A 144,179-nucleotide genomic window follows, 5' to 3' on the forward strand; every position below is an offset into this window, starting at 1 on the left:
CTAACATATATGGGACTGCTTGCCATCTAGGGAAGGGGGTGGAAGGAGGGAGGGGAAAAATCGAAACAAAAGCGAGTGCAAGGGATAATGTTGTAAAAAAATTACCCTGGCATGGATTCTGTCAATATAAAGTTATTATAAAATAAAATATTAAAAAAAAAAACCAAACAACGATACTGTTTGAGGATGTATTCTGATGGAAGTGGATCTCTTCGATAAAGAGAGTTAATTCAGTTTCAATTAATTAAGGATGGACAGAAGCAGCTATACCCAAAGAAAGAACACTGGGAAATGAATATAAACTGCTTGCATTTTTGTTTTTCTTCCCGGGTTATTTATACCTGCTGAATCCAATTCTCCCTGGGCAACAAGAAAACTTTTCGGTTCTACACACATATATTGTATTTAGGATATACTGTAACCTATTCAACATGTAAAGGACTGCTTGCCATCTGGGGGAGGGGTTGAAGGGAGGGAGGGGAAAAATCAGAACAGAAGTGAGTGCAAGGGATAATGCTGTAAAAAATTACCCTGGCATGGGTTCTATCAATAAAAAGTTATTTAATATATATATAATAATAGTTTTAGATCAGGTACAGCTAGACCACCTTCACTTGATTTTTTTTTTCATTAATTCCCTTTTCTCCATCTTTTGTTCTTCCATATGGATTTTGTTATTTTTTCTAGATCATTAAAATATTTTCTTGTGACTCTGATTGGTATAGCACTAAATGAATAATTTAGTTTAGGGAGTATTGTCTTCTTTATTATATTCACTCGGCCTATCCAAGAGCACTTAATATTTTTCCAGTTATTTAAATCTGACTTTATTTGTGTGGAAACTTTTTTATAATTTTGCTCATATAATTCCTGACTTTCCTTTGGTAGATGGATTCCCAAATATTTTATGCTATCAACAGTTATTTTGAATGGAATTTCTCTTTGTATCTCTTGCTGTTGGATTTTGTTGGTGATGTATAAAAATGCTGAGGATTTATGGGGATTTATTTTGTATCCTGCAACTTTGCTAAAGTTACGAATTATTTCTAATAGCTTTTTAGTACAATTTCTGGGGTTTTCAAATGCTTTCAGTGAAGATGAACATGGTATCAAAGTCAGCTATTATACTGATGTCAAATTATTCAACTTACAAAGCTTCCAAGTCAAAACTAAAGAGGAGGGAATGTTGGTGCAGGATTTTTTTTGTTTGTTTGTTTGTTTGTTTCTTTGCAGATGACACATTTAATACGGCCTATGAAGCTGAAATGCAACAAAGTTTGGATTAATTCTCTGATGCTTGTGCTAATTTTGGCCTAAAAATTAACACCAAGAAAACATATTACATTCCCCATTACAGCACTGCATCATCCTTATGGGGAATCATTGGTTATAGTAAATGGAGAGGTTTTGAATGCTGTGAATAAATTCACTTACCTTGGCAGTATGCTTTCCAGAGATGTACACATTGACTCACACATTGCCAGAGCTAGCTCAGTGTTTGGGAGACTCCAGGGGAAAGCATGGGAGAGAAGAGGTATTGGATTATCAAACTGAAGATCTACAGTGCTGTTGTGCTGACTTCATTCACATGCCTGTGAAACCTCAACAGTATGCCAGTGCCATGACAGAAAATGGAATTGTTTCTATTTGAATTGTCTTAGGAAAACTCTGAAAATAACTTGGCAAGATAAGGTACCAGATATTGAGTTAAACTGCCAAACCATTCAAACTTGAGTGAGGAGAGTGTAGCCATTGAGCTGGCCACATTGTTTAAATGCTAAATGTACACTTGCCAAAAAGACTACTTTATGAAGAATTCTCACGGCGTTAATACTTACATGGTGGTCAGAAAAAGCTATATAAAGACACTCTCAAGGTCTCTCTTAAGACCTTAGAATTGATTGCATGACAGAGTCAGCAGCACAAGACTGTCCAGTATAGGGTGCCTTCATCAAAAAAGTGCTGTGCTCTATGAGCAAAGCAGAATTTCAGTAGTTGAAAAGAAATATGTGATGCACAAATTTAGAGACATCTCTATTCCAAATGTTTATATGTGCCCAATGTCATATTAGTTTGATCAGCCACAGACAGACACATGATACCGTTACTCTCTCATAATGACATCATTTTAGTCCTCTTTGAGAATGAAGGATACTAACCAACCAAGATTAGCATAATATGGTAAGATTATTGTACAGAATTTAGCTACCACTGCCAAGTTAATTTGAGAGAATCTATGATTTTCCATTCTCCCTTTCTACTTGTATAGGCTAGCCTTCTAAGAGGTGACTTCAATATGTACCAGTCTAAATGGAGGATGAGAGTAGATGCTAATCTGAATGTAGGGTGCTGACAGTATATGCCAACCTAAGCAAAAAGAGTACTTGCATATGCTTTGATTCCTTTTTAGAAATCTGCATCTATTTGGAATGTAAACTCTTTTCTGAGATAACATTAATCTATTTGCTTTAAAAATGCATACCTATTACAAACATCTTCTGTTAGGAAACTCTTTTTTTTTTTCTTTTGCTGAGGCAATTGGGGTTAAGAGACTTGCCCAGGATTATACAGCTAGGAAGTGTTACATGTCTAAGATCAGATTTAAACTCAGGTCCTCTTGATTTCAGGGCTGGTGCTCAATTCACCGTGCTACCTATTAGCCCCATGAAACTCATTTTTCTTTTTTTAAAATTTTTTTCCTTTATTAACTTTTTTATTTACAAAGCATATGCATGGGTAATTTTTCCAACATTGACTCTTGCAAAACTTTTTGTTCCAAATTTTCCTTCCTTTCCCTCCATACCCTGCCCTAGCTGGCAGGTAGTCCAATACATGTTAAATATGTTGAAATCCATGAAACTCATTTTTTAAAACAGCATGCAACAATGTGTTTTTGCCTTAGGTGTTACAATAAACTCCTTTAAATTTTTTCTTCCTGGGTTTGCTTCATTATTGAGGGCAAGTCTCAAACAAAGATTTTCATTCATACATATACAGCTACACATATATACATGTTTATATGTGTGTATATATATGTATATATATATTACATGTGTATGTGTACATATATATTCCTTTAAATAAATAAGTATATTTTAAAAATATATATTTAAATAAATATGTTATTTAAAATATATATCTATTCCTGTGTGTGTATATATAGTCACATATGTAGAATACATATATATGCATATATATAACATGTTTTTTCAAATATATACAGATTTATTAATAAAACTGAAATTCACTCAAAAGCTTTATGGGAAATTGGGGAGGAAAGAAAAAAAAAGGAAAAAAAAGACCTGATAATTTTCATATTTAAGAGGAATAGCAGGGGTAACTAGGTAGTACAGTGGATAAAGCACTAGCCCTGAAGTCAGGAAGACATGAGTTCAAATCTGGTCTCAGACACTTGATACTTCCTAGCTGTGAGACCCTGGGCAAGTCACTTAATCCCAATTGCCTCAGCAAAAAAAAAAAAAAAAAAAAAAAAAAAAAGGAATAGCAGATTGCACATAATAGATTAGCAATTTCAGGTATCATTATCCTTTTTAGTCTATTATGTTATGAAAATGTTTGTTTTATTTCATAAATTAAAAATAAAATAAATTTAAATACAGATTCCTCTCTATTTTTTATAGCTATTAATAGTATGGGAAAGGGGAGGGTCAGAAAAAATTTTTATTTTCCTTTCAGTTATGACCATCTGGCTTTAATTCTCCCTCTTCAGAACTTGGATTTTATTCCTAACCAATTCAACAAGAAGGGCTACCTGTCCTCCACTTTTGAATCCCTTACTTATTACTATTTCTGCTATTCCCATGTGTTCTGCTAAAGCCTTAGTATGTATCCCTTTTGTCATCTGCATTTCCTTCTACTCTCCAACCAAAGGTTGAGGCTGAAATAGGTTTTGAAATATGCAGACTGCGACCACAATAAATTTACCTTCTCTACCTGTGAAAAGAGGAAGAGATCTGCCATAAGAGAACTCGGTTTGAATTCTGTCTGTGATACAACTCATGTGACCATAGAAAGGTATTTAATTTCAGTAAATATCAATTTCTTTAATTGTAAAATAGGAAATATATTTCTAGAACTTACTCAAATGCCATATTATTCACATTGCACCCCTCTGCCTTTTAGAGTCTATTAGTTTCTTCAATAGAGCTAACCATACCTTGTATAAGAAATCTATCTATAGATTGTTGACCTTTGTTTGTAGGGTACCCTCCAATTATTTTATATTTTTCTTGCACGTAAACAATAAGTAAGCTTATTATTTTATTATGTGCTTTGAAGTTTGCAAAGTTTTTTCAGTCTCACTCTTTCTAAACTAAGCTAAGCCTACACAGAAAAGCTTCAGCTGTGTTTTTCTTCCTGGCTATGTGTAAGTCCAACCTGATATGGTAATGTGATAATAGAAAATTTGGATAATCCCCCACGAGGTTTTAACTTTCTTTAAGAAAGACAGAGGGGTGGAATCTTTCCCTTATTTGCAGAAGTTTATGATATTGTAAAACTACTTAGAAACTGAATTTTTAAATTAAAATGTAAGTTTTCTTCTGTAAAGTTCCAAATTATGATTTGAAGGTTTTTATAAATGCTGAAATATTCTGGTGAATTTGGGGTTAACATTTTTTAAGAACTTATTTTAATGAGAAATGAGAATAGAACTGTGAAAGTTATAGGGAAAAACTTAGAACTTTTATCACTTTACCTGGAAAGTGACAGATTTATTGTTTTAGTGCAGGGGGAAGATGATTTCACTGGTGAGAGAAAAGGGCTAATTTCAAAGTGAAATTCCAAAAGGGAAAAAAAAAATAGGTTGCAGTTTGCTTTCCTGGTTCAAGAAAAGAAAAAAGTGTGTTTAAATTAGGGAGAAACTTGAAAATCAGTAAAATTTATTTGAAAGGGAAATCTCAAAAGGTGACTAGGAATTAGGAATGTCTTTTGGGAACTCATGATATGACTTCCTTTCTTTTTTATGCTTTTCTTAAATCTTACATTTGAAAATAAATTTTCTGTTCCGCTCTAGCCTTTCCATCAGGAAAGTTTGAAAACCCCCAATTTCACTGTATGTGTAATTTTCCACACGTTAAGATTATGTTCAATTTTTTTAGATAGTTAATTCTTGGTTGTAGCCTAAGTTCTTTTCCAGAATATCATTCCAAACCTTCTGGTTCTTTAATGTAGAAGCTGCTAAATACTATGTGGTTCTGACTATGACTCTTCAATACTTGAATTATTTCTTTCTGGTAGCTTGCAACATTTCCTCCTTGTTCTGAGAATTCTGGAAATTGACTCTTAAAACCTGGGAGTTTTAATTTTCAGATCTCTTTCAAAAGTTATTAGTGGATTCTTTTAATTACTGCTTTACCTTCTGGTTTTAGGATATCAGGGCAGTTTTCCTTGATATTTTCTTGAGAAATACTGTCTACAAGGAATAATTTGCCTGCCAAATTTATCAAGGAAAGAATTTATGACCAAATAAGAGAACATTATAACATATAAGAAAAATAATTATTAAATTATATTATTAAGTTATATTTAGTGTGTATTACATATATAATATCAAATTATTTAATTAAATTATATTAAAAGATTTTACAGAATCAAAACTAATGCATCCAAGATTAAAAGGAAAGCAGAAATCTGGTAAACTATTTTTCAGCAAGTATCTCTGATAAAAGTGTCATTTCTCAAGTATACAAAAAAGTTTAATGAAATTCATTATTTGAAATATGATAGAAAAAGCAGTTTTATATTATTGGGAATTTAAAACTGTAATCTGATTGAATTTTAAGTTAAAATATAGGTTATTAAAACAAAATGCCAGTAGCTTACCTTGGGAGGTCGTGTTTGATGGTATGTTGCTTTCTAGAAGTATTGGGTAATTTGTAAACTATGAGTTGTGCCTTAAAATTTTGTCAGCTCTGTTGGGTATGTGTATAAGTTTTATGAAATTTGGTTCAAAGTTATTTGCAAATCTTAAAGTTTAATGTTTTTTTTAAAAAGTGATTTAAAGACAAGGTACAAGAGAGATTGATTTGCAAAAGCAATTAATAGTTTAAATGGAACATCTAATATTGATTTGAGAATATTTAAAAGGTTTTAGCAAGTAGGCATTGGGAGGAGAAAATGAAGTTGAGTGGGGTAGAGAGAAACAGACTCACCTTCCCTCCCTCCCTGCCTCTTTGGAGGTGGAGTGGGGGAAGTGAGGCCACGTAGAATCTCTCCCCACCCCACCTCAAGTGTGTTCCAGCCTCTTTCTGCAGAGGCTTGGCTTTGGCAAGAGATTTCAAGAAATAGGCCCACTTTTAAGTTAATTGACTTAATTAATTTTATATGACTTTCTGAATATAGTGAGCTCTGTAGGATACAAACCTAATGAAATAGTCAAAGTGGAGTTAATACTCCAATCACCTATGACCAACTAACAGGTGTAGATTATTATGCAGACACTTCAGCACAGATTAATTACCCCATAGCAGCATATGAGCAAATTGCTTTGGCTTCTATCAAAGCATGGGGTATTATCCCAAGTAAATAGGACAGAGGAGAGGCCTTCACAAAAATAGCACAAGGGCTAAATGAAGCCTTTGCTGATTTTGTGGGATTTTGTGGGACTGCAGACAGCAGTCATGTGAATTATTGGTGAAAATGCAGCAACAGAAATTATGATAAGGCAACTTGCAAAAGAAAATGTTAATGAGGTTTGTTAAAGAATTATACTAGGACTACACAAGGATGGTCCTTTAGAGGAGATCATAAGATGCTGTGTCACAATGGGCACAAATATCTTTTATAGCCAAGCTATGATGCAAACATCCCAAGATTCGAACATGGTAAGACAGGTTTCCCACATCAGTGTAGGGATGGACACTTTTGGCAAGGGGTTTCCAGAGAGACTCCTCAATGCTTTCAATGTGGTAAAATAGGGCATCTGAAAGCTTAATGTTGGCATAGAGGCAGAGTGAGAAACAGGGTGGGAGAACAAGATCCAATACCCCATGTCCAAAATGCAACAGAGGCTTCCATTGGACATCAGAATATAGACTGATTCAGGGAAATGGGATGAGGGGCCTAGTCCCAGGCCCAAGACAAAAAATACTTGGAGCATGATGGCATTTGATGCTACACCCAGCGAGCTTTTAGAAGTTCGGTAAACAGACAAGACCAATCAGCCAAGAATCAATCTGATGGGAGAAAGGGATTACAATTGGGGAGAACAGAGTTGTATGCAGCTGGGACAACTGAGATACCCCCTGGAGAGGTGAAATCTGTTCCTTTCCAGCCTATGGATCCCTTGCTTCCAGGCACAGTAGGCTTGACTATTTCACCTCCTGAGAGTACATACAAAACAGTGTCCATTTCTACACTGATATGGGAAACTGAGGAATGTGTAGATAATATCCCAGTCACTAATACAGGTAGACAATGTGTGACTTATCACCCAGAAGAAGTAGTAGCATCAGGTTTACTGATACAGACTCCTAATAAGCAATCTGGTGATAGTTGCCCAGATTCTGACTCCAAGCAACAAAATCCAGTAATATTTTAGACTGTAGCTGTTACAGCTGACCAACCTATGCTCACGGTCTATATAAATGGCCTACCATTGAAAGGATTGGTAGACATTGGTGCAGATCATATAGTCATCAGAGATGCCAACTGGCCCAATCACTGGCCAAAGATTAAGGCAGACACTTACATGTTTGGTGTAGGAGTATCAATAGCAGCTGAAGTTAGTGCTACCCCTATGAGATGGACTTTTGAAGGCAAAACAGGAGTTTTTACTCCTTTTATAGTTGAAAAAATCCCCATCAATCTGTGGGGAAGAGACGTTTTACAGCAATTAGGGTTAAAAATGAGTACTTCGATTTTTTTAGGCAGGGCTGCTGTTGAAGGCCTGCCACACTTTCACCTGTTCCTATCCAATGGAAAACTGATACACCAGTGTGGATAGAACAGTGGCCCTTAGGTAGCGATAAAATTCAGGCCTTATTAGATATAGTACAGGAGCAACTTGACCAAGGACACTTACAACCTTCTCTAAAACCTTGAAATCCCTCTGTATTTATTGTTAGAAAGAAATCTGGAAAACGGAAGATATTGACTGATTTAAGAAAAGTAAATTAACAGATGGAAACTATGAGAACTCTTCAGCCTGGACTTCCATCTCCTACTCAATTGCCTAGAGAATGGCCTCTCTGGGTTATAGACATTAAGGATTGTTTCTATTCCATCCCTCTAGATAAGGAGGATATGAAAAGATTTTGCTTTTCAATGCCCAGTGTTAACTTAGCAGAGCCTTATAAAAGATATGAATGGACACTTTTGCCACAGAGAATGAAAAACAGTCCTACTATGTGTCAAATGTATGTTGCTGTTGCTCTTATTCCAGTAAGAAAAGCATTTCCAAAAGCAATGTTATTACATTACATGGGTGCTATATTGGGATGTGCACCTGAGAAATACATGTTAGAAGCATGTCTACAAAAGACCATAGAAACACTAAGGAACTACAAATTGCATATAGCTCCAAAAAAAAATGCTCCTTTTCAATATTTAGGATATGAAATATACCTTTAGGTGCTAACAGCACAAAAATTTTCCTTAAAAATAGAGAAGCTAAACATCTTAAATGACTTTCAGAAATTGATACAAGATATCCAATGGATGCATCCAGTGTTAGGCTTGACTAACTATCAATTGCAACAATTATATGACATTTTAAGGGGAGACAGTGCTTTAAACTCACCACGCCAGCTTACAAAAGAAGTTCAAGAGGCTTTGAGAGAAGTTGAACTGGCTTTATCCAATGTGGTTGAGTCACTCAAAAATCCTTGGAAATATCATTTTTTGCTACAAAAGAGCACCCACAGGACTTCTTCATCAAGGAGACAGCATGATAAAGTGGGTGAACCTCCCCATACAACCAGAACAAAGCCTTACTCCTTACCCAGTGCTTGTGGCTAGAATTTTATTAAAGGCCATTAAGTGAGCAGTACAATTATCTGAGATAAGATACATATATACTTTTTATACCAAAGCACAAATTAATGTATGCTGTGAAACCATCCCAGAGTGGCAAATTTTATTAGCCACAGCTCCAAATTTTACACACGAATATCCATTAAAGGTAACCTGAGTATTACCTAATTGGCAATGAATTCTTGAAGAAAAGGTTTCTAAAGTTCCTCTTAAAGGATCAACTATCTTTACAGATGCATCCAAACATAATATTTGTGCTGTATACTCTTGTGACTTAACTATAAAGTAGTCAGAACTCCTTTTCCGTCCACTCAGCAGAACGAATTATATGTGATCATTCTAGCTTTTACTTATTATCTAGGAGACATAAATATAATATCTGATTCAGCCTATTCAGTAGGTGTGGTACAAAGAATTGCCACAGCCCTAATAAAATTTGTAGCTTCCAATATATATCAGCTCTTAAAGGAACTTCAAGAGCAAGTGAGAAAGTATCCAGGTAAGATTTATATCTTGCATGTCCACACTCATAGTGGACTTCCAGTTCCTATTTTTGATGGTAATTCAAAGGCAGCTAGCCTTTTAACCATGTTGGCCAATACTCCTTTATTTCAGGAAGCCCAAGAATCTGATTCTAAACATCACCAGGCTGCTCGAGCTTTACATTTATAATTTGGAATGACAAGATAGGAAGCTAGGAACATAGTAAAAGCCTATACAGCTTGCCTTCCTTTCCATGCTCCTATGCTCCTTCCAGGGAAGAACCCTCATGGTTTGAGACCCAGTGAAATTTGGCAAATGGATGTAACCCATTGTAAATCTTTTGGTCATTTGTCTTTTATCTATGTTGTAGTAGAAGATACTTTTTCAGGATTTACTTTTGCAATACAAATAGCAAAAGAGACAGTCCGAGTGGTCACTGAATTCCTTCTACAAGCATTTGCAATTATGGGTGTGCCACAAGCAATAAAAACAGATAATGGACCTGCATATACTTTTAAATATTTTGCACACTTTTGTGCAGAGTATAAGATTTTACACACCTCTGGCATACCCTTTAATCCTCAAGGACAGGCAATAGTAGAGAGGAGAAACAGAGACATTAAGACACTCCTCCAAAAACAAAAGAAAAGGGGAGCCACAGATAATCTGAGAGAACTTCTAAATTGAGCCCTTTATACTATTAACTTCTTGATTTTTGACAAAGATGCACTGGCTCTGGCAGACAGGTTTTATAACCCATTGGAAGAGCAGTGTCCAGGTCGAGCAGCTCCACTATTTTTAGATAATTGCCAGGTGATGTGGAGAGACCCAGTAAGTGGTGAATGGAAAGGACCAGATAGGTTAATTGCTTGGGTGAGAGGGTTTGCTTGTATCTCTACAGGAGAAGGAATGAGATAGGTGCCAACGAGCCATATTTGCCTTGTCCATCAGAGAGAGACAGAACAGACCCTCAAAATGAAGGAGAAGATCCAAGAAACATCGGGTGGTTCCATTGCTGATTGTGCCCACCACTGAAAGAGCATGGCAGTTATGGCAATTGACTCAGGATATCAAAAATTGTTAATGAGACTGATCCAGGACTTCAAAACCCTCAGGGATCATTGGATTCTCTGAGACATGATAAGACTGCTGTAGGACTTCAAAACCTCAGGAATCATTGGATTCTCTGAAATATGATAAGATTGCTGTAGGACTTGAAAACCCTCAGGAATCATTGGATTCTCTGAGACATGTTAAAATTGCTGTAGGACTTGAAAACCCTCAGGAATCATTGGATTCTCTGAGACATGATAAGATTATTGTAGGACTTGAAAGCCCTCAGTAATCATTGGATTCTCTGAGACATAAGACTGTTGTAGGACTTGAAAGCCCTTGGGAATCATTGGATTTTCTGAGAAATGTTAAGTTTGTTGCAGGACTTCAAAATCTGCTGGAGTCATTGGATTCCCTATCATATAAAAGGACTGTTGCAAGACTTTAAAAACTTGGGGGGGAATCATTGGATTCCCTGACATGTGAAGTAATGGACAATAGATTGGTTTTGGACTATCTCTTGGTTGCTAAAGGGGGCGTATGTGTGATTGCTATTTACATATCCTCCTTCTAGGACTTTTGGAAATCTTTTACAATACCATGTTGATTCATATTGTTATATCGCTACTTGCATGTACAATTCATGTTTGTTACACCACATTGAGCCTGCACCAGCTGTGGGGAGAATCATCACTGCTAGCCTATGCTTTATATTATGTGCTTGTGTAATATCTCTCATGCTGAGGGGTTTGTGTATACCTGTTTCTAGTAAGACTCTTCAGCCCAGGAACTCCCTAACTATATCTGGCTTGACTCCCTACTTCCCTTTGTTGTTTTTCATCTCTCTTCCTGAAAAGTCAGGGAGGGTATGATCATCTCCTTTTTAGTGCTTTCATCTCCCTTCTTGAGAAGTCAAGGAAGATGTGATCACCACCTTTTTGGTGTTTTCACTTCCTTTCCTGAGAAGTCAAGGAGGGCATGATCACCTCCTTTTTAGGATTCTCACCTCCCTGAGAAGTCAGGGATGGCATGACCACTTGTGATCTAAAACAAAAGAAAGCAGGAGATGTAAAAGTCTGAAACTCTTAGAAGGTATGCTTGAATCAGACAACTATGCACTTAAGGCTAATTACTTAATCAATATAATACAATGACTCTTTTAGCATATGTTTGGAAAAATGGCCCTTCTCACCATTAGTGCTGGCTCAAGTTAAGAAAACTGTAAGCAAGTATTAAAAGGTAGGGTGACAGAGGCCAGAGTTTCACTTGGTGGCAGGAGGAGGAGGAGAAAGGTGGAGATTCTGGACTCCAGAATCAAGAGGAGATCTTTGGCAAAACTCCTGGCAGTTTGCCTACTTCTTTAACTTCTCCCCCTAAAGACCAAAGACTTTTACTTATCCTGACTCTAACTGATTCTGAAACCTCCAGGGAGCTAATTTGGACTTAACAGTCTGGTATGTATAGAAATTTTGATTCACTCTTGGGCTTTATATGTGGAATGGTTATTTGATAATTCCTTTTCATGAGTAAAAATGGGAGGAAGAAACTGGTTAGAAAATTGGAAAAATTGATACATTTTTCTTAGGCACTTCTGCCCTGCCCCCATCTCATTAGTTCAGATTGAATTGGAAATCCTTTAAACAGTCTTTTCGTTTTTATTCCTTGCTTAAAATTTTCTGGACTATGATTTCCTGGTTATGTTTTAACTTTGAAATCCCTTATTCCGCTGGAATTGCCCTGGCAGACTCAAGTTTTGGGGATTATTTTTTAGAAACAACCAGAAATCAGACACCTGTCTGGGGACTGGCAGTCTCTCTGATCAGTTTCTCCTTGTTATCCCAGTTCCTTAATTAGTATTTCAGCATTCTCAAAAGATCTTGCATTTTGGTATCAGGCTTCTAAAAGTTCAGGATTGCCTGCCTTGGTCTAACTGCATAATCTGCTCAGAAATCTGTTTCCTAGTAGCAGCTCCTGTTCTATCGAGAGGATACAGGTGGAGCTACTCCAGGCCCCACTTTTCCCCCTTTTGGAGTAATTGACAGACTTGGGGTGCACTCTTAGGATGGGCAGCAGGACTGTCTTGAGCATTACTACTCACTATATAAGCAGAGGCTTAGTAAATATACAAATGACCACAGATCTAACTCATGGTGAACTGTCCATCTCAAACTGGATTCTCTGGCTGAGATGTTTCCCAACTGCAGAGGACTTGCTATTTCTGCAACAGGGAGGCCTGTGTGTCTCCCTAAATGAGGAATGCTGTTTTTATGCTAATAACTCTAGGGTTATCAGGGAGAGACTTGTCCTTGCCATGAATGCTTGCATTTTTCTAGTTTTATTTTGGTTTTTTTGCTTTACATAGGGTTGGTCAAAATTATGGTGCTAAGACCTTCTAGAGGAAGGTAATTTAATAATTTAAATATTCAGAAGAGAGTGTGTGTGGAATGTTTATACCATAATTCTCTTTTATTGTTCTCAGTTTTCCTAATTGTTCTGCCTCAGTTTATAATTGTTCTGCTCAATCCTGCAAAACCACCCTTCTCTCTTAATCAGAATATCTGATAAGGATAACAGAGCTTATATTTTAGAATATCTGAATGCCTCTCTCCATCCCAAGTTATCAGAATATCAGATACCATCTTATCAAGATGCTTCTCCTCATCTCTGGGGTTCCCCCATTATGTCATCCCATCTCCAGTGGCTCACCCCACCTTGTCAGAGTCCAGTTCCCTCTCTCAGCACCCTGACTTCACCCCTGCCTCAGTCTACCCCGAGTCTGAGCCACAAGTATATATGTCATTGAGAACTCACATTGTTTGCTGTATTCTTGGAGACAATAGTCTCATTCAGCCCTGGGACCAAACCATGGATCCATTTGGTCCCAGTAAATCTCTCCTTTTTAAATAAATTATTAAATACTCTCTAATCTCTATCTTGCCTTAGTTTCTCCAGCATTACAGGAAAAACCTTGTAATATCTCTTTATTGGCAAACTTGGTTAAGATCATAAAATCATATAAGTCCTGTGATAGGACTTGTGAATTAGTTTATTGAAAATAGAATCCCTGTTTGTATTACAAATATGTCTTGACAAAGAAGGGAAGACTTACAAGTTTGCTTATAGTATAGCAATTGTCTGTGTTGATATGCAATTATGAAAAATAAGTTATATCATGAAGTTAAGTCTTACAAAATAATTTATAATCTGGAGATTGGTAAATTTGTAGTAATTAATCGCCAGGTGATGTGAAGAGATCCAGAAAGTGGTGAATGGAAAGGACCAGATAGGTTAACTGCTTGGGGGAGAGGGTTTGCTTGTATCTCTACAACTGGAGAAGGAATCAACTGGGTGCAAACGAGCCATATTCGCCTCGTACATCAGAAGAGATGGAGCAGACCCTTGAAATGAAGAAGACCCAAGAAACATCAGATAGTTTATCGCTGACTGTAACCACCACTGAAAGAACATGGCACTTATGGCATTTGACAGAATTTTTCATCATGAAATTTTAGAATTTTCTGCTATCATGGTATTACTGAGAATAACTAATAGTTGTTTATCATACAATACTGCTATTTCTATGTACAATTAGAGTGAGATCCATGAATTGCTAATGGTGAATATCTGTCCCTAGGGTTGAAGGTGAAGGGAAAAGAGAAGAAGGGAGAGAAAAATAGGGATGGCTAAGGTAAAACTTTCTCAACACAATTTCCCATGCAAGAAATTTTCCTATCTGGTTAGTTTTTTTTAAAAGTAAAGCAATTCTGAAATTTTATATCACATCTATCAAGATTTCAAAGACACCAAAACAGGCAAATGATAAATGTTGGAAAGGTGTACGAAAAGAAGTACATTAATGCAGTATTGGTAGATGTATGAATGGATATAATCATTCTGGGAAACAATTTGGAATTACATTCAAGTTAAAGCAGTATATGTCCTTTGACTAAATCATATCATTACTAGGTTTACACCCCTCCAAAAAAAAAATCAAAGAAGAAGAAAAGATCCTTTTGTACAAAAATATTTAAAACAGTTCCTTTTCTGGTAGAAAATACTCCCTGGACAGTATGATTGAGGAATGTCATATATATTCATATATGATTCATATATATTCATATACGATGGAGTATTTTTGTGCTATAAGAAATAAGGAAATCAATGATTTCAGATAGATATAGAGTGATTTATATGAATAATGCAGAATGAAGGTGAACCAGAGCAATTTTTAATATATCAATATTCTAAAAATGAACTATTTTGAAAAATTTCAAAGACTGATAATGAAATGAGCAGAGCAATTTATACAATAGCAACATTGTAAAAACAGAATTACGTTGTAAGAATTGTTAACATTTATGTACAAATTGTTAAGAAATTTATAAGTTGTAAGAATTAGTATTGATTCTAATTCATTCATAATTTAGATGAATCTTTTGATCATTCATGATTGCAGAAGATTAATAATGAAACACACTATCCATTATAGGGATATGATGGATTGAGAGTACAGAATTAAACACACACACAAACACACACACACTCATGGAAGTTTCACATATAGTTATATATGGTATATATTATTCATCTAAAGTATATATATGCTTATATAGATATATACATATACCTATTTATATATCTAAATATGCTATGTGACCATCAAGGGAATTTTTTTTAAACTTAATATATATTTGTTATAATTTCCCCTTTTTTATTTCCTTTTCAAGAAAATGGGGCTGGGAAGGAAAAATGTGTATTTCTGTTAACTTTCATAATATTCAATTAACCTGAAGGTGAAATATGTTTTATTTCATCCCTCCTTCAGGGTTCTCTAGTAACCTTACGGGGGTAGTGGTTTCTATACTCTCTGTCACTGGCTTCATCCCACACTGAATGTTTTTCCCCCAATATAGGGAGTGGTCCTTTATCTCACTTCCATTTAGTCATTAAAAGTCATATTAACTTTTACAAATTAATAATATTTATCTCAAATTACACTAACAAATATAAAAACATATCCCCTTAACTTGGGGAAAGATTATTTCCTTCCCGTTCCCCCTCCCTCCCCTCCCCGCCCCAATCTTAGTATGTATCACCTATGTCTCTATGGAGAAGAAGAGGATTGGGTTAATAGCTTCAATCAGTTCCTGCAGAGCACACATCCTATTTCTAAACCCAAATCCTGACTCTGTCTTTAGTGGGCTTTTTTGTACATCTGGCTGGCTACACCAGTCAATCTATAATACTGACCCCAAGGTTGCCATGATTCAACCTCCCAGACACAGCACAAAGGGCAATATATGAAACTGAGAAAGATGAAACAGAACAAGCCAAATAACCCAAATTCTTTTTCTTTGGGCCAGAGTAAAAGGAAGGGTGAGCAGAAGAGGGAAATCCTTTCCTCAGTTTGTAACATCTATACTGAACTGAGATTTTTACCCTCTAGATACAGCATGCCAGTTTTAAAGACTTAAACTTTTAAGCTATGTAACTATTCAAAGGAAGCTTCCTTATCCACATTATAGAGGACTTAGGGGACCACCATATTAGGTAATCTGGGCACAGCCAGGGAAATCTTATTACTTTTTATTTTTTAAAGCAGAGAAGTGGAGGGCAACAGAGGTGAATTGTTGTTGCATTACTTTCAGATGAAGTCATATATTAGTTTTACTTTTACTTTGCAATAAGAAATTTTTCACAAAAAATAATTTGTAAATATTTGTAATATAAAAATGAAACACATCAAGAAAACAAGTATCCCCCACCCTGAAAAAACAAAACAAAACAAAGAAAGACACATACACAAACCAAACACTTTATTAAGACCTTTCTATATGATAGACACTATGTTAAGCCCAGGAGATGCAGTCCAAAGAATGAAACAATGCATTCTCTCAAGGAATTTACATCTTAATGCTGGAGACAAATTCGCATATATGTGTATACAATATTAAATGATAAATACAAAGTAGTTAAATGCAAAGTAGTTTGGAAGAGAGTAACAGTTGGGATCAGAAAAAACAAAGAAGCTTGATCTCTATCTTAAATAGAGGGACTCTGAGGTGAAGGTTAGAAAGTACATTTCTGGGATAGAAGCCAGCTCATATAAAGGCATGAGGACAGGAATAGAAATATTGTGAGCAAGCAAGAAAAATCCAGTTTGGATCCACTTTGTAGGTAAGGGGATTGAGGTGGGAAAAATAAATTGGGACCCTACTGTAAAGAAATATATTCCAGTTCTTGAATAAGGAATTCGTTACCTTGTTAAATTATGCAGATTTATTCCTAGTTATATCTTCAATGACATTAGAAAAGACATTAACTGTTTTCTAGTGCTTTCCATATGTATTATAATTGTTATATTTTTCTTTGGGTTTTGTTCCCTCCACTTTTTTCCTATCAGATCTTCATACATATCTTTCCATATTTTTTTTGAATTCTTCATAATGACATGGTCAATAATATTCTATTTTTGTTTCTGAAACTTCAGTTTGTTTAGTTATTCTTGAGTCAATGGGCACAGTGTTTCCATCTTTTTTGCAATTATAAATAGTGTTGCTATGAATGTTTTGTTAACAGTTAAGGTTTTGTTGCTGTCAGGAAACTCCTTTCAGTAAAAATCCCATCTTGTTATAACTGGGCCAAATGTTAGGAACAATTTTGTAACTTTAGTGACTAGGTACGCATAAGAAATAGAAAGGTTTGTTCAGTGGAATAGATTAGACAAGCTATAGCAGGAAATAGATAAAACACTCTAGTACCAGCTTCCATAAATACAAAGCTATATCAAACAGGGGAAAAAACTCTTCAGTTAACAAAATATATTGGGAAAATAATGTAGCATTTTGGTGGAAAATATTTAGGTCAGTGATTAATACCACAAAGTTCAACCAATTTCAAATGCCTAATGCCTAAACTAGATACACATTAAAAATCTGACCATTAAAAAGTTAGAGAAGATGGAAGATTTTCTCTTGTGGTTTGAGGTTAGGGGATAAATTTGTTATATTTCTTAACTCGCTGCCAAACAGATAACACCATAAAAGGAAAACAGATTAATTAGTTTATATAAGAATAAAAAAGCTGCTGTTAAAAATAACTGCAAATGGAATTAACTGACAAAGTATTTTTGATAAAATCTTGACACAAACCTAAAAGGGTAAAAGTCATTCCCAATATTATAATCAAAGGAAAGAAACAATTTCCAAAAAAAGTAAATCGTGACCTACAAATATACTCAAACTTAATAATGATCAGGGAAATGAAAGTTAAAATTAAGATACCATTTCATTCAGTTGCTAGTGTCTTCTCTCTGAACTTACCTTTTGTGAAGGACCATGCCTAGGTGAAGGGGCAGGTCAATTCTCCCAGAACCTCCACAGCTGTGAATCATAAACTTGAAGGAGTTGCAAAGCAGCTTTCACAGATGTTCCTTGTGGATTGGGAATGAAATAAATTGGATGCAAGATGGAAGAGGAGGGGAGTCAGTGGAGAGGTCAAAGAATGCAACTACCTTCAGTCTCCTTGTAGCATCCTCTCACATGAAGAGATCCATTCTACAGATCTGAGTTAGACCTCCAGAAGCCACTGGCAGGTGTCTCTCATATCACAACAACCTTTCATTTAATATATATATATATAAGAATAGATTTAATATATATATATATATATTAAATGAAAGGTTGTTGTATTCCATATATATATATATATTTTTTTTGTATTCCATAGTCATTTGTGTGTGTTGTCTCCCTCCCTGTTTCCATTTGAATTGGATCTTCTTTTGGGTAGGTGGAACCTAGTCTTTGTTGTTGTTGTTGTTGTTGTTGTTTTTATTTCCAACCCTTAGCATCTTTGGGGGTATTTAGTCATTAAAGTCACTAAACACAAATTCTTGTCGATAATTGACACATATTAACTTAGCAAAGATTGCCAAAATTGGAAAAACTTATGGTTGACTGGAAAAATTGGCTTATAAATTCAGAGTAGAACAGTGAACTTGTCCAGTCGTTTTCAAAAATACCAAAATTGCTTACTGATAAAAAAAAAAATACATTATATTCTCAGAATCATAGAAGGAGGATACTTTATGGAAATATAGTTTAATTCATGCTCTCAAAAAGACTTGAAGCATTTATTAAACACACTACTAAAAAGAATCTCCATTCCAACATAAGTGACAAGTCCAGAGATATTGAACTTTATAAATGCTGTTGCTGTTGCCAACAAGTACAGCAAGCGGAGTGTTGTAGCAAGATCACAGGCAAATCAGCTGACCTAAGCCCCGCTTTCCTCATCAGTAAAATGAGAGAATATCTGTAATATTCAAATAATATAAACTATTAAAAGCACCTTACAAATCTTCCTGTCAGATACTAATTGTGATCTTGGGCACATCTTTTCACTTCTCAGGGACTGCTTCCTCAGCTGTAAAATGAGACCGTTTGAAAAGAAATCTTTAAAGTCTTCCTCCCCCTGTTAAAATGTTATTATTCTAACAGTTACTCTGTCTTGAGTTTGTCCTTCTCCCCTCCCCCATTTTCCCTCTGCTACAATTTGTTTCTTTATTCCTTTAGAAGATTGGCTTGACTACTAATTTAGACTACTAGTCAACTGTTCAGAAATATCAGAAGGAAAAAGCGGAACCCTCTTCAATTCATTCTTATACTCAAGAAAACAAATCTGAAATGTCAAGGAAACCGGAGTCTGAGAAGCCCAGGAGGTAAAGAGTTATTTCTCCTACAGTGACACCTGCAAACAGAAGACACTACAGTCCCCAGAATCCACCGCTTCACGAAGAGACTCGACAACTATTGGATGGAGCGTGCGACCAGTACGCATTGCATGCCTCGAATAGACAGACTGTTGGTTGAGGTTTCCGTTCCGCACTTCTTCAGCCCGCAAAGCCGGGCGCAGTCTGAAGCGCCTGCGCAGGGAGGGAAGGAAAAAGGGGAAGAAGTGGAGGAGGAGGAGAGGGAGGAGCTAAGACCTCGGAGCGCATTCCAAGCTCCGCCCCTGCGCTCTTCGATCTCACAATCATAGGAGGGCGAGGCGGGACAGGGCGCCGTGTCCCGAGTGGAGGCAGCAGTTGCCCCCGCCTCCTTCCCCCCTCTTCGGGCTGCTGGCCGTCGGGCTTGGGCCAGTCATGGCTCCCCGTTGAGGGGGAGGAGGAGGGAAGCGGGGCGGGGCCGTGACGCGGGGTGGAGGCCGCCCCGGGCGAGGGGCGGGGACCATCCTCGGGCTTCATTTCCCCTCCGCATGTGCGGTGTCCGCTTGGGAACCTCTTTCCTTCCCCCAGTGTCGCCTTCCCTGCGTGCCCCTCTGCGACAGCCATGTCGCTCGGCGAGACCAGTCCCGCCGTGGCCTCGGTGCCCAACGGAGAGTGCGGCAGCCCGTCGACTCGGCCGGGAGGAAACCGAGTGACGGTGGTGCTGGGCGCGCAGTGGGGCGACGAGGGCAAAGGGAAGGTGGTGGATCTGCTGGCGCAGGACGCCGACATCGTTTGCCGCTGCCAGGTGAGACCGCGGTCCCAGAGGGCGACAGAAAGGAAGTGGGCTCCAGAGTACTTTCCTCGAAGGCCTCCAGAGCGGCCCCCAGAAGTACCGCGCCGGCCCCTCCTCACCCGCCCGCTAGGAGAAATGGCGGGAGAAAGGGCGCGGGAGCCTCCGGCTGGGGGCCCAGGTTGGAAGGGGTGGCGCCGGCCTGAGGACGGGCGGGGCAGAGGCCTCTTGTGGGCGCCGGCCTGGGCGCGGTCCGAGTCGGGCGGCGGCCGTGTTGTGTACTTGCACTGGTCTAGGCCCCGTGGTCCTCCGGAGGCCGGCAGTCTTTACGAAGCCCTCGTGGTGAATGCTTTCCTCTCCTTAGAATCATAACGTGGGCAATGTATTGCCGGCCTGGGAATTGGAACAATAAAAGCCCTAATGTGGCGTTTAGGCATTTTTCGCGGGTGCGTTTCGCTTCCCGAATGACTTGGAGTTGGCTATTAATGACCCCCTTTTGTGCAGTGTTGAGCTCCCTTGGACATGTTGGCGAAACTTAGGGACCTTGTTTCCTCAGTAATGCTTTCTGATGCACAAAGTAAAAAAGGCAGCATTACTAAGGATGCCATGGTGAAATCTAGTTTATAGAAATTGTTTGGAAAACCGGGAAAGAAAGAACCCATGCCCTGAGGGAAACGAGTGGAGGTCATGTACTTTCCCATCCGAGACACGTGGTCTTTAGGTTCCTTCTCCGTGTTTTGCTTTGAAGGTGCGCAGAGCATGCTAAGACTGTTTAAAGGCTGCCAGCTCCTGTGTCCAAGGGACTTTGTTGCATTTCCCCTTCAAATTGCCCTATCCTAGGCTAATGAACTTTCCATTTTGTAGGGCCTTGATAAAGTTTTCTCTGCCAGTGCCACTTGCTGGGACTTTAGTATTAGCTATCTGATTAGGCATCTAGACACTGAGGTCTGATTTGGAGTAGTAAGAAAAACCTGAGTTCCCATTTGACCCTTAGTAGCTGTTTAATCCTGGACTGGTCATTTACCCTCTTTCTGCCTTAGTTTTTTCAAATGGGCATGACTATAAAACCTGCCTCATAGAATCTTTGTGAGGATAAAATGAGTTTTTGTAGGCATTTACTAGCTCTCTTATTGTCATTCTTTCCCTACTAGAAACTTTAAGACTACAAACATCATGCTTTAGGAAGTAAAGCATGATTTTATGCTAAATTTATTGGAACCAAAAGATTTGGCTTAGACTTCAGACTTTAAGTGCTTCCTTTGTGCCAAGGCAGTGCAGAGCATTTGGACCAGAATAAAGGCGTAATTCAGTCCTGCCCTTAAGAAGTTGATAATCTGTTGGGGAAATAACACGTAAAAAGAAGCAGAAATGCAGGGAGGGAGGTTTCCCTGATGGAGGACATGATGAAATCATGCTGCCAGAATAAGAAATAATCCTAAGGAAATATGAATTTCTTGATTTGATTTCAGGAGTTTGATGAAGTCCAGGAAATGATGAGAATTTTCTGAGTGCTCTCTTTAAATGGAGGTGGATCAGGGAAGAGGAAGAGCTCCCACATAGCCATCACATTGAGGGGTCCCCATTGCCAGGGGTTGTGGAGGAGATGTGGGACCATCAAATGAAAGCTGAATGCTAGTGAATAGTTCATAGTTGTATATTGCGTCTAAGGTATGTGAAATGGTTTACATTATCTGAATTGTTTTATGGTATGAACATCCTGCCAGTTTTAGGAGTAGAATATATTAGTATCTCCTTGGCCAGCAAAGGCTAGGAAATGAAGTCACACCAAAAGACAAGGCAAGCAAGAATCTGCCAAGTTAGATAAACACTGGTATTTGAATTATTGTACAGGGGAACAGCAAACTAATCTTGACTTAATTCTACTACCTTAAGTGCTTTAGTTTATTCTTCTGCAAAGTTGCATTTCTTTTTATAGTTTTGATGATTGATGGAATTACATCTTTATGTATTGTTTTCTGACCAAAATATAAATGAATCCTTCACATACACACATATGAATCCTACCCTATACCTACCATTGTAAAGTGATACTAGGCGAATAGGTTTTTGAAGGCAAAGCTCTATACATAAAAAGTGAAGATTAAAAGTATTGGAAAATATTATAGTCTAATATGTAGAATATTTTCCAAGTTTCCCAGTCAGTATTTTCCTAATTTTAGAGGCAATTATAAATTAGTGGAATAAACACTTACTTTTTAAGGTTCTGTATTAGACATTGAAAATACTGAGAAAAGATCAGTTCCTGCTTTTAAAGAGCTTACCTTGTACTAAGGATAGAGTAGGGAAGAAAAATATTATGGCCATAAGTAAATAAAAAACAGTTTTGGGAGAAGTTGGGTTGTAACTTGGAATACTTTGTGTGGAAGGCACTCTACATGGAAAAGAACTAAGGATTCCTGAAGATAATGGAGAAAGCATTTCAGGCTCACCAAGCAGCCTGGAATAGGGCTTTGGAAGTAAGATATGGAATGGACTTTGAATAAGCCAATGTAATTAGAATGTACAGTGAAAAAATGTGAAGTGGAAATTTAAATGTCTCAGTCCTCAAATTTCTTGATCACTTCTCTGCAACTTTTAACCTTATCAAGCATTTTCTTCCCGTACACTTCTTCCTCTCAGTTTTTATTATATTACTCTATTTCTCCTACCTGTCTTAACAGTGTTTTATCAGTATCCTTTGCTGTATCTTTGTATCATGTACATAAACTTGAGTGTCCCTCTAGGATCTGTTTTGAGCTTTCTCTTTCTCTTTCTCTGTGCTATCATGTTTTCCTATCCTCTCATCAACCATCCTCTCTATGCAGATAATTATCTGTATCCTACCTTAATCTTTCTCTTCATTCCCGGGAAAATTAACTGCCTTTTAAGCAAATTGGATGTATAGGCATCATAAAATCAAATTTCCAAAATAGAATTCATCATCTCCCTCAATCAACTTTTCTATTTCTGTGGAGAACATCTCCTTATCCATCAGTGCTTGCACTTACCTCATTTTACCTCACTTTACATATTCAGTCTGTTATCAAGTGTTAGTAATCTTCATAGCACCTATTGTTTTTGTTTGCTTCTCTCTACCCACACAGCCACCATCCCATGCACGTCTTCAGCATCTGTCTGGATTATCTCCATAGTCTGCTGTTTGATCTCTCTGACTCAGTCTTCCCACTCCAGTTTATCTTCCACTCAGCTGTCTTAAGTGATTTTTGTAAAGTCTACTTCTATATCCTATCTAAAAGGCTTTATTGTGCTCCAAGCTTGGAATGCTCTCCCTGCCTTTAAGATTCAACTCTACATATCTTCTGGAGGCCTCTTCCTGTTAATCCCCACTGGCTAGTTCTTTCCCCAGTATACCTTCCTTGACATTTTATATGATGTTTAACATTGTATGTTATACATATATAGTTAATTTTGTCTCTTCTGTTACAATGTGAGCTTTTTGAAAATAGGAACTTTATTTTTGTTTTCTTTTGTATCATCCTGCCTTAGTATGGTGCTAGCCAGATAGAAAGCACTTAGATGCTTGTTGTCTGAATTAAACCTGCATAGGAGTCATATTATGAAGAACTTTAAAATACTCTTCAGAAGACTTTATATTTTGTATTAGAGGCATTGGTGAGCACTTGTTAGCTGTATGAACTATGGATTAGGGAGGGGAGATTTCTGAAATTTAGAAATGGACTTGGTGAAATCGAGTACTGAAAAAACTGGAAAATGTCATTACCTAATAAAATATTTGATATATTTGAAAGATTGTAGAAAATGACAGAAATGCCACAAGATTTTTTTTTTTTAATAATTTTTTATTGATAGAACGCATGCCAGGGTAATTTTTACAGCATTATCCCTTGCATTCATTTCTGTTCCGATTTTACCCCTCCCTCCCTCCACCCCTTCCCCCCAATGGCAAGAGTCCTTTACATGTTGAATGGGTTGCAGTATATCCTAGATACAATATATGTGTGCAGAACCAGTTTTCTTGTTGCACAGGGAGAATTGGATTCAGAAGGTATAAATAACCCGGGAGGAAAAACATAAATGCAAGCAGTTTATATTCATTTCCAGTGTTCTTTCTCTGGGTGTAGCTGCTTCTGTCCATCTTTGATCAATTAAGGCTCTCTTTATCGAAGAGGTCCACTTCCATCAGAATACATCCTCAAACAGTATCATTGTTGAGGTATATAATGATCTCCTGGTTCTGCTCATTTCACTCAGCATCAGTTCATGTAAGTCTCGCCAGTCCTCTCTGTATTCATCCTGCTGGTCGTTCCTTACAGAACAATAATATTCCATAATGTTCATATACCACAATTTACTCAACCATTCTCCAATTGATATGCCACAAGATTTAAGAAAGGACAAATATAATTTTAAGAGGAACATCAATTCTGAAAATTGCATTGAGTTTGATTGTTGGGAAAGTTCTAGAATAGAGCATTGAAGAGATGATGATTGGTAGAACCAGCACCTAAGCAGGTAAATATGAAGAAAAAGAATAAATCTTGCTTTCATTCTGTTTTGACAGGATTATTTAACAAGTAGATGAGGGACAAAGTGATGATATGTTGATAAAAGCTTTTGTAAAACTTTTGATAAGACTTGTTGTGGAGAAGACAAACATGAATTAATAACATTTTTCTGGAACTGGTTTTATGGACAATTCAGCTGCTAGAAAAGTTTTCCATTAGTTTGCATCTGACTGCGTCTTTTCTTTATTTAGTCAATTCCATTGACTTTCTGTTGGCTCTAGAATAAGATATAACATCTATTCCTTAGTTTTAAAGGTCTTTCCAATTTCTCTTTCCATCTCTTAATGTGTCCAAAGTAAAACTCATCTTTTCCTCCAAACCCCTCTCTTCTTCCAGACTCTCTTACTATTGAGGTTACCGCCCTTTTCCTAATCTTGCAGGCTCTAGTCCTCCAGGCTTCAATTTTCCTGACAGCTAGGTGTGGCAGTGGGTAGATAAGGCTTTGAATTTGGACTCTTGGGAAGTCCTAAATTCAATACTGCCTCACTGATTATCTGAATTACTCAGCAGATGATTTAACTTCTTGCCTTAATTTCCTCATTTCCTGTAAAATGAGGCTAATAATGGCATTTATTTCCCAGGATTGTTGTAAGATAAATTTATATAGTAGTTTGAAATGCTGTAGAAATGCAGTTAACCTATTCAGTCTCACCTCCTTCTCTGCCTTACTCAGTTGTCAAAATCTGTGGTTTTGTCTCTTCCTTTCTGGACACTGCTACTTATAATAGAGACCCTCCTCACCTGTCTGGACAATTTCAGTAGCACAATAGTTGGTTTCTCTATCTCAAGTCACTCCCCACTTCATTCACTTCATCTTCCATTCAGCTGTCAAATTGATTTTCCATAGAGCACAAATCTCCCCTTGTCATTTCCTTCTTTTTTCCATTCAATCAATGGTATTCTTTATCTTTTAAAGTCCTCCATAACCTGGCCCTTTCTTACCTTTCTAGTCTTCTAGTACTTTTGCCTCTCAAACTGTGAATCTGTCATCTGGCCTCTTTGTTATTCTTTGATCATTACACTCCATTTCCATTTCCAAACTCTGCATTTCATGTCTGACATATTCTCACTCCTCATTTCTACCTCCAAGAATCTCTATTCATTCAAGATGCAGTTCAGGCATTATTATTTTTTTTTAATTTTTTTTTTAAATGTAAAGCTTTTCCTGATCAATTTGTTAACACCTTTTTTCTCAGACTGTCTTGTATTGAACTATTTTGTATTTACATATAATTGTCATATGTATTTATATAGTGTTTTTTCTTTGCCTTGCATGTTAGATTGTAAGCTTTTTAAAAATAGGCTTTTGTTGTTGTTGTTCTTTGTATTTGTGTCCTTAGCATTTATTAATAAAAACTTGCTGATTGGTTTTTGGGAGAGCTTTCAGAAGGCCATAGATAGCGTGCTCATTAAATTTTCATGCGACACAAAGCTCTGAGGAGTGTCAGAATCCAAAAAGAAATCCACAGGCTAGAGATTGAGCTGCATCCAGTAAAATGAAATTCAATGAGAGAAATTTTTGTAAAGTCTTGACAGGTACAAAAATCAAAAACCAACTTCTCTATAAGATTGGGGGAACATGATTAGATAGTTTACTTGAAAAAACCTGGAAGTTTCCTGGAAGTTTGAATGGGTAGCAGGTAACTCAGAATGTGAAGTGAAATGGTAATTACCTAAAAAGGTAAATTAATGAGTTGCTTCTAGAGAAGTGTAGCTTCAGGGAACAAAAGGGAAGGTGATAGTCTTGTTGTACTTTCCCCTGATCAGACCTCATCTGGGTATTGTGTTCATTTCTTGGCACTATGTGATTCCAGAGCATTTTGATAAGCTGGAGGGTATCCAGAGAAAGGCAACCAGCATGGTTAGACATATCATATGAGACTCAGTTGAAGGAATTGGGCATGTTTTGTGGGGACAAATGACAGTTGATAGCAAGTCTTCAAGTATTTAAAAGGCTTCTATTTGGAAGAGAGAATAGGCTACTCTCTTTCATTCTAGAAGATTAAATAGAAATTGTGAAGAAACCAATTTTAGCTTGATAATAGGGAAAGTTTCCTAATAATTAGTTGTCCATGAAATGAGCTTTTTTCAAGAGGTGATGAGTTTCCAGTCCTTGGAAGTCTTCAAGGGGGGATTGAATGACATTTTTATGCTTGGATTTGGCAAGAAGGCCGCTGAGAATTGGAACTATAAGTGGAGAGAACAGGGGAAAGTTAAAAGAAGTATGGAAGTAGAATCAACCAAACTTGGCAACTGATAAAGGAGGATTTTGACTCTCAAGTTTGTGAACTTGAAGAATAGTGGTCTTCTCAACAGAAAATGAGAAGTTTATAGAGCTGCTTTATGAGAACTATTTTGGACATATTGCATTGTTTGCAGGACAGCAGACAGTTGAGAAAACATGGAGAAGCTAATAATAACTGAGGGAGAAATCAGATTTTCTTATGAAAGCATAAGAGAGGTATTTACTATGTATGAGGATAATTAAGATCCTAGATTGTGTTTAATACCTGTATCAATTCTAGCAAGTTAGGTAAAAATCTTTTATGTCTCAGGATTTTTAAAAGTCATGGATATAGCTTGATAGCAACAAATCTCTCTAGTATTAGTTAAAGTGAATGAACAGTTATTTTCCTCCTTAATTGAGCCCTTGACTATCTGGATGGATTGAAGCCCCTATAGAACAAGAAAATGAATAATGGGGGATATTTTACATTTTAAATTTTGATTCAATATTGTATTTAGTGCTTCCCCCCCTTGTTCATGTTCTCAGGTGGTTTTGTTTTGTTTTTTGGACCTGTGTTTATTGCATAGCCTCAAACAAAGTTACTATTTCCTTTAGTTCTCTCTTCCTCCCTCCCCCCCAACTTCTGTATATCAGTATCTTGGGCAGAAAATTGTCTTTAAAATGTTTTTTTGTATTATTTAACTAGGATGTTATCTAATGTTAGTAATATTTGGTTACTCATACACTTAAATTCAGTGACCATGTATTGTAGTGGCCTTGAGACAAGTTAGGTGAATTTAATTCAGAATCACAGATCATACACTTGAAATTAGTTTTACTTCTCAAGGAAAATAATAACATTTAGTAATTGGTTGTATCAATGTGATCTGTATTGAGATGCCTTGATATATTATGTCATTAAACTTTCCACTTAAGGCTTAGGGTGGTTCGAAGAGTAGGTTTACTTTGATTTACTCAAATGCTCATATCCTAGTTTTTATATTCAGTCAATAAGTATTATATGCATACTCTGTGTCCAGGCTTTATGCTAGAGTAAAGAATGTAAAGATAAACCGCAAATAGTTCTTGCCCTCTAGGAGTTTACAGCCTATCTGAGGGCATAACCTAGATATTTAGAAATATAGACAAGGAACTTTTTATAAGGGAATGCACTAAGAACTGAGAAGGATCAGAAAGTTTGTGTGTGAGTTGTCCTGAAAGAGGACCACGACATCAGTGAGGTGATGCCATGACATTCAAGTGAATTGGATTTAAGTGAGGGAGGGCTGTGGAAAGTCACCCACTTCACTTTCCCTTCCAGAGCCATCTGGGTCCAATGACAAGGTAGAGATTAAGACGATTTTATTATGCTGACACATGGTGCTTAAGATGACCTTTGAAGAATGAAAAATTCAAAAATTTCAAATGATATAATCTCATTTCCTGTATGACTTTCTTAAATGGAGAAATTTTTTTAAAATCAGTAAATGACTGTGTTTTGCTTATATATAGTAGGCATTATGAAGAAATAAAAAGAAGACCCCTATCTAGCATGTTGACAATGTGCTCTGTATAGGACATTGGAATGTGGACAAGAGTAGCAGAAAATGAGCAGGTATAAAGAGGTGTTTGGGAGAAAAGTCCACATGCTTGGATACAAGACAATAGTGCCTTTTGAAGAGGCTTGAGGAGGATATAAAGATAAATATGACTAGTTCTTCCCACAAGGATGTTGTAAAATATTCCTTGATTTTAGAAAAGCAAACAATTTATACAAAATAGGTGCTAAATGAATGAATGGTAAATTTCAAAGTACTGTGAGAATTCATAGTAAGGGAAGACAGTGCCTTTCAAGCAAAGGCATCATTGTGTTTTACCAGAAAAAGTAAGCATTTGCAGTTGGTTTTGAAGAAAGTAGAATTTCAGCAGTTAGAATTAGAGGGAGGGATGTTAAGTAAGTTGTGTGTTGAAGAGGTAGGAGGCTTAGAAGAGCTTTTTTAACAAAGCATGGAATAACATGAAAAGTTAGGAAAAGTAGGTTGAATCCATATTAAAGAAGCTTTGAATGTCCCCTTTAGGGGGCATCTATGTATTGTTTTCCTTAGGTTAAAGTGAAGAATCTATTGAAAATTTTTTTTATCATTTGAGAATTGTACATTAGAAAATTGTAGGGGAATGAGACTGGAAAGAAGACATGTAATGTCTTAATGTAGTCTTCTTGTTGAGTCATTCAGTTGTGTCAGACTCTACATGTTATCTTGGGACTTTTTGTGCATGGAATTTTTTTTTTGGGGGGGGGGGGGGCTGGAGTATAGCTAGTAAGTATCTGAAGCCAGATTTGAATTCGTAACTTCCTGGTTGCAAGTCCATTGTGCCACTAGCCATTGCACTGTCTAGTTACCTTAATGTAGTCCTGAGCAAAAACTTACCAGGGACTGATGATTGCAATGAGAATGGAACAGAAGGGGGAAGGGGGGGGATAAAGATGGAAGGAAAAAAGAGTGAGTGAGGAAGAAAATTGTAGAGAAGAATGAGGGAGGTATAAAATATTTTGGATCTTAATGACCAGGAGAATCAGTGGCTCTATTCACAAAGTGCTGAGGAGGAACAGATTTAGAGGATTGAGAGAATAATTTTCAACATTGGGTGGGTTTTTGAATATGTAATATGTAAGAGGGATCCTGAAGAGTCTAGAGTTTTAGGGGAAAATACAGTAAGAGAAAGATGGGGTTCAGAAAAAGAAACTTAAAAAAGAGTGTAGAGCCCTAGAAGAATGAAGGAAGGAAGTGGTCATAGTGTGAAATACTGAAAGAAAGCATATATGTGAATTAGTTCAGCCATTCTGAAAAATAATTTGGCATTCTTTTGATCCAGAAAATATGCTGGATACCCCTGAATACCAGAAAACAGATTTCATATATACCAGAATATTAATAATAGGCCTTTTTTGGGGTAGTAAACTGGAAAAAAATGGAAATGACTGAATTAAGTTGTGGTATATGAATGCAGTAGAATATTACTGTAGAAAGAAATGATAGCCCCTAGTGGCTCCCTATTGTCTTCAGGAGCAAATATAAAATTCTCTGACATTCAAAAGTCCTTTATTTTTATACTTATGCTGCACAAGAAAAATCAGATCAAAGAGAAAAAAATGAAAAATAAAACAATTAACAACAGCAAAAAAGGTGAAAATACTATGTTGTGATCTACATTCAGATCCCATAGCCGATGCAGATGGCTCTCAATATCACAGATCTATTGGAATTGGCTTTTTGTTGAAAAGAACCACATCCATCACAGTTGATCATCACATAATGTTGTTGCTGTGTACAATGTTCTCTTGGTTTTACTCATGTTACTTAGTATCAGTTTACATGTCTGCTCATCATTTCTTATAGAACAATAATATTCTATTGTAATGACCGCGTATTTAAAATCAGCCTGAGTCAGGAAGAATTCAGATTAAGGGGGAAATCTTCAATCTTTATTGAAGTGAGGAGGTGAAAAAAGATTGCGAAAGCAATATGGGCAAGAAGGATTGCAATAGCAATATGGGCAGCTGCAACAGGAAGCCAGCTAGCAGAGAGAGACCTGAGCTGAAAAGCCGTTTCAGTGGCAATGTGAGCAGTCTCTCCTTCCCCTTCCTTTTCCACTCCCCTGCCTCCACCCACCAAAATCGTCATTTCCTATACAACACATCAGGACTTGCACAAAGAGTGGGCTGGGGCCATTCTTTCTCCAAGCTTATATATTAATAGAGTATGGTCCAATTACTATTTAGCCTTATGTGCTTGGGACCTCAGTGCATCAACCTGAGCCTCAACCCATTACATTCTATAACATTCATATACTATAAGTTATTCAACTGAATCCCAGTTGATGAGCATAGATCCAGTTTCGAGTTCCCTGCCATTACATTAAAGAGCTGCTGAAAACATTCCAAAAGTCCTTTGTAACCTTGATATAACCTCGTCTACCTTTCCTGTATTCTTACTTTTGATACATTCCCCCACCCCCCCACATATTCTTCGAACCAGTGAGTTTACATCTGACCTCAGACACTTAACATTTCCTAGCTGTGTGACCCTGGGCAAGTCACTTGACTCCAATTGCCTCAGCAAAAAAGAAAGAAAGGCACTACAGCTAATCCAAGGGCCATAATAATACCTTCCTTCTTTACTCTGGTGAGGTTATGTTATTTTCAGATAGACAAATAGGGAGAGAATAATCAGTAGTGATCAAAGATTATAATGTGCTATATTAGGATTGGATAAAGGAATAGAGATATTTAGGTTAAGATTAGGAAAAAGAAGGCTTTGAGGGACTATATTGGCTTTCTACAAGTGCTTGTATAGAAAGATTGGACTGTATAGAAGGTTTCAAGATTATTATTGTTTTTACCACAGAGTGCAAAAGTAGGAGCGGTGGATAGGTGTTTCAAAGAGGCAAATTTAGGCTTTTGTTAAAGAAAACTAACAATTAGAATTACCCATACATGGAATTGAATCCTTCATGGGATAATGGAATTCTTTTTTTAAAAATTTTTCAGCACAGACTAGAGATCACTTGCTGGATTTTGTAGAAGGGTTTTTTTGGTCCTCCTTTAGGTTGAAGTAGGTGACCTAAGATTTCTTCATGTCCTTGGATCCTGTGATGCTTTTGGATCCTTTGGAGACATTTCAGTCAAGCAAACTAATACATATTAGGTTCCTACTATGTGTTGGAACTCTGTTAACTGCTGAGGATATAAAGGATTTCAAGATATAATGGTTGAGAAAACCTCCAAAGGAAGTTATATATAAATAACATGCATATGTTATAAATTGAGGGCAATCTCAGAGGACTGGGAAGAGCTTCTTGGAGAAGGGAATTTAGTTGAAATTTGAAAGAAGCTAGGTTAACTAGAAGACAGAGAAGAAGAGAGAGGAGAATTCCAAGCATGGAGATAGGGAAGTGAAAAGGCTCAGAAGCAGAATAGTGCTATGTGGAAGGAACAACAAGGAGGCCAGTGTCATTCAATTGCTGAATACACATAGAGAAATAAGAAGTCTGGAAAGATCTATATGCTAGTAAATAGTTGGGAATAGGATTTTTCTTTTTTAAAGGCAGGTAGAGGGAGATTTTATAAATCTGAATTATTTACCTTTCATAACTTTGCTGTGGTTCCAAAACTTCTAACTCCCAAGAGGACAGAAGATTTTTATAGTATTTATCACTAATTTTTAATTGTTACAATGTTGAAAGGATATGAATAGCTGTCAAAAAAAAATAGAAGTCACTAAGAAAAAAAATCATTAGTCAGAAAGGCTCATTAAAATACCTTTATCTCCCTCAAATTGGCAAAGATGGAAAAAAGGTAATGTTGAAAATATTCTGGCAAGATCAGGCACACTAATTTGACATTGGTAGAGCTATGATCCAGCTGTTTTAGAAAAGCATTTCAAAGTGTGCAAGTAGTTACTCCATTTGATTCGCCTATCCTAATAGATCAAAGCTCCCAAGAATGATAAGGTATTTCCCTTATTTATTCCTTTCCAATTATTTTTTTTCTTTGAAAAAACAATAAGAAAAAAAAAAGAAAACACTAAAGAAATACAAAACAAAATAAAACAAAATGAAAAAGAATGTTGTTACGTGCCCTACAGAACATCAGGGAGGATTCAAAATATATAATAAATTACCAGATCAAGAAAGTATATATATTAGTAGAAGAAATTATATTCATGCATGACCATTTTTTTCTTTATTTTCTTATAAATTGTTGTTTGGTTCTCTGCTGCTCACTTTTACTTTATTCTCCCCCCTCCCTTTCATCCCTTTCCGCACTACTCCCAAGCAAGCTACATTTAAGAAAAGATAATATTTATGTATACACATATAGATACATATGCAATTCACCCCCCACCCCCCCCCCCACACGTACACTTCTTTCCTGTCCTTGCTGTTCAATTCTGCTCCATAACTTGCCTTACTATTACTTAACCTTCCCCCACCCAAGGAACTCTCCTTTGTCTTCTTCCCTCACGTTTTGCTTCCCCATCCACCTATTCCTCTCCCCCTTATTTCTTTATAGATTTTAGAGGGTGCTATATACTGATGGTATATAGGTAGTGTTACCTATTAAACTCATTCCTGATGTGAGTAGGTTTTCAGAACTACAGGCCCTCCTTCCCTCTCTACTGCCTCTGTGTTTATTCTTCCTCTGTATCTCATTTGTATAACATGAATTTGTATAACATGATTGTTCTTTTTACCTTAACTTTGCCATTTTTTTGAGCGATCCCATTATTGATGTGTATCTCATGTATGTGTTTGTATGTTTATATATGACATACACATTTTATATAGCACATATGTTTTATATATATACATATATAAAAACAAATTTGTCCATTTTAAAAGTTTGTCCATATTAAGTTTCTTAAAATTGATCTTTCATATTGCTGTAATATATTAATTTTTTTAAAAAAAATTGAGATTTAGTTGATAGAAAGTCTTGAAAATCTGCAGGTTTGTTGAATGTCCATTTTTTTTTTCATTTAGGATTATAAATAATTTTGCTAGATGTGATATTTTTAGCCAAAGATCTAGTTATTTTGATTGTTGGTAGATATGATTCCAGGACCTGTGGTCTTTTACTATGGCTGTTGTTAAGTCTTGTGCAATTCTAATTGTAGTTCCAGCATATTTGAATTGTTTTTTACTTGTTTCTTTGATCTCTTTGATCTGGGGTTTTCGAGTAGAGGTTTGGCAATAATATTCCTTTGTGTTTTCTACATGGGATCTCTTTGACTGGTGATTTGTGAATTTTTTCCATTTCTACTTTCCCCTCATGTTCTATCACTCCAATATAATTTTCTTGGATTATTTCCTATGTTATGTCATGGTTCTTTTTTTGGTCAGAACTTTCTGGCAGTCCAATTATTCTCTTATTTTTTTCTTGACCTGGTCTCCAGATTTATTGTTTTTCATATAAGATATTTTACATTATGTTCTGTTTTCTCATTCTTTATAATCTTTTTTTTTTTTTTAATTTCTTGGTCTTTCATTGCCTGATTGGCTTCCCTTGTTCAATTCTAATTTTCAAAGCATTATTTTCATCTTTGAGACGCTGTACCTCTTTTTCTAGTTGGCTAACTTTTTTTAATAAGCTTTTTTTAGTTGGGCGGTTTTCAATTTTTTTCTTTTTTCTTTTCTTTTTTTTTTCCCTCCTCAATGTCTCTCATTTGATTTTTGAATTCTTGAGTTCTAAGATTCTCCCTGGGCAAAAAGCCATTTCACATTTCTCTTTGCCGGTAGAAGCCTTTTTTTTTTCCCTTCTAAAGTATTCTCCTCTGAAGATGAATCCTGGTCTTCCCTATTACCATAATATGTTTCAGTGGTGGAGTTCTTTTTTTTTTTTTTTTTTTTTTTTCCCCTCTTGATAAGAGGTAATAATGTAAGTACCTATAATTGTGGGGTGGAGGGGCTGATACTTCAAGCTTCTCTTTATCTCTCTACTCTGACCAGGAACTCTAAACCAAGAGCTCCACCTTCCTGCAAGTGCCCACAGGCAGCAGTGCCCTTGCCACTCTGTTTCTGCACTCATCAGGTACTGTTATCTCAGCAGCAGAGCTGGGCTCAGGCCTTCCCAATCAGTTGAGGTTTGCTCAGTCTTCTTGCACTCAAACACAGACTACACATACCATCCTGAGAAGTGAAAGTCTCAGTGGTTCCTGCTGAGGCTTCAGCTATACCTAGCTAGCTTGGAAGGGTCCCTGCTTGATGTTTCTGGGGAGTTAACCTGGAGGTGTTTGCACTTGAGACAGTCAGATCTTTCAGGTTGTGTCTGGGGACTTCATTTCTGTCCCATTTCTTTCACCCTGAAGCACAAATTTGTTCTATTTGTGGAGGAAATCAAGAGAGCTTGAAATTTCCCAGCCTACTGCATTATCTTCCCAGAATCTTCTTCCCAGTTTCACATATGTAAAAATATTCATAGTTTTATTGTTTGTAATTACAAACAATTGGAATCAAATTATGTGCTCAATTGGGGAGTAGCTAAAAACATTATAGTATATGAAAGTAATGGCATATTGTTGTTCCCCCCATCCTCCCCCCCCCCCCCCCCACACTTTATTTTTAATACATACTGCTTTATGGATCATGTTGGGAGAGAAAAATCATAGCAAAAAGGGGAAAAACATGGGAGAAGGAAAAAAATAAAAAAGAAGTGAGCATAGCATGTGTTGATTTACAGTCAATTTCCATAAATTCTTTTTCTGTTTTCTGGATGCCGAGATGGCATTTTCTGTCCAAAGTCGATTGGAATTATTTTGGATCACTGAACCACTGAGAAGAATCATGTCTTACATAGTTGATCATCGCACATTCATGCTGTTATTGTATACAATGTATTCCTGGTTCTGCTTGTTTCTCTCGGCATCAGTTCATGTAAATTTTTCCAGGCCTTTCTGAAATCAGCTTGTTCAGAATTTTTATAGAACAATAATATTCCATTATCTTTATTTACCACAACTTATTCAGTTATTCCCCATTTGGGATCTGCTCATTTTCCAATTTTTTTTACCACCACAAAAAGAATTGCTACAAATGTTTTTGTGCGTCTTTTCCTCTTCTTTATGATGCTTTGCTGCTCTCTACGATGCTCTCTACAATGCTTGGATTATTTTACAACTCTACCAACAATGCATTAGTGTCCAGTTTTTCTACATCTCTTCCAATATTTATCATTATGTTCATATTTTTAGACCATTTATCAATTGGAGAATGACTTGTATTCTTAAATTTGACACACTTCTTTATTAAAAATGAGACATTTCCCAGAAACACTGGCTGTAAAGATTTTTTTCTCATCTGTCTACTTCTCTTTTAATCTTGTTTCTGTTGGTTTTGTTTATGCAAACCCTTTTTAATTTAATATAATCAAAGTTGTCTGCATTTCGTAATGTTCTCTAGTTCTTTTTTGGTCATAAATTCATCTCTTCTCCAAAGAGCTCTGCTAGGTAAATTAGCTCTTGTTCTCCTAAACTGTTTATAGTATTGTCCTTTATGCCTAAATCAGGTACTCATTTTGACCTTATTGTGGTATGGGGGTGTGAGAAGTAGGTCTATGCCAAGTTTTGGACATTTTTTCCCAGTAGTTTATGTCAAATGGTGAGTTCTTATTCCAGAAGCTGGAATTTGGGGATTTATCAAATACTAGATTACTAGAGGCTTTGATTATTGTGTTGTATATATCTAATCTATTAAACTGATCCACTATTCTATTTTTTAGCCAGTACCAAATGGTTTTCATGACTGTTACTTTATAATATAGTTTTAGGTTTGATACTATTAAGTCACCATCCTTTGTATTTTTTTTTCCATTAATTCCCTTGATATTCTTGGCCTCTTGTTCTTTCAGGTGAATTTTATCATTTTTTTCTAGTTCTATAAAAAACTTTTTGGCAGTTTGATTGGTATGGCACTGAACAAGAAGACCAGTTTAGGATGAATTTTTTCAGTTGTTTAGATCTGATTTTATTTGTGTGAGAAGCGTTTTATAATTGGGTTCATAATAGTTCTTGAGTTTCTCTTGGCAGGTAGACCTCCAGGTATTTTATTTTGTCTATAGTAATTTCAAATGGAATTTTTTCTTTCTATTTCTTGCTGATGGGCCTTGTCAGTAATATATAGAAATGCTGATGATTTGTGTGGATTTATTTTATATTCTACAACTTTGCTAATGCTATGAATTGTTTCCAGTAGATTTTTGGATGATTCTTTAGGATTCTCTAAGCATATTATCATATCATCTGCAAAGAGTAGTAGTTTTATTTCCTAATTGCCCATTCTAATTTCTTTTTCTTTTTGTGCTAAAGTCAACATTACTAGTACAATGTTGAATGATAATGGTGATAATGGGTGTCCTTGTTTCATCCCATATTGTTATCTTAAGGTTCATTGAATATGAAGAATTCAGAGACATAAAGAAAATACTATGTTAAAGAATAAAGAAAGCAATTTTAACACAATATATATAAAAACATAAAGACAACTCTAAAAAAATGAAACCCAAGTTACCTACACTGGAGATAGTAATTCTGAATGGTTAATTTTTGCATCTTTTCTGTTAATAGCAAGCAGCAAAAATGGAAAATAGCATGTTATCAATTGTAATTTCTCTGTAAGGGGATTTTGGTTTAATCTATTTTGTAGGAAGTGGGATATTGAATATTTGGGAAATGTCTTAATAAGGATCAGTAAAATAATTCCTATTAAAACATCCATTTCAGGGAGGAAACAATGCTGGCCATACAGTTGTTGTGGATTCTGTGGAGTATGATTTTCATCTCCTACCAAGTGGGATCATCAACCCAAATGTCACTGCGTTCATTGGTAAATATATTGTGTTGTCCTAATAGTTGGATGGTTAATTTTCTATTTTAATGTTCAGAAAAATGGTTCCATACTTGTGGAATTTGATCATGATACTGATCATTAAATCAAGATCTAGTTTTGTTTTTTTCTTCCCACCTCTCCTCTTGGTATTGTCTCCTACCTTTTTATGACATTCTGAGATCAAGATCCATTAGACTCAAATTAATTTGCCTTGAATGTCTTTTTTTAAAACCACCTTCTACCAGGCCTTAACATTGCTCCTTCAGTCTTCCTGAAAATTCACCATTGCTCCCCCGCCCACCCTCCAGATTTTAGTGGAAGGGGAAGTATTAATAAGTAACAGTTAATTCTTTTTTAGGATAAAGTATCTATATAAGCTATAAGAGTACTTAAGTATATTCTAGTTGTTTGAAAATTGGTAATTTATGAGAAATATATGTAGATTTATAACCAGAATTGACTAACTTATATAATTCATTCCACTGTCAATTAATCAGTTTATTCTATTTTTTTAAAAAATGCATCTGAGATTGAGTTGTAGTTTAAATGTTTTTGTTATTTCAGGAAATGGTGTGGTAATTCATCTACCAGGATTATTTGAAGAAGCAGAGAAAAATGTGCAAAAGGGAAAAGGTAAGAATTATGTTTGTAATAAACTCTATAAAGATATTTTCTAAAATATCATGCTGGACAAATTTAACAGTATCTTTTCCCTTATTTGGAATGTAACTCTTCATAGTACAAATTTCAAAATGTAATTTGGTTATTACATCAAAGATGCATTTTTCTTAGTATCTTAAACTTGTCTTGCTTAATATAGTCACCAATGGTAAAATGATAGAAATCAAGATGTTTACCATTTCTTGTTTGACTTCCCATAGTATAAATAAAAAGACCTATCTTGCAAAGGAAAAGAAATCCTACATGTAGATTCATAAAATCCTCAGATGTTTCATCATAGATACATGGTATGATCTTATATTCTCAAAGACTGTGCCAACTGAGCATTATGTGTGATAAAGCCTTTTAAAAAAAGAGTCTTGGCAATAAATTGTTTTTTGAGGACCAGTCCAACTAACTATAGATGATATTTTAGGAAAGGAAACTACGGAGGAATGATCAGCAGTGTCAAAAATTGCACAAAAGTCCAGAAGGATGAAGACTGAGAAAAAGCTGTTGGACTAACACATTAACAATTAAGAAATCCTTGTTTACCTTGGAATTTAGTTGTGAACCAAAACTTTGTAGAGGATACTGGACTGCATTGAACAGCCTGGGAAAAGATTACCACAAGGAAGCAAACAGTTGACTTGCCCAAGGTCATATAGGAAGGAAGTGTCAGAGGCAGGTTTTGGCCTCAGATATTCCTACTCCAGAGCCAATGTCACTTATACCATATTGCCACAGAAACAGAGTACCTATTATTTAATTAAGAATTTTGTGTTTATTTGTATTCTTTTGACATTTATTGTGCAACTAGTTTGTCTTCCCCAATAGCACATAAGCCTCTTGGGTATAGTGATTGTTTTAAGAGCTGAGTAAACCCCAACTTATAGAGAACATCTTTTCTGATTGTCCCTTCTTAGTAGTTCTTTTTAAAAATTATGTTGTTGTTGTCTATCTTCCCCACCCCTAACTCCCAGTAAGTAGTAGAATATAAAGCTCCTTGAGGGTAGTTTTTGTATCCCTTAGCACAGAACTTTACATAAAGTAAAAATAAATTTGAAAAATAAATACATATTGGATTGAAAGCTTCCATATGATTTGGACTCTTTTCCTGATTCTTACCCCTGGTGAAAAATTATTTGACTCAATCTCCTCATTTAGCTTTGAACAGATTGGTATATTTGTATATGTGGGTTTTTTTTTTTTTTTTAAGTGGGGAGAAAAGGGGAAGGATTCCAAAAAATGGTTTAAGATAGGGCCTTTCAGAAACAAAATAATTTGTGTAAATATGAATTTGCAGTATTTAAAAGTCGGCCATTCTTTAGAATAATTTCATTAACTACCTTTTTGAGAAAAGACATTTTTTAAAAGAATGCACAAGATTACCTATCTTTATAGTTCATGTCTGTTTATTGATGTAACTTGCTAGAGAAGATATTTGGGCTTACTTTCAAATCTTACTTTCCTTATCTATAAAATAAAACTGGTCTAGGTGAGCACTAATATTCATTAATAACGTCATCATTCCATATTTCATTGGGAATTCAAGAATTATTGTAAAACAAATGTTTGTAAGTCTGACTTTTTCCTCGTTTTTTTGTTGTCTAGGTCTTGAAGGTTGGGAAAAAAGGCTTATAATTTCTGACAGAGCTCATATTGGTAAGAGGAGCATTTTTGCATTTTAATTTGTTTATGTTGTGTAATAAGAAATCCATCTTTTAAAAGCAGGTTTCCACTTAATGTGCAACTTGTGATCATTTGATAAGAACTGAAGTAAATTTTAACTATTAGGGACTATTGGGGTTATTGTAGTAACATCTTTAGATTAGCTTAAGAGAACCCATTTCAAAACATTTTAGGGGTATTCCACACAATTTGATGCTTATCAGAGGTACTTTTGTATCATCTCCTTAGAAACACTCAATATATCCCATCTGGCACCTGGTAAATGTCAATTCTGGGTAACCTCTATCATCTGATAATTTTGCTGCTACTCTTAAACTGCTAGAAGATCATTTGAGAAAGTCGTGAAAGACACTTTTGTCACATAATCTCAGCTGAATTCTTACCTGCATCTCAGCTATTTCTACTCTATCCTTATCAACTCCATTTCCCCCATTGTTGCTGTTTTAAACCTTCCAAGTACCAAAAATGAGAGCAGAGACTGGTTTTTAAATTTTTTTGCTTTTCATTTTATTCCCAGTGCTTAGCCAAGTACCTGGAATACAAGAAGCAATAAATACAAATGCTTAATGAGTTGACTTATTGTAGACTAATTAACTTTGTTGATTGTTCATAGAGCAAAAGGCTGTGAATTACCTCGTTTTTGTATTCCTTAAATGTTTTGAAGTACTGTAGTTCCTTTCTAGAATTATAGGACTGGAAGGGAATTAAACTATTTCTGAATATCACTAAACAGAAAGGAAATTTTCTAAGATTTCTTAGACTGCTGTATACCCTTAAAATATTTACTATAAATGTCTGGGGAAAAAAAGATGGGAAGATGTTGGGGTCTCCAAACTCTATATGAAATAAGAATGATATGGCAGTCAAAAATGCTATTGGAAGTTCTGGGCTATTGGATCATATTGGCTATATTTTCTTGAAATAAGGAAGTGGTAGTCTTAATATCCTTCCTCATGCTCAGACTACATCTGGATCATTGTTTTCAGTTCTGGAGGCTATAATTTATTAAGTAGGAATGTGTACAGATGAGGGCATTAAGATGAAGAAAAGTCCTTTAGTCCGATATATCTGAGGGTATGTTGAAGTTACGGGGATTGGAGAGGAGGTTTTATCTTAGAAAAGAGAAGACTTGTTTATGATGACAGTGTTAGGTGTCACCATAAAATTTAATATATAATAGCTTAAGTATAATAAAATTTCAAATTCAATAATTTGAAATTCAATAGTTTTTATGCCAGAAGCAATGTGTTAGATTGCTTCTGTTTTATCACAGAAGGCAAAAGCAGTAAGTGTGTTGCTGAGAGGTGCAAATTTAGACTTGATAACAGAAAATCTTTGCATAAGTGAATAGGCTAAAAAGAAAAAAGGTAGAAGGCTTCTCAGTTTTTAAACATGGTTGCAAGCATAGATTGGGTGACTCCTCTGGGGCATATGTAAAGATTTGTTTTGTATGTAGTTGACCTCTGAGGTTCCTACAAACTCTAAAATTCTATGTTTTTGTCAGCAATAAAATGCTGAGCTTCAACGATGATTTATTGAAGGTTTTTTCTTTTTATCCCCCTCCCTTAAAACTCCTAATTAGCAGTTCTAACAGTGAAACAAAAGGAAGTTGGAAAAGGAAAGGAGAAATAAAAGCTAAAGCATGAACATATTCAAAAAAATAAAATACATGGATGATGATCCAAAGTGCTGATATTTTGTTTTAGATATAGAACAGCTAGCTTATAGCTTTAAGTTATTGTTCTGGTTGGTTCCTCCCTTTTTCCTCCTTCCTCCTTTCCCTCCCTCTCTTTTGAAATAGATTAGCTACTCTAAGCAAGATTGCTTTTCTAACTTGGGTGTTAATGTATAAAAGAGGTCAGATATAATTTAGTAAAACAGGTACATTTGAACCTCCTTCAAAATTGGAAGGGTTTTTAAAATCCCATTAACTTTTATTTGAATTGAAAGACATTCTAAACAATTTGATAAGCAATTGCTTACCATTGTGAATTGCTAAGCCAAATCAACTCACCCAAGACAGTACTGGGAGAGAATTTACTGAAATATGATAGTGTTTCCAGTATAATACTGTTTGCTTCACAGCAATATCAGCCATCAGTGATAAATTTATTAACTATATTTCTAAAGAGCTCAGAGTTTTAATAAATTAGATTATATAACTGAGAATTAACTATATGATTTTATTTGTCTTAATAAAGAATTCTTAAAAAAAAAAAAAAAAAAGATTTCTATTCTCCCATATGGTCTCTCCTTTACCTTAGCAAGTAAATAAAGAGTGACTTGGGGAGAGAGCATTGATTTCATTGGTAAAAGAAACCTGAAGAAGGAATTCTTCCCCTCAAATACATATTAGCACTTTTTAAATTTTCAGTGTTTTAGAGTTTCCTGGTTGAGGGATGAAGCTGTCTGTTTGCTCAGGTCACACATCTAATATATCAGATTGACTGAGGGATGAAGCTATTTGCTTGGGTCACACAACTTACATGTATATGTAAGATGTACCTGAATACAGGTCCTTCTGGCTTACAATTGATATAGAGATAGATATTTTATGTCTTTCTTATCTTCCTTGTTTAGAACGTATAATTTGAAGTAATTTTTGACTATTGGCTTGTTTTTATTAGAGACTGTATCTTTTGTATTTCCTTTACCTTTGTATATATCTGGTGTCTAGTTACAGAGTGGGTATATAGAAAATAATATCTTATATTACTAAAGATTGCCTTCTTTGGTAATAGATTACGGTGGACTACATTACTTTAGAGAAATGGCCTGAAGTCATATTTTACTTGATACGCTAATATCCTGCCTGATAACTTTTCATCTTTGTTTTAGTGTCAATTACAGTTTGAAAATTGCATTTGAAATTAAGTGCTGTAGCTAAATAATGAAAAACAGTTAATTTAAGGTTTTTATTGAGTGTGTGCATGTGAATCACATCACAAAAGAGTCATAAGCATCAAATGAATACAGTATTCGATAATCATATTGGGAGTTTGAGGATCACACTAATATTTAAGATGCTTGTTTTCCTTTAGATTTTATGTACAAATAATGTTAATAAGTCAGCTTTTTTCAGTTTAAGCTTGAAATGTCTATATTACCTCATTTCTTCATTTCCCAAGAATCAAGACAGTATGCCTTCTGTGTTAAATTTTAAATTCTATTAGTGTAGTATATATTCTCTTTTTCATAAAAGTCCAGAGATCTTTTAAAAATGGTTAAATATTAACTGAACAGATGAAAAAAATGAATCCTTTAAGAAAGAGGAAAATGATGAAAAGCATATTCTTGAGATTTCCTGCAAAATCTTTGGGAACCTGAGTTTAATTTAAAATATTGGAATAATGAAGAAATGCTGGCTAGACAGATACCAAAAGCAACCTTGCTAAGAAAAGGGAAGTTGAGGGGGATAATCTTTGTTTTGGTGTTACATTAAAGTCATAGCAGGAGTACATGGTCTTGGGATTAGAGCATCTGGACTCAAATTCATTCTCTGCTGTGTAATAGTTGTTTGACTTGGGCAAGTTACAAACTTGGGTTCAGTTTCTTGACTGATAAAATATAGCCAATATTTATACTATGTACTTCACAGTTTTGTATGGAGATTGAATAAGTCAGTATATTTAAGGGATGTGTGCGAATTTTTTTTTTTTTTTTTTTTTTGCACTAAGGCAATTGGGGTTAAGTGACTTGCCCAGGATCACACAACCAGGAAGTGTTAAGTGACTGAGGCTGTATTTGAACTCGGGTCCTCCTGACTTCAAGTTAGGTGCTCTATCTACTACATCATCTAGCTGCCCCGTGTGTATAAACTTTTAAGACTACATAAAAATATGCAATTAAAAAAATTGTATGGAAGTTTGTTAACTAGTAATCAAAAGCTCACAAATGAATGAAATATCTGCAAAATGAAAGCTCTTTTGAAGGTCTTTGCAGAGATGTGGACATTTTGGGTTGCAGATTATTTCATTCATATTTTGAAAGTATCATCCTATTTCAGTGTCTGTTACAGCTTGAATGCTTATTAAATTAACTGTTTTTATTATTGAAGCTTAATTTTTGGTAGGAGAGGTGTTTAGTTCTCTTGTGAATTATAAGATATACAGCAAGCATTCTTTGTTTCATCTTCAAATCTCTTAGGGCTAAACATTTTGAATTTTTAAAATTTGTATAATTTGTATAAACAGTATTTTTGAAAACTTAAATGTTAGTATCCAAATCTTAATTTCTAAATTAAATTCCCTTAAAGTTTAGAATTTTAACTTTTGTATATGCATCTGATTGAAAAAGCTTAAGTTTAGTGTAGAAAGTTCTCATATTAAAAAAAAAGAGCAACCCCAAGGCCTTCATTATATAGCTATTATAATTTTCATATATAAATCTTTATTCACAGGAATGATTGTGGTTCACAAGCCAGAAGAGGTCACCATTAACAATTGTCTTATTTTGTTGTCAAATTCTTAAATATTTTGTGTGTGATTTATTATTAATTGAAATAGCCCATGGTCAGTCAGTATAACTTGACTACCGTAAGAACAGAAGCTTTATTAAAGTTTCTTAGAGTAGATAGTTGTAGATGGAGGCTCCCTTTCACATCAACCCCCTGCCTCTGTAGGTGATTGAATTCCATATCAATAGGCACTAATTACTTGAGAAGCAAAGTATGATTTTGTTATAGGAATGGTGAGAACAGATGCATGTGAAAGCCTTCTTCACTGCTGCTGAATTTTGTGGTGATGAGTCAGAAAGCCACAGTACACCCACCTATCTCTGGTTCCAGGGTGTTTATAAATATTACAGGTATTGTTATAATTAAATTTAAATACAATTGGTTTCCTGGGAAGGGTTCCATAGGCTTCACTAGGCACAAATGTTAAATCACCCGAGTTCTAATATTTGGCCAGCAATCATTCTTACACACATGAAGGACTGCTTTTCTTCATGCTCTGATTTGTTCCTTTACTGTTTCTCTTTAATCATTTGTCCCCACTTTGGAGGGATTAGGATAGATAAGGAATGTTTTCAGTATCACTGAAGTATGTTGAGTTGAGTAGTCTAATCCAGTTGATAATCAGTCCTGATTACATTGTTTCATTACAGTGTGACATCAAAAAAAAAAAAACAAAACAATTTTTTTTCTCTTATAAATGTGTTTTTTTTTTTGTTGTCTTATGATCATAGAAGGAGCAAATTGTTAATGAGTCATAATTGTATAAATATTTTGGTGGAAAAACAGGTAAACTAATTACCTAGATAAAAATAGTCATCCCCCTGACAAAATTGGCAGAAAAAAAATTTTTCTTCAGAGTCCTCTTTAAACTTGACTGTTGGTGCATTACAATAGTGATTTCTGCAAACTTTTATCATGTCATAAAATCATACCCTTATCACTTTATATTTCAAAAGGAATTTAGAATAAATTATCCAAAGGAATCATATGCATTGTAAAGGTTTCTAGAATCTAATCTAGATAGCCTAATTCTTAGGAATCTTGAATTTATTTGAACCTTTACTCAGAGAAGCAAAGCCTTCTAACAACACATTGTTCAAAAATACTAAGTCTGCCTTTGGTTGAATACCTTTATTAACACAAAACTCACTACTTTGAAAAATTATTAAGAGCTTCTATTTCTTTAATAGCTTGAATTATGCATTTTTTGTGATCCTAAACAAGTATTATTATCCTTATTTTATGAATAAGAAAACTGAAATTGTTGCTTGCCTAGGGTCTCCCAGCTAGTAGGTTCAACGAAAGCTGCAATTCAAACTATGTTCTTTTTCCTCTTGGACTAATTAGCATTCTTTCAACTTAGTTGCCTGTTTTGTGTCATTGGCCAACTCTTGTTAGAAAACTCTTCCACATGTCTTAAAAAAAAAATTCAAGACAACAGTTATGGTTAGTTGGAGCTGTGTGTAGAATGGGAGGGCAGATTGGAGACTAGACAAAATGATTTAGTGGACAAAATGATTTGGAATAAAAAAAAAATCCCTAAGCCCCCAACTTTACCTGAAAAAGAATTTCCTGTAAATATTGTCAGCAAGTTAATCTTAACTTTTATTTGAAGACCTTAAGTGAAGAGGAATCCACTTTGTTATGAAGCAATCCATTCTCCTTTTAGATAGCTTTAAGGATAATTTTTTCCACAGCTTGAGCCAAAATATGCTACTTTGCAACTTCTGTGACAACCAGAATGGACAGAGGACCATTCTCCAGATATGCTCTGACTAGCATAACGAGTTTCAAACACCATCCCACTTCTTGTACAGTTTTTTGGTACAATTCTTTTCAATGAAGCCTAAACTTAACTTAGCTTTGTTGGCTTTCTTATCATCTTGTTGACCCATTTGGTATTTAGTCCATTTAAATTCACGAGTCTTTTTTTCAGATAAAATCCATATAATCATGCCTCCTCCATTTTATATTTAGTTGATTTTATATTTTTATCTCTGTTGATTAACTTCATCTTATTTGATAATTGTTTGATCTATTTATCCTCAAATCTTTTTCAATCCTGACTCATGCATGTGCTCTAATATGTTAGCTATGTTACCTCCTGGTCTTGTTTGTAAATCTGTTAAGTATTCATTTATTTGTGACAGGGATAAAAATATGAAAAAGCATAAGGTCAAACATGATTCCATGAGATACTCCTTTGGAAGACTTCCAAGATGATTACAAGTAACAAGCATTATATTAAATACTTGCTATGGGCCAGTCACTGTACTAAGAATATGTACTAGAGATGCAAAGAAAGGCAAAAAACAGTTTCTGCCTTCAAGGAGCTTACATTTTAATAGGAGAGACAAAATGTAAATTTTAGGTAGTATATACAAGATACACACAGTAGATGGAAGGCTACTTTTAGGGTGAAGAATTTTTACAGTTGGGAGAAGGGAGATGGACCAAATAAGGTTTTCTGCAGAAGATGGCATTTGAGTTGAATTTTGAATGAAGCTCAGGTATTCTAATGGGTAGAAATGAGAAAAAGTGTTTAGTATGAAAAACAGGCAGTGTAAAGACTTGAAAATGGGGAGAGAGTATCCTTTTGGGGTCTTAGAATCATTAGCAACTTTTTTTTTTATTTTCCATTAGAATAGTCACAGATGTCATCAAACTGTTACTATCATCTAGCTTACAAGTTTTATCAGCTATTTTTAACTTCACTTTTGTGATTTACTTTGGAGTCACCTAACATTAAATCTGCGGATTTAATAAGTATCTATCTGTTTTAAGTTGTTGAATCAGTTACTAGTGGCGCATACCAGTATAACATCTACATATTGACATTGCTTTATCATGGTTATTGAACCAACTAAGGGCTTTTTAACTGTTTTTATTTAATCCACATATCTCTGGTTTCCCCCATAAGTCTTGTATATGAGTAAATGTTTTATTAAAATCCAAATGTGTTGAATGACAGAACTAAGACTAGTCCTGACTAGTGTTAGTTGAATAAGGTAAATTGTACAACTGAATCCTGCTAGGATGTTTATTTATATCAGCTTTAACATATTAATTCCAAATTAAAGAATTTTTTTATTATGCTTCATTAGCAGTGTAAATAGTTATTGATTGCATTAGCTCTACTATGTATATCCTTGATCTCATAAATTTGTTGGGAGAGAATACATATAGAAACAAGTTATCCTTCTCTCCTTTGTCCATGTGGCCTCTGCCCCAGATTCTCCTCTTAGGTTCTATACTGATCTCATTTGGAGAAAAGAGTAGCAATATTTTGAAGGGACTCTGCAGATAAACAATATACCATTCAAATAGTTTTAAAAGTGTGCGGAAGTTCATTAACCTACCTTTATCTGTAGATAAGGTGTTCTTATTTTTGATGTAGGTTGCAGACTATCCAAAATTTAGTTTTAAGGTATATGTATACAAATACTTAAGCCCAGTTATTTGAGAAATAGCTGTACACATAAGAGTTTAAAGAAGGAGAGAGAGTTTCTGTATAAATTGGGTTTTCACAGATCACAGAAGATGACCGCCTTGGTTTTAATTGTTCTAGCAGATCCTTGTACATGAATAACCTGTGTCTCAATTTCATCCATAGTTATGGTTTTCTTTTCCTAGTATTTGACTTCCATCAAGCAGCAGATGGCATTCAAGAACAACAGAGACAGGAGCAAGCTGGAAAGAAGTATGTCCTGTTTCATCAAAATATAATTTTCTAATTCAAGCATGTCTGTGTGTATGTTATTGTATAATTAATGATAGTGGTAGACTCGGAGCTAGAAAGCTGTAGGTTCCAATCTGGCAATGTGACAAGTCATTTAATGTCAAAGGTGCCAGTCTGTATTAATATGAGTTTTCTCCTTCAGTTGTTCTCTGTAACAGTGAAGTCACAGGTACAATCTATGTCCCTGTTTATTTTTTATTTAAGCATGCGTGTGTATGTGTATACATGCACGATTGTACACATACACAATCTCATGCCATATACTTGGTGGATTAAATTTATGGAAAAGAATATTAGATAATTTTTATTTAGTGTTTCTGTTGAATGGTATCAGTAGATTTGTTTATCAAAAACAAATTTAGCTGGTAGTTAAAACAAACTAGGCTCATATAAGTATTCTTTGTGCTTGAATGTTCATAAGAACTAAAGATTAACTTTGTTTTTTTATTTTGTTAATTTCAAGAAAAAGTCAGTTATAAGTTTTCTTATTTGTTTTTAAGTTTGGGTACTACAAAAAAGGGTATTGGCCCAGTTTATTCCTCTAAAGCTTCTCGAAGTGGACTCAGGATGTGTGATCTTGTTTCGGACTTTGATGGCTTCTCTGAGAGGTAACTCATATTTTATTTAAAATACAAAAAGAAAAACTTGGTTTAGAAATCTAAGGGTAGTAGGCTAGTGACTTTAGGAATAGTATTCTAGTTAAATATTATATTAGTAGACTGCCATTACTGTCTAATTCATTGTTTCTGGGAGGTCTCTAGGGCTTCTTAAAATTCAAAATTAGTTTCTGTTTCTAAATATGGTAAGTAACCATATGGTAACTCTCAAGCCAACCTCAATAATTTTTAAAAGTTTGAGAACCACTGGTCTAACTGACCCTAAATTCAAATTGATTTATGTGATGAGACAACAAATTACAAAGGACAGCCTCTAATGAGGAAGTCCTAGCTTCAAATCCAACTTTTAACATGAGGTAGGTGATTGAGAACAAGTCATTTAGCCTTTCAATTCTTCAGCAGTTGCTAGTCTTTATGGTTCAGGAGTTTCCTTGTAAGCTCCTTTGCCCTTACTCTAGTATCCCCAAAAAGGAAGTGCCAACTAGTTGTTTTTTTTTCTCTCCCTTATCCTCAAATCATGTGATTACACACATATGCTCACTTTTAAATATCAGTAACATTTTTTTTTTAATTTAAAATCAAATGACAAGAAACCCTAACAGAATTTATTTGTTTTGCAGGTTCAAAGTTTTAGCTAATCAATATAAATCTATATATCCCACTTTGGAAATTGATATTGAAGGTGAATTACAAAAACTCAAGGTAAAGCTGTGACATTTCTTAGCATGTGTACTTAAAGGGCAACGGCTTTCAGATTTTGTTACTTTTTCTTTAAAATATCTATATTTTAAGAAGTATAAATTTCACTAATTTTTTTCATACAGTTAATAATAACAAATTTTCTAAATTTACTTTGATGATTACATTTTTAAAAGTTGACCAACAATGGCTATAATAATGATTAATACTCATTCTCATCAATCTGAGTGTTACTGTGAATAAACTCTTTTCTGAAGAATTTGGGTAGCAGTGTTTCCAAACAACTTTGTGTCCAAAGGGTTAAATTTGATTGTTATATTTGAAAAAAGGATTATACTTAAAATTGGGAGATTTCTTGGTTTTGCCAAAAGCATTTAGTATCCTTCTCCAAATTGCTCAACCCTTTTGTGCTTCAGTGTTCTGATCTGCAAAATGGGGGAACTGGAATGGATTATCTCTTATCCATGTGACATTTGTATAAAGAAAGGATGATAAACCCCATTTCTTCTTCTTTTTTTTTTGGGAGGGGTAACTTTTTCTTTTTTGTTGATGTTGAAGTTTTTTTATTTTCAAAACATATGCAAGGATAATTTTTTTTCAACATTGACCCTTGAAAAACCTTGTGTTCCAATTTCTCCCTTTACCCCCCACCACTCTCACCTAGATGGTATGTAATCCAATATATGATAAACTCCACTTGTATTATTCTGAAATCATGTCTAGAAAATTAAAATGTCAATGAATTTTTTCTGTGTTTGTGAAAAGTAGAGAAACAGAAAATTACTAGTTCTTTCATCAGACTTTTATCAAGTTCCTATGTGCCCTCCATTTTTTCCATTTCATGGGGAACAAAAGTGTATTGGATTTTTAAGGATTCCCCCCCCCCCCAAGTTAGAGGTACAGCATTCATATTCAGATGTGAAATAAGAGGGCAATGTAGTTTACTTGCTTATAAACATTATAAACTTTAGCATTACTGACCACTATGATTACAGCAAAAGTTTTGGGATCAGTGGAATCCATTTTTAATCTATTTAGAGCATTCTATTTGAGGAATGCATGGATAAGGGTTAGAGGTAGGTGTATAATTTGTGATAGGAAAACAAATGAAGTTAATTATATAACTGGATTTGGATTCTTGACATTAATTTAAGGATGAGAGAGAAAGATGTTTTTTGGCAAAGATTCTGGAGTGTTTTGCCATTTCCTTCAGCTTATTTCACAAATGAGGAAGCTGAGGCAAACAGGGTTAAGTGACTTGATGACTTGGTCAGGTCACAAAGCTAGTAAATATCTAAAGCCACTTTAACTCAGGTCTTCCTGACTGTAAATCCTACATTCTATCCATTTGTGTCACCTAGCTGCTCCACAAAGGACTGTGGAAGTCATCTATTTCAAAAATTTTACCATTAAGGAAATTGAAGTCCAGAAAGAGTAAATACCTTGCCCAAGATCTGTAGGTAATAAGCTGGAATTTAAATGCAAGTTTTCTGGCTACAAAATCCAGTCTTTCCACTAGTCCCATGGCTAAAGCAGATGGATTAAATCAATCAACAGTCTTTTGTTAAGTAGCTAACAAGGGATACAAAAACCAAAGTAAAATAATCCCTTCTCAGGAGACAATATGTACAAAATTCAGAATGGCTTAAAAGTCCTAATGTGTTTTAAACTTTAGGAGCTACAAAATAAATAAAAGCTAATGGCAAGGATCACTAGTGGGGATACTGAGAAAAGCTTCATAGGAAAGTGACACTTGATTGAGTCTTCATGGAAGCAACGAATTCTTAGGAGGAATGAGGAGAGAAATTTACTCTAGGTATGGGAGACCTCCAGTGCTAAAGCTTAGAGATAGGAGAATGGTATGGTCTGTGTGAGAACCTAAGTAAAAAGACCATTTTGGCTGGATTGTAGAATGGGGGGGGAAGGGGGAAAGGAAGGAGTGTGTAGAAAAGGTAGATTGGGGCCAAGTAATAAAGGACTTAATTGCTAAACAGAGGAGTGCAGGTTAAATGATGATAGGCTTTCTCAGAGTGGTAACAAATTATTACACACTTGACACTTTTCCATAGCATATTGTCAGTTACTGCTCATTACAAATCTCTTCATATGGTTTTTGAGAGTTGGACCTTCCCTTTTCTACCTGTACCTCTTTTCTTTTCAAGAATCAACTCAGCTCCAAACCAGAATGACAGATCACCAGCCTAGCTGGTGTGTGTAAAGTGTGTGTAAAGACAATTCTAAAATATCATACAAAGTATAAAACTCAAACTGTAAAACCTAAAGGAAATTAGTGATTTTGTTGTTTCATATGCTCGTTTCATTGAAGAAAATCAAGGTTTCTTTGTGCCTGCCAGTTTCATGAGTTATTTTGACAGATATGCATGTCCACTCGAATGAATTTTATGAAAAGACTTTGAAGACTTCATGTTCTTCTGTTAAATTGGAATTTTGTTATAGCAAATATAGGTGGATAACTGGAATTTTGTTATAGCAAATATAGGTGGATTTAGATATTAGATAAATGGTTTAAAATATTTTTGTTTTTCATATGTCATATTCTAAGTGGAAATTATTTTTGGTAACAGTATTTGTTACAGTGTTATTTAACATGTACACTTCACATGCATCCTGAAGAGATGTATAGGGTAAGGGGACACAATAGAAAAAATGCCATTGGTGGGAGGCCTAGATTTATGTAGTATGCAATAATCAAAGTTCATTTGTCTTTGTGTAGCTTATCAAATTAAAAAACTTCATCTTAAAAAGTGGCTTCTTTACATAGGGCTATATGGAAAGGATTAAGCCAATGGTGAGGGATGGAGTTTATTTTCTCTATGAGGCTCTTCATGGCCCTCCAAAGAAAATTTTGGTAGAAGGTGCAAATGCAGCTCTGCTTGATATTGATTTTGGTAAGTGTTTCCATTTATTGAAAACTTAATAGAGCTATAAAATGCTTTTGTTCTTTTCATCATTAATTATTGTTATTTCAACATGTTAAAAAAAATTGACTTCAGTGTGTATGTACTTAAACATTTGCTTTATTTAGAAGATGTTTTATTGTTTTAGGGTTTTTAAAAACTTTTGTTATTGTTGTTGTTTTTTGGTGGGGGGAGGCAATCGAGGTTAAGTGACTTGTGCCATGTCATGCAGGTAATGTCTGAGGACAGATTTGAACTCCGGTTCTTCTGACTCCAGGGACAGTGTCTATCTACTATGCTGCCTAGCTGTTTAGTTTTGAAAAATTTTTAGTAGTCTTATTAAGACCTGGTTAATGAGTCATTTTTTAAAAAAATTTACTTTTGTTTTTATACATTGATTCAGAAGCTTTGGGTTGTAGTTCTACAAATTGTGATTGCTTTTGCTCCCTCCCCCCCCCCCCAAAAAAAAAAAAAAAAAGTCAGATGAATATTATAATATTATATCCCATCAGAATTAAAGTAATTTTCTAGGTTAGAGGAGGTTTCAGTACACTTATTGTCACACTTTGTTATTCATTTTATTTTATTGATAGTCATAATCTAGAATGCTTTGCAAGTTTGAGCATAGAAGTGAGAGCTAAAATAAACCTTATTTCATAGGTATGGCCTCAATCGTGTGTACAGAATAATTTTGGATTGACAGAGAAAATGACGTAATCAAAAGAACTTTGGATTTAGAGTTAAGGGAGCTTTATTCATATTTTGACTACTAGTTCTACCTTCATGATTTGAAAAATCAATTCTCTGAGTTTAATTTCTTTATTTGTAAAATGAGATTATTATACTAGAAGAACTTTCAACTGCCATATCTAAATCTTAATATCTTAAGTCATTTCAAATCGGACATTTGTCTAATTAAGTATAGTACACAATGGGATAATACATGTAAACTATAAAGCTATATTTGATGACTCAGAAGAAGAGATTTAAGAAATATTCTCACTATATTCCTTTGTAAAGGTGAGAAGTGCACAAGTATTAGGTCTGATTGTTTGGGGATTCTCTGAGATCAAAAGAAGCAGTTGATCTCCTAATGAAATCTGGCAGTATTTCTTCAATACAAAAATATGCTTTAATGGCTCCTTGGGAACTTCTGCTATTAGTTTTCTGATAAAAAGGGAATGTTCTAGGGCTGGGCCTTACTAGAGCCAGTCCTCTAATATTTTAGGTTTAGTATTAGAACAAAGAGAGATATTCAACAGTTAACAAAAGTAAATTTATTTAAACATGGCCAGTGAAGTATATTCAACAAAGATAGGCATTAAGGGCACCTAGAGTTGATTCTGCTGAACAAAGGAAGCTCCTTTGCCTGAATTGCCCATCTTGAACTGCCAGCCACACATCTACTTGCTCTTGGAGCTCCTCATGAATGCTTATTACTCAGTACACCAGGAAATGATATCATTAACCTAAAATTTTAGTCCTTCTGCCACCCAAGACTACCCAATGTCTCAGTATCTTTTTTTTTTAATTCTTTTTTAAAGAATTATAGCTTTTTATTCACAAGATATTTGCATAGGTAACTTTTTAACATTGACAGTTAAAAATCCTTTTGTTCCATTTTTTCCCCTTTTTCCCCCCACCCTTTCCCCCAGATGGAAGGTTGACCAATACATGTTAAATATGTTAAAGTATAAGTTAAATACAATATATGTATACATGTCCAAACAGCTAATTGGCTGAATTAATCAACCAACCAACTAATCGACTTATAGAAAGAGTCGGACTTTGAAATAGTGTACAATTAGCCTGTGAAGGAAATAAAAAATGCAGGCGGACAAAAATAGAGGGATTGGGAATTCAGTGTAATGGATCTTAGTCATCTCCCAGAGTTCTTTCGCTGGGTGTAGCTGGTTCAATTCATTACTGCTCCATTGAAACTGATTTGGTTCATCTCGTTGAAGAAAGCCACGTCCATAAGAATTGATTCTCACATAGTATTGTTGTTGAAATGTATAATGATCTCCTGGTCCTGTTTATTTCACTCAGCATCAGTTCGTGTAAGTCTCCCTAGGCCTTTCTGAAATCCTCCTGCTGGTCATTTCTTATAGAACAATAATATCCCATAACATTCATATACCACAATTTATTCAGCCATTCCCCAACTGATGGGCATCCTCTCAGCTTCCAGTTTCTGGCCACTACAAAGAAAGCTGCCACAAACATTCTTACATATACAGGACCCTTTCCCTTCTTTAAAATCTCTTTGAGATGTAAGCCCAGTGGTAACACTGCTGGGTCAAAGGGCATAGGGTATGCACAGTTGGATAGCTTTTTGTGTCTCAGTACCTTTTTTAAGGACAAATGAGCTTAAGGTGTGTGTGGTGGTGGGGTCAGGAGGAGACTGGGATATTGTTATATGACTGGGTTAAAGTTTTTTCCAACCACCATCCTCTTCCTGTCAAGAAGGAGAGGTAACTAGGAATAAAAAGTGAGATTTGAGAAGAAAATAATCACTGATATATTTTAAAGCCTTCTGATTAGTAAAGTGTTAAATGGTTTATTTAGTCCAGTATGCTAATTCTGTTAACACATGGAGAAGGAATGAGTGTTAACTTAAAGTTAGAACTAAGATTTAAATTGACTGCATCAAAAATTGTAGTTCTTTAATAGGACTCAAATGAAAATGAAATTAATGCAGAAGTGTGGAGGCTCTTATTGAAAATTAATAATCTAAAGTTTTGTTTTCTTTACTTCAAGGTACTTATCCTTTTGTGACTTCTTCAAATTGTACTGTTGGAGGTGTTTGCACAGGTTTAGGTATGCCTCCTCAGAACGTGGGTGAAGTATATGGAGTTGTTAAAGCATATACAACTAGAGTTGGAATTGGAGCCTTTCCAACAGAACAGAACAACGTAAGCTGATTTTTCAGTAAATATGGTTCACAATGATGGGAAAATAATAATGGATGTTATTGTATTTTCTTATGGGTTCTCTTAATCTTTTTTGACTTATGCTATCTCATTTGGAAGATTGACCCAGAACAGTACTTTTAGTGAATTAGTTAGAAGAGTTTGAAAAAATGGAGATGATGGTGTAGATCCCTGAGGTTAGAAAGAGGAGAAGAGAAGCAATTAAAATTTAAAAATTTAACTGATGACATTCATTTTGTTTTACTCAGTATTTGTTTTTTTCTGACAAACATTATGATTTACTAACCTACATTGGAGTTGTGAACTGCAATTATGGTTCTGCACAGTAATTTTCTGAGGCTTTGAGGAAGTTTACTAAACTATGTTGCTCTTAGTTTTCTTATTTTTAAAATAAGAGTATTATAATTAATTCATTTTCTAAACCTCTTGATATGTATTGATATAGCTCAATATTTAGGTTTCATTTTAGATGATCAACCACAATTTTTGACCTTTTCCTCCACAGACTTCTTTTTGGTTATCTTAGTTTTTTTTTTTTTTTTTTTTTTTTGGGGGGGGGGGTTAGGGTTTAAGGGAGGTTGGAAATTACAAAATACACTATAACCAGATTTATACTGTGTGACTAATTATAGATTAAATAAAAAACAAATAAAACCATAGAATTCTATCAATCTAATAAAATTTTACTTGGCTGTGTTCTGGTAGATACTTGTTTATATTTTTGTCTTCTCCTCACTTAGTTCCTTTGAGGAAAATACTGTAAATGTAAACATGATGATTTTCTTTGTATGATTTAGCTAAATAATACTAATTATAGTCTGTTCCCCAGGAAATTGGGGAATTATTACAGACCCGAGGTAGAGAATTTGGTGTGACCACTGGAAGAAAAAGAAGGTGTGGCTGGTTGGATCTTGTTTTGCTCAAATATGCTCATATGATTAATGGATTTACTGCGTAAGTAACTTAATTTTATTATGGTAGATGTTAAAAAATTTTTGTAGTCTGTCAAATGTGACTTTTAAATTGCATTCTTTGTTTTAACAAATTTCAGTCAGTATTGCCTAGAAAACTGGTCTGTAGAAGTTAGCTTTATACATACATATACATAACATACTTTTACTTTTTAAAACTTTAGAATTAATTTTTTTCTAGCCTCTTTTCTGATCAGCATAGAATATCTTTTTTCTTAACATCGTATTTCTGAATGTCTTTTTCTGTTCTCTAGTTACTGAGAAAGCTATCCATTGTAGCAAGCATTTAAAAGGAAAGAAAAAAGCAGTTCAACAAAGCTCGCTTGACCATACCTGACAGCAGATGTAGTATAAACATGGAGTATTTATGCAACTAAAAAAATCCATTAAGAGGAAAGGTGAACCTTATGTGTCAACAGTGCTTGGGTGAAGGGAAATGTCTTGGTACAAACTAGAATTATATCATCAAATATGGGGAAGAAAGTGTTATTTTGGGGCAACAATATCAGAGTTGAAAGAATCTCAGGATTCCTTGACTTCACATGCAAGCACTTTATACAAATATTTTGCTTCAAGTTTTTTAGTAAGAGGGAAAACAAATTCTTTAGGTGGTTGTTTTCACTATTGGATAGCTATAATTGCCTTCCCCCCCCCAAAAAAATTTTTTTTTTCTTTACCACATTCTTTCTGGGACTCAGGTTCATAATCTTAGCATTAAATGGACTCCTCATTGCCCTCATTCCACGTTATACAATCAGGTTGCCCAAGCTTCTTGCTGTTTCTTCCTTTGTAACATCTCTGGCACTTTTTTTTTTTTTAAATAAAACTCATATAATCCCTAATACTTTAGTGGAGACCCTCATGATAACGGCCTCATTGGTCTCCCTTCCTCCAATCTCTCCTATTTCCTGCTGGGAAAGGAATTTTCCATAAGTGTCGATCTCTGTTACTTCACTATTAAATCAACTGCAGAGCTTTCCTGTTGCCTCTAGGATAAAATGCAAATTGCTGTTTAATTTTTAAAGGCCTTCCAACTTCATCCTACTTTCCCTGTGTCCCCGTCCTCCAAATCTAACCAAACTTTGCTTTTCTGCTTATACATCTCCCTTCTCCTCAGTGCAATTGCACTGTCCATTTATTCATAACTGATCTTGTAATCTACTAAAACCTCTAAATATAAAATTAAAAAAAAAGTCTTACCCAGCTCTAATGCAATGTTTATGGAGTTGTGAATTTGTCCAGTCATTCTGGATTACATTTGGGAACTTTTCGCCAAAAAGCTATCAAATTGTGGGTGCCTGTTATCCTAGCAGTGCCGCTATTCAGTCTGCTTCTCAAGGAGATCAAAGAAAAAGGAAAAGGACCTATGTGTACAAAAACATTTATAACAGCTCTTTGTGTGGTAGCAAAGAATTGGAAATTGAGGGAAAGTGAGTTGGGGAATGATTGAACAAGTTGTGGCATATGATTGTGATGGTACTATTAATAAAAAAGAAATAGCGCTCTAAGAAATGGTGATGGGGGATGGTTTTAGAAAAACCTGAGAAGACTTATAAAAATTGATAGAGTGAAGTGAGCAGAAGTGTCTATGATGTGCCATGCTATACCATTCATGTTTGGTATCTACATCCTAGATAGATATATTTTTTTTTAATTTTTATTTAATGATTACTTTATATTGACAACATTATCCCTTGCACTCGTTTCTTTTCCGATTTTTTTTTTCCCCTCCCTCCCTCCACCCCCTCCCCTAGATGGCAAGCAGTCCTTTATATGTTGGATATGTTGCAGTATATCCTAGATACAATATATGTTTGCAGAACCGAACAGTTCTCTTGTTGCATAGGGAGAATTGGATTCAGAAGGTGTAAATAACTCAGGAAGAAAAACAAAAATGCAGATAGTTCACATTCGTTTCCCAGTGTTCGTTCTTTGGGTATAGCTGCTTTTGTCCGTCATTTATCAATTGAAACTTAGTTAGGTCTCTTTGTCAAAGAAATCCACTTCCATCAAAATATGTCCTCATACAATATCGTTGTCGAAGTGTATAATGATCTCCTGGTTCTGCTAGATAGATATTCTTGATAGATGGGCTCAACCAGGTTGAGGATAACCCACAGGCCTCACACTTATAGATGAATTGTGGGGTATCTAGCCCAAGCATGAAAAATTTACTTCTTCTATTGGCCATGAAGGGGCCTGAAGCAAGAGCTGGAGATTGCTTAGAGCTTGGTCAGTTGTTGAAGATGCCAGTTATCCACTGAATTCCACGCCATTATCAGTTATCTTGACTGTTTCTTGCCCCTTGACTTTGATAATTGGAAGAGAGAGTGAAGCTGGTGACTTTGTGTGTATCACTGCCTCACTTAAATCCAATTAATGAGGAAATCAAGATAAAACCCTACAGCAGCATTGGTTCTCTTTGAAAATGCAGAACAAACAGCAACTATGTGCCAGGCATTTGACAAATATTAATCTCATTTGATCCTCATAACACTCCTGGATGGTAAATCCCTATCATCTCCATTTTAAAATTGAGGATACAGAAGTAGACATTAAGTGACCTGCCTAGAATCACACAACTTCTAAGAGTTTGAGATGAGATTTGAACTCAGGTTTTTCTGAGTCTAGGCCCAATACTCTACCCATTGTCCACTGTACCATCTAACTGCCTTTAGAATGTCTAATAGTGGAATTTCTGGGTTAGATAGAAGACATATTTTATTCTTTAGCATAACTCAGAATTGCTTTTTTGGATGGTGGAAACAGTTCTATAACAGTTTATTAGTGTTGACTGTCTTTTGGCAATCTTATCAACTTTGATTATTCTCATCTTTTGGCATTCCACTTTGCTAGGTGTTTTGATTTTCTTTTTTCTTATCAGTGATTTAGAGCAGTCTTTCATATAGTCATTAAAATTTTTAATTTTTTGAGATCGTGTATTCATATCTCTTGGCCACTTGTCCATTGAGAAATGACATACACAAATACAAACACACACTCTTACTCTTTTCCTATGTATCTTATAATAGGAAGTTGTCCTCTAAACCAGGGAAGCCCTGTGTTCAAGTGTTGCCTTTAATACAGTATTAACTAATTATGGGCAAGTTACTTACATCTTTGTATAATCAGAGCTCTTAAAATTATGGAGTTGTAGAGAAAGTGGTGACTTAGATTCTAAGAATACGTTTCCTTAAATTTTTTTTTTACTCTGAAATGAACATCAAATAAAATGAGTGTTTCCTTTTCAAAGTAGAACAGAAAAAGTAGCTTCTATTTGAAATTCAAATTTTAGGTACAGCTTTTGATTTCTTTTATACTTTACAGTTGTGATTATTTCAACATGTAAGTTTCAAAGCTGCTGTATTTGTATGTGTTTTCTTATGACTTATTTTGCATTTTTTTAAGGAGTGGGAAAGCATCAATGATTCTTTCCCCCACCCCCCAAAAAAAAATCTATTGTAACTCTTTCCCCTCCTGGTTCCTGGGTAGGGAGCCATTCTAACAGATAAGCATAAAATCAAGCAAAACAAATTACCTTATGGACATTGTCTGGAATTGTATATGTCATTCCATAGTTTTAGTTAGTCATGTCTCCATTGACAGGAATCATTGTTGATCATAGCTTTGATTACTCAGTGTTCTTTTAAAGCTTTTTCTCTTTAGAATGTTGTTGTCATTGTATTAATTGGTCTCTGTTTTCTGTTTACTTCACTCTGCATCATTCATATAAATCTTTCCATTTTCTCCCAAAACATCTCTTTCATCATTTCTTATAGCACAGTTGTACTCTTGTACATTCACATATCTTGATATGGGCATAATACCAGAGCAGCTAGATGATCTACTTGATGGAGTGCTGGGCCCAGAATCAGTAAGACTTGAATTTGAATTCAGTCCTAAACATTTATTAGCTGTGTGATCCTGGCTAGTCATTTATCATCTGGTTCAAATTTTCTTATCTATAAAATTGGGTTTCTAATTATACCTCCTAAGCCTATTGTGAAAATCAATTGAGAAAATATTTTTAAAGCACTTGACACAGTAGGTCCTATATAGTTATGTGAGCTATTATTTATCATTATTATTATTATAGAAGGATAATAACCTTAGTTTCTTATTTTTTGTTAGATACCAAAAAGATCTGTTGTAAAACATTTTTGTACAAACAGGTCTTTCGCTTTCTTTGATATCTTTAATGTATAGTTAGATATTGAAAGGGAGAAATAAACTATTTTAGGTTCATGTCTTCATGTACAATCTTCTTTCTTCAGTTTTGGATGTAGACATGCTTGTTGCTGAATCATGTACAGTTTAGTGGTTTTAGGAGCATTGTTTCAGATTGCTTTCCCAAAAGACTAGACCATATTCTACATAGAAAAAGTGCATTGATTAATGTTTCTATTTTCTGACAGCTGTACCAACAGTTATCATTTTATTTTGTCATCTTTTGTCACTCAGATGGGCATGAAAATTTTAGTTTTGAGTTTTTCTTTAATCCAATATGAGTTTTTGAGAGTGTGAATTTTGAACCTTGCTATTCTATTGTTGATTTTTTTTCAAATTAGGTTGGCTCTTACCAAATTGGATATTTTGGACGTGTTTACAGAAATAAAAGTTGGAGTTGCCTACAAGTTAGATGGTGAAATTATACCTCATTTTCCAGGTAATCTTTTATCTTTTATATTCTTTGCAGACAGATTAATATAAGCAATAACTCTCCAAAAAGCAACTTTGCAAGTAGACATTTCTTATACATACATGTACATATACATATGTATATATGTATATGTATGTATATACACACACACACACACACACACACATATATATAATTTTTTCCAGTTAGATGTTACATTTTTTTAAGACTTTGAGTTCCAGATTCTTTTTTCCTTTCTCCCTCTCCACCTCACCATCATTGAGAAGGCACATGTGCAGTTATGCAAAATATTTCTATCAGAGTCATGTTGCAAAAAAAAATACAAGTTTTTCCTCCACCCCTCTCCTCCAAAAAAAAGTCTTGGGAAAAAAAAGTTTAAAAAAACAGTATCCTGCATTCTGTATTCATCACAATTAGTTCTTTTTCTGGTAATTGGTAACATTTTTCATAATAAATTCTTCAGAGTAGTCTTAGATTGTTGTATTGCCAAGAATAGCAAAGTCATTCATAGCTGATCATCCTACAACATTGCCATTACTTTTTGCTCATGGAAGAATTTCAGGTTTTTCTGAGAGCATTCTGCATATCATTTCTTATAAAATAATAGTATTTCATCATACTCACATACCACAGTTTAGTTACAGCTATTCTCCACCTGATGGGCATCCTCTCAATTTCTAGTACTTGTCCCTAAAAAAAGAGCTGCTATAAATATTTTTCTACATATAGGTAGGTCCTTTTTCTTCTTTTTAAAAATCTTTTGAGAAACATGTCTAGTTGGTTAGGTTAGGTTAACAGGTGTGCATAATTATAGTCCTTTGAGCATAGATCATATTTTTTTGATCACTTATCAATTGGGCAAGTAAGATTTCTAGGTGTACTAGATGCCTTTTTAGAAAGCCTAGTATATATGAGTTCAGTGGAACATTGCCATGCTGTAAGGTGAATTCAGTGTCTAAGCTACTACTCTGAATTAAGCCTAAAGGGCCAATTCACCATATTCCAGAAGTGCTTTAGGGCTAACTTAGACCTTTTGAGAGAATTTCATCATGTCATATGACTTAACAGGATCCCTCCAATAATTCTGTCAAGATATTAGAGAACAAAATATAGGTTTCAAATTCAGGTTAGCAAATTCTGTCAAATAGTGAAGTTATTTAAACTTCTTAATTTTGTGGGTGTTTAATTGTACATTTGGGGTTTAACGTTTAAGCTATATAAAACAACTTGATTCTGATGATAGCCACACTCATTTTTTGTTTTAAGATTTCTGGAGTAAAATATTTTGTGGGGTGGGGTGGTAGTGTTAAGCATTTCCACTGTGTATTTCCAGTTTCTTATGCAAAGTGAAGGAGAATTAGATAAAATTTTGACTAAGGTTTTAGAAATTTTCAATTTCAAGTACGGTTTCAGGTTCTTTAAATAAGGACAAGCAAGCAAATCATGTTCAGTGTTCCTTTGTAACTATTGTTAAATGTTGGCCATGTTGCACGGTATGAATTACAAACTGTTTGATGTTAGCTGATATTTACTCACAAATGTACTTTTCTTTTCTTTTCTTTTTTTTTTTTTAGCAAACCAGGAAGTCTTAAATAAAGTTGAAGTACAATATAAAACTCTCCCAGGATGGAACACAGACATATCAAATGCAAGAACGTTTAAAGATCTCCCTGTCAACGCACAGAATTATGTTCAGTTTATTCAAGATGAGCTTCAAATTCCAGGTAACTAAAACACAAGAGTATATCATATATATTTTTTAATTTTGGGGAAGATAGAGGACTGTTATTTTTCATAAAGTAGCCCATTTTCTAAAATGGACCTCTATAAAGCATATATATACTTGGCCAAATATAGGAAGAGAAAACAAATCTTGAAATTCGATTTACAAACAAAATCAGGGACCTAAAACCCAGGTATATATGACTGATTAAGAGAGAGCATATTCTCACAAAACTCCAATTCATAAATTCTTCTGATTTAGGACTGTCAAGTAAGCTACAGATGATATAATACAACAAATTTTACAAGCGAATAAACAAAGGTGGTCAGAGGGTATAAACAGGACTGCCCAGAGTCATGTGGATCTAAAGTGATATAGCTGTGCTTGTTTTACTGTCCTTGAGGAGAGAAGCCACAAAAAAGGAAATGAATCATGATAGAAAATTTTGATTTTAGTAAACTTAGGTCAGACTTATATGAATTTTAAGTGTATTTTATGACAGTACTGTGTAATATAAAGCATATGGAATTTTGAGAATGTGTGTTCAATTACTACTTGAAAGACTAGACTTACCACTTCTCTGATTCTCTGCTTTCTCATTTGTACAATAAGATATATAAAATTGATGCTGTCTTTAGGTCCTCCTGCCTCCAAATCTATGATCCTGTTACCCAGTAGGTTAATCCAGTAGCTGGTCCAAGAGTTATTACCATTTAGCAATCAGAACTTCCAGATACATTTGATAGAGTGCTAAGCCTGTAGTTAGGAAGATCTGTTCAAATCTGGCCTTAAACTTACTACTTGGGTATTTCTGGACAAGTCATTTAATCTCTGTCTATCTCAGTTTCCTCTGAAAAATGGGGATGATAAAATAACACTTGCCTTCCAGGATGTTGTAGAGCATCAAATGAGTTGATATAATTTTATTAAATGCATATAAGTGTTTTTATTACTGTCTCGGTAGGCCTATTATGTTTGCTATCATTATTGATAGTTTAGAGGAAAGCTTAGAAGACAGAAATGCAATTGGAAATGGCTATTACATTGGAGAAATGGTCCTTTCTAAATAGAATGAGACCTAGAATAGTTTAGAAGAGATAAAGAAAACAACAACAAATGAATGATACACAGTGCCTTAATGGATATAAGATCAGCAGGGAATGGCAGTATGTTATGGTTTTGTGTGTGTGTGTGTGTGTGTGTGTCCTATCTTCCTATTATACTAACTATACTCTGTTAGAGTAGAGACCAAATTTTATCTGAACTTTGAATCTCCTCCAGAGCTGTAAGCCTTTAATACATGATTAAGAGGGAACATAATTGATTAGAAAGGGGGGGAAAAACACCAGATAACTGATATATTAAAAGCAATGTGGTTCTTCAAGTTGTTGTTGTTGTTTTACTATATTGTGCTTTATTTTAGTGACTAGACTTTAAATATGTGTATATATATATATATATATATATAAAGAAACCTGAGACTTCAGAGAAAAATGAAATTATTTAAAGGAATAAAAAATGGATCCTTTAGCAAAGTTAAAGAGATTCATATTCCACATGTAAAAGAAGACTAAGAAGTAATTTAAATTAATCCATTGAAGTATCTGAAGGATTTTTATGAAGATATTTAATGTTCATATCTGCAGAAGACTGGACAGAAAAAAGGGAGAAATAAATTTATAACAGATGAGATTTTAATTAGATGCAAAAACCATTTATAGGATTAGGTAACATTAGGTATTGTGGGGGAGTATATGAAATTTGGAGAAAGTCAAAGATGATGTCTGGTACATATCTTTGGTAAGTATTCCTGCTGGCCCTTGGTTTCCTCTTCTGAACATTAAGAATGATAGACTAGATTCCTCTGGATTTTTTTCAGACCTATTTTTCTAGTCTATTCAAGAAATCTGAAAGAGAACTTTTCATGTGTATCCAACCATGTATGCCCATGATCAGTCCATTCTAAATGATCATGTTCTTCCAGCTCTTTAGTTCTTGTTTCCATACTAGTAACCAGCATTCCTTATTTAGTGTAGTTTACAGATTTAATAAACATTGGCATTATTTTTTAGTTATTTCATCAAATATTTATTAAACACATGCATAGGTGCATCATCCTAGGAAAGATCAAAAGTTGAGCATAGTCCTTGCTCTTGCAAAAAGTCTTGGGCTGAAATGACAACATGATCAAAGACTTGATTCAAGTACCTTGTGTTTCATAAAAATGAAATCTGAAAACAGAATTTAATAAAGTAAAATTTATGAATGCATGAATGGATTTTGGCTACATATATTATAATTCTCACAATTATTCAGAGATGGGAATAAACCATCAAATGAATGGTCAGAGGCAGCAAGAAGGGGGTAGAAGCATTTTATTTAGTAGCTTTGATGTGCAGTATTAAACTAGAAAGTGATGATTATTAGAGTTTGCCTTTTTTTTCTTCTTCAAGTTGCAGAATATCAAAGTAAGTTATTTTTCTTTCTTTTTTTTTTCTTTTTCTTTTTCTTTTTCTTTTTTTTTTTTTTAGTTAAATGGATTGGTGTAGGGAAATCCAGAGAATCAATGATTCAGCTCTTTTAAGGACTGCCGATGCAGTGAAGAAGCACACTCCTCCCTCCTAAAAGGAAGAGAAAAAAAAAAAGAAAAAGACTACTTATTCTCAAACATTTTATTTTCAATCTGCAAAGCCAAGGATATGGACACTGAATGGAAAAATGTCCTACAGTTGTTTTCAAATTTTAGGATCAATGGCTGCTTTGGAAAGAAACTTTGGCATATTCCATTGTCAGCTTTCTTTAGCTGGCATAACTGCCAGATTGTTTTTGCTCCTGCTGCTCATGGTGCCACATTTTCTTTTAATGTTTAGTCATAATATAGTCCACATTTTTAAAAAATCTAATGTAGAGAGCTCCTTCAAATGTATTTAATTTTCATCATTGTCTCTGTGCTGTCATTGGTGTTATTCACAAATCTTAGATGGTAAGAACAATTAATGCAGTTTTGCACAAATACTTTTACATTCTGATCATTTAAAAATTCTGTCATTGTAATCTTTGCTGTTAGAGTAAATGATTAAAGAAAGAAGGTTCGGGTCACTTTTGTAATGCTGTAAATTCTTTTTAAATTGTGAGCTGTTTCTTTTGTCCAGAGACTATTGCCAGATTGAATTTTGGGGGCATGCACAGGTTCTTTAATTTGTACAGACAGCATGGAGAACTTGATTTCTGTGAATTATTTAATACTTTGAACATTTAATTGGTCAACAGATAAAAGAGTTACCCACGATAATTTGCTTATTGTAAAAAGTTCATTTGTAATAATTAAAGAACTAGTCTGATATTTGGTGGGTTTGATTCTTTGTGATTTCATACAACTCAGAAACATGTACTTTGCTTTTTGTAATTTAGCATTGTTCTTCCATCTGGTAGGCTTATTCTTCAACATTGTGCCTACCACTATGCCTATAAAATCACATGTTGCCAAATGCACCAAATAAGCCTCCCCAATTATAAATTATATTTGGATGACTGTTTCTGCTCTCCTGGAAATAAAAGGCACAATTTTGAAGATTAGGCTTAAATTATATTGTGTTTCAGATTAGAAGGATACAGTAAATGGGATGTTTTAAATGTTTGAATTAGGTGCCATTTGAATTCCTTTATTTTATTATATCATCAATAGCTGATTAAAAATAACCAAATATTTCTAGTATATCTGCATATTGTGTCTTTGTTCTGGAGAGAGGCAACAAAATTTTTACTGGTAATGTTGGCATATCAAATTATTACTCTCTGGTAAAAGTGTGGCTTGTATACAAAGTAGGCTTGTATAATTTGTTTTAACTTTTGGTAATGGGATACCTCAGTTTGTGTATTTAAAAAAAACATTTCCTGGTCTTGAATTTATTTGTTGAAGATTTATCATAATAAAAATTGGAAGAACCATTGGAATAGAACAGAAGCTCTATACCAGTTGCTTTAAAATGCCTAAGGATTATTGAAAACTCAGGCCTGAGAGGAAAAACTGAACCTAAAGGAAGTAAGGTCAAACAAGAACAATGTTAGAAATTTGAAAGTATCACCTACTAACTACCCAGTTATTTTACATTGGTAGAGTTATGTATCTCTCCTGTGATGGAAAATAAGGTTAGGGAAGGCAAGAAGACTGGCAAAATTGGAAATAGATTTAAGTAAATAACAGATTAGACTGTTTCTTAAGGCTCTCTTGGTCCTTATTACTTGGAGGGCATTTAATATAATTGAGAAACAAGACATAATAAAAGGGGAAAAATGTATAACTTTGGGATGGAAAAAACCAATCAATTGATTTTTAAGTATCTTATTGATTTTTTTAAAATAATGTTTTTATTTCTGCTCCTTTCCTCCTGGAATCCCTCATTTTGGGCACTGATAGGCTAGCTCTTCAGAACTTAGAAGAGGAATTAGCAACTCTCCTCATGTAGATGTGGAAATCTATTAGAAAACTCTAAATAATTTGCCTAAGTACACAATAAATTATTGGCAGAGCCAAAACTAGACTTTTAGGTCTCATCTCTCCACATAGTGTTTTTTCCATTGTATCATGCCTCCTCTGTGTAAAACAATGTAATACCTTTATTTGAAGATAGGTCTAGCTAATATTGTTAGCATCTGAAACTGTTTTAGAATGGTGATAAGGTTAGGAGGCAGGTGCAATTTTGAGTTATTTGGTTACAATACTTTTGACAGATTGGCAGGCTTTTTTCTCTTTAAACCTAGCCTTTTCTTTTTTTCCTAAGTTGAATAGGGTAGAGACGGTTTGTTTTTGAACTTGTGACCACACACCAAACACAAATCATAGACAAGATATTTTATTTTCACAAATTATAGGTCAAGATAATTATCACAAATGTACTAACCTAAAGTAGCTTAGAAATAATCAATTACTTTTTTTTTTTTTTTAATAACTTTTTATTGATAGAGTTCATGCCAGGGTAATTTTTTACGTCATTATCCCTTGCATTCACTTCTGTTCCGATTTTTTCCCTCCCTCCATCCCCTCCCCCAGATGGCAAGCAGTCCTTTACATGTTGAATGGGTTGCAGTATATCCTAGATACAATATATGTGTGCAGAACCAAACAGTTTTCTTGTTGCACAGGGAGAATTGAATTCAGAAGGTATAAATAACCTGGGAGGAAAAACATAAATGCAAGCAGTTTATATTCATTTCCAGTGTTCTTTCTCTGGGTGTAGCTGCTTCTGTCCATCTTTGATCAATTAAGGCTCTCTTTATCAAAGAGGTCCACTTCCATCAGAATACATCCTCAAACAGTATCGTTGTTGAGGTATATAATGATCTCCTGGTTCTGCTCATTTCACTCAGCATCAGTTCATGTAAGTTAGAGTACCAAATTTCAAAGAATTAGTTAAAATGCCAGTAGTTTAAGTTTTATTTTATTCATTGTGCGCTTGAGTGCTATGGTATCTTCAGCAAAAACATCAGCTGTGCAGAATTGTGTAAAAATGAAATTCTTGGTTCTTTAACATTTCTGATTATAACTGAGAGTAATAATAAAATGCAGCAAAACAGATGAAAATGTTCTCTATTTAAGAAAGCACTGGAAGACTTTTGTTGTTGGGGCAGCTGGGTAGCACAGTAGATAGAGTGCTGGGCCTGAAGTCAGGAAAGACATCCATCTGAGCTCAAATCCAGCCTCAGATACTGCCTTCTGTCCCTTGAACAAGTCACTTTGTTCTCAAATTCTTATCTGTAAAATGAGCTGGAAAAGGAAATGGTAAAGCACTTTGGGGATTTTCTTGGCAAAAATACCACACAGGGTCACGAAAGTCAGACATGACTGAAAATGAGTGAACAACAATGAAAATAGCGCAAGTAATGAATAGAAGGCCTATTGTGGTGGCATTGTGGTTTTCCTAATCTTTGAGAAGAGGTCCCTAATAGGTTGGGATTACCCATTATGGAGAATTTAGAAAAAATAGATGAGAGTTGCATAAGATGATGGGTGTGAATGGGTCTTAAGTCTTACCAGTGAGACTTGACTATATTGATAGATTTTTAAAGGTAATTTTAATTTTCTTTCACAGTTCTCCTTTTGAAAAGAAGAGTTACCAGGATCTCTAATAAATCAAGTAATTGGAAAAAGTTTAAGCCTGGAAACAAGCATTAAAGTATAAAGTAAATCACATAATATTTAAGATTTCATCTCAATATCATTTTCATTTTACAGTTTAGAATATAATATACCTAAGTCAATGAAATTCTTAATAAGACAAATTTTCTATTAAATTCATGTACAGAAGCTTGCCTATTAATCCATATTATATTTAATGTGCCTTCTAACAAAATGAGTACTTAGTATTGACATTAGGAAACCAATGTGGATCTCCCGGGCCACCTACACTTTTTTAAAGGCCATGCATGGAAGAGGGAAGTAAGAGCAGATAATAAAAGATGACTGAGAAAGTTGATGTGGTCCTGTAAAAAATGTTTCCCTCCTGTTAACTTATCAAGACCACTATCTTCTGTCACCCGGGCTCATGACCTTAATGTCATCTTTAACTCATCACTCAACACACATCCAATTTGCCAAATTTTGTACTTCTACACTTCTTTCACCTGGACTACTGCAACATCTTTGCCTCCTGCTTCATTTCTCTTCCCATTAACTTCATTCTTCACTCAATTGCCAAGATGGTTTTCTTAAAGCATAACCCTGACCAAGTCACTTCTTTCCCTTCAGCTCAGTGAGATCCAGTGACACTCCCTATTTTACTCCAAGATCAGATACAAAATCTGAAAACTTTTATTTAAATCACTTTTTCCTTTTTTCTCAATATTTTTTTCCAAATATTTTTAACAATTTTTGTAAAACTTTTGTGTTCCAAATTTTCCTCCCCTTTCCCTTTTTTCCCTCTCCTACAATAGCAAACAGTATGTGCAAGCTAAAATCTGAACTTTATAACCTGGTACCATCCTACCTTTCCAGCCTCATTCCACATTCTCTTTGACACACTGGTTCCTCAACTATGACTCCGTTCTATGCCTCTGCATTGACATCTACTGTTCCGACACTTCCTAGAATTCTCTAGCCCCTCCCTTTTACCTCCTAGCTTTCTTAATGAGTTCTCAGCCCAAGTTCCACATTCTGCAGGAGGCCTTTCCTGATGTCCCCAATTGTTCATGCCTTCCCCTTTGGGATTATCTTCATCTCTGTATATACCTTGTGAGTATCTAGTTATTTTCATGTCTCCCTCTATTCAAATGTCTGTTTGTGGAGGGCAGGAATAGTCTTTTGCCTTTCTTTGTATCCCCTGGTGCTTAACACATTTCCTAGCCCACAATAAGCACTTAATAAATGCTCTATTGATGGACTAGAACTCGGAATGAACTGAAATTGACAAAAGCAAGGATTACAAAAAGATTTTTAGATGTAATCAAAAGTTAATAATGTGGGTGAATGGGATACTAGATCCCAAGGGAAGTTAAGTGGCTTAGTTCTTTGTTTTCTGAAGATGACAGGATAAAAATGGCTGACATATGTCAGCCATTTACTGTTGGATTTGTCTGGGATAGGACTCTACATCCTCTAGTTTGAACTTTTCATTTGGCAAGATCCAGAGATAATAAGCCATATGTGTTCCAAGTTCACATAGCTTCTCATTGTAACCTTGTGGACTAGGACCCAGTCTTGCCTCCCCATCCTTATTTGCAGAATCGTTATCTTTTGACTACACTACACAGGCTCATCTCTGTATTGAGTGCAAAACAAACCAGACAAATCTAAAAAACTAAGGTCACTTTCGAATCTCAAACATGTCTATGAAAAATCCCTTTTCACCTTCATGCTTTACCTGAAAATATTCCTTTACCTTGTAATTCATAGTGATAAAAAGGATTGACATATTAAAATTATTTTATGGGCTCTATTTTGTTTGGGATAAGAACTGTTCTCTATGATTTCAATGGTCCAGGAAGACGAGGTGAAGAAAATCCTTAGGCTGGAAGAATTCTCATATTTCATTAGTACAAATGAGATGCTGTGTCAAAGAACTGAAGTTGTCAGATAGGTTCTTTGGAAGAACACGAAAAGCAGTGCTGTAGGCCTGGAGAAGAGTAAATGTTCTGGTTTTCAGAAATGGGAGGAGGGTAAATTATAAACCCCTAAGACTGACATCAATTCTTGGGGAAACTTTTTTATCTATGACTAGGATAATAAAAGCAAAATGTGGTATGTTAACCAATTTTGCAGATGACTAGATGATGACAATGAGGAGGATCCAAACAGATGCTAGAACTTAGGGCTGAATTTAATAAAACTCATTAGGGATAAAAATAGTGTCTTATCCTTGAAGTTCAAACAAGTCAATTTCTAAAGTGTACTGGGGAAGAGGATTGGTTAGGCAGTAGTTTGAAAAAGTTCTAGGAGTTTTAGTGAATTACAAGCTCAATAAGAATTAGCAATATAATCACAAGACTCCCCTCCTCTCCCTTGCCCCAAATAAAAAAAATAAAATAAAATGATTTGTGCCCGTATTAAGAGCTTTAGTTCCCAGGAATAAAATACATAGTCTCTATTCTGCCCTGTTCAGACCATATAGAAAGGCACAAATAAATTTAATAGTGTCCAGACAAGGGCACCTAGGATGATGAAGGTCTTTGAATCTGTGCCATATAAAGAATTAATATTAGGCCTAGGAAAGAGATTTGAGGATTAATGATCACTGTCTTCAAGCTGTCATGTTGACTTGTTCTGTTTGGTTCCAGAAGGCAGAACAAAGCACAAAAGTAAACGTTTCCAAGAGGCCAATTTAGGTTTGACATTAGGAAAACAAAACTTGCTAATTGTTCAAAAATCTGCTTGCATCCTTAAGTGGCTGAACCAGTAGCTGCTCAATAAATGCTAGCTAGCTTGATGGGTTTGGCTCACTGGAAGTCTTCAGAGACTGGAAAGACCCATTTTTCAAGTGTGTTAAGTTTTTATAATTTCTGAGTTTTTTTTTTTTTTTTTTAACATTACCATAGTATCCCAAGTATCTCCTTTTCCATTCTTGAAAGAATCTTATATGAGAAATAGTAATTTTTGGAAAGAAGGAAAAAGCAAACTGATAATACATGGAAAAAGTCAGAAAACATACAATGTGTAAGCATCTGTGATCTTCCATAAAAGGGTAGTTTGTGGATGTTTTCTCAAATCTCATTTGAAATTTTGAGAACACTTGATTTTTATGTTTTTTTTTTAAATTTACTTTTGATATTTTGGGCTGTCCTTTCCATTTACATTATTATAGTTATGTTATAGGTACTGTTGTCTTGGCTCTGCTTACTTTACTCTACCCTTCATTTCATATAGACCTTTCTGTGCTTTTCTGTCTTTGTTACATCATGTCTTAAAAGATTCCATTACATTCATGTATTAGTTTGTTTAGTCATTTTCCATCTACTTGGTTTTCAATTCTTAGCTACCACAAAAAGTGCTGCTGTAAATATTTTGGTGTCTGTAGAGACTATTTTCTTACTGATGAATTCATTTTTTGGCATATAAACCCAGTAATGGAATCTCTGGTTCAAAGGGTGTGGACATTTTAGATACTTTATTTGCATAATTCCAGATTGGTTTCCACCAATAATATATCAATATGCTTATTTTTTTTTTTACAACTCCTTCAACACTATTGCCCTTTTTTGGTCATTGGGGGAATTAATTTAAAGGATGTGAGATGAAGTCTCAGGGTTGTTTGATTTTGCAAATTGCTTTGGAGTATTTTTTTTTTTTTATGTTGTGAATATTTTTTGAAAACTGTCTGTTCATATGCTTTGGATGACTATCTATTGGGGAATGGCTGTTAACTATGTGTATATGTCTATATGTGTGTGTGTGTGTGTGTGTGTATATGTATATATATATATATATATATATATATATATATATATATATAAAACCTTTAGCAGAATAATTTGCTATGAGGATTCCTTCCCATTCAGCCACTTTTCTTCTTAGCCTAGATTGGTTAGTCTGTGCAGAAAAATTTTAAATATCTTATGTTTCTTCAGTTACTTTTATTTTTTTCTAAAGGTGGTCCTGTTCCCATTGATTCTCTTCTCACCTCTGATCTCTTCTCATTTGTTACCCCTTTTCTTTTAGCGTTTCATTTATTAGTTCTTTTTCCTTTCTTGCTTTTATTTGTTTTCTTACCCTTCTTTTTCGTCTTTAATCAAGTAGATTCCACCTTTCTCTCCTTCCTTTTAGGCTAGTCCTTGTCATTAAAAAAATTTTTTTTTCTCTTTTTCCAAAAAATACTCTTCTCAATCTCTTCAGTATCGATCTTCTCTTTCTGTTTACTCTAGATCCTCAATTTCTTCATTCAGAACTCCTAGAATTCTCTGTATTCTTAATGCAGTTAGAGCTTCCAAGGTATCTATACTCTAGGCTTTCCATCTAGATGCTTTCTGCCACTGCCTTGAGGCACTTAACCTCACAATTCCTTTTTTTATTTTTCGTTGTACTTCATTCCCAGAACTATGCCAATTATAGCAGATATCAGAGAGAACACTGCCACATGATAGGCCCCTCCCCCACCATTGATGTATATTCTCTCTTGTTGACCTCTTCCCTCTTTCACCTTACAATCCATCTACATTTGTTTGAATACCTCCAATACTTCAAGTGCCAATTGCCCTAAGAAGTTCCAACTTTTAAGCACCAAAATCCCCAAGATTTCATCCAGTATAAGGTCTTCATATCTCTCTTCACCTGTAGGAGCATTCATCAATGGAATCTCCTCTTACTTCCAGAGTAAGACCCCTTCCTTACCTTCCTAAAAGTCATTTATTTTTCTGAGATCACAAAAGTCACCTTACCTTGCTTGCTAACCCTTGATTTGACTCTGGCACTTGACTCATTCTTCTTTGTCTTCCCATTTCTCTCCCCCCTTTTCATGTACTCTCCCATGTTGTCATGGTCCTGCAAAAGAAATGTTCACCTTTAGGCAGGTGTCACCAGTTCTGTCCATAATGCTCTTGGCCCATCTCTTCACTGTTACCTCTACCAGATTTCCACCTTTGCCCTTGTGTACAGTTTGAAATGTCACTGATCTCTGTTGTCACTCTGTTGCTATCCTTATCTATTTTCTCCTACATTTTTGTTTTTTGAGTTATCAAGAAGCAAATAATCTTTTTAGTCCTATTTTTCTTCTTTATGATTGAATATTCAGTTCTTTGTCAGAATTGGCTCAAATTTGCTGAATGGGTCATCCTGGGCTACATGCTGAGTTTCATTGCTCTTCAAAACAAATGATTCCATTCTCTTTTTTTTTTTTTTTTTTTTTGGTTCTTAGTGAGTATAGAAGAGTGGAGTGTCTTTTCTTTTGTATTTGAAGATCTTTCTCTTTATGGCTTACAGAACTTGTTTTCAAATTGGATTGTTGAATTTAACTATTTGTTTTGGAGTTTGCAACTTTGGTTTTTTTTTTTTTTCTGTATGTTATTTGTGAATTCTTTTGATTCAGAAATTCTGATAGGTTATATTTTATTATTTCCTTCATTCTCCTGTCAAGAGGTTTTTTTTTTTTTTTTTTTTTTTTTTGTATTATTGAGTTTTTTCTGAAGATCCATGTCTTTTCCCTGCATAGTGATTTTATTGCTTATTTTCTTTTAATCTTACTGTTTTTTGTTTCTTCAAAGACTGTTCTTCCATTTCTGCATATTCACATTTCTGTTGTCTCATTTGGTTTTTTGGTGAGACTTATCATCGCAGATTCAAGTTTTTCTATTCTGCTCATGATTTTTACTGTTTAGAACATAATTCTGTTTTCATAAATCTCATTTCTCTTTTAAACCACTTAGAAACAGAATTTGAGGAGAACATGTTCTCCTCAAATTCTATCAGGTCCTTTGTCTAATCAAGTATTGTATTATTTTCTCTCATTTTGAGTATTTATCTGTACATTCTTGAATTTATGGAGTTTGGAGGTCATATTTTCTTCTGTTGATACTGTTTTTCCTTTTTTAAAAATCTGTTTATGTTCAAGATTTTAAAGTTTTCTTTCTGTAATTTTTGGTACATTGGTGGTGATCCCCCATCCGTTTTCCTTATCACTCACTGCCTGCTTTCGTCTTCATTAATTATACTTAACTTGGAGGATGGATCTTATAAGACAATGCCCAATCCTGGTGGCCAGTCCCATTCCTTCTGTTCCTCAGTTTTTTGGTTCATCATCAGCAGTTCAGAGTCTGTTTCCCTTATTACTAGTTCACAATTTTATAGTACTGGTTTCAGACTCTGATTAAATTTTTGCTTTTGAAGGAGTAGTCACACTAGTTCTAGAAGCCCAAGAAAATTTCTGCAACCTAGAGCTGTTGAAATGGTGTTGAAATGGATTGTAATGTGGGCCTGTGTCTTGTCCACACACTAACATATTTGTTACTACAATCTTGCTGCTAGTAGCATGGGAGGTGGGATAAGAGTGCTGATCAGTGAGCATCAGTTTTTGGGCTTTAATTTTTTTTTTTTTGTCCTGGTCATTGGAGATAGCTAAAATTACTTTGGTACCTAATTTTTGTTTAGGAGAAGTTGCTTATCAGAAAGTGTAATTTAATTAAATTGCAGAAGGCTCACATAATTATAATAAAGATTATCATTATAAAAAATAGTTGAAAAACAATCCCTAGCAGATAATTATTTCAGGACATTAGTGAGAGGGTTAGCTCAAGGGGTTTCTTATCATCTCCAACACCATCCATCTGTAAAGTACACTATTACTCAGAATGTCTTGCTTTCCAAAATGATATACCCTGATTCACTAGCCCACATCCACAGAAATAGTTTTCGAATTGCTTCCCACCCGTTCTTACTCTTTTTCACAACCAGTAGCAGAATGCTTGCCTACAGTACCTGTGATCTGATTATAAGACAGAACAGTAAATTAGCTGGTATCCTTGGGATATAATCCCTGATCGCAGCTTAATTAGCATGGTCATGAAGTCTAATTAACTGGTGAAAGATAATAATTTGTGTGATATATGTTTTAGAATTCAGTAATCCAATTCATACCTATAGACATGATTTTGGTACTATTGCCTTTTATCAGAAAATCAATTGAGAACACCAAATATTACTCTTATCTTCCTGGGGAATTATTATTGGAGTTCAGATCTATTTCTTTCGAAAGCTTTCTTCTCATCATAAAAGCTTTGGTAGGGAAGTAAGTGGCTTCGGATTAAGGACTGGTGTGGCTAAAATCTGGTCCGATTCTATAATAAAAGGAAAAAGAGGAATTAAATTTAATTTTATGAATACAGCTGCTAAATATTACATTAAAATGACTTCTAGAATATCAATACAAAGGCAAAGAACCTTTTTGACAATTGAATTTGTATGAAAAAGAATATTTAGATGATAAGTTAGGCAATTGGACAAGGGGACAGACAAAACCTGTAATTTCACTGATGTAAGAATTTCTGTGAGAAAAATCTAAAAATGCATTGTAATTTTAGGGCTTCAGGCTTTTAAAAAACATTACTTGACTTGACAGGGTCTTGTACAACTTATGAGAAGGCTTTCAACTCTGGTCTTCCTGACTCTGAAAGTTAGTTCTTCTCTCACTACACCCTGGTACCTGTCTGATTTTGTTTTGACCCAATTTATATCAACAAAGTCATTAACTCATTTTAGCACTCAGAGCAAATTGTTTACAAGTAGGTTCTTTGGGCAGTTAGGCAGTACAATGGAGATAATAGTAGGAGTGGAGTCAGGAATCTAGTGTTCAAATGCAGCCTCAGACACCTATTTGCCTCAGTTTCCTCATCTGTAAAATGGGGGTTACTGTGAGGATCAAGTGAGATAAGGCTTAGCACAATAATTAGAAATTGAGGGAATTTCCATCAATTGGGTAATGATTCAACAAATTATGGAATGTGATTGTGATTTAAGAAAAGATAACCAGGATTTCAGGAAAATCTGGAAAGTCTTACATGAACTAACGCAAAGTGAGCACAACCAGGAAAATTTTGTAAAAGCAATTTGCAATCGTGTACAATGAAGATTTGTGAATGAATTAGCTTACAATGATTCAAAAGGACTCATGATGAAACATACTGCCCACCTCCAGAGAAAGAATTGATGTTGTCTGAATACAGACTGAAGGAGACTTTTTCATTTTCTTTTTCTCTGACTCTTCTTGTAAAAAATGAATAATATGGAAATGTTTTACATGATTACACATATGTAACCTGTATTGAATTTTTTGCCATCTCAGAGAAGTAGGAAGGCTTGGAGGGAGAAAGGGATAGAATTTTAACTCAAAACTTAAGAAAAAGAAAAAAATCCAATCCCCAAATCTAATACCAGATGTTAAAACTTGTTTTACAATATAATTGAGGGGGGAAATAAAATATTATTTTAAAAAATTAGTCTTCAAAGTCCATTTTCCCCCTTTAAGATTCTATTTTCTAAGATTTATTTTATTTTCATTAGATCTCTTTTACCTTTTATCTTTTTTGCCTTTGGTATTAGCATGAAAATTTTAGTTGAAAAAATTTTCTGTAGACTAATGAAAAAAAGTGCATAGCACAGTGCTTAGCTCATACTAGATTTCATATAAATGCTAGAAATTATTGTTTTAGTGTGATGAAGTGGTTTTATATTTATATTTGTACTATTTAAAGTTCTAATTATATAAAATATGATAATTGATTCCAGCATGGAAATATGCAGCATAATTTTACTTCACAGGTTTTATTATTTTCACTAATCTGGACCTCAAGTGTAGCTGTATTATCTCTAAACCAAAGTTGCATTTATTCATTTAGATTGCCCTGATTGGGTATCTGTCACAAGTGTGATTAACTTCAACACAAATATACAAGGGCTGCTGTGGTAGTCAACATTAAAAACTGGTGATTATTGGTTAGGTTTTGACAGGATGCTTTAAACTGTCTCAATTGAAGCCAGTCTTATTTTTCTAGAATGTGACCTGCGCTCTAGGAAGGCAAATGTGTGCAAAACTTTATTATAATTATATCTCAGTTCAAGCAATGATTTTTTTGGACCATAGGCTTGTAGAAGTTAGACAATCAATAAATCTTAATCGAACACTTCCTATGAACCAGCTATTGTGCAAGGCAGGAGATATGTAGACAATATTGAAACAGTACCAGTGAAGACCATATGAACTGATGGCAAAATGAAATGAGCAGAACCATGAGAACATCTTACACAGTAACAGCAGTATCACAATGGATCAACTAGAAAAGACTATCTATTCTAATACAGTGATTCAAGACAATTCCCAGGGATTAATGATGAAAAATGCTATCCACATTCAGAGAGAAAACTAATGGTCTGAATTTAGGTTGAAGCATATTTGTTTCACTTTTTTTTTGAACCATGCAAATAAGGAGCTGTGTTTTATGTATCTTCACATGTATAATGGATATATTGCGTACCTTCTTAATAGTTAGGGAAAGAACTGGAAGGAGTGAGAGAATTTGAAACTAATTTTTTTTAATGAATGTTAAAAATAATACTGACTTGAAAAAAAAAGGAGTCCCAACTTCAAAAAGTTTACATTCTGTCACTTTCAGGCAAAATCACAGTTAAATAATGTTAAATAAAATTATTCCACAAATATTGAATTTCTGCTGTATTCAAAGTACCATAGTTGATGTCTGTGAGTAATTCAAAGCAATGGACAATGTGATTTTTTGATTAAAATTAATCTGTTCTGCATATTCTTGTCAGACTAAGCTCCCTAAAGTACTTCTTCCATCACATCACTTCCTGGCTCAAGAAATTTATTCTATTTGTAAACTGTGACTTTTCTCCTAAGTACATTAAGTTCCTTGGGATAGATACCACTTCTTATTTCTTTTATATTTCTCACAAGCTTTAGCAGAGAGCATAGCACTTAGTGAGGTGGGGGATTTTGTTTTTGTTTTTGTTTTGCTTAGTCTTAGATGAAGAAAAAACAATTGAGTGTCAGAAAAAAGGAAATGTGAATTGTTTTCTAAAATAAAGATGTTGATCATAAAAGAGAGGTCTGAGACATAGGGGAGGAAACTGGCCTGGAGCCCATGTGCATGAAACATTAGTGGTGAATCAAAGGTTGATGATAGAAGCAGCGGGAGCTTGGAGAGATCTCAAGCTTGAGACAGTAAGGAGACTTGGCAACTGATCAAAGAGATGATAAGGTACCCTGGGTGGGCCCTGGACTCAGGACCATACACTGTTTGGAAACTTCAGGGCCTATACTCACTTCTGGATCACAGTTCAAAGGGAGAAAGAACTATTTCACAATCAAGAGAGTAGAAGCTGAGTGGATACTGAGAGGCAGTATCACTTCCAGCCCCAAGGGATCAGGGACCCCTGAAGATCAGTATTGATTGCAATCCCATGGATCAGGGGCCTTTCCTGAAAACCAAGATACAGACCAAGAGAGCAATGACCTCACTTCTGCTCAGATTACCTTGATAGCATCAAAAATTTCCAAAACTCCAGAACTGAAAACGGTGTAAAAAAGCCTGAAGCTTGAGACAGAGCCATTTCCCCTATTGCCTTTTCCTCAATGGAAATAGGGCTCAATGTTAATATAAAGTTCCAAATCCAGAAATAAGGTGGGAAAATAAGCAAACAATTAAAAAAAAAAAAAAAAAAAGAACCTGATCATAAAAAGCTATGTGGAAACAAGGGAAGATCAAAACACAAACTCAGAAGATGAATTCAAAATAGATACAAGGCAAAACCTCAAAGAAAAATGTGAATTGAACACAAGCATAAAAAATTCCTGGAGAAGCTAAAAATGAATTTCAAAAATAATAGCAGAGGGAAATTTAGGCAATGAAATGAAAGTAAAAGAAGAAAATTCTGAAGACAACAGTTTGGTAAAAGAGGCACCAAAAGTTACTAAATATCTTTTTAAAATAATTGGCTGAATAGAAAGAGGTACAAAAGCTAGCTGAAGGAAATAATTCCTTAAAAATCAGAATTGGGCAAGTGGAAGTTAATGACTCCACAAAACATGTAGAAACAAAATCAAATAATGGGAAAAAATGAAATATCTCACTGAAAAAATAACTGACCTGGAAAATAGATTGAGGAGAGATCATTTAAGAACTATTAGACTACAGAAAGCCACAATGAAAAAAAAAGCCTAGACCTCATATTTTAAGAAATTTTATAAAGGAAAAGTGCCCCAATTTCCTAGACCCAAATGGCAAAATAGAAATTGAAAGAATCCATGGATCATTATCTGAAATAAACAAGTAAACTATAAGAAATAAGCAAAAAAACAAAAAACATTTTGGCTAAAAGAAAATTATTACAATTATAAATAAAGTAATATCAATACTATGCACTAAATTGCATAGCATCCAGATTTTTAAAGGAAAAGTCAAATGCATGACAGGAGGAAACAGACAATAAGACTGTATTAGTGGGAGATTTCAACTTTCCTCTCTCAAAGCTAGTTAAATCTAGCCATAAAATAAGGAAATCAAGTAGATGAATAGAATTTTTGAAAAATTACATATCATAGACTTCTGGAGAAAAATGCATGGGAATGAGAATAGAAAAGAGTGTATCTTTTTCTCAGCTGTACATAGCATCCTCACAAAAATTGACCATGTAAAGCTCACATGGTTCTAAAAACCTCATAACCAAATGCAGAAACACAGAAATATTAAATGTTCCCTTTTCATACCATAATAAAATTAAATTATTTAACAAAGGGCTATTGAAACATAGATTAAAAGTTAATTGGAAACTAATCCTAAAGAATTAGTGGGTGACAAAACAAATCATAGAAACAATCACTTTCAGTTGAGAATATGAACATTCTAAAATTTGTGAAATGCAGGTGAAAGCAGGGGGAAATTTTATCAACTTTTTATGTGGACATCAGCAAAAGAGAAAGGACAAAATCAATGGATTGGGAATACAATTAAAAAAAAAACTAGAAAAAACAAATTACCAAATTAACACAAAAATGGAAACCTTAAAAATAAAGGAGAACTTAACAAAATTGAAAGTAAACAAACCACTGAACTAATAAAACTAAGAAGGCAGTTTTATGAAAAAAAAACCAATAAAATAGATAAATCATTGGTTAATTTGATTTTTTTAAAGTGGAAAACCAAATTATTAGTATCAGAAATAAAAAGAGCAAATGCACCACCAATGAAGCTGAAATTAAATCAATTCTTGCAAAGTATTTTGCCCAATTATATGTCAAACTGACAATGTAAGTAAAATAGATGAATATTTACAATAATACAAACTGCCCAGATTAACAGAAAAGGAAAGAGGATATTTAAATTTATATTGGAAAAAGAAAATGAACAAGCCATTAATGAGTTTTCCTAAGAAAAAATCCCTGGGAAATGATGTATTTAGAAGCAAATTTTACCAAACAATTAAGGAACAATTAGTTCTAATATAAACTATTTGAAAAAAATATAGGTAAAGAAGGTATCCTACAACCAAATTTCTTTTATGATACAAATATAGTTTTGGTACCAAACCAGGGAAAGCAAAAACAAAGAAAACTATATATAGATAATTTTAAGTAAAATGCTAGCAAGGAGATTATAGCAATAGATCAGAAAGATTATACACTATGACCAGACTTGGATTTATAGTAGGAATGAAGGACTGGTTCAATATTAGGAAAACTGTCAACATAATTGGTCATATTAATAACAATCATGATTTTTTTTCACATATCAATAGATGCAAAAAAGGCTTTTGATAAGTTACAACAGCTATTTACATTAAAAAGCACTAGAAAGCATAGGAATCAATAAAACATTTCTTAAAATGATAAGGTATCTAAAATCAAGAGCAAGCATTATCTGTGATGGAGACAAACTTGAGGATTTCCTAATAAGATCAGGAGCAAAGCAAGGATATCTATCATAAACATTATTATTTAATAATTTATCAGGAATGTTATCTATAGCAATAGCATAAGAAAAAGAAATTGAAGGAATAAAAACAGTCAATGAAGAAACAGAGCTATCACACTCTTCACAGATAATATGATAGTATACTTAAGAATGACCAAGAGAATCACCTAAACTATTTGAAATAAGTAACTTTAGCAAAATTGCAGGATATAAAATAAAGCTGACATAAATCATTGGCCTTTCTATGAGTATGAACAGAACCCTGCAGGAAGAGATAGAAAAATTTCATTAAAACAACTGCAGATAACATATAACACTTGGGAATCTATCTGCCAAGACAAACCCAGAAATTATATGAATTCAGTTACAAAACACTTCTCACACAAATAAAGATAGATCTAAACACATGAAGAAATATTAATTACTCATGGATATGCCAAGCCAACATTAATAAAATGGCAATCCTATCTATGTTTATTTATTCAGTGTCATTTCAATCAAACTACCAATTATTTTATTGAGCTACAAAAATAGTAACAAAATTTATCTGGAAGAATAAGTGGTCAAGAATATTAAGAAAATCAATGAAAAATAGTTATAAGAGGTACCCTAGCAGTTCCAGATTTCAAGCTACATTACAAAATGATAATCATCAAAACAATCTGATGCTGGCTGAGAAATGGTAGCTCAGTAGCATAGAGTACGTACACAAAGAATAGTAGTAAATGACTTTAGGAACTTAGTGTTTGGTAATCTCAAAGAAAAAGATAAAGTTTTCAGACAAGAACTTGCTATTTGACAAAAGTTGCTGGGAAAACTAGAAAGCAGTTTGACAGAAACTAGTCCTAGGTCAACTTCTCACATCAATAGAAAGCCCAAAATGGGTAAATTATTTAGAAATAAAGGGTAATACTATAAATAAAGTAGGGGAGCATGGGAAAATATACCTATTAGATCTATGGATAAAGGAAGAGTGATATAAATAATGAGAAGGATGATTTAAGAAAAATCTGGACTCACATGAACTGATACAGAGTGAAGAGAGCAATTCAGAATTGTTTTGGATCATGCACTGATCAGAATAGTTATTCTGTTACTATGTATACAGTGTTTTCCTGGTTCTGATCACTTCACTTTATATCAATTCTTTAAGTCTTTCCAGGAGTTTTTGAAACCACCTCTCTCCCCTCCTCATTTCTTATTGTGCAATAGTATTTGTCATAATCCATATGCCACAACTTATTCAACCATTTCCCAATTGATTGGGCATCCCACCACACAAAGAGCTAGTAATTTTCATTATTATGGCTTTAGAATCAAGAAACCCAGCAAGCAGCCTTCTTTCTAGGATGGGTAGTTCTCAAAACTTTTTGTATCATGGACCCATTGGGTAATTTAGTGAAATCTCTTTTTAAAATCATGTTAAATGTAGAAAATAAAATACATAAGATTATAAAATAAATGGATTAATTTGAAATACAGTTATCAAAATATTTTTTAAAAGTTCATGTTGCAGAATCAATGGAATTGAGTAATTTTTTCCTCTTAAATTAATTTATTTAATATTTTCCCCCCCAGTTACATTGAAAACAATTTTTTTACATTTGGTTTTAAGATTTTTGGATTCTAGGTTCTCTCCTATATCCCCATCTAAATTAAGAAACCACATATTAAATTATAGAAAACATTTCCATAAAAGTCAAGTGAGCAAAGCAAGTTATGTAAGAACATCAGTATTAAAACAAAGAACATTTCTATATAGGATAGCAGGTGGTACAGTGGATAAAGTACTGAACCTGGAGTGGGGAAGACCTGAGTTCAAATTCAGTCTCAGACACTTATTAACTTATTAGCTGGGTGACCTTGGGCAAGTTGCTTAAATGCCTGTTTTCTCAACTTTAGAATAGTGATAATACTAGCAGCCATCTCCCATGACCTTTGTGAGGATCAAGTAGAATGATATTTGTAAAGCACTTAGCCTAGATCCTGAAATATAATAGCTACTATATAAATGCTTATCTTTTTCTCTCTTTTTACTTGCCCCCACTCCTAGATGTTCTTTCTGACCTATGCTTCCTATCTTCCCTGACATCCTTCTAGAATTAGTTAAAATGCCTTTTTCTGTAGGACTACCTAGAATTACTAGTGTCTTCCCTCCTCGATTACTTTCCATTTATGCTGTAAATAACTTGTATAGAAATTGTTATTTGCATGCTGTTTCTCCCATTACAAAGGGGGAAATTACATTACAAAGTATGCTTCTTGAGAACAGAGATCATGCATTTATTTGTCTGTGTATTCCCAGTGCTTAGCACAGTATATTTGGCCTCAAGTAAGTCTATAATATATGCACGTTGACTGACAGATGTATAAATCACTTTACAAAGCATTGTATAAATATATTTATATTATGCTTTTAGCTTCAGTTTCTCATCTGTAAAATGGGAACAATAATAGCTCTTACTTCATAGGGCTGTTGTGAAGATCAAATAAGATAGCTATGTAAAATGCCTTGCAAACATTAAAGCATTCAGAATGCTAATTAATATCATGTACATTAATCCTGGACTGGTCACTTAATTCCTGGGTTGTAGTTTGAATTTCTGAATGCAATTCCCACATCAAGAATTCCCTATATGAATGGCATTGTAGATTCTTTATAATTCAGATTTGCAAAGTGTTTTAAGGTACATTATTTCACCTTATCTTTCCAATACTTCTTTCAGGTATGTACAATTGATATTTCTGTCTATATTCTACAGATGAGGAGACTGAGGGTCAACAAACATGTTACTTTTTTATGGTTACATGGCTAGCAAGTGTTAGAGGTGTGATTTGAACCACTGTGCAAAGTGGGCCCTTTCCTTGTTCTTACCTTGGATTAAATGTATTAGCCTGACCCAGGAGTCTGTATGAACTGATAAATACCTTCTTTGAAAATTATTCTAACTCAGCATTTATAATGTCCAAAACATATATTAAACTATTAAATATCATGTTCTTCTGAAGTCTCTTTTCCTTGACAGGATAATTACTTTAGTTGAATGGTAATGAAGCTTTGGGCAGAGCAGTCTGCCTAAACTGTTTTCACAAGGAACTTTCCATTCATAGGAACCTGTATAAATTTTTCCTTGAGGCATTGGAGAGAGAGGTTAGGAATTCCTAGTTGGGCACTGACTATTTTTAGACAGCCTCCTCAGTTTTGGGTACTTCACATATCAGCAGGTGCTAATTTATGAGATAGTCCTTAAGGCAAGAAAGGACCAACAGTTTGTATAATTAAAAGGCTATAAAACTATGCATACTATTTGATCCAGGAGTGCCATTACTAGGTCTGTATCCCAAAGAGATCATAAAAGAGGGAAAAGGACCCACATGTTCAAAAATATTTGTAGCAATTCTTTTTGTGGTGGCAAAGAAATGGAAACTGAGTGGATGCCCATCTAGTGGGGAATGGCTGAATAAGTTATTGTATATGAATGTCATGGAATAGTATTGCTTTATAAGAAATGATGAACAGGCAGATTTCAGAAAAGCCTGGAAAGACTTAACGTGAACTGATGTTAAATGAAGTGAGCAGAACCAGAAAAACATTGTACACAGCAATAGCAATGTGGGATAATTATGAGAGACTTAGCTCTTCTTAGCAATTCCAATAAACGTTGGATGAAAAATACCATCCACATCTGGTTCAAGAATTATGGAGACTGAATTCAGATTGAAACAGACTATTTTCATCCTTTTTTTCTTTTTTCTTTTTTTCTTTCTTATGGTTTTTTCCTTTTGTTTTCTCCAACATGACTTCTGTGTAAATATGTTTAAAATGATCATGCATGTGTAATCTATATCAAATTGTTTGCTAGCTTGAGGAGAGGGGAGGGAAGGAAGGGAAGGAGAAAAAAATCTGGAACTGAAATGTTTTTAAAAAATGAAAGTTGAAAACTATCTTCACATGTAATTAAAATTAAAAAGGAAAAAATTCTAGAATGAAGCTAAAAAAAAAAAGAAAGAATAAAGGAAAGAAGTGAAGGAAAAGAAAGAAAAAAGAAAGAAGGAAAGAAAGAAAGCAAGAAATAAAAAGAATGGACCAGTTTGGCCAAAGGGAGATTAAGATATATTTCAAAAGAATTCTGAACACTTAACTTACCACACTTGTAAAATGGCAAAGAAAAGGCTCTTTGGTAAGTGGTTTCATTGTACCACCCCTTGGGTGGTTGTGGATGCATCCGTCGATGAGAAATGTAGTTGGCAAGGGTTAAATGGTCAAATTGAGCTGGGGGGCTTTTCGGTTGGTAATAAGATGTCTGGTCCTCAGGATACCTTAAAGAAAATAGGAATATCTTATTAAACACACACATAGACTTACTCTGACAAGATTTCATTCTTCACAGAAGTAATTGTATCTATTTCTTTTAATAAGATGTCAAGTCTGTAAAGATTCATTGTTTTTAGTAGTTTAATTCAATATAGGTCAATTTTAAGGATTATGTGACTCCTATGTGTGTTGATCTATGTTAGGGCATATGCCCAATTCTGGCATACATATAATATATAATAAGCATACATGTCTGAAATATGATATATAATATACATACGCAAAATAATGAGTGCTAGTGGTAGTAGTAGTAGTAGTAAAGGAACAGAGGTGAGATCAGTAAAAGTTATGGAGCTTAGGAAACATCTTTGAGTTGGTGCTTCATTTTAGTCTAAAAAGGAGCTGGAGGTTTGTTCTTTGTTCTCAAAAAGGACTGTGACATCAGGGAGGTGATGCTGTAACTTGCAAGTGAATTGGATTTAAGGGAGGAAGAGTTATGCAAAATCACCAACCTCACTCCTTTGGAGCCATCTGGATCTAGTGGCAAGATATATAGGTCAGGATGTTTAAAGATGGCTACTTTAGAAAATGAAGGTGAGGAGAGAAAGCATCCTCAGCATCTTATGCAAAGACAAGAAAATGGGAGCTGAAATATCATGTATGGGAGGCTAAAACATAGAGGCCATGAGAGATATTAAATATGAAATTAATCTGGAAAGATAAATTGGATTCAAAATGTGAAGAATTAAAAAGTTAAATATAGGAGATGCTGATTCAGGTAGCTAAGGATGTAAATTTGGGTTTCATTTACAGAAATTATAATTGAACTCATAAAAGCTACTTAGATACCTAAGAAAATATAAAAGAAGTACTAGATAGTGCCCTAAGCGTATACCCATGAATAAGGAATAGGATATGGATAATGTCCATGCAAAGGAGATTAAGAGTCACATATTAAGAGGAGGATAATGAAGGGACAAAAGAATATTTATGAAGAGAAGAAGGTCAATGATGTCAATTGACCTTGATGTTAGATTTTCTTTGCTCTTGATTTCATAGATCATTAGGATCAGAAAAAATGAGAGAGTAGTATAGTAATGAACCCTCAATAACAGATAAAGCCACTCAGATCCAGAGAAGGAAAGTGATTTGTCCAAGATAAAATTTGGCAATTTAAACACATACTAAACTGTTTCTTGTATTTCTTTCATGAGATTCTCTGAAATTATAAAGTAGAAATTTTGTCTCACCCAGGAGATTTCGGAAATTCCTTAACATAATGGACTTTTGCCAATTGCCCGCTATAATATCCATTGATGTACTTTCCTTGAGGAAGAATACATAACCTGGGGAAGAAAGCATAGAATTAGCAGACAAACAATAGAATTGAGGTATTTGCAGATGGACCTTGGCAGTTCCCATTATTGCCAAGACCTTCTGTCCACTGAGAACTGCATTCTCAGTGCAAAACTCCATTTTCCATAGAAATATCCACTGGAATACTCTTTCCAGTGCCATCCTCATCCTCACCTATTTCCCTAACCAGACTTTAATCTTACTTCTAATCCCCATAATAAACTTCTTTTATCAATCTAGGTTTTTGTAATTCCTTTACAGAAAATCTCTGTGCCTCCAGAAGGGAGTCCCCAAAACTCCCTACTCTTGTGCCAAATCCCAAGGGGCTGCAAGGGAGCTCCATTGGATTCTCTGAACCCCGAACCTGCCACTAGACCTTATCATTTAACTCCCTGACCACCAGAAACCCTAATTTCATTTTGGGTTCCCTAAATTTAAACCTTATCAATCTCATTTGATCTTCATCCTAACATTAAGGTGAATTCTAACATTATCCCCATTTTACAGATGAGAAAACTGAGGCTGTTAGTAAATGACTTGCCCAGAGCTGCAAAGGAAATAATTATAGGCAAGATATAAATTCAAGAATTTCTGAATCTAAGGCTAGTATTCTATCCACATGCTACATTGTCAGAGGAAAGGATCAACATGAAGAGCTACCTGGAAAAAATGAAGGATTAGGAAGGATTACCTATTCATGCTAAATATACACTTTTAAAAACATTCCCCCCAAAAGAATGTTTCTTGGATTTGCATTTATTTAAAATAAAATTTGCAAAGAAGTCATTGCTACTATCTTGTTACTATTGCATGTATTCATCAAATGAGCTGAAGTGATAGTTTCAAAGTTGACTAGTTTCACATGTAAATTGACAAGTCACATATTTTTAGAAAACCTCCACTGTCTTCATGGAGTTTACAATTTTATTAGAAAATAACGAATAATAAAGAAAACTAGATTACAAACTCTTTACTAGCTGTAGGTGTCTATTATATAGCAAGCTCCTTGAAGGCAAGCACCAATTTGTCATAATTGAGTGTCTGATAAACCTGAGAACACAAATTATTTGAAGATTAACAAGAACTCTTAGGAAACTGAAAAACATTCTTTATTCAAATGAGAAAAAACTTGGATAATTGGAGAGACACATCAGTTGCTGCTAATCCAATACTCCCTCAATTACTTTATAGATCCAGTCTCCTACCAAACTACCAATAGGTTTGTCTATAGAACAGGACTATAAAAATTATACCACTTCCTTCTCTCTACCCTTCCTACTTTGTATAGTAAGCTATAAGAAGCCAGTATAAAGTTAAAATAGTGCAAAGTAAAATTGCAAAAGTCACTAGCAGACCACCCCATAAAATAAGTTAGTTACTTATAGTTATTTGCAAGCCCTCTCATAGATTAGGGGAGCATAAGAGCCATAAAAACTCTCATTCATGTGAGTTGTATTAACTAAGGCTATATCCTAAAATTGTGTCTGAAATCAGAGTAAATTAGCTAGGTTTTACTGAAAGAACTCCTGAATCTTGCCAACTGCCCATAGTTTATAGCTTCAGATAAGTCCTAGTAAAACCTGCAGAATATTAGTAAATTTTATGCTGATGAATTAACCCTAAGATGTTGCAGGTAACTTTGAGATCATGTGGATATGTTAATACATTAACCCTAAAGTGGCATGGATAGTCTGTTTACCACAAAAACCCTATAAAAATGAGACCCCCTAACTACTGTGACTTTGAACACTCTTCCATGTCCTTCCAGAGTATTCCCAAGTCTGATCAATGGATATAGGACTGTGCCATTCCTTGTAGAGAGCCAGTATTGAATGGGTCCATGAACATCTGGGGTCTGGTCCAAGTGTTTACTTGGAACCTGCTATCTGTTAGGGCAAACCATTCAAATTATTGGCTCACCATCTCTTCCAACAATCTTTGAAAGACATATTCGGGGTAAATTTAGGAGAATGCATGCCACAGGAACAAGGCATTTCAACTATACTATTTACCCCTTAACAATGACTTAAGGACATACTTGGGATAAATACATTAGTATGATTATTTCTACTATTTACTCCCGTTTATTCAAGTACTTTGATATTGATAAAATATCACAACTATTTACAATTCTGTTGATGTTGATGAGTATATCAACTAAGCTATTTCCAATTCTGTGTTGATAAGTATCTTGTTATTGATAGTTAAGGTGGATACTGAAATGTCAAAATATGGAATATGCATTAATCCTGGAGGAATATGACGTCAACTGAAGGTAGCTAGTAATGTCATAACATTAGCCTAAAAGATATATTAAACTGGCTTTCAGATTAATACACGAAGACTGCAAAGCATATCTTCCACCTGGCCTTGGATATTCATTCACACTCTCCGTTTTCACTGCAGCTGGAACTCCAGTGGATGGCGCCCCAAACAGGGACTTGGTTGTCCTGGCAGGAGAGTACTTGTTTTGGTGAGCTCACAATTAAAATAATAGGGAAAAGCAATTTACATGAGAAATAAGATAAAATAAGGAAGAGGTGATCACCAAAAGTAATTTATCACTAGAAGTAATTTTATCACCAGGCTACACAAGGAATAAAATATAAGATAAAATATAAATTATAAGGTATTAAATATCAGATAAAAAAATGAGCTATAGAATATAAAAGATATAAGATAAAATTTATAAGATTGAGCGTTGACTATCTGATATCAATATAGTTACACATATTAAATTGGAATAAAGCAAAATCAGTCAGGTAGCAGGAATAGAGAATATTATCTGATAGTATTTTTCCAAACTGCTTTGACACTTTTTAGATTAGTGGCAAAAACCACCTTAGAAGGAGGACACTATTTGATATGGAAGACAGCAGTTTTTTGTTTGTTTGTTTTTTGTTTTTTGAGGAATGCCTAGAGTAGCATAGGTAAAAATAATAGGAAAAATTGATAGAGGAACATCATATACAAAAATCAGGTAAGGACCTAATAGACTTTTAATGACTTTCTCAATTGCTTCATGATGGCAATCCAGTCTTCAATCAGGATGGGGAGGCAGCTTAAATTTTATTGAAACAACTTGACTTTGAAAATGCTAATGCCAGTTGTAAAAAAGCATTAACTGGAGGAAAAACAAAAACTGACTTTTGTAGAAATGATTCAAAAGGCTCAGAACATTAGGACTTTTACTTTTCAAGCTGCACTAATGATTGCTGCATTAAATTAGGAAAATTTATGATCTAAATTTTTTTTTTTCAAATTCTCTGAAATGCAGGAAAGGCAGACATTGGGCTTTTGAATTTTACTCTCAGAATGATAGGGAAGGTAATTTGATATCAGGAAAACATTTCAGGACTAGCTCCTGTGTAGTCAAATAATAGGTATTTTCCTTTATTTCCCCTCAAGCTGTGCCTCCAAACAAAATACCTTAAATCCTACTTATTGATAGTACAAGATTTAATGCATGCTATCCCGGAAAGTGCCAGCCTTGATGTGTCACGCTGAATTACAGATAATATAGAATATGTTCTCTCCCTACTGGAGACCCACTCGGGTTCACTTCCTTCTGGTATGCTAGGTCTCATTTTAAGAATGGTACTGGAATCCAAAACATGAAAGTGCTAGGAAGATATATTGTAAAATATTACAATTGTGTTTCATCCCAATGTCTTACTTCTACCCAAATTTCTTCTAATTTGCTACCTACGGTTTTTATTATTGAACACTCAGCCTATGTGATGGTGCCTAAGATTAATCACTATTGGTACAGGTCAGCAGGTGAAAAGGTTTGAGATAACATCAAAGAAAAATTAGAAAACAAAAGTAGGAAAAGGAGAATGGTTGAATTACTCATTGCTGGAGTTCTAGCTACTATAGTAATTATTACATCACTTGCTATTTCAGCTTCAGCTCCTAACAGAATCTCTTCAGATTGCCCAATTCTCAAGTCAATTAGCAAAAAATGTATCATAAACTCTTATATATTTTTTGTACCTTATTAAAAGGGGATTGAAGCATTATTCCCCAATTGCTACCATTATGTTTTTTTTCTGGAGAATATACACACAATTGAGGCATACCTGACCCCTACTTGACCAAGAAGGACTTCCTTGTAGATCCACTCTTTTAGTTACAATTATTAATTCTGTAAATCAATTGGTAATTTCAGGACCAAATTATGAAAAAATTCATCTGGGAGGAATAAAATGTCAAGAATCTCACAAAAAATAATGGGGAGAAAAGTGGGCAAGTAATAGGCCTAGTAGTATGAAATCTCAAAATTACAAAGCAATAATCACCAAAACTATTAGATACTGATTAAAAAATAGAAAAGTTGAGTAGAACAGATTGGTACACAAGACTCAAAAGCATTCTAATAGTTATTTGGTATTTGATAAATTCAAAGATATCAATTACTAAGGTAAAGACTCACTATTTGATTGAAACTGCTGGAAAAATTAGGAAATAACCTAGAAAAATCCAAGTTTAAACTAATATTTCACACCACATACCACAATAAGCTCCAAATAAATAAATAAATGATTTGGATACAAAAAGTCACATCACAGACAAAGGGACAGAAAGGAGATGCCTTTCACAACTGTGGGATGGAGAGAGCTCTTGACCAAACAAGACAGAGATAATCATAGAAGAAAAACTATTTTGAGTACATAAAATTAAGGCAATCTAGCAAAACAATATGAAAAAAATGCATCTTTAAATGGTAGGAATGCAAATGAAAGCAACTCTGAAGTTCCATATTACTCCCATCTAATTGGCAATTATTTTCAAGTTAGAAAAAATGGAAAAGATTCACAAAAATCATATTGACAATCTTTTGTTCCTCAAGGCTAGTGGAATTTTTACATTTAGACTCAATTCTCATGTCCCTAATTTATAGAAAAGATGGAAATAAAGAGAACAAAACCAGATTAGATCAAGTGTATGTAAAGGAAATCCATTTTGGAGGCAATACACTTGTGAAGTGATTAAAGGACCAAAATATGAGATTCTGAAGGAAGGAAAGATGCCAGAGGTGCAAAGGAAATCTTGGACTTTATTAATATCTCAAAAAAAGGTGACTAAAAGTCAGTAATTATTCTAATAAGTGAATTCCTGGCTCATGCTTTTTGCTACTGTACTAAGAAAAAATCTGCCCCAGAATCTACTTCAGCTTCCTGACATTATTTGCTTGAGGCAAACAGGTCATTTCTCCTATTGAAGTTTGCAAAAGTCAATCTTGAGACATAAATAACTGCTCCAGGTTTTATCAGCCAGTTACTTGACCTTACTGATAACTGGGTTTTGATAAAGAGATTTTGTTGTTTGTTTTCTGCTCTGTAAACTCATTTTCCGTTGTACTCTTTGAAGGAAAGAAGGAAAGAAAGAGAATGCTATGTTATTACAATGACCAAGAAACTTGGCCCAGTAGAAGAATTTAGAAAAGATAAATTTTCTCTCTTTTTGGCAGAGGCAGAGGGGTGGTGGAGTATAGGTGTTATGTGTTGCATATGTGTCATAGGCCTGCTTTTGCTCAAAACTTTTAATGTCTTTTGAAATAAATTGATTACAAAGGATACTTTGCTTAGTATATATTCTGTACATATATATATAATATATGTTTTATATATATTCTCGGGATATATTCTGAAATGAAGGTGTTGTCAAAAAGAAATATATTTTAAAAATAGTTTAGAAGAGGCAAATTCCAACTCATCCAATACAGTACTTTATTTAACAGTTAATGAGTATTTGTTGACTGAATAAATGAATGAGACCAACAAAGTATAGTCAGAGAAGCTTCTTGGAAGTGCTGGTTATTTAAGCCAACTTTGAGAAATTAATAGATTTAGTGATAGAAGTCACCCAACAGATCATCTCATCCAATCTTATTTTATAGATGAAGAAACTGAGATCTAGAGAAGTGACTTGACCAATAGCATTGGTAGGAATTTAAATTCAATTCATCTGACTCCAAATCCAGTCTTCTTTTTATTGTTTCAGTATGATTAAGAGATGAAAAGCCAAAGGGAGTAAGGGCAAGTATTCCAGGCAAGAAAACCTGCAGGAAGATAGTAGGAATAAGTAACATGTTGGCTGGAAAATGTCCAAACTAGAATAGAGAGTGGATACAAGACTGTGTATATAAAAGGATCTGTCTGTACAAATAGAAGCACAGAATAGTTCTGGTTTTCAAAATAACCTCAGGAAGTCTTAGTCTAACTAGTGGTTGGAATCTTATGATAACATACTAAGAGCAGTGAGAGTTTAGTCATAGGAAAGGAGGTGAAGTGGAATAATGGTACGGAATAGATGACATTTCCAACTACAGAAGGAAGGGGGAAGTTGACAGCTTCCATTGGAACCAAACCACTGCCTCTGTGAATCATAACCTCAATAAGACTAGAAACCTTGAGCCAACATTTTGGCAGGCTGAGTGGCTGAAGAACACTCAGAAAGGTTCTGATGTAATTTCAGTGTAATTCTCTTTAAAAATCCACATCACATTGAAATAGCTTTCCCAAGATAATTATTCTTTCAGTATTGAAAAACTTTAGAATTCTGATCTTTACATTGACCAGTTATGATTTTGAATTTCTAATCTAATCAGGGTGGTGGATTATAAGTATGGAATGGGGTATATATTTTATAGTATAGCTAGTGTGGTAATTTATTTGATTTGACTGTAGTTATTTACTACAACAACAGTAATACTGATGGTAACTAGAAGGGATCATTTGCAAGGGACTTTAAAAAAATACAATAATAAAACTATTTTAAAAGCAAAAAAAAAAAGTAAAGTTTTTTTTTCCTCTAGTTTTTTATGCTTGTTTGTGAGAGAGTATGGCAAACAAGAACTTTATTGAAAGCCATGTTTTCTGATTAGCTAAATTTACTGTTTTGTTTTGATTTGTTTTCCTCCAGTTATAAATACACTGTTTGATTAAGTGGCTTGGTAAAAGTGAGAAAGATCATTCTATACACAGATAATATTAATAGGTGCCAACTGACCAGACTAGGCAGACACACACAAAGGGAGACATCTTGTCTTCTCCCCCTAACAGTTTAGCAGAGCATGGCATGGGGAGAGCCTCAATCATGTCCTGTGATCAGTAACACTTGGTCAATGGACAGGATAGCTGGTGAGCAGTAGGTCTTCAGTTGGGAGGGGCTGCCAAATGCCAGTTGATACTCAGAGCAGGAAGAGGGGTATTCTAGATTGGATACTTGTAGCTTGAAGTTCCTGGAAGAGGCGGAGGTGGGCATTCTGCTCACACATTGCTCAGGGTCTTGTGAACAAACTTGGGTAGTACAAAGGCTGCCCAGTGGATGTCTAAGTTGTATTTGGGGTTAATTTTTTTTACTTTCTCCTGGTTTGGCTGCTGTATTGGCTCCCAGAAATTAGTGCTTGGGGGTCTTAGTGTAGAGCATGAAGCAAATCTGGTCATTGAGGTAAGTGAGGATGGTGCAATAGGCATATACACAACAGGGAACAAACTTGCAGAAGTGACCATCTCCTTGATAAGGTCCAGACGCAACCACTGGCACTTGCTCTGACAGCAGAGGATCACATCATCTTTCAGCACTGTCTTCATTGTAATTAATAAGACTCTGAACAAATTCTTAGCAGGTGCCAAGGGGTCCAAGGAGTCAGTGATGATGACATCAAAGGGATCCTGGTTCTGCTGTTTGAATTTCAATTTCTAATGTGCAAGGTCAGCTTTGGGCTAGAGTAGTCCATAGCCATGTCTGGCAAATTTTTCTTAGAGACCTACATCACATCCTCATCAATTCAGACTGGACTACAGACTTCATGAATGGATGCTTCGTCACTTCTCGAAGAAAGCCCATACCCACCACCCATGATTAGCACCTGTCATGGACCAGGACATTTTAGAGGGACAAGTTAGCAATCATCTCCTGGTATGAGAATGCATCCCTCTCTGTGCACTGGATAATACCATCCAGCAGCAGGATGTTGCCATGGGTCTTACTACAGAAGAGCAAGGTCTTCTAATAGCAGAAGTGCCGGTGGTGGAGCAGCTAGTCTACCTGTAGGAACATGGTCTGGCCCAGCAACAGGCTGCAAGTCTCCTGGAAATAACTCTCATGGATGGCTGGGGGCCTGGGCTCCATGATGTGGCTGAGGGACATGCAGATTGTGGGGGCTGCAGCACCAATGCTCACCAATCTGCCCTTTCATCAATCTGTGCTTCCTAGATGCCTTGTTAATCCAATTAATGATTGAACAAGAATAGTGGCACTCAAGCACTGCATTACTTAGGCACAGCTCTGATTATGAATCAAGAATCTATGGAGTGAAATAATCCATAAAAATATAGGGTGACTTTCTTGGGACAATATCTCATTAAATGACTATCTATAAATGTAACCCATCTCAACCTCAATCTTCCCCACCATCCATACAATCTAATCATATGATTTAAACTTACATGACTGAGAAGATTGAGTCTCTCTGAAATGTGTTCCCTCAAATCCCACATCTCTCTTGTAGCCCAATATTGAAATGAAGAAGAAAAGTGGGCTGTTTGCCATCAAAAAATTGGTCAGTTTTTTCAATGCTGTGAAGTCACCCCGACAAAGAACTTAATAATCATATGAAGAAGAGAGAAGTAGGTAATAGGATGAATATGGAAAATCCTCCAAGAATAGTATTAGAAGTGTTAAAGCTCAGAATGAGCTGTATCTGGGGAGTCGGAGGGGGAGCTAAAGGAAATCACAGGGTTTATAGGTATTTAGGAGAAAGACTAGTTATCTTTCTCCTTGGAAGAGAAAATCTCTCTTTTGTCATTTATCATAGCCCTGAGAGCACTCCTGTTATTTCTCTTAGATTTCTTTCTCCTAAATAATAATAATAATAAAAGGCCAACAGTAACTGGATTTTCCAAGACTATGGTTGTAATTAGAGACCACTTAATGATATTACTGGATATAAAGCCATCATGAGGAGATGGTCTATGCTGTTCCCTATGGGACAAAGGCAAGGAGTCAGGAGCTGGAATATTCTTGTTTTTGTTTCTGGGTGCAATTGGAGCCCCCCAGGGAACTTGCCTGGAATCACAGCGCTAAGAAGTGTTAAATGTCTGAGGCTGAATTTGAACTCAGATCCTCCTGATTCCAGGGCCAGTGCTCTAACCACTGTACCATCTAGTCTGGAATGTTCTGAAACTGCATTCTTATAGAAACAAAATTAACTTAGCTAGGCTAAAATGTGATTTAACTTTTGAAGAAAAAATGCAATCTGTACATTTTGCTCTAGTGATACATCTGTTCCATTAATTGAAAAACAGTAATATTAAATTCAAAAAGAAAGGCTAAGTTTGGAGAGGAGCAAATAGTCCAGTTTAGCTGAACACAGAGTACAGAATAATAATAATAATATACCACAAGCCTGGAAAGTTAGTCTGGAACCAGACTGTGAAGAGCTTTGAATGACATGCTAAGAAATTTGTGGTTGATTCTAGCAGTAATAGGGAGATATGGAAGCCCAAGTAGACATTGTGAGAGTTAGGATCTGAGCTGAAGCATCATTAATAAGAATCTAAATTGAAGGTCTCAATACAGCAGTTATGGTCTTTCTAACTTGACTACAAAATGAAGGTTTACTTTATGACATATGAAATACTTAGAGTATGTTATGGGGGCTTCTATGATGCCCATCCCTTTTAAGCTCACAGAAGATAACTACTCAATGAATTTGATCATTTTTTGAGGGTTAATTAATGCTGTGACTCTGGCCTGCCTGGGAAAAATGCAAAAATCTTCCTTAATCTTTATTTAAAGTTTTTCTTTAGTAGTAAATGGATTAAAGACCTGTTTATTTTGTGATTAACAAAGGACAGAGGTGATGGGGGTGGGGAGCTCCAAATTTCCAACTATGACACTTTTGAGTTCAGACCAATAGCCATACAAAATGGAAGGATTTGGGAAATTAAATTAGCAGAACTAATAGCTTGACTATTCATTGAGCTTCCATGAAATTCCCTTCAAGAAGCCCCACTATTGACATTTCCAGCAGTAACTAATACAACTAATCAGTTGGGAACTAGCTGCATAATTTCTCTGGTGTGCATCTGCTCATTTCAAATAGGGCATTAGGAATATGCAAATATATCAAGAAGTACTTTACCTGGAATACTGGACAGGCATTCGATCCTTGAATTCTCGTAGTCTTACATAAGACATAGTGAATAGAGGCTTAGATAGGGGAAAAAAAATTGATGTAAAAGGTAAATATTTGTGCTTAAAATTAAAAAAAATTGTCTATTAAAAGATATTAAGATTCAACCTTAACCCTCCCTAGTTACTTCACGGAAGAAAAATGACACAGGGAATGACTATCTTCTTCCAGGAAATAAGAATATTTCTCTTCAAAAATACCTAGGGAAGAACACAAATGGTAAGGTACATAATAGCAAAACAAAAGCCAAGTCATAAATACACATTGTATGAAGACTTATTCTACTTTTTAAAAGTTTGGTTTTTTGTATAGACTAAAAGTGATTTTTCACTTGATGAAGTATTCATCCTTTCATTTAACAAACAGTTATTAAACACCTATTATGGGCAAGGCATTGTCCTAAGTGTTGGGATTACAAAGAAAAAGCCAAAATTGTGGTATATGAACGTTATGGAATATTATTGTTCTGTAAGGAATGACCAGCAGGATGAATACAGAGAGGACTGGCGAGACTTATATGAACTGATGCTGAGTGAAAGGAGCAGAACCAGGAGATCATTATATACCTCAACAATAATACTGTATGAAGATGTATTCTGATGGAAACAGATCTCTTTGATAAAGAGATCTAATTCAGTTTCAATTGATCAAGGATGGACAGAAGCAGCTACACCCAAAGAAAGAACACTGGGAAATGAATATAAATTGCTTGCATTTTTGTTTTTCTTCCCAGGTTATTTATACCTTCTGAATCCAGTTCTCCTTGTGCAATAAGAGAACTGTTCGGTTCTGCACACATATATTGTATCAAGGATATACTGTAACCTATTTAACATGTATAGGACTGCTTGCCATCTTGGGGAGGGGGTGGAGGGAGGGAGGGGAAAAATCGGAACAGAAGTGAGTGCAAGGGATAATGTTGTAAAAAATTACCCTGGCATGGGTTCTGTCAGTAAAAAGTTATTAAAAACAAAAACAAAGAAAAAGCCAAGTATAGTTATCCCTTCCACATCCCGAGTTTCTCCATTGCAGTTTCAATATATCGAGGCTCTGCATAAAAAATTAAATGGAAATCTTGGGGGAGTTTTGTGAAAACCACAGATTACATGCAAACTCTAGTATATGACATAGAAACAATTTAGAAACTCAGAAGTGCATAATTATTGTATTACATCAACATATTTTATTTTTTTAATACCATGATAGTTCAGACTTCTCTGTTTGAAGGGAGGACCAAAAAATTTGATGCCAATTTTCTGAATCATGGGGGAATTGCTTCCCTAATCCCTGCAAAATGGAAGATAACCCTAATTTCTACCTTCAAGGAATTTACATATAATTGAAATTAAACATCCAGGTACTCTAGTATGTTTATAGACATACCCAGGGTACCTGCTTCAGGAGAAAATATTTTGCGTTTCTTTACTAAATGGGTGAAAACAATCTATCAGCCACGTAGCTAGAATAGGATGCATCTTCCAAACTACCAGATTGGGACAATCTCTCTCTTTCCGATGCATCTAAGGGAGATAAAGATCCTGTTCTCCCACAACATAGGGATCACAACTGAGAGGGATGAAAGGGAGAAATCCCTTTCCTTCTCTTCTTTTGGATCCTGTGGCTCTGACAGATTCGTGGTTTTGCTCTGTCCCATTTATCCTGTTCTATTCCATGCTTCAGGCATGGGCTTCAGACTCTAGGAGTGGCTACAGTTTAGTCATGGTTCCAGATTGGGTGCTGTCAACAGCTCAGCAAAATAAGCTCTGAGAATCTAAGGTGAATAGACTGTGAGGGCCTTTAGAATTAATTAGTAAGTATTTCTTAAATGTCTACTATGTGCTAAACACGAGGAAGAAGAGTTCCTCCTGCACACAACTGTAAAGAGAGAGAAACCTCTCAGTCTGGTAGTGAGAGTGCTTAAGATGTAGCTTGTTAGCTTTGCAGTCAAAAAAAGGAAGCTGTTCCTGTCTACATGGTAAGAAAACAGAGACTGTCTTCTCCCAGAAGCAGATTTCTGTCATTTTCTATATGGCTATCTCCTTTTTAAGTGTGTAAAACAAAGCCCCATTACATCTGCCTAAATAATTATAATTCACATTTGTATGAGCATATTAGGGTTTAGAAATCACTTCTTTCACAACTCCTTGAGGTAGGTAGTATAAAATTATTCTCATTTTACAGACAAAGAAACTGAGACTCAGAGACATTACTTGAATTGTTCATAGTTATTAAGCTAGGGAGGCTAGATTTGAAGCTAGTTAGCTCTCAACTAAGACCAGCATTCTTTTTGATGATATACTCTGATGTCCTGAAAATGATTCAACAGTAATATTTAAATTTTTTTCAAAACATTTTTATTTAAAGTTTCGTATTCCATTTTCATCCTCCTTCCCCTTCTCATTATCATCATCGGCAATCTTAGCCCTCAAAGATTCCTTGCCCTTATATTGATGCTCACAGTTCCCTGCTGTCTCACCCAGTCCTTTCCCTTCCCCTCCAGGCTACTGCCATTCATCACTACATATAGCACCATAATAATTAATCTGCTCAGGCATTCTTCCACAACTTGCCATCCTCATCTCTCCACCCCCCCAGGAATATTTTCCCACAATTTAAACAGGGCTCATTTTCAAAAAACTGTCCCTTGTAAATTTTTTTTTTCTTCTAAGGCAGAAGTTCTTATCTTTGGGTCTGTGAACTTATTTATATATACATATATATCATATGCAGTATATGTACATATGATATTTATAGATCCTATTTAAAACTATAAAGATATACAAAACTACTTTAATAGTTATATAAGACATATGTATATGTAAATGACATATGAGTATAACTAGTTTCCTTTTAAAGCCTATGCATTTTATTTTATGCATTTAAAACCTTTTTCTGAAAATGGGTCTACTGGCTTCACCAGACTGCTAGAGGGGTCCACAAAAAAAGATTAAGGACTGCACCTCTAAAAATCATGTTTTCATAGAAGCAAAGAACTCTGCTAGGCAAGGGTCTGCCTGGACAATGTGATCCATTTTATAAAAAATATACAATCCACACAGATCTTCTCTGTATCACATCTGTCTTGTTAAATGAGGCACAATAGTACTTAATTCAAAAGAAAAATTTAATTTCTCCCAGGAACTAAAAGAGGTTCACCATTAACAAGCTGGTGATAAATTCTTTGGCAGTCTATAGAACAAACTAAAAGACAGGATGGTTTTTCATCCTATTTAGCCTCTTCTAACTCTTCAGCCAAGGGACACTGGGCCAGAAAAGAGGGTAGAGGATGCTAAGAATCCCACCATTTCTAGATGTGTAACCTTGAACTTGGCTGTGGATATTCTGAATGTGAGCTCCTTATCCAATGACCATACTGCTGGAGGATCTGAATGGTATCAACATGTTGATACTGATGCTATGATTAAAGCCAGAACATAAAAGGAAGTTTCAGTTAATAGAAAGATTCTTCTTAAATTCTCTGAGGAAGCCAAAGACAACAACAAAAAGTTGAAGTCTATTTGCTCAAACAGCAATTTTCTACCTCTCGTCTCCATGCCTTTGCTAGGCTGCTATTTCCATCCCAAATACATTCTGTCTTCCACTTTTAGTCTTAAGAGTTCTCAAACACTGCTTCCTATTATTCCCAACTCCCAGATCTTGATAAGTTTTCCATTGATTCCCAGTAATGATTATTTTTTGTTTACTGGATATATGTTTTGTGTTTGTTTATAGATGCATATGTTTCCTCCAATGGAATATATATGTTCTTTTGCCTGGTACATGGTAGAAACTTAATAAATGCTTGTTGTATTATCCTGTGTACAAATGCACAAGAAACATAATTTCATGGAACATCTCATATTGAATAGCTTAAAATAAATATTTGTAGCAGGACTGGGTATAGATATACTTCTTGCTTACACTTTGAAATGTTGTCTGGGGTGCCCTCACATTTCTTGCCTTTACTATAATCTTTCTTTCTTTCTTTCTTTCTTTCTTTCTTTCTTTCTTTCTTTCTTTCTTTCTTTCTTTCTTTCTTTCTTTCTTTCTTTCTTTCTTTCTTTCTTTCTTTCTTTCTTTCTTTCTTTCTTTCTTTCTTTCTTTCTTTCTTTCTTTCTTTCTTTCTTTCTTTCTTTCTTTCTTTTTTGCTGAGGCAATTGGGGTTAAGTGACTTGACTAGAGTCACACAGCTAGGAAGTATTAAGTGTCTGAGACCAGATTTGAACTCAGGTCCTCCTGACTTCAGGGATGGTGCTCTATCCACTGCCTCACCTAGCTGCCCCTACTATAATGTTTCACTACAACAACTCCACAATGACTGCCTCCTACTCTTCCTGCATCCGAGTTAAGGTTGCCCAGTTCAATTACATTTAACTGGGGCTAACTGTCTTAAGTGCTTTGTTGACCTTGCTTTGATCTACTGCCTCTCACGGAGTTTGTTTCTCCCTTTCTCCCTCAGGATTTTGCCTTAGTACTGGTTGTGTCAATTGTGGACAACTAACACTCCATGTTGTCTGCCTTTTTCCCTAGCCCACCCATTTCTCCCACCCAACTATTGAGTTTGTTCTAGGCACCAGAATTCAAATAAATCCATGGGTCTCTTTGCTTGACAATTTCTTCCTTCCCTTACTGAGTTAAAAACATTGCTTTCTACAAGCTCATTCTCTATAATGAAGACTGGGCATTAGCTCTGTGTCATCATTATATCTTGAAAAGATGGACTATCTATTTGTAGTGGCTAGAAACTGGAAAATGAATGGATGCCCATCAATTGGAGAATGATTGGGTAAATTGTGGTATATGAATGTTATGGAATATTATTGTTCTGTAAGAAATGACCAGCAGGATGAATACAGAGAGGACTGGTGAGACTTACGTGAACTGATGCTAAGTGAAATGAGCAGAACCAGGAGATCATTATACACTTCGACAACGATATTGTATGAGGACATATTTTGATGGAAGTGGATTTCTTTGACAAAGAGACCTGAGTTTCAATTGATAAATGATGGACAAAAGCAGCTACACCCAAAGAAAGAACACTGGGAAACGAATGTGAACTATCTGCATTTTTGTTTTTCTTCCCGGGTTATTTACACCTTCTGAACCCAATTCTCCCTATGCAACAAGAGAACTGTTCGGTTCTGCAAACATATATTGTATCTAGGATATACTGCAACATATCCAACATATAAAGGACTGCTTGCCATCTAGGGGAGGGGGTGGAGGCAAGGAGGGGAAAAAAATCGGAAAAGAAACGAGTGCAAGGGATAATGTTGTCAATATAAAGTAATCATTAAATAAAAATTAAAAAAAAAAGAAAAGATGGACTATCTTTTCACGTAGTGTTATTAGTATTGATATAATTCCATCACGACCACACAATTTGGTAGTCGCCTGGAGTTCATTATAGTAGGTTTTTAGATATCTCACTGCTCTAAGATGCCATTTGGTACATTACAAATAGTGCTGATCTCTCCTTAGGGCAAAAAAATTGAAAACTGAGGGGATGCTCATCAATTGGGGATTGGCTTACTAAAGTGTGGTATGTGTTTATGATGGAATATTATTGTTCTATGGGAAATGATGGGAGATAGCTAAATGGCATAGTGGAGAGAGCACTAGTCCTGGACTCAGGAAGATCTGAATTCAAATCTGACCTCAGACACTTAACACTTCCTAGCTGTGTGACCCTGGGCAAGTCACTTAACCCCAACTATCTTGCAAACACACACACACAAGACCATACAAATATATCCAATGGTTGCCATTGCTACAAAAAGGGTGGGAGGGAAGAAAAAAGGGGAGAAAAGAAATTTACATTATGGGAAATGATGAGCAGGATGCTCTCAGGAAAAAACAAACAAACCAACAAACCTGGAAAGTCTTCCATAAAGTCAAGCAAAGTGAAATATACTGTACACAAAATAATAGCAATGTTCTTCGGATGACCAGCTGTAAATGACTTTGCTTTTCTCAGCAGTATAGTGATATGACTACTCTGAAGGACTTATGATGAAAAATGTTCTTAAGGAAATACATTAGTATGATAATCTCTGCTACTTATTACTCTGTTTCCACAAGTACTTTGATATTGATGAACATCACAACTATTCAGTTTACAATTTTTTGTTGCTAAGTACCTTGGTATTGATAGTTAAGGTGGATACTGAAATGTCAAAGTATGGATTGTGTATTAACTCTGGAAGGTATATGATGTCACCTGAAGGTAGTTAATAATAATGTAACACTAATTTAAAGAGTATATAAACCCTGGCCCTCAGATTAATAAATGGAAATTGTAAAACATATCTTCTGCCTGGTCTTGGATATTCATTTACATTCTCAGTATTCACTGGGATTGAACTCCAACACCTTTCTTTCTCACTTTTTTTTTCAACTTAATTTTTTTCTTGAGGGTTTTTGTTTTCACAAGGGTGGGAAATCCAGGGGTTTTTGTTTTCACAAGGGTGGGAGAGCCATGTTTTCTTTTACAACATGACTTTTATGGAAATGTTTTAAATAAAAAAAGGAAAAGAAATAGTGCTAAACTTGAAGTCAGAAGAGACCTGAATTCAGAACCTACTTCTGAAGTTTATCAACTGTATGACTTTAGTCAAGTCATTTAACTTCTATGAATCTTAAAAATAGCAAGAAAAATATCTTCAGTACTCACTTCATAAGATTGTTGAGAGGACATCTCATGAGATAATGCTTGTTTATGTTTTGCAAATGGTAGATGTCAATTATCATTATATGTACATTGTTGTTTGTCTTTTATTCTTTTTTTAACAATAGTTTTTTATTTCTCAAAATACAAAGATAAGTTTTCAACATTCACCCTTGCAAAATCTTGTGTGTCTTTCATTTTTTAAGAAAAACATGACATCAGGGAAGTGATGCCATGACATTTGAGTGAGTTGAATTTAAATGAGGATGGGCTGTGTAAACTCATCAGCCACATACATATAGGGAAGAGAGAAAAGGGACTAAGTATTTCAAAAGCCCCTATGATGTTCCAGGTAACTGTGCTGAGTGCGTTTTATAATTGTTATTTCATTCGATCCTTACAAACACCTTGGGATATAGGTACTATTATTAGCCCCATTTTACAATTGAAGAAAATGAGGCAGAGATAAAGTGACTTGTTCAGGATCACAGAACTAGAAAATGTGTGAGACTGAATTTGAATTCAAGTCTTTTCCTGATTTCAGGATTAGTGCTCTAGCATCTGTCTTCCAAAAGGGAGAAGCTAGTACAAAAAATGGATTAGGTTATTGCTTAATTACTTCATTTTATGATTTAAACCTGAAAAGTAGGCTGTTTGTTAGGGATCATAGAACTGAAAGGGATATCAGAAATTGTCTAGTCTAAGCCTCCCTCATTTAATAGGATCTGATTCTCAGGTGAAGCAATTTGCCCAGTCTCACACAGAAATTAAGTAGCAGGGCCTAGTATTCATCCTGTGTCCTTTGACTCCAAATCCAATGTTCTTTCCATTCTGCCTTGCCTCTCAAAGTTGATTTTTTTCGACATTGGCAAATAAGTTCAGTGTACCTGGAAATAATGTCTTCCTAATAAAGTTGGAATTGACTTTGCCTTTGAGGATGGAATATTTTGCCAGCTTCTAGAAATTCTGAGTCACCAGTCTTTGGAATAAAGCAGTCATTCATTGGTTACCAAGTTTTGTCAGTCATCAGAAGCAGTCCTGATTTGCAACACTGCACCAGCAGCATCAGTGGCAAATGGTCACTGAAGTCAAAAGGTTGGGGCAAAGTCCTTGGAGAAATAGCAGATAACTTGACTTTCAAAAAAAACTAATAGATATTGACAGGGCTTATTTACCAGAGAAATAGGTTGAGAGAGGCTGTCTGGTCACTCCCTCAACTAACTAACTCAGCATATAAGGACAGCTAGTGGCTAAAGTGCCATAGCTGGAGTCAGGGAAGACTCATCTTTCTGAGTGCAAATTTGATCTCAGAGACTTCTTAGGTATGGGACCCTGATCAAGTCACTTAACCCTGTTTGCCTCAGTTTCTTCATCAATAAAAATAAGCTGGAAAAAGAAATGGCAAACCATGCCAATATCTTTGCCAAGAAAACCCCAAATGGGGTCACAAAAAGTCAGACATGACTGAAAAACAACAACAAAAAAGAGAGCTCAAAGGTCTTCTAGTCCAACCTCTTTAGGGATGTAGTGACTTGACCAGGATCATACAAGAGAAAGTAGCAAAACCAAGATTTAAAGGCTGATCCTCTGACTCCAACTGTAATATTTGTTATTTATTTAGCCTACCACTTTCTTCTCTTCATTGTCAGTCAATAGTTCTGCTGAACATTAGCCCTCTATTTCATAACAATAATTCACATTAAGATGAGGCTGTATGGTGTGGGGTGTTGAACTTGGAATCTGGAAAACTTGTGTTTATTTTCCACCTTTGGCATTTACCATGTGACAATGAACAAATCATTTAATCTTCATGAACCTCTTCTCATTTGTAAAATTAAGGAAATAGTTAATAATAATATTTATTAAGTGTTTACATTGTGTCAGGAACTGTGCAATTAATCACTACCAATGACTGTAATACCTCCCTCAAACAGCTATTTAGGATAAAATTTATATATATATGTATCTGTGTATAATATGTATATACATATACAAAGATATTTATGTAAATATATATACACATATATGCTATCAAATAATTATGGAGGACATACACATAGATACCTTCTCACACACATCTGTATACCTCTGTATGTATGTGTATGTGTGTTTATATATATTAAGCATCTCTAAGTTATAGTAATTATGTATATAGTATATAGTAATTATGCTCATTGCTATTGACATCTGTGGTACTATCTTATTTAGGATAAAATTATAGATAGATATATCTGTCTTGTATGTACCCCTCTATCTATCTATCTATCTGTCTATCCATATCTATCTGTATCTATATCCATCTATTTTATCCTAAAAAATAGAGTAATTTCTCTCTTTGTCTCAGTCTCAGTCTCTTTTTATCCTTTTTATCAGGCAACCTGAGATGAAGTCACTTGCCCAGGGTCATGCAGCTGGGAATTAGCTGAGACTGGATTTGAACTTGACCCATCTTGACTCCAGGCCCAGCACTTTATCCTCTGAACTGCTAGCTATTTCTTTATAAGCCATAGACACAGTCAAATAAGTAACTAGACCAAGAGCTTTTGTTGCTGTATCTTAAGATCTCACAGCAACCTTGTGAGACAGTCAGCAGAAGTGCTGTTTGTTCTTGTTGAGTTGTTTCAGTTGTATTTCAGTTCTTTGTGACCTCATTTGGACTTTTCTTGGCAGAGATATTGGAATGGTTTGTCATTTTCTTCTCCAGCTACAGATGAGGAAACTGGGCTAAGCAGGTTTAAGTGAGTTGCCCATAGTCACACAACTAGTTAATCTATTTCAGGTCAGATTTGAGTCCAGGTCTCCCTTACTCCATGGTATCATCCAGCTGCCCAGAAGTGCTATTATCTCCCATTTAAAGTACAGAGAAACTAGGGTTTAGAAAAGTTAAATGAAATTTCTAATAGTCACACTGCTGATTTAATAATTTGAAACCTCAAATATAAAGTCCAATTCTTCCCTTCTCTATTCCAGGCTGCCTTTTTTCTATTCTTTCTCGCACAAAAATATAATCTGTAAGGGAGATTGCAAATATTTCCACTTTTATTCCATCTGACTCATCATTTAAGTTCTCCAATTAGGCCAAACTGACCTTCTAATTTTGGACCTTCCTCCATGACATTCCATTTTCCATTACCAGTTTTCTTTGCATGGGCTGACCACCATGTCTGGAATATACTTCTTCATATCTCTAGTTTCCTTTAATGTCCAACTCAGTTGTCACTTCTTACTCACATAGACATCAATGTTCCCTACCTTTTGAAATTGTTTTATATTTTATTTGCTTCATATTTACTTATGTATACCTGATATATGTTCAAAAGTAGATTGTAAATTCCTTGAGGGCAAAAACTATTTTTTGTCTTTTAATCTTTCAAATTTATAATTATAAATTTATATATAACACATATTTATAAAATGTAATATACAAATTTATAATAAGACATTTATAAATAATTTAAATGTGTAAACAAACAAGCACTTATTATACACCTAGTATATGCTAGGCACTATGGAAGTCACAGTTTAATGGTGGAGAAAACATGTAAATAACTATGTACAAAAAGGCTAAAAGAAGAGAAAGGATTAGCATTGGCATAATTCCTCACACTTATTATTATTAAATAAATTTATTTAGGTATTTAATAAATGTTTGTTGTTGAATTGAAATGGTTATAAGCTGCTGTGAATGTTTTAGTTAGTCCTATAAAATGTAACCACATCCCAAATCTAGATGTGACAACTGAAATATGAACACATGACACTAACTGTTGGGTTTCACTGTTATATTTATCATCATTTCCATATTCTTGTCAGCCAGTACTACATAAGTGTTTTCTTTACCATCATCACCAACATCTTTCATCTCATTAAAAATATAGATTATTATTCATTGGTTGTAACTTTAGTGATATTCTTTTTCTTATTTTCACACAGCGAATTCTTCCAGAACCAAAGCAAACCCCCTGCCTTAGAGGAGATAAAGCCCCAAGATTTAATTTTAGCTTGATCCCTATTTGAGAATTATATCTGCATTGGTCAGGAAGTTGTATTCCCTGTCCTCTGAAATTAAAACTTAATAATGAATCTACTTTTTGTTTTTAATCACTGCCATGAAATTAGCCAGCTAGAGTAGTGTGTCAAACTTAAATAGAACTCTGCCCTTCATATTAACTCAGAAAATCAAAAATAATTAACTACATTGGATTGTGCTTTTAGTTATTTTGGTTAAGCATTTCTCAATTACATTTTAATTTGGTTTAGACTGCATTTGGGGATTTTGCTGGCTCTAGTCTGACATTTCTGGCCTAGGGGTTTGGAATGAGCAACAGGTTTCTTTTATATGGATATTCAACATGCTGCATTTGGAGAGAGTATTAGAACTCTTAGCAATTTTTTCAGTGTTTATCCTAATAGAACCATATATTGTTACCAAGTATTACATGAATATGGATAGGATGTGTGGAATCATAGAGACTACCAACTGAGAAAGCAGAGAGAGGAGGGTCCATGACAGAAGCCTTGAGTATATGTACAGTTAGGGAGCATGATATAAAAGATGAATCAGCAAAGAAGAAATGGTTAGACATGTGGGAGGAGAACTAAAAAAGTTGGGTCACAAGAACGCAGATAGGAGAGAGTATCCAAGGAGTAATCAATAGTGTCAAATGCTGCAGAGAATACAGGAAAGATGAAGGTCCAGAAAAGTTCTGATTTTCTTCATACTTCCTCTGGCAATGAAGAGATCATTGATAACATTGATGAGAACACTTGCAATTGAGATATGAGGCCAGAAGTCAGATTGTAAAGCACCAGCAAGTTATAGAGAGGAGAGGAAGTGGAAGCAAGGAGTGAAAATAACTTTTTCCAGGAATTCAACTGAAAGGGAAAAGAGCTTGATAATCTGATACACTGATTATTTCGTTTGTTTTATTTTCAGATTTTGTTTTCGTTTATATTTATATTTTATTTTCATACTTTATTTCCATTATTCATTTCATACTTTATCCCCATTTTCAGTAAAGCTGAAACAGACAAAAATTAAGTGATTTTACTAAAGTCACACAACTAGTAAGTATCTGAACCTGGATTTGAATTCCAGGTCCAATATCTTTTGTGCCGCTTCTAACTACTATGAGTAATCTGGGATAGACTATCTTTCTGGTTACTAGAATAAAGCCAGAGTATTTTCTCTCCAAAAATGTGATTAAATATCTCTGATTCAATATAATGTGATGTATTGAGTAGGATATTGATGAAATATGACTCCCTGTCTTCCACTTTCTCTACTTCTCTAGGAAAAAAAAATGAAGGAAGCATAAGCCTAGCTTGTACCCTTCAGATAAAACTGTATCTAATCCAAAGACAAATTTTATCATCTAGTTTTTGGGGGTTTGGGAGTTTTTATGTGTGTGTTATATGTGGGCTTTGGAACATTATGAACAGCAGACTGACCCAGACTCAGACCCATAACCCACCCAACCTCCCCTGTTACTCATAGATCCTAAATTCATAGACATATCTAAAAGGCAACATATAGGTCAGGAATTCAGCCTTCTGAAGCTCAGAGAATAATCATTTGTCTTCTAAAATTATTTACTCTAGCGTTCTTTTAAATAGCAACCCACACCCTCTATTTTCTATGCCCAATTTTTTTTTGGTTCAGACCTGTGATCCTGTGGGTTTTATATGTATAAGCCAGAGAGGAAACTCCATTCACCAATGTAACTCAGCAACAGCTCTGTATTTTGTAGTTTTAAAGAGCTATCGGGGACAGAGAACTGGTGTGCTCAGGGATACAATCACTATAAGTTGGACTTCAGCCCAGGTCTTTCATACTTTATACTCTATCCACCAAGTCTTACTGTCCCTTCCCTTACAACACTTAAAACAAGATTTAATTTGTAAAAATTTGGTGAGTTTTCAGAACTATTTATTTTTACGGAAGGTCAGGTTTCTATTGTAAACCACCATTAGAGTTACCTGCTTAGGCTGTTATCACGGCAAGAAGAAAATCTGCCCTTCTTAGGTGTTGAAAGGAAAACAAAAACAGCATTAGAAGAACAGTAGTATCTTAGAGCCCTAGTTTTAGAAATCTGACAATGAAACAACTTTCCTTATGGAGAGTAGACTTAACCACTTACATCATAATTGAGGTATTATGAAGTACTTCTTTATAATGGGCCTTGGATAGCTACTTGAGGGCAGGGACTTTTATAGATACACATTCAGCATACAGCACAGTATTTATTACATAGTGATGGCTTAATAAATTCTCTTTGATTGATTGATTGAAATTAGTCCAATCTAGGGCAAGTTTTGGCACAGGAGGATCTTAGTTCCTTCCTGGTTTCTCTAGAAAAATCCATTTTCATATGAAACAGAAAAGCTATTAGGACCATTTTTTTTTTTTTTACATTACTGAAATTTTATTGTGAAAGAGGAAACATAAATGAAACATACCAAGGGTATTCTAGAGTCTAGCTTCTTAAACTGTGGATCATAAGATCTCATAACTGAAAATGGTTCTTGCAGAATTATGATTTATTATCAGTAAATGTTTGATTTATATATCTATTTTATATACCTATATACTAAGGGTCATGTAAAAAATTTCTTGGATGAAAAGGGGTCACAAGTGAAAAAAAGTTTAAGAAGCCATATAGAGCAATATTTCCCAAACTTTCTTCTCAGAAGGTGTCATGAGATGGAAATGAGATCTTTGAGAAAGTTTGGATATTTAGTGATATTTTCTTCTTGAAAATATTAAGTAATGAAATCCTGTATGTTTTATGCACCAATTTTTGGAGATGGAAATTGTTTTTAAAAGAATTTTAATGATAAGGGATGAGGAACTGACTGATTTATCTAATTCCATCCATGATTCCCTCCTCTCCTTTAGGACTTTGTACTAGCGGCCAATTATTCTTTCTTAGTATTCAATTTCTTATCTTTCCTCTGCTTCCTATGCTTACAAATGTGCTTTAAAAACTATCTTTAAAAACAATACAAAAAAACCCTTCTCTTGATTTTTTTTATTCTAACCAGCTATTGTTTCATCTCTCTTACCTTATTGCTAAACTTCCTAAAAAGTTATTTAAAATTAATGCTCTGCTTTCTTTACCAGATACTTTATCCTTCAATTTCTTAAAATCTTTTTGTCCTTCTTTCATACTACTTAAATGTCAAAGTGAGATTTTTTTTCATCTCTCCATCCCTACAGCAAATAATGTTAATAACCAAGCCCTTTTCCCTTTGTTTCAGCCAAGCTACAGCTTATTGGTCCTCTTTTTGTTTAATAAACACTCGGTTGACTTTTGTTTCCTTGTGCTCTGTCCATGGTTCTCATCTCTCTCTCTCTACAGACTGGTACAATGGGGAAAAAAAGTATTGGTTCTTGAGGCAGAGGACCTGGCCTCTGATCACCTTAGTCAAATACTTAACTTCTTTAAGCTTTGGTTCCCTCACCTGTTATATCAGAAGGTTGGACTGGATGACCTGTGAGTTCCTTTCCAGATTAAGATCTAGGATCCTGCTCTCCAGATCCTGGCCAATCTTTTTGACTTCCTTGCTGTTAGCTCTGTGGCTTTGCTCTATACCGTGTTTCCCTAATAATAAGACACTGTCTTCTTATTTTTTTGGACAGAAAAACACCAGAGGGCTTATTTTCAGGGAAGGGCTTATTTTAATGAACATTGACAGCAATTTTAATAAACAGATAAATGTGAACCAAAAAAAGTACCTTTATTCAATAATGATCATTTTCATCTTCTTCAACAACATCGTCATAAGTGTCCATATCCTGAATTTTGTCCTGGATGTCTTGTGCCTCTATTTCCTTCAGAAGAAGTGGACCCAATCTGTCATGTCCAGCAATATAGTTCTCTTTAAATGAACATGTCTTGTCCAGGTAACCTGCTCGTAGTGCCTTGGCGACACAGCTGTCAGTAATTTTATCCCATGACTTCTTCACCCAAGTCACGACTTCTTGCAGACAGGGCTTCACAAAGTTTCCACGCTGATTTCTTTCCAGTCTATTTTCAATGTAATCATTGACTTCCATGCACAAATAGTCCTTGAATGGCTTGTTTATTGCAATATCAAGGGTCTGGAGATAGGCAGTCATTCCTGCAGGAATCATTACTTGATCTATTCTTCTCTCTGCAGGGAAGTTTTTCATTTCTTTAGCGCGGTGAGTGTTGGCTGAGTTCTTCTTTTATCCTCCATCATGCCCCCTGAGCTCTTCTTTTATCCTCCATCATGCCCCTTTTATCCCCCATCATGCCCCCTCACTCCCGCTTACATACTGGGTTTTTATGTTGTCCTGCCTCAGCTCTCCTCTGCGGCATTGCTCTCAATGGCGCCAGCAAGCAAATCACTGGGGAAGAACAGGATGACGCACTCACTGCTGCAGCTCTGATTGGATGCAGCTCGGAGTGTGGCGTGCGATTCACCTGAGGGGGGAAAGGGGGGAATGGTGCATACAGAGGGTACCGTAATGTAGCGTGTAGCGCAGGGGATCACCTTCACTATAGTAGCAATCTCAATAGGGCTTATTTTCGGGGGAGGGCTTATTTTAGAGGAATCTTACACAATAAGGGGAGGGCTTATTTTAAAGGAATCTCACACAGTAAGGGGAGGGCTTATTTTCGGGATAGGTCTTATTATATAGGGAAACACGGTAATTGTTCCTTAAGGTATTCTCCCTCTATCTTTTTACCTGTTGAATTCTTTATTGCTCATTTCTTAGAGAGCAACATTGATCTCAGTTCCTCAAGGAAGCCTTCCCTGATCCCCCCTGATCAGCAATGATCTCTCCCTCTGAGCTCAGAGAGTACTTTATTTCACAACTCTTTAATGCACTTATAAAATGTCATATATTATAGTTGATTTTTTGTGTCTTATAGAATGTTAACTCCTTGAAAATAGAAAAGGTAGCTTATTTCAATTTTGTAATTCTCTTTGCCTCAGTGTTCTACACACAATTAAATGCTTTGTAAATGTCTTTTGAATGAATGAATGGTTCATTAATCATCTCCTATCATTCTCCATCATGCCCACATACATAAACACTGATTTATAGACTTTAAAAACTTCTATCAAAAAATATTAGATAATGTCACCAGATTAAGTGTTGCAAATTATAAAGAAATAGAAACAACTGTAATATGCATGTATTTTAAACAAAGCTGCTATTCTTCCCTGTAAAATCTGCTTGAGACCATAGCACACTGTTTTATTTATGTAATAGAGGCCCCACACTAGCATGGATTTCCTCAGAAATTTGACAGAGGAGGACGAGGGTAGTGTAGTGATGGAATTTCTCTTGAAATTTGTGTTTGACATATACAGGACTGCTTGCGATCTAGGGGAGGGGGTGGAAGGAGGGAGGGGAAAAATCGGCGCAGAAGCGAGTGCAAGGGATAACGTAAAAAAATTACCCTGGCATGGATTCTGTCAATATAAAGTTATTATAAAATAAAATAAAATGGAAAAAAAATAAATAAAAACTATTCCCCAAAGCTGAAAAAAAAATTGAAATGAGTGGGGATCATGATTTGGACTTTGTGACCCAAATACATCTTCCCTCATTCCTGAAGTGCCATTGCCTCAAACACTCTATAGGTTAAAATGATGATTACTGGACTATTTGCGGGAGTAAGAGAATTGCAGTAGATGATACCAAAGATACTTTCCAGCTCCAGCATTTTAGAGGCAGTTCCACGACCTCTCAGAATGACTTTCTGACAATAGAGGAAAGACTTGAACCTGTGATTTCACAGGTATAGAGAACAGGGAGAAAAATCTCTCTACCAATGCAAGTCAATGCCTTCTCTTTAAGAGCAGTGGGAGAAAAGGTCAGTGGGAGAGTGGACTTAAAAGACTTGCTCAGGGTCATGCAGCCAGTTTGGTCAGAGGCAGAATGAAACCTAGGTTTTTCTGGCTTTGCCTGCACTCCAATGAATATCACCCCCATCTTAGTCTCCCATTCTGATCATGGTGTATCTATAAAACTGAAGATACTCCATGTTAAATAATCATAATATATTTATAAGCAAAGGAAAGGAAAACAGAATTACCCACACAGGGAACTACTGTGATTTAAAATAAAGGATATTAATAAAAGCTGAGATGTGAAAGGAATCATTCTTTAATGCAATTTAAGAAAATAGACACATAAAGAATATTTCATGACCTAAATAATCCAGGATGACTAAAGTGAAGACTCGGGATGAAGACTGCTACAAGTCAGACTCTGGCCAGGAGCTGCCAGCACTGCTGAATCTTACTTTTCCTAATTAACAATTTTTAATGAAACAGTGCATATAACTAGTAAGTAGACAGGCTTCTGGAAGTCCCATGCTGGACTGTGTTAAAACCAGAGGCTAAACAGATGCTTCAGTTGGAATTATACCAAGGAGATTCAGGCCCAGGGAGAAAAGGTAATGTTGAAACCTGTATGACTTTTAGATGTTTAAAAGCTGTAAACAAGAAACAAATATTTAGATCACCTTAGTCCATCTTTGATGGATGATTTTAATCCTCTGATGTATTATCCAAAAGTACCCCAGAGAAACCAATTTAATATAAAATTGTGGACAACTCATTCATGATCTATTGATGTAGCACAGAGTTTCATATATAGTAATTGGGTTACTTTAGGCAAGACCCTTAAACTCTCTGAGTATGTTTCCTTATCTGCAAAATGGGATCAATCATATTTTTATTAATTATTTCACAGGGTTGTAAGGATTAAATGAACTAATGTATATAACAGACTTTACTATTAAATGTCAATTGTTATTGTCTGGATTTGTGATGTCCTCTGGCTAAGGAATTCCTAGCATGAAAATTTCTTCCACTGATTGAGAAAAGTAATTCCTCTACAACTTAATATTCTTGGAGAATTATTGAGGGACAATGGAAAAAGTTTTGACTAAATGTTTGAATTGATAATCTTGTTACTTTGGGAGTTCAAGAACATTTTATTAACTACCTGCTTATAGGCAGACCACTATCCAAAGCAAGAGGGTAGACAAAAATAAATAAAATACACTTTTTACCCTCAAGGAAATTAGAATCTATTAATGAGACAGAAGACATACACACAGGTAAGTATAATATAAAATGAAACATGATAAGTGATAGTTGAGGTCCAAGGAAGGAAACATAATTTCTGACAAGATGGATCAGGAAAGGCTTAATGAATTCTCCAAGGGGGAGCCTTCCTTGCTTCCTCTGGACATGATACCAGTGGAGTTCTCGGTCAACCCACAGTTATCTGTCACACTCATCAAGTGATCAGATCATTTTTTTCTTTTAATCTTATATTGTTATAATAATATATTTACTTTTCTCTTCCTTTAAAATTCCTTATTTTTTATTTTTATTTTTTAAAAATTTCTTTTTTTCCCTTATTTTTTTTATTAATTGCAGTGAGCTCATGACCACAATATACATCTCTCTTAACCTATTTATGATATCAATTTTCTGTTCTTTAAAGATTATGTCTTGTAATCATCTAATAACCAAGAGTGCTAGTTTTAAAAAGATGAGACTTTATCTCCAGGAAATTTTTGGATTTATTAAAGGAGTTTTGAAATTTTCTAAAGGCCATCCAGCCTATACTCTTCTTGATACGTAATTCTGAGTCCAACTTGTCCATTTGTATCATCCCTGGTATACATGCTAATGGAAAAACTCTAATGCATTATCCATCCAACTGCATGTAATAATCTGAGCAATAAAAATTCTTTATACAGTTGGTTTTTATGCATGGATGATATGACCAAATTCTTTGAACTGATTATGGATCTCTTCTAGGAGAGTACAACATTCCAGGGCTTAATGCAAAGTTCCATTTGCAAGTGGGAGCACCTTACATAGGCATCTATCTTCTTGATTTTTTAATCAGAGGGTTATTGAATAGGATTATTTCTGTTACACATTTCAAGGCTTCTTGAATTAAATTTGACATATGGATGAGTGACTCCTGGTTAGAAGGGACCCCTTAAAGTATTGCTTGCTTTACCAATTTAGTTTTTTTTCTCTATCAATAAGCAACAATCCCTGAGTGTTCTTTGCATCTTTCTTTCAATTGTGTGATGTTCAAGAGGTAGCCTATTGTGAAAATTAAAGACAAATATGGGAAGAGGACAAGAAGAAAAGTGGGAAATATCTGTAGAGATTTTTATAATGAACATTTCTTACTGTCAGGCACAGTAGAGCCAACTCATTTGGACATAACAGATGTGATTATAGGGGAGGCTGAAACAGCACTAAAGGGAACAAAAATGGGAAAAGCAGTTAGATTACAAGTACACAAAGAGAATCTCTGTTCTCTAGGTGACTCAGTTTTGAGTGTTCAAGGATTAATTCTTAAATTATCTGACAGAGAGGAACATATAAAAAATGTGGAAAAACATTTCTAACATTATTAGTACCATAGCAGGGTAACAGAAAAGACATTAATAACTAGAACTACAGACCCACATTTCTCCTTTTCCAGCTATATACAATTTTTATGAGGCAGACATCCATGCATTGAGAAGCATCCTTAATGAGGACAATATTAGGAAACAGGCAGAAATTCACAAGCTCTCTCTCTATGAAAATGTTTGTATACATATACATATTCATTATATATGCATGTTTATATGTTCAGGCATATTCACCACCCAGATACACAATGTGTTTGCATATAAAACATGTACACACATGAACATATGTATGCATGCATGTATGTGCACACTTGCATGCACATATGTATTATACCATATGTGTGTTTGTATGTATACAAATATACAAACATGCTTGACAGGGATAGGAGCTTTGAAACAATTGTAATATTATAGTAGGTGCCTGTTTCCTGCTTTTCCATCTGATGACTCCTTTATCATAGAATCCTGGTTACTCAGCATTTACTAGGGAAGACCAGACTGAAGCTTAGTTTGCCAGAGAAAACCAAACAATTCTTATTTACCAAACTGCCAAAATCCTATCATTGCAATTAAGGGGATAGGCAATTAACTGTGTCTTAATTACAGCAGCTGCCACTTCATCTGAATGCTGTAATTTGCAGAGAAAATAGGGAAAACTTTAAATTAATGTGTGTCTTTAAACAACAGAAAACATTGCTAGAGTCTAAAGAAAATTGTCAGTGGTGGACTGTGAGAGACCTCCAAAAAAGTGTCATTGATGTAAGATGTACTCATGGGACAAAGATGATTTCCATTTTCTTTGTCAACTGCGGTATTCTTATTAAATGCTAGACTGGCATTATTATCTCATTTGGTTCCATCTAATTCATTGATTTCTGAGTCAATATCATCTGTGAAACTAAGCTCCTCACACCTGCCATCAGAGTTGTGTTTTTTAAAAAAATCTATTTAAAACAAAATTCTTGTACAGAAATAGGGACAAACTTCTGAAATAGAGGATTTTAATGGAAATGTAAGAAGGCATTTTGGTGCCTTTTATGCAAGCCTCAAATTTAATCATGTCTATGACAACACCTGGATTATTTATACAATAAGTAAATTTATTCAATAGTGCAATGAATAGACTGGCGAACTTTGAATTAGGAAGACATTGGTTTAAATCATACCTTCAACATTTATCAGCTGTGGACCTTGGGCAAGCCACATAATCTTTCTGGGCCTCACTTTCTCTTTTGATAAATTGAAGACAATAATACACTCTGCCTCAGAGGTTTGTTGTAAAGATCAAATAAGATAATGTAAAGTAATTTGTAAACCTTAAAGAGCTATAAAAGTGCTAGCTAGCTATGCTTCTCCTTTTTCTCATCCTTTTTTTTCCCTGCCTCCACTACTACCATTACTTTCTCTTCTTCTTCCTCTTCTTCCTCCTCCTCCTCCTCTTTATCCTATTCTTCTACTCTTCTTATCTTCTTGTTCTCCTTATTGTTCTCCTCCTCTTTCTCCTTCTCGTCTTCCTCCCCCTCCTCCTCTTCCTTCTTTTTCTTCTGAAAACAAAGATTTCTTTATTAAGCATCTACAACGTTCCAGGCACTGTATTCAGTTAAACATTGAAGATACAGAGGAAAGCAAAGATACTGCCTGTTCTTAAGTTTAATAAGAGAGATGACATGAAAACAGTGTGTTCTCAAAGAAGACCAAAATGACATCACTATGTTGGAGTTGAAGTACAGTTTGTCCAACTGTGTCTGATCAGATCAATGCAAACTCAGAAGACTCTCCCACAGGTTGGGTACAAGTAGTCCATATGTACATCTGGATTTTTGATGTCTCTAAATTTGTGCATCAAAATTTTTTTCCACTTTTTAGCTACTGCAATTCTGCTTCATTCATAGAACACAGTCCTTTCTTTAATATAAGCATGTCATGCTAGGTTGTCTGCAAATGATTACAAAGTTCTTCAAAGAGTCCTTGAGAATATCCTTATATCACTTCTGACTACCATGTGAGCATCTGCTTTGCATGAGTTCTCTGTAAAATAGTCTTTTAGGCAAACATATTCAAACAACGTGGCTAGCCTATCAGAATTATGCTCTCTGCTTAGAGTTTAAATGCTTAGCAGTTTAGCTTGAGAAAGCATCTCAGTGTCTGGTACCTTATCTTGCCAGATGGTCTTCAAAATCTTCTTAAGACAACTCAAATGGAAACAATTCAGTTTCCTGATGTGCCGTTACAGTGTCCGGATTTCATAGGCATACAACAATGGGGTCAGCACAACAGTTCTGTAGACTCTCAGTTTGGTAGTCAGTTTGATACCTCTCTTCTCCTACATTTTCCTTCCAAGCCTCCCAAACACTGAGCTAGCTCTGGCAATACATAAATCAACTCCATCATTTATGTGTATATTTCTGGAAAGTATACTGTCAAGGTCAATGAATTTATCAACAGCATTCAGAATTTCTCTTTTTGCTGTAACTTGTGGTTCTATGGATGAATGGTGTGGTGCTGACTGGTAGAGAAACTCTGTTTTCTTGGTGTTAATTATTAGGCCAAAATTAGCAAAAGCAGCAGAAACTCAATTTATACTTTTCTATATCTCATCCTCAGAGGCAGTATTGAGTGACTCTCAACAACAACAAAAACTGCATTTACCAACTAATTGTCTCTCCACTTTAGTTTTGGCTTGTAGCCTTTTCAAGTTAAATAATTTACCATCAGTGCAGTAGTTGGCTTTGATACTGTTTTCATTCTCATTGAAGACATCTGAGAATTTTGCTGAAAACATGTTCAAAAGCATGGGAGGAAGCACACAGACTTGTTTCACTCCACTGGTGACTGGAAAAGTGTGAGTGTATTGTCCATTATCCAGAACTTATGTCATTATGGAATCTCTGTATAATACTGATGAACTTCTCTGAAAGTTCTCTAAACTTTGCCATAATTTTCCACAAGACTTCATGACTGATACTATCAAAGACCTTGGCCACATCAACAAACATTGTATACTGATCTCTGCTTTACTTCTGGACTTTCTCCTAGAGGTATTGTGCAATAAATACCCTATCAATTATTCATCATATACTCTTCTCCTTCAGAGCTTCTCAAGCACTGAGCTAGTTCTGGCAATACATAAATCATCTCCATCATTTCTGTGTATATTCCTGGAAAGTATACTGTCAATGATACCATCTTCCAGGTGAAGAATAGCCTATTAAAGAGGATTCTATTAAAAATCTTCCCTCCAGTAATTAGAAGAGAGGATATCCTCCTTAACCCCATGAGTGTTATGGGACAATCATGCATTTCTTTTACCTTTATAGAGATGGACAGTGAAGGCAGCCTTGAACGCGTGGGGATAACCTTTTTTTGCCATATTACCTGAAAAATTTCAGCCCACTTTTGTATGAATAGTGGATCCTCTGCCTTGTAAATCTCAGTTGGAATAGAATCAGCACCAGGCACTTTGCCACAGGAGAGGACTTGCATGGTATACAAAATCTCTTCTTCAGTTAGAAATTCAGTTAGAGAGGGATTGATTTCAACCTGAAGCATATGGTCAATAGCTTTAATACTGAGTAATCATAGTTTGTTGAGGACACTATGAAAGTGTCCAGTCCATCTCTCTAAGATCATGTTCTCATTGATGTGGCTCCATCAGCATTGAGCAATTGACAGTCATCATGGGGTTTTGGCCTATAAATAGCCTTAAGAACATCATAAAAGCCCTTTGGATTGTTACTTTCAGCATAAAACTGAATTTCATCTGCCTTCTTACTGAGCCAAGAATCCTGCATCTCTTTAAGCTTCACTTATACTTGAATTTTGATGGAGTTAAATGCTCCCTTCTAAGAGATGGCTGAAATATCCTGCTGGCATACCTTGTGGAATTTTCATTTTTTCATTTAGCAGCTTCTGAATTTCTCCATCATTTTCATCAACCCAATCTTGATGTTCATAAGTCTTCTGACCCAAATGAGTAAATATAGTGCTGTATACCAGATCTCTGAAAACTGACCACTCCTTTTCTTGTCCATTGTTGCCAACTGTTTGTTGATCCAACTTTTCCTCCAAGTTAACAATGAACTATTCCTGCTCTTATTTATTGACATTAAGTCTCCTGATAGTTGTCTTGTCTTGGGGCTGCCATTTTTGTTGAATGTGAATATTTAGTTTGGAGAGGATGTTTATAATCAGTCCAGCCCTGTGTACCATACATAACCTTCATCACTCTCACATCCTGTCTTTATTTTCTCCTTAAAATGATGTTATCTATTAAATGTCAACATTTCTGTGAGAAGATACCCATGAAGTTTTATTGTGTTTATGTAAACATAAGGCAGTGTTGGTGATGAAATCATGAGATATACAAATTTTCAGTAATAAATGATTGTTGCTGTTTCCAATTCCATTCTTCCCAAGAACCTTTTGGTAATCTGGGCCAATTTTTGCATGAAAGTAACCCAGAATTATTAGCTTGTTCTCTTTTGGTATATTGATGATATATAATGATGAGTCTCCAGGCCTTCATAAAAAATTTTTCTTTGACCTCATTAGGATTCATTATGATGGGAGCATATGCATTGATGATGGCCGCCAGATGCTTTCCTACAAGTGGCAATCACATTGACACGAGCTGCTTATTCACTCTTTTTGGTAGGCATACAAGCTTGTTGACTAGGTTACTTTTCATTGCAAAACCTAAGCTAGTGTCCTGATGCTCCTCTTCACTGTGCCTATTTCAGGAAAAAATATGTATCTAGTGCACTCAGTGAACTGGCCTTCATTTGCTTGCCTTGTTTCCCTCGGGTCTGATATTTGGATATGATACCTGCTGAGTTCTTTTGCATATATATATATATATATATATATATATATATATATATATATGCAGGTCAGGTTGGATGAAGCAGACAATTTTTAGGGCACCTTTTCTAGACCCTTTCTCACACTAGGAAGTGAGCAATACCTTAACAAAGACTGCTTAGATCCTCAGGGACCTGCCAAACTCCACTGCTGTTTCCCTTAAGAAGATGACCCGATAACCAAAGTTGTCCACATATAGGGTTGTAACTACCAATTCCAGTGTATCTGCATTTATTGCTTTGTTACTTTCTTGTCATCATAGAACTTAGAGCTAGATAAAAATGATAAAATGGTGTGTGATGTCTTTTTATTAGTGTATAAATTGCATTTAAATGAGGCAGAGTTGGGCAAAGTCACGGGCCTCCTTTTTTCTTGAGTCATTAAAGTTCAATGTCAAGACAAAGTCAAGACAAAGGATAATGGCTAAGGATGCAGTGAAGGATGCAGTGAATGACTCGGTGTCTTTGTTGTGTAACCGAGATCTAAGTACTTCACAGCACCTGCTTCGACTGCCTTCATGCCTTGCAAACAATCGTTCTCATCCACTCATTCTGCGGGGAGGAAAGACTTCATATATTTAGGGCAGACACCCCTCTCAACCAACTGAGAGGTGTAAGACCTTTCAGTTACCCTTAGCCTGTTTTAGCCCTTCTGCTGAAAGGGTTTACAGGGTTGGGCTTCTGTGATTGCATGCTACAACTTTTTGAAGCCATAGGTGAGAGTTTGGTGAATTGAGAGGACAGCAAAGGGGAAAAACAGCCCTGAAAAGCAGCCCCCATAACGAAGGTACTAGTCTTTCCTGAATACCCCTAACATGAAAACAACTATGTATGATCAAGATATATACAGGATAAAATGAAGATAACAAACAGAAAGTAGTCTCATCAAGGAAGACTAGGAAAGACTTTCTAGAAAAGATGAGATTTTATTCAGGACTTGAGGGAAGCTGTGGAAATGAGGAGGAAGAGAATTCCAAGTATGGAGAATAGCCAGTGAAAATGCATGCTATATTTGAGAGATCAAGTTTTTTATTTGAATAACAACAAGACCAATGTCAGAATTGCAGAATATGCAGAAGGGACTAAAGTGTAAGAAGACTGGAATAGGAAGGCATCAGATTATAAAGGTCTTTGAATAATATCCAGAGGATTTTTTATTTTATCCTGGAGATAATAGAGAAACTGTGTGTGTGTGTGTGTGTGTGTGTGTGTGAGAGAGAGAGAGAGAGAGAAGAGAGAGAGAGAGAGAGAGAAGAGAGAGAGAGAGAGAGAGAGAAGAGAGAGAGAGAGAGAAGAGAGAGAGAGACAAAGAGAGAGAGAGAGAGAGAGAGAGAAGAGAGAGAGAGAGAGAGAAGGAACAGAGTGAGGGAGGGATAGAGTGCAGTAGTGAGGCAGAGAGACTAATTATTAGTAAGCTATTGAAATAGCTGAGATGTGAGGTAATGAGGGCCTGAACCAGGGTCTTGGCAGTGTCAGTGGAAAGAAGAAGCTATATACAAGAGATGTTACCAGAGAAAAATCAATAAAAATTGGCCCTAGTTTGGATAGGGAATTGTGGGGGGAGGAGAAAAAGAGGGGACCAAGAAAAGAGAGAATGGGGTGAGGGAAGAAGAATTGTAGATAACGTTGTATGCCTAGTTGATAGGGAGGATGGATTTTGGTAAACTTCCCAGTAATAGGAAATTTAGAAAGAGGGGATGCTTGTGGGAAAAGATCATTTTAGTATTGGACATACTGAATTTAAAATATCAATTGAACATCCAATTTGAAATATTTCATAGACAGTTGTAAATAAGGGTCTGGAGGATAAAGGTGGATAAGTAGATTTGAGAATCATCAATATAGAAATGATAATTGAATCTATAGGAACTAATGAGGTTACCAAGCAAGATAGAAGGAGAGAAGGTTCATGACAGAGCCTTTCTGGGACATCCATTTTAAGCAAGTATAATCTGGTTAAAGACCCAGCAAAGGAGACTGAAAAGTGAACAGACAAGTAGAGGAACCAGGATGGAGTAGTGTATCAAAAACCTAGAAGAAAAAATAACAAGGAGAAAAGGATGATTGAGAGTGTCAAGGATACAGAGAAGTCAGGAAGGATGGAAATTGAGAAAATGCTATTATTTTTGACAACTTGTACAGCAAGACTTGTACAGAGTTAAGAAAAGAGTGAATATAAAAAAGAAATGTAGAAGCATTGTCTGTAGGAATCCTTTTCAAGTTTATTCAGTAAAAGAAGGAGAGATATGGGACAGATGGATTCAAGTGGAGGCTTTTTGAGTATGGAAGAGACAGCCATGTTTGTAGGCAGTAGGGAAGAAGCTTAATAGACAGGGAATGATTGGAGATAAATGAGGGTGTGGAGATGATAGAGGAGCAATGTGGAGAAGACAGGATGGAATGGAAGCACTTATGCAGGTACATTGGTACTTCAGCAAGGACAGGGCAGAGAAGAAGGTAGTAAGGGAAAATGAATGAGTAATGTGAGATTGAATAAGAGAAGAGGGAACTATGAGAGAATGGTTTCAATTTCTTCACTAAAATATAAGAGAATGGGAAAGGAGTAATAAGGAGGGTTGAGAACAACTGAAAAAGCTTGGAAAAACCACTATGGTGAATAGGAGATTGAGCCACCATAAAAGGCTTGCTTTGCTGCCGTGAGAACTCAGTTGATATTGTCACATAAAATTTTAGTGGATTTACTCTGCCTGCTTTCGTAATTTTCTCCAGCTTCATTCAGCAATATGTGAGTAGAAATAAAGACAATGAATGGTGGAAGTAAACCAAGAGTAATGCCTGGCAAAGCAATATTGAGAATAGGATAACAGGGCAAGGGAATCAAGAGAAGAGAATAGTATAAAATGGAAATGGTTCACTAAAGGATCAAGATAGTAGAGGGATGTGAGTGTAGCCAGTGCAAGGATGGTGACTAGGGAAAACATGGAGGGGTCAAATTCTTAGAGATTATAGTGAAGATAAAAGAATTTGGGGTTGCAAAGTAGAGGGAGAGAATAGATCACAACAGATTGTCATTAGAGAAAGTAATTTCAGAGTTTATGTTTGAAGATATGGTACATTTGTGGTTGATGGCAAGATTAAGACCATCTCTGTATGCAACTGAGGTATGGTACATGATGGTACATGAGTAATGAACAAATTGATAAACTGGGAGTTTAGGCTTTCTGAGGGAATATCAATATATATGCTGAAGTTCCCTAATTTGAGGACAGAAGTTGGAGAGAAAAGATTGTGAACCAGGAACTTAACTCTTTGAGAAAAGAAGAGAAACAGTGGAGAACTTAACTCTTTGAGAAAAGAAGAGAAATAGTGGATACTGGTTACTAGAATTTTAACTGGATAGTAGATATAGGTTGGATGAAGTTTCAAGAAGAGGGTATCAAGTAGTGGTGGTAGAAAGACAATCTGAAAGTAGCAATGGGGAATAGGGAATGTTTTAAACCTCCCCACCTGGACTAATAATCTGGAGATGAGATGAAGGGGAGAAATGAGTAAAAGTGTAGCTAGTGTAGAATGAATAACTGGGGAGACTGTGTCATAAGGAGGGAGTCAGGTTTCAGTGAGAAGAGAAGATAGAAGGAGTTCCTAGGGGAAAAGATTTAAGGTGAAAGCAAGTTTGTTAGCAATGGGACAAGCATTCCAGGGAGCACAATGTTTGGAGTAGGATATTGGGCTGAGGAGTTGGATTAAGTGGGATAGGAATAAGAAAGTTAGCAGTGGGAAATAGAGAAAAGGATATAAATGATGATAGCCAGGGGTTTAGAATCACTGGGATAGAAGGGTATCACTGGCAAAACCTTTGTTAATCATTGAGGAATGATTTTTATCTCTTCATCCTGAAGCTCACTCCAACTCTGGAATTCACACATTAGAAATATCCTTCAACCCCTTGACCTCTCCCTTTATTGGATGGCTTGTCTTAGAACCTTCTTAAAAGAAGGGTGCTCAGCTATGTCTTTTTCCTTTCCAGATTGCACTCCGAACCCCTTTCTGCTCTTGTCTTTCTTTTTACTTCTATTTGTATTCCCAGGATTAACATATTGGCTGGCACATAGTAAATACTTAATAAATTCTTGATGACTGACTGACTGACTATTTATTACACACACTACCTCACCTGATCTTCTCAACCATCCTGTGAAGATTTCCAAAAGTCCAATACTCAGTGGATCTGTGATGTGGACATTGTCTTTAGCAAAACAGATAGCAGTAGATGTATTCCTGCCTGATCAGTGCTTCTCTTATTCACAGTTCCCATAAATCTGTTAGGGGACAGGAGGGACACCCAATTGTAGGGAGGATACTTCCTTAGTTTTCCTTGGCATTGAGTGAATACCAGTGTGACAATCAGATATCTGTTAGTTATTCTTATGTCCATCTTTTTATGGCAACACATTTCTGCAGTTATAGCCTTTATACCTTTATAGCATAGTATGTCATACATTGTTACTCTACATTTATAGATAAGGAAACTGAAACTTGTGTTACTAGCCAGTGAATAAACTGTAGCCCAGGAAGAACAGAATCCACTTAATTAGTGGAGGTTGGCTCAGAGAAAGTTCAGCAATTTTAGAGTATTTTTCTGAAAATGATCCAACTCTAAAAATGGTTCCTCAGTAAAAGTCAAACAGGATCTTTCCAGAAAAGAATAAGCAATGACAAGATTTAGTAAAAAAAAAAAAAATTAATATTTTGTGTGATGGAATTCAAAGAAAAATAGAGCATATTATAGATTTGGAGTTGAAAGGAACCTTCAAACTGAATTGATTCAAATTGTACATTTTATAGTTGAGGAAAGTAAGGCCCAAGGTCATATGAGTGATTGAATAAAGATTTGAACTCAGGTCCTTTGACTCAAACTTGTACACTTTCCACAAAATTATGCTGCCTTTCAAGATAGAATCTTTTCCCAAATCTTTAACACATCTTTATTTATATTCTGCTTCCTCGGAATGATGAAACTATTAGGAATGTCCTTCACAAATCATTCCCTTTTTCTGTCTCTTTCCTCCCTCTCTCCTTTCCTTTCCTCCTTCTCTCCTTCTCTTCTTTCCTTTCCTGTGAAGACCAAGTTAGCACCTTGGATACCTTAGAATCAGCCAGAGTCAGGATAAGCAAAAGTCTTTATTCTTGGTCTTTAGGGGTAGAAGTGAATTGGATGGACGCAGAATCTCCAGACCTCCTTTTTCCTTGTTTACCATCAAAGTGACTCTGGCTTGTCTTACTCCACCCCCTAATCCTTCCCTCAATTCTCTGTATACACCAAAAGATTGAACCAGCACAAAATAGTGGGAAGGGCCATTTTCCAAGCATATGCTAATAGAGTATTGTCCAATTGGTAATTAGCCTTAAGTGCTCAGTTGTCTGACCTCAGTTCATCAACTCAGTGTTTCAGCCCTTTACATCTCCTGCTTTCTTTTGTTTTAGAACACAGGTGGTCACACCATCCTTGACTTCTCAGAAAGGTGAGAACCCCAAAAAGAAGGTGATCACACCCCCCTGACTTCTGAGGAAGGGAGGTGAAAGCACTAAAAAGGAAATGATCATGCCCTTCCTGACATCTCAGGAAGGGAGATGAAAAGCACCAAAAGGAAGTTGTAAAATGTTTGTAAAATGATGAAGTTGTAAAAGATTTCCAAAAGTCCTAGAAGGAGGGTATGTAAACAAGAGTTACACATACACCTTCTTCAACAGCCAAAAGATAGTCCAAAACCATTCTATTGTCCATCGCTTCACGTGTCAGGGAATCCAATGATCCCCATAAATTTTTGAAGTCCTGCAACAGTTTTTATATGTGTTAGGTAATCCAATGATTCCTGCAGATTTTGAAGTCGTGTAACAGTCTTGTCATTTCTCAGAAAATCCAATGATTCCTGAGGAAAAGTTTTCAAGTCCTACAACAGTCTTATCATGTCTCAGAGAATCCAATGATTCCTGAGGGTTTTCAAGTCCTACAACAGTCTTATGTCTCAGGGATTCCGATGATCCCTGAGGGTTTTGAAGTCCTGGATCAGTCTCATTAACAATTTTTGATGTCCATGAGTCAAACACCATAACTGCCATGCTCTTTCAGTGGTGGGCACAGTCAGTAATGGAACCATCCAATGTTTATTGGGTCTTCTCCTTTGTTTCAAGGGTCTGCTCTGTCTCTCTGAGATGGACAAGGCAAATACTGCTCGTTAGTACCCATCTGATTCCTTCTCCATCTGTAGAGATACAAGCAAACCCTCTCTCCCAAGCAGTTAACCTATTTGGTCCCTTGCATTCACCACTTTCTGTGTCTCTCCATATCACCTGGCGATTATCTAAAAATAGTGGAGCTGCTTTCACTGGACACTGCCTTTCCGGTGGGTTATAAAACCTGTCTGCTGGAGCCATCTTTGTCATCTTTGTCAAAAATCAAGAAGTTAATAGTATAAAGAGCTAGATTTGAAGTTCTCTAGGGTTACCTATGACTCCCCCTTTCTTTTGTTTTTGGAGGAGTGTCTTAATTTCTCTGTTTCTCCTCTCTACTATTGCCTGTCCTTGAGGATTAAAGGGTATGCCAGTAGTGTGTAAAATCTTATACTGTGCATAAAAGTGTGCAAATGTTTAGAAGTATATGCAGGTCCATTATCTTTTTTTATTGCTTGTGGCACACCCATAATTGCAAATTCTTAAAAGGAATTCAGTGACCACTCAGGCTGTCTCTTGCTGCTGGTATTGCAAAAATGAATTCTGAAAAAGTGTCTACCATAACATGGATAAAAGATAGACGACCAAAAGATTTATAATGGGTTACATCTATTTGCCAAATTTCATTGGGTTTTAAACTACGAGGGTTCTTCCCTGGAGGCAGTGTAGGAGCGTGGAAAGGAAGGCAAGCTGTACAGGCTTTTACTATGCTCCAAGCTTCCTCTCTTGTTATTCCAAATTATAAGTGTAAAGCTTGAGCAGTCTGATATTTAAAATGAGATTCTTGGGCTTCTTAAAATAAAGGAGTACTGACCAACATAGTTAGAAGGCTATCTGCCTTTGAATTACCATAAAAAATAGGACCTGTAAGTCCACTATAAGAGTGGACATGCAAGATATAAATCTTACCTGGATGCTTTCTCACTTGCTCTTGAAGTTCCTTAAAGAGTGATATATAATAGAGGCTACAAATTTTATTTGGGCTGTGGCAATTCTTTGTAACATATGTTTGACACATAGTAGGCTATTTTTCATTCCCTGTGACAAAATTGTCCATTCATATCTTTTATAAGGCTCCACTAAGTTAACACTGGGCACTGAAAAGGAAAATCTTTTCATATCCTCCTTATCTAGAGGGATAGAACATAAACAATCCTTAATGTCTATAACCCAAAGAGGCCATTCTCTACACAATTGAGTAAGAGATGGAAGTCCAGGCTGAAGAGTTCCCATAGTTTCCATCTGTTCATTTACCTTTCTTAAATCAGTCAACATCCTGCATTTTCCGGATTTCTTTCGTACAATAAATACTGGGGAATTCCAAGAACTTAGAGAAGGTTGTAAGTGTCCTTAGTCAAGTTGCTCCTGTACTATATCTAATAAGGCTTGAATTTTATCTAGCTAAGGGCCACTGTTCTATCCACACTGGTGTATCAGTTTTCCATTGAATAGGTGAAAGTATTGGCTAGTCTTCAATAGCATCCCTGCCAAAAAGCCTGAAGTACTCATTTGTAATCTTAATTGTTGTAAATTATCTCTTCCCCACAGATTGATTTTTTCAATTATTTTATTTTTCAACTATAAAAGGAGTAAAAACTCCTGTTTCACTTTCAAAAGTCCATCTCAAAGGGGTAGCACTAACTTTAGCTGCCATTGATCCTCCTATACCAGACATGTAGGTGTCTGCCTTAATCTTTGGCCAGTGACTGGGCCAATTGGCACCCCTAATGACTGTACAATCTACACCAGTGTCTACCAATCCTGCTAATGGTATGCTATTTATATAAGTAGTGAACATAGGTCGGTCAGCTGTCACAGCTGCTGTCCAGTATATTCCTGGATTTTGTGGCTTGGAGTCAGAATCTGGGCAATTATCACCAGATTGCCTATTAGGAGTATATATCAGTAAACCTGATGCTACTACTTCTGGGTGATAAGTCACACATTGTCTACCTGTATTAATGACTGGGATATTATCTACACATTCCCCATTTTCCCACATCAGTGTGTGTATGGACACTGTTTTGTAAGTACTCTCAAGAGGTGAAATGATCAAGTCTTCTGTGCCTGGAGGCAAGGGATCCATAGGCTGGAGAGGAACAGATTTCACCTCTCCAGGGGGTATATCAGTTGTCCCAGCTGCATACAACTCTGTTCCCCCCAAATGTAATCCCTTTCTCCCATCAAATGGCTTCCTGGCTGATTGGTCATGTCTGGGTACTGGACTTTTAGGCACTCTCTGGGTGTAGCATTGGCTGCCATCATGCCCCAAGTGTTTTTTGCCTGGGGCCCTGGAGCTGGGCCCCTCATCCCATTTCCCTGAATCAGTCTACATTCTGATGCCCAATGGAAACCTCTGTTGCATTTTGGACATGGGGTACTGGGTCTTGTTCTCCCACCCTGTTTTCTCACTCTGTCTCTATGCCAACATTGAGCTTTCAGATGCCCTACTTTACCACATTGAAAGCATTGATGAGTCTCTCTGGAAATTCCTTGCCAAAAAGGTCCCTGTCTTCCCATGTTTGGATCTTGGGAAGTCTGCATCATAGCCTGGCTATAAAAGTTATTTGTGCCCACTGTGGCATAGCATCTTATGAGCTCCTCTAAAGGAGTATCCTTGCACAGTCCTAGTTTCCAACCTCAGTGCATCAACTCAGAGTTTCAGCTCTTTACAGTTTCCTTCCTCTCTCCTTCTCTTCCTTTCTCCTTCCCTTCCTCTCTCCCTCCCACCTTCTCTCCTCCCTTATTTCCTTCCTTCCTTCCTTCCTTCCTTTTTTTCTTCCTTCTTTCCTTCCTTCCTTCCTTCCTTTTTTTCTTCCTTCCTTCCTTCCTTTCTTCCTTCCTTCCTTCCTTCCTTTTTTTCTTCCTTCTTTCCTTCCTTCCTTCCTTCCTTCCTTTTTTTCTTCCTTCCTTCCTTCCTTCCTTCCTTCCTTCCTTCCTTCCTTCCTTCCTTCCTTCCTTCCTTCCTTCCTTCCTCCCTTTGTTGTCTTGCTTTCCTGCATAAGAATCATTCTCATTGACAGAGAAAACAAGTAAAAATGAGGTAAGAATGTTTTCTCCATTGTCTGTTACCATAGGGTTCTATCCATCCCAAAGTACTAATCCTGTCTTCTTTTTAAATTCAACTAGATTCTGCAATATGCTTTAACAAAACAAATAAACAAAAATCATACCAACTGATTCATAAGCAGTCCCTTTTAATTATTATTAATCCTTTCTTACAATCTGCTCATTAAGAGTTTCAGCATTCCTAGTTCTTTTTTTTTTTTTTTTAATAGGCCAGGCTTTTGCAAACATTGCTATTGCTTAGCCTTGTTTCCATCCTCTATATGTGTGCTTTTAAAATTACTTAATGAGCACCTTGTGTATCTCTCCTTGGTCTCTTGGATAACTCTTCATTTTTCTTCTGATCAGAACACTTTCTCTTTGAGTCCCCAGAATTTCATTCTTGAGAATTTCTCATTCCTTCTGGGATGATTTTCACTTTGAATTTTTATTGGTTGCTACCCATTTTTATTATGAACACTTGGAAATCTGCTGTCCAAAAATGAATTGGCATATATTCTTGGCTTTCCTCTCTTTCTCTTCTACAAATTCTAAGATGGATTGGTTGAAACTTCTCCCAAAGTTCCAGGTCTTTCTATCATAACAACCAGGTGCTCCTTGTTGAAAGTCAAATATAGACTAATTTCCTCTTTTGGTTCTTTTACCCTTTGAAAAAAATAAAATAATCATTTAAGGAAATCAAGGAATTATTTAGTTGCCCTGCTTTTGGCAGATAGAGAGAGCTCTAGCAGATGTCTGGATAATTGATCTCCCATCATTACTATATTATGCCTATGTAACAGGCTTGTAAGCTATTTCTTGAATTCCTTTGCTCTTTCTGTTCATGTAGTCTATAGTATGTTCTTTTAATAAAAACATTCATTTTTATTATTTTTTGTTTTTATATCTTATAGATTTCCCTCTGTATCCATCTCTCTCTTCCACAGAACCATCCCTCATGACAAAGAATATGTTAAAAAATAAAAGAAAAAAGGAATAAAAGAAATTCAGGAAAACATATTAATACTCTGAAAAAATCTGTTTATTATATGTAAAGTTCTATGCTCATAGACATGTTCCATCCCCTATTTTCTCCAAATTCTCCAATTTCTCCAAATTTCTAATTTCCAATTTCTTCAAAGGAATAGACGTGTGTTTCTTATAACTCTTCTTTTAAAAAGTCTATTCTTTATAATTTCAAGACATTCATTTAAAACATTATTTTGTGGTGATTGTTCTTTCCATTCACATTGCTATAGTTATTGTGTATTTTGTTTCCTTGGTTCTGCTTATTTCATTTTGCTTTAGTTCATGTAAATTTTTGCATGCTTTTCAATAGTCATCTTGTAAGCATAGTAGTATTCTATCACATTCATGTAACACATTTTGTTTAGTCATTATCCTTGTACTATGTTCTAGTGATAATATATTGCTTCTGTTTCTGTCTTACTTGAATTCTATCTTGAAAGAACCTAAATATTCTCATTTATTCCCTTTCTTGTTCCTGGATTTTCTTATATGAATGTAGAGTGGGTTTGCTTTTGCTCCACTCTCTGGAGATTAGGAAGTCTGTTCCATTTGTACAACTTTACAATGTTCTCTGGTATCCTTAGAGGATTGGAGTTGACATGTCTTTTATTTTTGCTATATCTAGAGCCTCTAATGTTTTATTTCTCCTAATTTTAGGAACCATTGAGTAGTATCTTCACTTCCATGTAACCATTTTATTTTTACATCAGATTTGCTTTTGTAAAGAAATATTTACTTCAAAGGGATAATAAGAACATAGAAAGATTTATTGTCTTCCTTCATGAGCACAATTTTCCCCCAAACATATGGTAGGCCAACCCAAATATCTGTGTTTGAGCTGGTTCTCCTGTCTCTCAGAGAGAAGATTCTGTATGTTATGTGGACTTTTTTGTATTAAATGGTCCAGGCAAATATTTTATATGACTTTGTTGAGGTTGAGAAGAGACCCATCCAAAAGGTTGGGATGACAGACTGGTGTCACGAAGGTCTCAAAAGAATTTGCAGGCTTAAACACATTTCCAAGTCAAGGGGGCAAAGTTTATTGTAATTGTAGTACCAATTGGAGTGGTCTAAACTCCAAGAGAATTTACCAAAGAAGCAGAAGCAAACATACACATTTATCTAGTTCTTTATATTATCAATATGCTAATTTTATAGCCTAGGGGTAGAAGCAAGTTGTGGTCTCAAGAATTCGTTTATCATTGACCAAGAGACAGTAATGTTTGTAGGACTAATCGAAGACCAGAAGACTTGAAATCATTGATAGATTGTTAGAACAATAGTCTCAGGATTACTAATATATCTTCCCTAAAGTATAAAGGAAGAAATATTATTATATTCCTAGGCTAGAGGACATTTATAATCATTGACAGAACAACAGTATTCTTAGATCAGAGAGCCTCAGGAATATAAAGCCAGAAGATTTAGCATCACTAACAGACTGTTAGAACAGAATCATCCTAAGGTCAGGGGACCTTAAAATTATTGCTGTCCCCCTGTAAAAGCTATATTACATCAACTCTATCTTAATATATAATGATATCATTCCCTACTCTCCACCTCCTCCATGTTCCCCTTACTTATCCTGTTTCTTCTAAAACAAGCATAATTTTCCATTCCATATTACAGACATAGATTTTCTTTCTATATCTTAGTAATGGCAATGAAGTCAAATTTGCTTCCCAGGAGCATTAGTATTTCTACCACAACTTGAGTGTGATCCCCCTGCTTACGGATTTTGTGTAAATATGTATATTTAAAATTTTATGTTTCTATTCCTAGCACTTAGCATGGTACCTTTAAGTAGACACTTAAAATATTTGTTGAATAGGACTTGATTGGACATCTGAGATCATAAGTGTTCTGTGGGACCACAAGCCCTAATTCAAAATGACTACTCAGAGATATCTCAAAGTGGAGAACAAGCTTTATTAGAATCTTGGGAGAAGCAGACAGTCCACTCACTGGAGTCTCAGAGAGAGGAGGTCAGTTTCACAAAGGCTGAGAGATAATTTAAATGATCAGGAAAAAAAATTACAGAAACTATTTACCCACCCATCTCCTATTAATTCTTCTAAAATCATGGCCAAACTCAACCTTTATTCCTTTATTTGTCTCTAGAATATAGGTAGGCTTTTGTGGCACTAAGGTCTTGGTTAAGCAATACCTGTTTCAACAGAAAGAAAGAATCTGTTTTGCTTCTAAGGTTAATAATCAATTTAGAGGTTTCTAAGGAGACTTGGTTTTACCTCAGACTTTTCTCAAACAACAAATAGAGATTAGCCAGTTTGTAGACTTATCAAATATGTCCAGGCCATTAAATAGTTAGTCAGATTCTTCTGTAAGCATTTATCTCTTAAATGTTTTCTCTTGGAAAATCTTTGTTCTTCTTCTCAGAGTCTAATGATTAAATCCTTGGTGCTGAGTCTTATTATTCTGAGAAGTCCTCATTTTCCCATTTCGTTCAGTGTTGTTTCTGGTTTCCTTCTTGGATTTTTCCCTTGTGAACTAGTTGCTATTTCAATTATTCTTCAAGTTCTTACACCGCAGCCAACATTGGTGATGTATACCTTGATGATTATACATGGGTAGTTTTCTCCCATCTTCCTTTCCTATTTAAAATCTTTTCAGCTAAATTTGCAAGATTTTTTGTTAGAGTACCCCATCCTGACCAGAAGTCTGATTTCTTCATTTTTAGTTGGGATTCAAGAACTCAAATTATTTTTTTGGTTGCTATCTTCTTAGTTATTCTCTTATCAAATCTACTTTTCCTTTCTAAAGTCTTTTGCTGATTGACAATAGGCAATAACAATTAAGTCTTTTTTTTAGTTTTTTGCTATTAATTCCTCCAGGCAATATTGTTTGTGGTCATATGAATCTCTAGGAATAAGCAATAATTTTCTTGAACCAGTCTTGGGCTCAATTATGTAGATTGCTAGTGGAATAGGCAGGGTTCAAAGTGTTTACCCGGGTTACTATAGCTGAATTAATGGAATCTCTAGGCCTTTGAAAACTTGGGGAGGCAGGTGATCCTTGCCTCTAGTCATATATTTTTAGAAGGTAGTGAAATGGGCAAATGGCCCTCCTTTCCTCCTCGGGCCAGCAGCAGAAAGTTTGCTCAACTAGACTGGGGGACTTCTTTTGCATTTCAAAAGGCCGGCTCAACAATGCTCTTAAGGGTATCTGTTCTGGGTGGGTGGTACTCGAAACCTCCTGTAAAACCCCTATCCTCCTGTTGTAAAATGCAAATCACAGATTAAAATGTAACAAGCCGAACAGAAATGCTTATAAGGCTGTCTTTAGTTCTGTAAGGTACGGAATTCGATCAGAACTCCTTCCCGAGCTCGGTACCAAATAAATTCTAAATTTTACTCATTGCGGCTGTCTTGAATTTTATTGCCTGGGCTATTTCAGTAGGAAGAACTTTTAATCCAAATTAGGAACATTAAGAAATTGTCACTTCAGTTTCTATTGTTAAGTATAGAATTTTTAAGGGAGTGTCAGCAAAGTCATGGGTTAGCTAAAGGAGGTGAACTTTGCTTTTTCTAATTAAGAGGAAAAGGACAGGGAAAATAGGAGTGATATGGAGGAGAAAATGAAAATAATTCTTCCTTGTAAGCAAATTTGGAATATGTTTGAGAATAGAGATAGTTTATTCTCTTGGAATGATTCTTTGAACAGTGATTGATGGATCCCCCAAATAAAAGTAAGGAGAGAGAAAGGAGGGAGGGAAGAAGGGAGGAAAGGAAGGAGGGAGAGAATCTAATGACTATGAAACTCTGCTTCACTTAAATTGAATTCATGGATGAGTAAAGATATCATTCCCTAATGTGAGGAATTAATTGAGTCAAGACACTCTCATGGGAATATAGCCTTAAACTGTACTTTAATTGTGCCTTGAGAGTTTTAATAACAAATAGAACTATAGCTAAAAGTTGTAGGGGTTTGTCCTCTCCAGTTTCCCACTACCTCTTAATTAGCATTGAAGTAGTCTTTTAAAGGTGATGATGGCTTTGAATTCTCTTATCTGTGAATATCTGTTTGTATAGCAGTTCTCTTGGGAAATTTAAATTAAGAGCTTATTATTATTGACTTGTATTTTTTTGTTCCTAGGTTAGATTTCAGAGATTAGAATGTAAACCTGGACTCCTTCAAACAAGGGGAGAAAAGATCAGGTAGGAATAAAGGTTTCTGCATTCTGGGACCTATTTAATCTTGTATTTTGCAGTTTATGCTTTGCACTTCTTTGCTGAGAAACACCTTGTCTGATAGAAGAGTCCCTTTCTCATGTGATTGTAAAAACCCTTTTTTTTCTTTTTCTTACTCTGAGAGTCTCTGATTGTTTTTGTGGACGCTACTTTCTTAAACACCCAATGTCATTTGTCTTCTTCAAAAATGAGACAGAGAGAGAATTCTGGAAAGATGGCACAGTAGGTTAAAAAATTCCAAGTTCTTCTGATTTTCCCCACAAAAGAGACAAAATTGTTCCTCAGAGTGAATGCAAAGAGGTGAAAACAAACAAGAGTTGGGGCAGAACAGTGGTCTTCCTGGGACAATCAGAGAAGATCCAAAGAAAAAAGGAGGATGTAAGTTATAAAGACTTCTAGGCTAGTTCCCCTGAAACAGCAAGCTATGAGTCCTGGAGGCTAGCTTGGTTGGGAGGTAGTTTCTGTCCTAGCCACAGGAATTTTCACTTCCTGGATAGCGTGGGAAATCTGGAATATGGAGGGTGAAAATTGAGGATACCTTTGCTGACAAAGGACACCAGGCCCATCTGTGCTGTTGAAATGTAGCCCTGGGTAAGAAGGAACCAGAACATACCACGAGTGCAGGAACAGTAGAACAGGGACAGTGCTGGCTGTGAGCACTTATAAGAGGGTAGAATTCTTGCTTTTGGGTTCTAGGGCAGAGGGGGAGAACTGAAGAAAGATCTGAAACCAGAGGACCATCCCTTATATCCCAGGACTCGATTATTCTAACAGTCTACTATAATTTTTTTTTTTTTGAGCAGGTAAAGAAGAAAGAACCTAACCATAGAAAATTGCTATGGAAATAGAAAGGACTGGGATTCATCTTTAGAGGATACTGACGCAAAAAAGCCTTTCCTACCCAAACAATAACATTAAACAACAAAAGAATTCACAGAAGAACTCAAAAAATTCTTTAGAAATCAAATGAGAGATAAGATGGAAAAATCAAAAAACAACAACAACAACAACAAAAATAATTCAAGAAAAACAAGAAGATTATGAAAAGAAAGTCAGCCAACTAGAAAAAAAGATCCAGAATCTTAAGGAAGAAAATGACTCCTTGAAAACTAAAATTGGGCAAGGGGAAGCCAATGAAGAGATCAAGAAATAATAAAACAAAATATAAAGAATGAAAAAAAGAAACAAGAAAGTGAAATATTTCATAAGAAAAACAATTGATCTGGAGAACAGATCAAAAAGGAAAACATAAGAATAACCAGACTATTGAAAGCTGTGATCAAAAAAAGAAAAAAATTTTGCTGAAATAATACAAGAAATAATTAAAGAAAAATGTCCTGAAGTATTAGAACAAGAGAGGAAAGCAGAATTAGAAAAAAAAGATATTCTAAGAAGAAAATGTATAGAAACATCATCACCAAATTCTGAAATCCTCAAATCAAAGAGAAAATATTACGAACAAGGAAAAAAAAAACAACTCAAATATGACAGAGCACAAGACCTATATTAAAAGACCACAGGTTTTGAAACACTATATATTGAAGAGCAAAAGAACAGAGGTTGTGGCTAAAAATAGCATACCCAGTAAAGTTAAGCATAATTCTGAATCTAAAAAGAATGCATATTCAATGAATTGTCAGAATTTCAGAATTTGTTACAAAAAGATCTGAATTTAGTACAAAATTTGACATAAAAAATTCAAGAGAAATAAAAAAATTAACATCAAAATCTAATAACAAGGGACTCAATAAGGACAAACTGTTTATGTTTTATACATGGAAATGTAAACCATATATTTAAGATTGTCATTAGTAACTGGGTTGTTTGCAAGAAAGATTGGGGTAGAGCTTAGAATGATGTGATTCTAAAAAGCAAAACCAGGTTTCAAAAGATAAAAAAGAATAATCAAGGTACAAGAGGAAGAAACGACACAGAGAAATTAGATGGGGAAGAAGAGGTAGTAGTAGTTCTGGAACCATATTCAAATTGGGAATAGTTTGAAAAGGGAACAATACAAATACATCTAGAAAGGTATAAAGTTTTCTAAATTTATAAAAATTAAGAGGGGAGGGAATAGGATAAGGGGGAGTATGGAAGGGTATGTAGATTAAAAGGAATGGGTAAAAGTGTGTAGGTTAATAGTAATAAGATAAAAAGGGAGAGAAAAGTGTGGGGGGAAGAAGATAAAAAAGAGATCCTTGGGGGGCTAGGTTATATAATAGTAAATCCAAGTAGGGGGTAGAAGTAAAGCAAAGATATCATCAGGGATAGGAAATAATAGATACACACAAACATAATAATAAAGATCTGAAGTAGAATTTATTAGAAAAAAAGCAGTGGTAGTAATTATTGATCTTAGACAAAATTAAAAGCTAAAATAAAGTTAATTAAAAGAGAAAAAATAGGGAAGCTACACTATATTAATCAATCTTGTTTTAGACTATTTAAAATAAATAGACAGTATTGGAATTGGAATATTGCTGTGGTACAGAAAATGATGAGATAGATTTAAAAAAAATGTGAAAAGACATGGACTTAAAGATGATATTATTTACCTTCAGAAAAACAGAGGATAAACAAGCATAGTATGGTTTTACATAGATGTATATGAATGTTTATATGTAGATATGTATCTTAGGTATCTATGTATATACATGTGTGTGTGTATTTATATATACATATATATGTATATATTTATATGTCTGTGCATATATGCACACACACACATATGAATAAATATATCTGCCTTTAACTGTGGACTTCTTTGAGAAAAAAGGGGAAAAAAAGAATAAACTAAAAAGTGTACAGCAGAGAACAAAAGAAAACTTGTATGGAAACAAAGCAAAAATAGGTAGCTCTGAACGTAATGTGCAGTATTTATAATATAAGCTTTCTTGAAATGGAAATTTATTATCTCATATTTGAATTCTTTCTTATGTTCTGCTGTTTGTTCCTATGACAATATTTTTTCTTTTCCTATTTTGTACTTAAGTTTTGAATAATTTTTAAAAAGATAAATAATGAAGTTTTGAATAAATAATTTTTAAAAACATAAATAATGAAGCTAAAAAAGATAAATAAGAAAATAAATAAATAAATAAAAATGACACAAATATATGCGTGTATGTGATATGTGTATACACACATACAATATATCCACATTATATATTATATACATACACATACACACATATATGTATATGTAAACAACCTAGCTTTTAGGAATAAAAGCATGGAGTCACCAAAGGACTTCCTTCTTTCCTTCCTTTAACTCCTATCTCCTGCTATCTAGTCAAAGCCAAGAGCATAGTTCTCAACTATATCATCTTCCAAAAGAAGTTCTACTCAAAGAAAATAATATTGTCTGTCAGACATATGTTGACCTTATGATTCCTGGACCTATTGTCCCAATTAGGGGTGTAATTGAGTCAAGTGAAATTTGTTTAGGAAAGCTGGTTGTAAAATTTTCAGTGTGAACATTTACATTAGAAATGATATATATATAAATATACACATATATTTCAATAAACATAGAAATAAAACATATATATACAATATATGCAAATATATATTTAAGGGTTAAACAATATAAATTTTAAGTAAGTTTGTATATTGGAGAAAATTTATTTCAGTGCATAAGTTTTTGCTTAATGATTATAGTAATACTCTTCTCTCTAGTTTTTTTTTTTTTTTAAGAATATATCAAATAACAATCTTGTATTGAAAGTTCATTTGTTTCCAATGATAAGACTCAGCTTTGCAGAATAGGTTCCTTTAGGTTGTAGCTTGAACTTTAAAAAAATCCTATTTTGTTCTTTTTGTCAAGTTCTTATCATTCAAACTGGTATTATTTGTAGATGAGCATCTTCTGGTTGCTTGAAAAAAATTGTATTTGGTCTTGAAACTGTGAAATTTGAGCTCTATATACCTTGGAATAATTTTAAGTATGGGTTTTCTCTTAAGTATTCTTCTAGATACACCATAAACAAATAAGTTGCTCTCTTCCTTGAAGAATTCAGAGTCTTGTCTTCTGGATTGATCTGTTACTTGCTTGGGCCAAGTAGGTCACTGTGGAGGACTGTTCCTTCCTGGGCTTGACCAGTGGACTTTTTGGTGGTTCATCTGACTTTTAAAGTTAGCAAGATCGTAGCCCTCCATTCCATTTCTAATTCTCAATCATCTAAGATTACGAAAGAAGAAATGCAAGGATAGAAGAAACAGAAACACCAGGAATTCAAGGCCACATTTCAACCCAAGTTGGGAGAATAAGCCACCCATCTGATGGCTTATATAAGTTCATGCCTTACTCACTACCAAGGAAGAACAAAATCAAGCCTCTCTATTGAAGCTTATTGTATGTACTCAGTAGTCAATTGAAAATTTATCTTCACACACACAAAAAGGAAATTCATAAAGGAAACAGAGTACTTGGATACAGAGTACTCTGTATCGGAGATGTTTCCAGAAGTAACACACTAAATACTAGGTTAGTAGGTCTCTGGCATGTACTGAAGCAGTCAAAACTCCTTGCTCATCCTCTGAGGACTGAGCTTTCATTGGCTACTTCTTATATACTTGCCACCCACACATCCCCATTTTTAAAATTTGCCATTCTTCACAAAGTGGCAAGAGGGTCAGGGGCATTTCTGAATACATTGTTCATATCTCAATTATTGCTGTGAGGGATAAGTTATGGCATATTTTAGTTATATTGGGTGAACAAAGATGAACATAGAAGGAATAGGACCCAGCTAATCTAGGCAGATTAAATGATGGAAATAGGTGTCAGACAGAAGACAGAAATACTAAGCTCTTACTTTGCTTCTGTTGTGTCCTTACTTAAAATGTAAAATCAAGAAATTGGTCTCTATAAGCAAGAGTTTGTAATAGAAAGCTCTTAGTGATGGAGGAGCATCTGAGGGTTGTCTTTAGAGATTTCCTAACTGGAAATGTCTTTATAGAGCAAGTAATTCAAGCCTCTCATTTTATGGATAAAGAAACAGGCACCAGGGAGGTTAAATGATAAAGGTAGATCTGGAATTTGAACTTAGGTTCTCAAATAATTGATTTTTCCATTCTAGAACACTACCAAAACCCAACTGAAATCACATCCTTCTGGGACTTTTACTAAGTTGAACATGCTTGCCTACATCTTCCTTTCCCCCTCAAATTTCTGTTGTGTTTATTACCATAGACACTTGCCAAGAATAACTTAAATCTTTCAGATTCATAGATAAAGAAAGCTTAGCTAATTCACAGAATCCAGCTTGTTCAGGCAGAATAGACAGGCTCACACTGCTTCTGCTTCTCTCCATGGCTTCTGCACTGTTTATTGGGGAGGGTCCAGAACTCTGGAATGATAGCTTATCAATCATTATGTTATTTCTGAAGGACAAATTACAATGGCCAGCGTTGGGATACTCTCAGGTTGGGATGGGTCACATCCATAAGCTAAATGGAGGAATTAGGTAGCAGTTTCCAAGGAGAAAATCAGGAATGTAATAGCCCTATTAAAGTTAACCTTGGCCAGAATAAGGTATAGATAAAGAATCTTATAATATTAGAACTGAAGAGAACTTGATTTAATTCAACACCTTCATTTTACAGATGAAGAATTTAAGGCAATTCTTAAGATAAAAGTTAGAACTCCAATCTTCCATCCTAGTCCGGTGTTCTTTCTATATGATAAGTAATGACTGGGTCCAAGTACTGGGTTATTAGAATGGCCACTCGATTTCAAGTGGAATGAAACATCTATGCCTTATTGGAAGAAACTATGGGAAAGTTGGTATGCACAAAGATCCCTGCCCACTTTCTTCAGGCTGCTGACTGTTGCTGATATTACATATGTGAGGATGTATTCATGTGGGCACAATCTCCTTTGATGCATATATCTCTTTGATTAGAGATGACTGGATTGATACCTTCAAATCTATTCTTCTTTCCTTGAGAAGTCAGTTTTAGTCCAACTGCAACATTAGTTTTACTCTATGTAATTTAAACAATGTGTAGTGGGGAACTGCACTATTACCTGGTCACAGTCAAGTGCAGAGTGGGTAAAGAGTGAGAGACTGTTCATCTATCATCAACCCATTTCTCCAGACAAGAAGGGAAGGGAATCAGGATTGGCCAGGTTTTCCTGGCAGTTTCTGAGTTTGGAGATTACAAGAAGGTGGGTAGGGATTGAGAGAAACGGGGGAAGCTTCAATATGAACCTAAAAGTGTGTGTAGGGATTGTTTCTTATAATTAGATATGTTTATAGATATGAGTTTATAGATCTATACCCATAAATCACAGATTTATAGACAGAAGTGCCCTCCATGGTCATCATTTTGATGAAGTCTAGATATGAGGTACCTAAAGGAAATTAGGGTTTAATTGAGGTTTAGTGATAGGTTTGGGGTACATGGAGTCAAAATAGAGTTCCTCTGCAACCCCTTTGTATTCAGCACAAAGATACGGAGTTAAATGAAGTCTAATGCAGTGTGAGAGTTCCCAATAAAGGAATTTATTGGCTTGAAAAGCTAGATTTATAAAAGAGGTTTATTATGGAGTTTGGAAGTAAGGTTAAAGTATAATCAAGGAAATAGGTGAAGGCAGAGATAAGAAGGGCACCGGAAACAGGATTTCAGTGGACAGAGATCCCTGGCATGCCAGGCATAAGGCTGGCATGTTTGGAATCTTTGCCAAGAGAGGATTCCAGCTTTATTCTTTTATAATGAGAGATTTAGCTAGAGGGGATTGTGGGTGGAGTCCTAAGTTGGCTTGGACAGGCCCAGATCTTCTATTGGAATTCAAAGGGACTAGAATTTGTGAATCAAAAGGTCCTGGATTGATCAACTAGGAGGGGTTGGGAATCAGAAAGAAAGAAATAATCAATTCTTAAAGGGACCACACCCACATCATTCCCCCCTCAAGCTAACTCCTCTTCTAATCATTATTCTTTTGCTCATATTTGGTCCCTGCATTTTCAGATTGCTCTTGAGATTTGTTTCCTCTAGTTTCAAACTGCAAACTTCCAGCTTCTCCTGTGACCTGGGGATACTGAGACAACTGATGTACAAACTCCACATCCACTGGACACTGCAGCTGCCGCTTTCAGATCTCGCTTCTCTCCCCCAAGCACCACTCCCCCTCTTTCCCCATTTAGGGTGAATTCTATGGCCATTTCCAGCAGGAAGTAGCTACAGAAGATTTGAGACTACCAACCCTTTTCCAAAAGAATTTGTGTTTATTGTTTGAGGGGGGGGATGACGATGGCGAAACTGGACAGCCCGGTAAAGTGGTGTAAACAAACTTAAATGGATTTACATTCTCTGGAAGAAATTCTAGAGAAAGACTCTTTTCATACACAAACCTAAATGGTCCCACACCCTCTGGAAGCAGGAAGAAAGATTATCTAAAGAATGTACCTTTTCAGATGCAAAACTTAAGTGGCCTTGCCTATTCTGTTCTATTATTCTGTTTCTGTATAAAGTAGACCTTTGCAAAATCACTTCTCTCTTGAAAGTGATATTGCCTCCCAAGAGAGCATTATCTTGGTGTCTTTCTAACAATAAAAGCCTTTTTATCACAGCCTTTTGAGTAAGTGAATTTCCTTCCTATGTACTTGGTGCCTTAGAGAACGAGGACCTCACACCCATCCCTGCCACAGGACCCTATCCTCATCATTTTTATTTCATGCTTGAGGTAACTGAGACTGAAGGAGATTAGGGGTGAAATTTGAACTCTATTCTTCTGACTTCAGTGTTTCTGTCTTTTTCCTGTATTTATGATTCCAACTATGCAGAATCCTCCAATGGGTACTATTGTAAAGCAAGGTTTCAGTAGTCTTAAGTCCAGACCTAAGACCCCCTAGAAATTCTATTGAAAATTGGATGACACCAGTGCTATCTGATGGAGGACTGCTGGCAGAGCAACACTGTATAGCCCAGCAAGGAAGGGAAAGAGTACTAGAGTTGTGAAGGGCTGTGATAGAAGGGTACATATTGAGGAGTCACTGCAAATGCAATATGTTGATATCTGCCAGTTTGGCTATGATTATAAATGCTAGATATTATCCAGATTCCTGAAATAATTATGTGTGATTAATGTCATTTTCAGATTCTATTTGCTTTTCTTGGTTTATAAATAATCCTGTTTATTCTCTAAGCCTTGTAAGCTTGTGTGCTTGTAAGAGGAGTTGGTAATTATCAGAGCTTTAACTAATGTACATCTTACCCAGGACATTTAATATATATACATTCTGGCAAATACTTGAGTAGTGTGGAAATAATTAGTTACTAACTAGGATCTTAATACCCTAGTTAGCAAGTATAATTACTTCAAATAGAAAGCACTCAGATCTCACATATGATAATGTTACATTGTAACAGTGTTACATTGTAAATAATATCCATCTATTAAAAACATCCATTCTATCAAAGGATGGAAGGAAAGGGAAAGGAACAAACATTTATCTCATGTCTACAGCATACCAGGCACTGTGCTAAGTACTTTATAAAAATTATCTCATTTGAGTCTCACACAATAATCCTTCCAGTTTGTGCTATTTTTATCCATTTCATAATTGAGGAAACGAGGCAAAACACCTATACAGATATTAAGTATCTGAGCCTACATTTGAACTCAGGCCTATGAATTATCATAGTAACTAATTCTCCTTTTAGGTTCATTGGAATGTCTCTTGATTAATTCCATTGGTTTCA

General features: G+C 35.2%; 2 protein-coding genes and 1 pseudogene across 2 annotated transcripts; 1 reads left to right on the forward strand and 2 right to left on the reverse strand.

Moving 5' to 3' along the window:
* Positions 1 to 19,586: 19,586 nt before the first annotated feature.
* Positions 19,587 to 65,967, forward strand: ADSS2 (adenylosuccinate synthase 2). Its single transcript, XM_051993460.1, has 13 exons — positions 19,587 to 20,042; positions 37,079 to 37,181; positions 37,749 to 37,817; positions 39,459 to 39,509; positions 47,626 to 47,692; positions 48,232 to 48,339; positions 48,969 to 49,050; positions 51,830 to 51,956; positions 54,726 to 54,880; positions 55,728 to 55,852; positions 60,438 to 60,535; positions 62,104 to 62,253; positions 64,784 to 65,967. The coding sequence occupies exons 1-13, from the start codon at positions 19,860 to 19,862 to the stop codon at positions 64,834 to 64,836; spliced, it is 1,371 nt and encodes a 456-aa protein (XP_051849420.1). The 5' UTR covers positions 19,587 to 19,859; the 3' UTR covers positions 64,837 to 65,967.
* Positions 65,968 to 75,318: 9,351 nt separating this feature from the next.
* On the reverse strand, positions 75,319 to 109,787 carry C4H1orf100 (chromosome 4 C1orf100 homolog). The gene is made up of 5 exons (XM_051993461.1): positions 109,680 to 109,787; positions 96,980 to 97,230; positions 86,721 to 86,816; positions 85,303 to 85,475; positions 75,319 to 75,506 (listed from the first exon to the last, which is right to left on the reverse strand). Exons 2-5 carry the CDS (start codon positions 97,033 to 97,035, stop codon positions 75,436 to 75,438), a joined length of 396 nt encoding a protein of 131 aa, XP_051849421.1. The 5' UTR covers positions 97,036 to 97,230; positions 109,680 to 109,787; the 3' UTR covers positions 75,319 to 75,435.
* On the reverse strand, positions 94,005 to 94,965 carry LOC127559573 (spermidine synthase-like; annotated as a pseudogene).
* Positions 109,788 to 144,179: the final 34,392 nt, after the last annotated feature.

Source organism: Antechinus flavipes, chromosome 4, assembly GCF_016432865.1.
Source record: "Antechinus flavipes isolate AdamAnt ecotype Samford, QLD, Australia chromosome 4, AdamAnt_v2, whole genome shotgun sequence".
Taxonomy (NCBI): Eukaryota; Metazoa; Chordata; class Mammalia; order Dasyuromorphia; family Dasyuridae; genus Antechinus; species Antechinus flavipes.

Bases quoted from the DNA above. Each gene is read 5' to 3' on its own strand.
- ADSS2 (XM_051993460.1), top strand. From the start codon at position 19,860: ATGTCGCTCGGCGAGACCAGTCCCGCCGTGGCCTCGGTGCCCAACGGA. The intron at 37,182-37,748 runs GTAAATATATTG...TTGTTATTTCAG, and splicing joins AAATGTCACTGCGTTCATTG to GAAATGGTGTGGTAATTCAT. The intron at 37,818-39,458 runs GTAAGAATTATG...TTTGTTGTCTAG, and splicing joins AAATGTGCAAAAGGGAAAAG to GTCTTGAAGGTTGGGAAAAA.
- C4H1orf100 (XM_051993461.1), bottom strand. From the start codon at position 97,035: ATGTCTTATGTAAGACTACGAGAATTCAAGGATCGAATGCCTGTCCAG. The intron at 86,817-96,979 runs GTAAAGTACTTC...TTTCTTCCCCAG, and splicing joins ATGCCTGTCCAGTATTCCAG to GTTATGTATTCTTCCTCAAG. The intron at 85,476-86,720 runs GTGAGACAAAAT...ATTTTCTTTAAG, and splicing joins GAATTTCCGAAATCTCCTGG to GTATCCTGAGGACCAGACAT.